General features: G+C 40.4%; 8 protein-coding genes and 1 long non-coding RNA gene across 11 annotated transcripts in view; 5 read left to right on the plus strand and 4 right to left on the minus strand.

Moving 5' to 3' along the window:
• Positions 1-8,394: 8,394 nt before the first annotated feature.
• On the plus strand, positions 8,395-12,239 carry pyya (peptide YYa; the record flags this gene model as incomplete). The annotated part of the gene is made up of 3 exons (XM_080044604.1): positions 8,395-8,582; positions 11,794-11,874; positions 12,215-12,239. 3 exons carry the CDS (start codon positions 8,395-8,397, stop codon positions 12,237-12,239), a joined length of 294 nt encoding a protein of 97 aa, XP_079900730.1.
• Positions 12,240-17,385: 5,146 nt separating this feature from the next.
• Positions 17,386-28,059, plus strand: mpp2a (MAGUK p55 scaffold protein 2a; the record flags this gene model as incomplete). Its single annotated transcript, XM_080043130.1, has 13 exons — positions 17,386-17,416; positions 18,088-18,191; positions 18,976-19,131; positions 19,307-19,477; positions 19,758-19,865; positions 20,112-20,234; positions 23,283-23,414; positions 23,653-23,755; positions 24,669-24,737; positions 24,900-25,061; positions 25,477-25,679; positions 27,623-27,751; positions 27,883-28,059. The coding sequence occupies 13 exons, from the start codon at positions 17,386-17,388 to the stop codon at positions 28,057-28,059; spliced, it is 1,668 nt and encodes a 555-aa protein (XP_079899256.1).
• A 5,329-nt stretch (positions 28,060-33,388) lies between these two features.
• Positions 33,389-45,307, plus strand: LOC307262658 (all-trans-retinol 13,14-reductase-like; the record flags this gene model as incomplete). Its single annotated transcript, XM_080043610.1, has 12 exons — positions 33,389-33,554; positions 34,595-34,777; positions 36,087-36,225; positions 36,807-36,909; positions 37,152-37,347; positions 40,535-40,732; positions 41,526-41,645; positions 41,739-41,877; positions 42,395-42,504; positions 43,234-43,400; positions 43,738-43,897; positions 44,000-45,307. The coding sequence occupies 12 exons, from the start codon at positions 33,389-33,391 to the stop codon at positions 44,137-44,139; spliced, it is 1,821 nt and encodes a 606-aa protein (XP_079899736.1). The 3' UTR covers positions 44,140-45,307.
• A 420-nt stretch (positions 45,308-45,727) lies between these two features.
• LOC307262867 (DELTA-sagatoxin-Srs1a-like) lies at positions 45,728-47,592 on the minus strand. The gene is made up of 3 exons (XM_080043873.1): positions 47,583-47,592; positions 47,239-47,404; positions 45,728-47,146 (listed from the first exon to the last, which is right to left on the minus strand). Exons 2-3 carry the CDS (start codon positions 47,385-47,387, stop codon positions 46,729-46,731), a joined length of 567 nt encoding a protein of 188 aa, XP_079899999.1. The 5' UTR covers positions 47,388-47,404; positions 47,583-47,592; the 3' UTR covers positions 45,728-46,728.
• A 748-nt stretch (positions 47,593-48,340) lies between these two features.
• LOC307262462 lies at positions 48,341-50,600 on the minus strand. The gene is made up of 5 exons (XR_013845244.1): positions 50,442-50,600; positions 50,046-50,238; positions 49,530-49,640; positions 49,093-49,304; positions 48,341-48,870 (listed from the first exon to the last, which is right to left on the minus strand). It is a non-coding gene; the product is annotated as an uncharacterized lncRNA (long non-coding RNA).
• Positions 50,601-52,752: 2,152 nt separating this feature from the next.
• On the plus strand, positions 52,753-64,168 carry LOC307263243 (SWI/SNF-related matrix-associated actin-dependent regulator of chromatin subfamily E member 1-like). 3 transcript variants are annotated; one of them, XM_080044354.1, is made up of 11 exons: positions 52,753-52,826; positions 53,372-53,432; positions 54,404-54,447; positions 55,190-55,288; positions 56,902-56,994; positions 58,124-58,255; positions 61,745-61,916; positions 62,108-62,280; positions 62,400-62,501; positions 62,822-63,116; positions 63,311-64,168. In XM_080044354.1, exons 2-11 carry the CDS (start codon positions 53,426-53,428, stop codon positions 63,700-63,702), a joined length of 1,509 nt encoding a protein of 502 aa, XP_079900480.1. In that variant the 5' UTR covers positions 52,753-52,826; positions 53,372-53,425; the 3' UTR covers positions 63,703-64,168. The 3 variants fall into 3 exon arrangements, with proteins under 3 accessions (XP_079900480.1, XP_079900482.1, XP_079900481.1); XM_080044356.1 differs by having other exon boundaries at positions 56,902-56,982; XM_080044355.1 differs by having other exon boundaries at positions 52,768-52,830.
• Positions 64,169-67,275: 3,107 nt separating this feature from the next.
• LOC307263458 (von Willebrand factor C domain-containing protein 2-like) lies at positions 67,276-72,525 on the plus strand (the record flags this gene model as incomplete). Its single annotated transcript, XM_080044605.1, has 3 exons — positions 67,276-67,644; positions 70,301-70,430; positions 72,302-72,525. 3 exons carry the CDS (start codon positions 67,276-67,278, stop codon positions 72,523-72,525), a joined length of 723 nt encoding a protein of 240 aa, XP_079900731.1.
• Positions 72,526-77,766: 5,241 nt separating this feature from the next.
• rpl23 (ribosomal protein L23) lies at positions 77,767-81,894 on the minus strand. The gene is made up of 5 exons (XM_080043406.1): positions 81,850-81,894; positions 80,503-80,586; positions 79,941-80,069; positions 78,689-78,802; positions 77,767-77,890 (listed from the first exon to the last, which is right to left on the minus strand). The coding sequence occupies exons 1-5, from the start codon at positions 81,860-81,862 to the stop codon at positions 77,808-77,810; spliced, it is 423 nt and encodes a 140-aa protein (XP_079899532.1). The 5' UTR covers positions 81,863-81,894; the 3' UTR covers positions 77,767-77,807.
• A 19,379-nt stretch (positions 81,895-101,273) lies between these two features.
• LOC307262307 (carbonic anhydrase-related protein 10-like) overlaps positions 101,274-112,048 on the minus strand; it is a gene marked incomplete at its 5' end in the record, with an annotated part of 54,372 nt that continues 43,597 nt past the window's right edge. Inside the window, 6 exons of the mRNA XM_080043142.1 lie at positions 101,274-101,961; positions 104,905-105,079; positions 106,933-107,087; positions 108,105-108,177; positions 108,605-108,700; positions 109,225-109,410. Of these exons, the coding sequence (XP_079899268.1) occupies positions 101,939-101,961; positions 104,905-105,079; positions 106,933-107,087; positions 108,105-108,177; positions 108,605-108,700; positions 109,225-109,410 (708 nt within the window). The 3' untranslated portion in view covers positions 101,274-101,938. The remainder of the gene's footprint in view (positions 101,962-104,904; positions 105,080-106,932; positions 107,088-108,104; positions 108,178-108,604; positions 108,701-109,224; positions 109,411-112,048) is intronic.

Below are 112,048 nucleotides of genomic sequence, written 5' to 3' on the forward strand. Positions count from 1 at the left end.
TTCAACATCTTTTTTTCAGACTAAGATAAGTAAAAGTAACATTTTCTCATGTATCTTTAAATAGTTAAAGGCTTCTGTGATGCTATTTATTTATTCCCCTACTGAACACATTTCAGTGTTCTGCAAAGAATAACACTAGCCTGGTCCTACCAAACCATCGTACTTAATTTCATTTGTACATAAGGTCTGGAATCGCTCAATTGACAATCGTTAACTCACTTGTAGGCGGTTGTCTGTTGAGGTTTAAAACTATTGGATCTAGTGCACAGTGCCACTCTGGATCTGCCAACCAATCGCATAACGTTTGGTCGTTACGCAAGTCATGCGCCGGCTTCTGAGCCACTCCCTCTGTTCGCTGATTGGACCGCCAAGAATCTGGCGGACAAAACTCGCAAATATACCGCAGGCCCAGACTGACCACTCAAGGGAAATGACAATTGAACGGAAGTACGTAGGCGGGCGTTGCCAGGCTAGAATAACACCTTACCAATGCTGACAATTTCAAAAGACAAGCATAAACACAGACTACTATGTAAACAACTTAAAGGCCTACTTCACCGGTTGGAATATGAAGGTGTATTGAACTCGGAGATCCTATTTAGTATAAATGTGCAAAAAAAATTGAAATCGGATCATCTTAGCCTGAGAAAAGGCAGAAAGAGTGTTTTATGGACTCACTGTCTAACCCTACAGTTTCCTTACTGTGACATCACAGTAAGGGTCAGGAATAACAGGACAGCTGGGCCAAGGGAAGACTAAGGGCGCACTCACACTAGGGCCGTTTGCCTGTTCCATGCTGCAGGAAGATTCAGCACGATTCCCCCCCCCCCCTCACCACTCCCCCCGCTGGCCCGTGGTCACACTGCTCGTGGCCTGGGCACGATTGCACCTTGCCTATGTCACCGTGCGCGTTTAGGATTTGGAGCGTAGTCTACTTGTAGGCTATACGACTGTTTGTGAATATTTTCATCCGGCCAAATTTGCATCATATATTCCACTTCCACATTAGAGCAACGAGAATCCTTAAGCTATTGTTTTTTTTTAAAAATGCAGCCTTGACGTAATAGGTCGCGGTGAACAGTCTCATATTTGTGCAGCACGCTGTTTATTATTAATATAACAGCCCGTCATCAGACCATACGTACCGGATGGTTTTATACACATCGATCGCTCCATCAAGTAATCCAAGTCAGACCTTTTTGTATGGGCAGAGATCGTTTTTTTAAGTGTCTTTATAAAGTTTATTGTTAAACCTTAGTGTAGGCTACTGTTTCCTTATCACCGGGCCGCGGTGTGTTGTTTTGGGTGCGTCTCCACCGCCATGCGTAAAGGCAGTTATGACAGCTGACGGGAGGAAAAAGAAAAAAATCATCTGACGAACGTGAGTAAACACGAACACCTTTTTGCTTTGCTTTCTGCGCTCACCTATTTAGCTCTCTCCCTCTTTTATTAGCCCACACCTAGGCCTACACACACGTTAATTCTCACACATTTTATGTAGCTACAAGTCCAAGTGGTGGGCAATTCTGGTGCCGACTAGTATGGCAGCGGATGTTAACGGACTATGCATCCTTAATAAATTCACGTCAGGAACGCCGCCTGTGCGCTTGCTTGTGCGCGTGTCATCTCATTAGCATCTGTACTTTGGCCACGGCACACCTCTCCCAGGTGTGCCGTGGCCAAGGGGCTGTTCCGTGCTGGAATACAGTTGGCGTGGTCACACTAGCCAAACGTTCTAGACTTTAGTATGCAAATGAGCTCGTGCACGGAACAGCGGCCCTAGTGTGAGTGCGCCCTAGGGTCACTCCCCTTGTGCATTCTCTCAGTTGAGATTCGGATCAACTGAATTGCTATAATAATTGGTTCCCACAAGCTCCTTTGTAGCGAGGAGGATCAATATGGTATAGGCTAATGTGGAACGATTACTCACATATACTTTTGACCCTATTATAAAAGAAAGTGTGTTGGAAAGATTTAGGCTCAACACTTAAATCAATCTAATGTATGTGTTGTGCTGTTGTATCTTGCCATCAGTGGGTCTGAGGTGTGTAGTGATGTGCTCTGGCTGGGAATGTGGATGGGTAGAACTGGATTATATGATGATCTTGGGCCTAGAACATTTCCAAAAGAATCTCAGCCCAAAAATGACTTTTGTGACATTTGATCAAAAACATTTGGTAAATGGGGTGCAGTGTTTTCGGTGTGGATTTACTCTGGTGCATACAACAGAGTTTTTCCACGTCATCATTCTTCTATTCAGAGTCACACACATTGTATTATTTAAAACTCTCAGCTAATGTATTCAGAGACCACTCATAGTAGTGTTATGATGTGTATGATGCGGTGCAACAAAAGCATAATGTGGATTGAAAGAGGGGCCAAGACCACACAAGTCTAAATAATATAATAGTTTTTCTATTTTTACTTTACCTTCTCTTTGATGAATTGGCTGTTTGCTAAACCCATCCCCTGAGCTACGACACCAATATATCGGTTCGATAATCAGCCCCAGGAGGAATGTCTCAACAGGCTGAAGCCGTGCCCATGGGGCTGCAATGAGAGAGATACTCTGCATATGAGTGGTATATTTTAATATTTAGCTTTCCCAAAGCAAAAGAGCAGAGAGAGTGTGAGGAAAATATTGAAACGGTAACATGAGCTGCAAATTTAACATATCGAGCTAACTAGATTACTGTCTGAAGTGGTAATCATAGCTTTACTTCCAAGGCCAAGGAGCATTTCAGTTACTGGCTACATTTCAGTTTCAGTCCTCATCCCAAAGAGCAATTGGTTTTGTAACATTTAAAGTGTGAGAATAATTTTATTATTATAGTCTTGTGCTTTTTACACTTATCTATACACTTTTGTATGTTTATTCACTTCACATTCTTGAGCACGGAGTCACTCTAGGCTCACCGTATTAAGAGCACACTATGAACACCATGCATAGAGGGAGTAGTAAATATGTAGCTTATCACTTGGTCTACAAGGTCAGGCAACTTTAAGATCTCTGCCTGCACCTAAGCAACTCCTTAGCAACGGACCTTCTCAAATTACACTTGCCATCGGGCCAGAAGAAGACATCAGGGGCAAGACACAACCAGCCTCCAACATTTGTCTAATATAACACTATGTCCCACCATTGTATCTTCAGTCTTACTGGGGATGCCTTTTGAGAACAAGTAAGCTCCTTGTAGGCCTACATGTTTCTGCTCACTCAATTTAGATAATAAACCTTTAAGCTTTGAAATAAATCTTCTACTTAAAAGAACAAGAAATATTTTCCTAACAAAAGCAAAACCCCCTTTTTTGAGCACACCAATAACGATGCTGAAATATTAACAGCGCATGAAGTATAATTCATCGACAGTTGTTCACATTGTATGATGGAAAAAATGCCAGGTGGATTTCATTGTCACTTGTGCCAATGCGAATGCAAGTTAACCCATGTGAGCTTGTTCTTCCGGAGCTGATGCTGCCTAAATGCTGTTAGTGCTATGCCTGTGTTACATGTCACATTGAATTAAATGATATGCAATTCAGCGCACCAAAGGAATCAGCTTGTTCCATTATCCAACTTATTCAATGGAAGTTGAACAGGGAAGTTGAAACCGAGACAACTCTCCTTCGAAGTACAATGAACGTGTATTTATCCGTCAAACAAAGTGCTGTAAGCAAAATGGTTATGTAAGCTTACTTCCTGTCAGTGACTGCAGTTAGCAGTCTCCTTCCTTGTCCCTACGTCACCACATTAATGCACTGCGGTCTTCAGCAGCAAGTTATATAGCATCATCTCAGATCCATAAGTGCGATAAAACATTATAAAAACCATCAAAACAGACATTGGGAAGGATTTTTACCTGCTCCGCCATTGTAGGCGCATAAACATTCACCCTTCTGTCGCCCTGCGCGTGCGAGACGTGCCGGTTTGTAGCATTCTCTCTTCTGATTGGATATCAGTTGTGGGATCCCAGAAAAGTTTATTTGCCGAGTACATGCAGAGCGGGTGACTGAGAGATCGGAGTTATGAAACGTGCACACTGTACGTGATCACTGTATAAATATAGAGTGATTTAACACGTATATTAACATAAATATATGGCTTACTTCACCTTTAAGGAGAGCTAAACTTAAATAATTAGCCTAGCCTTGCCACTTTACTTTTTTTTTTATTATATTGTCAATCGGCTCGAAGGTTGGAATTATTAGAGTACTGTGATTCATGCCTTTGTAATGATTCATTATTCATAATTTAATTTGATTAAACCTGCAGTGTGTAGAATTTGGGGTTTTATTTCCTAGCAGATTTTGTAGAAAATAATTATAATATCCATAAGTACGTTTAATTTAGTGCATAATAGCTGACATTTTTTTTTTTATTATTTTGTCCATATTTCTCCATACCTTGGACCAATAGTCGCCGCCATTTTAGAAGTGTCATAGTTGGAATGTCATCAGGCGCATTGTTTAAAATTTGAATTGTTTTGGTCCTTGAAGGCCACTGTAGCTTCTGTTATTATTCGAAAGGGGTGGGGTTACCCAAGGAGCGTTGCATTCTAGAACTTTCTAGAATTTACTTGATGATGTCATATTACACACTGCACCTTTAAGGCTTTTTAATCTGTTATTTTGGGTGAATGTTAAAGGCTGTACAGTGTTGCGATCTGCAATGCTCGCAGGCCTTTGTTGTTGGCTCTATGAATTTTTGATGTCACCCTATCCTGGGGAAAAATGAAGAGAGGAGCAGGTCGGGTGTCACTGAGGAGGAAGATGGATGGATTCAAATATGCTTATGTTTAAACCTGCAGTGTGTAGAATTTTGGGATTTATTTCCTAGCAGATTTTGTAGAAAAGAATTATAATATCCATAAGTACGTTTAATTTAGTGCATAATAGCTGACATTTTTTTTTAATTATTTTGTCCATATTTCTCCATACCTTGGACCAAGGCCTAGTCGCCGCCATTTTGGAAGTGTCATAGTTGGAATGTCATCAGGCGCATTGTTTAAAATTTAGAATTGTTTTGGTCCTTGAAGGCCACTGTAGCTTCTGTTATTATTCGAAAGGGGTGGAGTTACCCAAGGAGCGTTGCATTCTAGAACTTTCTAGAACTTTCTAGAACTTACTTGATGATGTCATATTACACACTGCACCTTTAAGGCTTTTTAATCTGTTATTTTGGGTGAATGTTAAAGGCTGTACAGTGTTGCGATCTGCAATGCTCGCCGGCCTTTGTTGTTGGCTCTATGAATTTTTGATGTCACCCTATCCTGGGGGAAAATGAAGAGAGGAGCGGGTCGGGTGTCACTGAGGAGGAAGATGGATGGATTCAAGCTTATGTTTAAACTTGCAGTGTGTAGAATTTTGGGATTTTTTTCATAGCAGACTTGGTAGAAAATAATTATAATATCATAGTATGTTTAATTTAGTGCATAATAGCTGAAAGGGTCTCTTTTATCTCCATATTTCTCCACACCATGGACCATGGCCTGTGTGCCGCCATGTTGGAAGTGTCATGGTTGGAATGTCATCAGGTGCATTGATTATAATTTAGAAATGTTCTTGTCCTTGAAGGCCACTGTAGCTTCTGTTATTATTCAAATGCACCTGATGACATTCCAACCATGACGCTTCCAACATGGCAGTGCCATTGCCTTGGTCCAAGGTATGGAGAAATATGGAGATATATGAGACCCTTTCTAAGGGAAAAAAATATGTATTCAAACACACTAAATTAAACGTACTTATGGATATTATAATTATTTTCTACAAAGTCTGCTAGGAAATAAAACCCAAAATTCTACACACTGCAGGTGTAAAGTCTGTCTGTCGGCCTTACCATTGCCGTGTAAAGATCAGAGCTCCACCTAGTGGCAAGAACCAGGACAGCTTGGTGCTCCCAAGTTAATCATCTTTTTCTTTTCTTTTAATTATTTTTTTTTTAATAACTTAGCACTATTTGGACTGTCACAGAGAAAAATAAATGCAACTTCTACAGAACTGTTTGACGACTTAATATTCTTACATCAAATAATCAAGTTAATTCACATATACAGTGGCTAATGTCTCTCCACATAGCCTACCAATCTAATCTTATCCAAAGCCGGAAATAAAATAAATTTTCTCATAAAAGATTGACTATTATTTGGGCTGATCATAAAAACGTGACAATAATTCAAGTCCACGCTCCATTCAGCTGTTGCCCGCTGTATCCCTGTTCCAAAAACACATTGTCTCAGCAGATGTGGACAAACGCAGTTGTAACGGTTCGCAAGTCAAGGGGGAGCAATTTGGACATTTAAAGTGATGTTTAATTGATTTCCCGTGTAGGCCTAGCTCGTTCTTCTTTCTTATTAGGGAGGTCAAAGGTCAGGATGCTGCTTGAGGTGGCATAGGAATTTGCAGTCTTATTTTAATGGACAACTCAGCATGGGTTTGGATGGTGGCCGTGGAACCAAGTGTGGGTAACGTTTTTTTTTTGGGGGGGGGGGGGGCAGATTGAAATCAGTCAGCCTTCTGTCTAATTGTCATCTTTTAGCTTGATCTAACGAAGACACGGCACGCGTTACTAATGTTTCCATCGCTGATGACGCATTCTGCCTCCTCACCCCCCCCCCCTCTTTTGATTCGCCCGCGCACGAATACTTGGTGTGACCCGTCCCTCTCCTGCATCGTCGCTAAACTATATAAATCACCACTGTTGGAGTTTGTAACCCAAGGTAAAGCGACCCGCAGAGTGAAACGACTCCTCCACGGCAAACAAACAAAAAAAGAAGAAGAAAAGAACCATACCTCCCTCCTGACCACCTCGGCTCCGTCTACTACCTGTGACCTCCTCAAAGTAAGTCTGCAAACCCTCTCACTCTGCACCATTGACACATCCACAAGGTATTGACAACTTTTTCACGAGATGGGCGCATTTCATTTCAATGAGAATAGTGATGTCTCCATGGGCTAACACGATTATAATTTACGTCAAAAATATGGAATAGCCTATTGGAACTAATTATCTTCTATAAATAAAAGCATTCTTGCATTGCATAATTAATTTGTTGAACTTAAGACACGAAAGATAGGAATAAATTTAGCCTATTCGTTCTATATTACCATCTGTGCGCAGGTTGCAACTTAAAACTCAGGTAGCCTAAATGCAAAATTGAAAAAATAGACAATTAAAAAAACGAAAACAGAACTTGAAAAAGAACAACAATTTAAAACACGATTGTTTAATGTAACAGGACCATAGAGTTTTTTTTTTGGGGGGGGGGGGCGAATAAAACTTCTTCAGACTCCAGTGCTGTGCTCAGCGTCTGCAGTTTTTTTTTTCATCGTGTTTAAGGAACAAAATTCCCTGGTTTTTATTTGTGAAGTTGTTAATGCTCGTTCAGCACCACGAACAGCGCCGCCGGTATTCCCACCAAATGCAGTCCACATCTTGCGACACATGAGCGTTATCTTTAAAGTCGCTTCTTCTTGTGTTATATTGGCATTTCATTATTAAATACAATAACAGTATAGCCGACCTCCCATCCCCACCATGCATGTGATGTTTTTCAGACAGAATGGCTGATGCACCACTTTTCCCAGCTGGGAGAGAGTTTTGACACATACTAAACATTTTCCTCTCACCAGTAAAGAAAGAGCAATTGTCTTTATCAGCCCGCGTATGCCTCCATCAGTCTCCATTTCCTCTCCAGTTTTCCACCATGGAAAGGTGTCAGGGTTCACTCTATTCGAATGTCAGGTTCATTTGCCTTTAGTTTCTGCATTAAAACTTTTTTCAGAAATGTTTTTTAAAAAAATGCACATTTGGCACAATCTAACTAATGATGTGTAAATGTGCATCTCTTAAAAAGAAACACAAATGATGTACTGTATGTCCAAAGTTTTTACAGAATAGATTTTGGAAACAGCCTTCTACATTTTATAATGCAAAAAATGACTATGTACAGGTCTTAAAAATGTATCATAAAACAACATATGAAGAAATCATTCCCTTATAACCTTCAGAATAGTGCTAATAATGACAACGTTAAGTTGATGTTGAAGTTGATGTCGGCTAAGCTCTTAAGAAGCTGAGATTTTTGGTTCAGAGTATTGATAAAAAAATAATGGTGAGATAAGGACCGTTCAATATGGCTGTATCAGAGAATATACAAACGCAAACATATAAGGTTTAATAATATAAACACCTTTATGTACATTTTGGACCTTTGGTTCTTTACCAGTATGAAAGAGGACATGTTATGGAGCAAAACAGACAAAAAATCTCTTAATTTGACCAGTGCATGAAAAAACTATGTTGCCTGCCGTGTCACACCTTAATACATAACTTTGGACCTCTGACTTCCATAACCCCCCACCCCCCTCTGTGTCTTGCTGCCCTGTTTAAAGATGTCCTTTATGCTGAAGCCGTGGGCCGTGCTGGTGGCTGTAGTGCTGTGTGTGCTGGTGTGTCTGGGGACCCTGGCCGACGCCTACCCCCCTAAACCCGAGAACCCCGGTGAAGATGCCACGCCCGAGGACCTGGCCAAGTACCACACCGCCCTGAGACACTACATCAACCTGATCACCAGGCAGAGGTATGGGCGCCCTCACGTTAGCTGTAGACCGGGGGACTCTACCAAAGCTAAGATCAGAAAAACTTTCAGCAATTATTTTATTTTTAGATATCATGAGTATACCAGTATTATGTGTGACCATACTTAATATTTATTGATACAGAAAATCCGTTCATGGACTGACTTGAAAATTAGTTTTGATCTGCCACATTCTCAGTGGTTCTCACACTGTGTATATGTGTCATTCTCCTCTCATGCCCCATTTCGTCTCTGTCTCTCTGCACTATCAATAAAACATTGAAAATGCCAGAAAATAATTGTAAAGAAAAAGAAACAGCCTTTTAAGAATACATAGGCTTTGAGGTAAGATTTAAAAAGAGCTGTGATTGTCAGGGGTACAACCATTTCCAAAGTCTTGGGGCGGCAACTGCAAGGGTGCGATCAGCCCACAGTTTTTACCTTGACGTGGGACTTCTAAAAGAAGTTGCTTGGATAACTGCAATGCTCTGTTAAATTAGCACAGAGCTCAGATTGCAGCTTAATAAACTTGGGCCGGGCCATTAATGGCTTTCAAAAGAAACTTTAAAATCTTAAAATTGATTTGAAAACCTACCAAAAGCAAATGGAGAGAGTAAAGTAGGTGGGTTACGTGTTCAAGCCTGGATTAAAAAGCGAGTAGAAGTAGAAGGCGCAACATGGAGGTTTGATTGAGACCTAGACATGCAGAGCATTACAACAATCCTGCTTTGAACTAATAAAGGCATGGATTGACTTCTCCAGATACGCTTGTTTAGGAAGGAAGGAAGATAGGAGAAGGTATGGTGCATCATCCCCTCTCTGTACTGGACAATATGTGGATCACTAACATTTCAAACCTACCCTTTCACAAGGAGATTATCAGGTTGCTAAACCAATAAAAGGGCACCTGCAGCCCAACAGATTTTTGGCCCATCTTTCGCTTCTTCCCGCTCGTCCAGATCTCATTTTGCTTGAGTCAAGTCATTACAGCAACTCAAGTTCTTAAGGGTTTCCCGCAAGTACTTTAACTGAGAGCTCTGTTGTCGTGCGATGTCCCCTCTGAACACTATATGCCCCGCACACGGCAGCTCAGTAGATCAGATTAGGGGCCACTCTCCAAAAACCTCCAGGCCTCCAAATCAACACGACCAGAGCAATAATATCAGCACAGATGGACCCAAGACCCAATCCCAAATCCACTTAGCGGTGCCTGAGCCGAGGCCTGCCGCTCTCAGGTATAGATGCGGCACCAATGCGGAATCATCGGAAGTCATTTTTTTTATTGTATTTGGAGCATTTGTCTGGCTCTCAAGCGATCTGTTTCTTATTCATGAAAGTCAAATGGGTCATTGATATTTAGAGGCTTGGTTTAAAGAAGCCTCTTTATACTATAGAGAACCAATTTGTTTCAGGTTAAAAAGGTTTTATAGCCAGGGATGAAGACATATTATGTGATGGCTGCCAGTTTCCAGCTGTGCACTCCAGATAAAATTGATGGACGGTCTTTGACGCATAACTCCACATAGGAGTTGATGGCATTGTAGTATCGGACTAATAGTATATACTGTGGTCTTCACTAAGGAAATGGAAATAAGAGTTAAGGTCATGTCCTCTGTGTTCTCTCTGGAAGTCTGTGTGGTGAAGTCACAATTTGTACATTTTGAAGGCTGATTTTAGGAGTTTCACAGTTTCTGTTTTGAAGGGAGGTTTCCATAATGTAATGGTATTAAGAAATGTGCGTCAAATATCCGAAAGAGTTCTTTTTGTGTCTGGTTCAGGTAGTTGTATAGGGGTATATAAGCAGCTTAAGAGAAAACGTATCGGGGGTAATGCTCCACTTTTGAGATAAAATAATATTTTATTTTATTTAATATTAAAATTTAAAGCTTTTTCCTGATCCAGACAAAGATGGCGGCCATTAACGACATATTTCCTTGCTCAGTATGTCAACCATGAAGAACAATTTCATTACATCAGTGTCTACTTGTGTTACTTTTTAAATAGTATATTTAATGCAAATCGAATTTTTGTAGACTATACTGTACTGTATATATTTTTGGAAATACCTTCAGAGCAGCAGTAAGTGTTACCTTTTTCTGAAAACTAATGAGGAATGATAAATTGAACAGACACGACCGATTGGGGAAAACAGACAAACGAAGTGTAAGATAGGTGGAGAACAAGGGTTGGACCAACCATTGAGACTTGAGGTGTGATATACGGGCACAGACGGGCCATTATCGAGGGGAAAACTTCCATTTTTCCGTCCTGATGTGCCGCACTGTGTGACAGCTGAGACAGCTGCATATGTGAGCTGCTCGATAGCTTTCCTACAGGGAAACACACCCTGGAGACACACAAACACACATTTCCCTGTGTGTGTAACCAAGCATAGGATTGGGTGCTGGGGTCATGTAGGGGAGGTGGAACAGGTGGTTGATGGGAAAATGGAAGAACTGCGGATTGCGCTGCAGGGGCTATGTTGAAAAGCGCAGTTTAAAATACACACACACACACACACACAATGCACACACATGCAACAACACCCATTACAGAGTAAACTTTCTGTTAAACGGCTCTGTGATTTTACATTTGCAGCTCTCTTGGAGCCCTGATCTCCTTATCAAGAGAATGATAAGACTCATGCAGACTTGGTTTTGACCACCCGTTGCCAACACCAAGGATACAACACACACACTCTAGGGTGCACACATCTGAATCTGACTGTGAAGTGAAAGCATTAGGAGCAAAGTGAAGTAAAGTGAACCAATACAGAGTAGACTAAGACGAGAATTGTCTTGATTGTCTCAGAATTTGTGCCATAATCGCTGTGCTCCATTTCACACTGTAAGCCACAACCGAAACCTAAGATTTGAAAGGGACCAGTGGTATCCTCTTTGAGCTACATTCAGCTATGTGTCATGGGAAAAGTAGTCAAGAATTTGAAAAAAAAGTGTAATGCTTTAATGTATTTCAACTTCAAGTCTTACTCGTTTGAAGAGGAACTCAAGTGACTTTAGACATACAGTACATGTCAGTTATTTAGTCAGGAGGGGCACTGCCCCGCCTGTATGATGTCACAGTGATGTCATCACGGTTATCCTAGCGTGGGCTTAGAAGATACCTATGTGTAGCAGATCACCAAAATAGTAGGATTCATCAATGTCATGAATAATAATGCCGCTCAAAGCTGCTCTCCTCACCCCTCTCCCAGGTATGGAAAACGCTCAGCTCAGGAGGACGTGGTTGCAGAGCTGTTGTTTGGTGGCGACAGTAGCAGAGACCAGAGATCAAGGTGAAGACCCTCACACACATAAACAGAAGGACCATGTTACCCGTAATGTTTAAAGAAAAAGATCCCTTTTTTGCCAAAAGTCAAGGGTCCCCCACGGCACGCTACCTGTGTGTGGGCTGGAAAAAAAACACACAGCCTAGGCTCTGTAAACGGGCATTTTGCCAGCTACTCTGCCCCCCCCCCCCCTTGTGTTAGCATACCCTATGTTTACATACCAGTATACAGAACCTAGTCTGTGTATTGTCACTGATTTTGATAAAAAGTGATTTTGACAACAAGCGTTCTCCAGAATGGCTGACTCCGCCTTTTGAAACGCGTTCTTCCTTGTGCTCTTCCACAGATATGACGACAACTACATGTGGTGACTTCGCCTCCCCCCTCTTCGGGCATTCCTTCTGGGCACGTCACACAAATGCACCCGTAGGGTCCAAAAGGTGCCTCTCACCCCTGAACCCCTGACCCCAACCAATGACCACAGTTGTCTCTGTCTATCTTTGTCCCTGCCTAGCATCTCTTGCATTACAACAAAAATGTACATAATTTATTATTGAAATAAAATATATATATGAGATCAGAGCTACAAGTCCGAAGATGGAACTGTGTGTGTGTGAGCATTGGTGTCCTTACTGTCCAGTACTATTTAGAGGAGGAAATTCTTGTTTCATTGTTGCTACTGTCAAAAAAATACGTCAGAATAAATAAATAAAAAACGTCTCTGTGTGATTCAAATTTGTTGATGGCTCAGGATGGTTCTCTCTGTAGATTCACATAATGGTGCTCTCAGTGAACACCTTATAATTGATAAGTAAGGTTACAACATGCCAAACTGTAAAGGGTACAACTGAAGGTTGGGTAGGGTTATGCAGATTAACACACCACCACATATTCTAGTCGGGCATAAGTGATTATTGAGAGGGATTATTTTTGTATGGCTTGACTTGTATAAGGAAACGGGGGCCAACAAATAACCATAAGGTTGCTGGAATGATTCAAAACAAACAAGAGAGCGTGTGTGTGTATGGTAGTAAAAGAAATGTGGCACACAGTGCAACACAATTGCAGAGTTCTATGGCACATGGAGGAAGAAGATACATCAGGCATTGGATCCAAAGAACACAGGATACATTCTCTGCTGGGTTTGAAAAACAAAAAACAGAACTGGGAATGAAAGTTTTCTCTGGATTGGTTGATAAAGGGAAAGAGTGCTTTACAATAGAAATGTCATTAGCCTCCTCTTTGTGGACTGGCAGCTTCTATGGGGATCTAACTTGCATTTCACATTGTGACCAAATGGCTTGCATCAACCTAAAAAAACATCTGCTGGGTTCATTTCCAGCAAATAAGGAGCTGAGGCTGAAAGAACTGTGGGCTTAAGATCTCATTCTCCTCACAACTGTTACTATGGTTTAGCCTCTTCGGGAGGTAGAAACACTGGGGCTCAGGAGAAAATAACATTAACATTTCTGGCAGTGGGATACTTAAAGCTGGGGTGGAGGATTTGGGGAGAAAATGGCAGTTGGGATAGAGATTCGAATCCAAATACCTCAACCGCTCCACTTCTTCTCTTTGGTCCCTCCCCTATGGTCCCTCCCTGACACGCTCTACACCAACAAAGTCGTGCCAAAGTGAATGGACAGTCCCAACAGCCAATAAGAACAGAGAATCGGAGCCTCGCTCTGATTGGTCAAAGTGTCAGCTCATGTTAACTTTGACCAATCAGAAATCATATACCCCAACTTTAAGATGCCAACCTCAAATGCCATGCACGAGACCCCCGCCCTCATACACAGCTCAAAAATAACTTGTTTGTCATTTTAATACAATATTCTTACATGATTTGTTTTGTGTTTCATAATTCTTCTACAGAAAATTATGTAGGCCTATTACTGGGTAAATCTTCGAGGTTCTGTCTAAAACATGGTTAAATAATGGCTTGTAAAATGGTCTATCTGTGATTGGTATGGCCCAAATAAATCTGTTTGGATTCACTTCATTGGAGTTTTACCATTTGTAATATCACCAGTAGGATGACATTTCTTGGCCACTACACACTTTATCAATTCAATTATTTAATTAGTATTGCACCACATACTGCGACGGGCTCTGTGGGACACCAAACAATGAGGATGTAAAACCAATGTCCACAAAACAAACAATGGTAATACAATTATATTCAAAACTCTATATGAGAACTGCTTTAAATCACTGTTGAACAGTACCTTCCCCTCATAGGTTTATAGAAATTGGTCCACAGATGCATGTATTTCTTATTATAATACAAAGAAAAAGGGAAAAAAAAGAAAACACAACAACATGGTTGTATACAATTGTAATTATGTGGCTATTAAATGACAGATCAGTGAAAACAAAGTAATGTGGGCTGTGTCTTGGAACAGGCAGGGGAAATAATGTGGAAATACTATATAAGACCTTGCTCACCGGGTTGTGATTATGCTGTCAGCTACTCACTGGAGTCCAGTCCAATGTAATAGCCTATATTAAGTTTTTTTTTTTCGGTTTTTTATTTTTCTGTTCTTTATTTTATTCTTTTTTAAGACACATCAAACCTTAAAAAACATCGCACTGGACCTCTACAGGCTTCTCATAAAGCTGGGAGCCGCATCGACAGGTGTCAAGCTCCATGCAATATAGTGAATTTGACCGGAGATTTGTCGAATCTGCCTTCAAAATATAGACTATTTTAGATGTTTGACGTGTTTACTACATAGACTAGTGGACATCGTGTAGTTTAAGTTTTAACCCCCGGTCATGTTATTTCACCTCACGACAACAACAATATTCTGACAATATTGTTTGTCATTCATATAGGCCTGCTTCATAGAGGCTAGGAAAAGGGGGTTTTATTCTGAAAAAATTCAGGAAGTCATATTTATGTTTCTGCTACGATGACACCATCGCTGTTACTGACGAGAAGAAGACTCCGCGAGAGCCAGACAACAACACGGAGCGCACGAGACATCGCAGACAGCGGGAAAGCCTCTCTTAATTGTGTTGAAAGGTAAGTGCGCGGCTTTTTAATTCTGCGCCATCACACACATTATTTATTCATATGGACATCTATTAGGCTACAGTCAGTGTAGAGCATCTGTGGTGGCTTTTTTCCTCTTTCTCCCTCCTCCCACCCATGGACCTAATAAAAGAGCTCCCACTGAGGCGCTCTGTAAAGAGAGCATCAGACGTCACGCTCTCGCGCTGGACTGGCTTTAAAAAGGTGCGCGCGTCTATGGTAAAGACGGCGGCGGCGTTATCAAGACTGTTTTCAAGCCACCCAAGCAGTGTTGTGTTATCATTGTTTATATGTCGGGCAGGCTTTGTGTATGTGTGTGTGTGTGTGTGTGTGTTATGACTCCTGAGATCAATTAGAAGACCATGCACGTGTGTGCGTAGGCTATTGTGTGTGTGTGTGTGTGTGTGTGTGTGTGTGTGTGTGTGTGTGTGTGTGTGTGTGTGTGTGTACACTAAACAATTAATTAGCTTCAATATAGAGAAGGGTCTATGCAACACATTCACATAGGCTACATTGTGAAGAAGATGATGATGTGGTTCAGCAGGTGATGTAAAAAAAAAGATTAAGGTAAACATCAATGGAAGATGGAATATTATGTAATATTAGGCTATATTAGGCTATGAGGACATTTGCTTTTTTAATCATGTAGCCTAAAGATGCCAGAAAATATGAGAAACCAACATTGTATATTGAGATCATACAACATAATTAAGTAATTATAAAAACGGTGTAAACGGGCATGTTGCTAGCTGTTGGGTTTCTTTTGTTTACATGGGCCTTTATACTTTCTTTACATACCCAGTTTTCAGAGCCTAGGCAGGCTACATATTAACACCAGCATTTTTTTCAGCGAACACACAGCAGGTAGCAGACCGTAAGGTGATTTTGACAAGAAGCGTTCCCCAGAATCCACTGACTCCACCTTTAAAAGACACAAAATCAAGTTGTTGTGTTTAGGACACCATCTATGTGTGTGTGTGTGTGTGTGTGTGTGTGTGTGTGTGTGTGTGTGTGTGTGTGTGTGTGTGTGTGTGTGTGTGTGTGTGTGTGTGTGTGTGTGTGTGTGTGTGTGTGTGCGCGCACCTGGCAGCTTTTGTTTCTCTGAGCAGATGGATGGTGGGAGAGGGGTGGAGATGGAGGAGGGGCGGTGACGGAGGAGGGTGGGGTCAGGAGCTAGGCAAATAAGGAAGCAATGGAGGGGAGGAGAGGAAGGGGCAGGTGGAGTTCACAACCTTTGGATAAACGTGTGTTTGTGTGTGTGCGTGCGTGTGTGTGTGTGTGTGCGTGTGTGTGTGTGTGTGTGTTTGTGTGGGTGCATGCGTGTGTGCGTGTTTTGCGTGTGTATGTGTTTGTGGATTTGCATTGGATTATTGTCCAACTGATATAGGGGACGTTGTCCAATAAGTAGGTATTGCAGCACAGGATTCGAAAGTGATGTTTGAGGTCTTTCAGAAATAAAATCGTAATAACGTGATTGGATTCCTCGTCGTCCATCCATCCACTCCTCCGCCTCACATTTGAGAATTAAGGCTTTTCTTTCTACGTCATCCCTTTGCCTTCCACTCTCGCCTGCTGTAGCCTGAGGTGTTGTGTAGTGCCTACTCTAGCATAAGCAGCAATGGAAGGGTGTGTTTCCATGGCAGCCATGGGCTGTGTAGCAGCATTTTCGTCATAGCGAAATGACTATGATGGATAGATAGATAGATAGATAGATAGATAGATAGATAGATAGATAGATAGATAGATAGATAGATAGATAGATAGATAGATAGATAGATAGATAGATAGATAGATAGATAGATAGATAGATAGATAGATAGATAGATAGATAGATAGATAGTGTGTTGAAGCGGCTGTGCGTGCCTCTTTGTTCTCCTCTCTCCCCAAATTGCCATTGTATTGTGTCCATTGTCATGGCAATGTGTAGATTAGTTACGCCCACTCTCCCCTCCCCTCTCCCTCCATCTCTCTCTCACTTTCTCTACCTCCTTCATTTTTGGTGCGCCATTCCAGAACGATTGTTGGAGCTCCACCCTCCCTGGGCTGATGTCACTGCCACTGTGTGTGTGGGTGTGTGTGTGTGTGTGTGTGTGTGTGTGTGTGTGTGTGTGTGTGTGGTGTGTGTGCGTGCGTGCGTGCGTGCGTGCGTGCGTGCGTGTGTGTGTATTTGTTGTGCAGTGTTGCGGTGAACTAAGGAGGAGTTTGCATACGATTGCCGTGGGGCTTTAACACAAATTCAAAAGCGCTGCTGGCTGCAGAAAGTGAATAAGCATATTGAATGTCAACCTAAAACTTTTACTTATTTTAACAGTGACTCATATGTTGTCTAATTCAATGCAAACATTCCTCTGCAAATGCACTGTGTATTGAAGAGCTCTGACATAACATGCTCACTAGATGAAAACCTTTTAAGTATTGTACTTCACTGTTTTGTGCACTGTTGTTTACCTTTCTTTCTCTCTCAGATTGACTAAAGCTATACCATGCCTGTGGCCTCCACCCGCACAGAGCCTGGTGAGACCACCACCCTCCTCCTAAGTAGCACCAAATGTCTCATAGCTATTTGCATACCCCCTTCATTAGTTAGCTCTTCAAAGTGTCTAGCTACAGAATCAACACAGGTCAACAGATTGTACAATGACATGACAGAAGCTGGTCGTCACTGTTTTGAAATTGAATCAGTTACTTTTAACTTGTGACCTAAGGTGTTATACAAAACGTTCAATGGGAACTCAACTATGTGTAGGATCTGAACATTTATCGAACATCCTAGTGTAGCAACAGTAAGACACAACGGCAGACACAATACTGTAGACTTGTTTTAGTTTTCTAAAAATAAAAACCTATGCATTCATAATAATGAGGACATTTGAATTCATATGCACATTTCAGACCTTTAAGGGAAATGGGTAACAATTTTTTATATTATTTAATAAATTCAAAAAATATAGGGTAAAGACCTTTGATCAGAGTGATTGTTCCCTCTATAACAGCTACATAAAGTATAAATGAAAAATTCCCCATTAGAAATATGAATTAATTTACAAAAGGCCTTCTGTTACAGCTAGAAAAGCTCTGCCTCATTTGTCACTGTCTTGTTTTCCTGGTCGCTCCCACTTATTGTCCGTGTGTGTGTGTGTGTGTGTGTGTGTGTGTGTGTGTGTGTGTGTGTGTGTGTGTTATAGTGCCCCAGGTGTTGGACGCGATGAGCGATAGCACCACCACCAGCTCAACCACAGCCAATGACCTGGACCTCATGTACCTCAAAGGCATCATGGAGAGCCCTCTGGTGTGATACTCATACACACAGTTACACTTTTATATTGTGTAGATAATGAAAATAGGCCAATGTCTATCAGTATGCATCTGTTTATGTGAGAAATACCAGTGAAGATTAGAGGTCTGGATATTTCTCGAATATAAGATGTATCACAAGCTTATAATTGTAATTAACCATGGGCTTAGCGCGCCCACGCTTGGTACTGCCAGATATTGCCTGTCCATTGTGTCCCTGGTCCCAGATGTCGATTCTGCCATTCACTCCAATACAAACGGGGAGGAGGATTCAGTTTTTGAAAAAAAATTCTGGCTAACAATCAAAGGCTAATAATCACCTTTAGATCATGTATTAAAAACATGTAGGAGATATTCATTTTTTAATGTCACCAAAAGCGTTTCATTTGCACAAAGAAGGAGACGCCGCCCAGCCAAAACAGCTGTAGTGAAACACACTCCCGGTAGTTTAGGATCTACGTCCAAAAGCACGGCTCCGTCAATGTAGCAGGTCTTATTTTAACACATGCTCTGACTACACGTTACGTGTCCAAGGTTTTTCAATCCAATTTTTGGGTTTGAAACATGTACATTGGTCCACTCCCGTTCACGGCGTTCCATGAGAAAGTTGCGTATCTCTATATCTGCACACTGCACATGCTCTATGGGTCCCATAACCAGGAAGTATCCGCTTCAAATTGCACCATGCGCCACTGAGCAGCTTTTCATATAAATGAATAGGACGGCATTTTTCAATTCAGTGTCCTCCTTTTATATATATATGTGTATTTGTCCTTTAGGAGCAGGAGGAGAGCCTGAAGGAGCCACGTCCGTCCCCAGTGAGGGAGAACAATGTGGAGCTCCTGCAGGAGATCCTCAAAGACCTGGACCCCTTCACAGACCAATCTGACACTGCAGCAGAGCTCGCAAACATACTAACACAGCCTCACTTCCAGGTACACACACACACACACTTATCTTGGTTGCATGGTTGAATCTGACAATCATTTTTCTTTTAGACCTCTGAGACTCTTTTTCTCTTCACTCAGTTAGTTAAAGCAGGATACACTGTTACATAATCTTTTTTTTCTGTCTAACACTGATTTTTTTCTTCTCCTTTTGGCTTGTTAGTCTCTAATGGAGACTCATGATTCAGTGGCGTCCCAGGCATGTGATAGCCCGCCACCAAGTCCATGTGACTTTGTGGATCACGATTCTGAGGACGGTCTTAAACCCAACCTGCATGCACCCCCTGATGCAATCCGCATGGTGGGCATACGCAAAGTGGCGGGGGAACATCTGGTAGGTAACATTTAGACATAAACACAGGCTGACACAACTGAGGTCATCGAATCGGTTTGCACTGTTTCTGCTTTAAGCTTTTTTATGGCTTGTCATAAACACATTTTATTTGCTAGTCAGAGAGTTATAACATTAACATTGTACTAAAGACCACTGGGCCTCTGTTTCGGAATGTGGTGCTTTTAGAAACATAATGCCCAATAGACGGTTATAGAAGTGTAAATGCTGATTTTATTATCAATGATGGTACACACAATAGTCTGTATTAACTGTTTTTCAGGGTGTGACCTTCAAGGTGGAGGGTGGGGAGTTGATTATAGCCCGTATCCTCCACGGAGGGATGGTAGACCAGCAGGGACTGCTACACGTCGGAGATATCATCAAAGAGGTAATGTGTTAACCATTGACTAAGTGTGGCCTTTACTGATCCCTTACAGTCACTTACTGACTCCACCTTTAACTGTGGAGTCCCTCAAGGCTCTGTTTTGGGTCTTCTATTTTTATGAGTTTGGCCAACCTACAGTATCTTGTGGTATTTATGAAGTCCTTGGTAACCATTCGTCATCCATTAAAGGTGCCACAAATAGTGATTCATATCAATTAAGAAAGATTCTCTTATCCAATGTGATGGCAGGTAAATGGACGATTGATGCGCCGGGACCCTCGGGTGCTGCAGGAGGAGCTGCAAGCTACCAGCGGAAGTGTTGTTCTGAAGATACTGCCCAGCAGTTGCCATGAAGCCATACAGCCAAGACAGGTGACGGATACATTATGATACACACAGAGTAGACACAAACAGTCAGGCTATGAGTCGTTGTTCAATGCTGTGGATTATGAAATGGGTGCAAATAATAAACAATGAATAATATAGATTGTCAAATGCGTTATTGAGAACAAGAACAAACATTTTAATTTTTAATTTCAACTTTATTTATACTCGAGAGATCAATTGAGGGGTGACCCTCATTTGTAATGATGTCGAGTCAAAGAAATGCAAAGCAAAAACGATACATCCACAATATACAATGCAAATACATCAAATACACAACAACTGATAAAGAGACAAAAACAAACAATTTAATCATTTAGACAGTGATGTAGAATGGCTGAAATGAAAATGAAATGGGTGAAAGTACAATATAGCCTAATTGAAACAGTTACAGGTAGAGGTCGGTAGATTAAAGATAATATGTTTACATTTGTTAAAGCAGCTCCGAGTAACATTTAAATATCTTTTAAACAGCCTCATGTTTCCTCACATAATCATAAATTACCTTTAACAGCAAACGAGACCATCAGTGCAAAGAAAGACGTTTTTATATAGTTTTTATTACTGCGTTTGGCAGGGGCGTCACTAGGTTTTAAGGACAGGGGGGGCTTAGCCCCAAGGAGATGCACAGAATGTGAGCGAACGTTTAATTTCACCAGAGCCGGCCCAAGCCTTCAGGGGGCCCGAAGCGAAATATGATTAGGGGGCCCCTCTCCAATTGTAGCGCTGCTGAAACTATAGATCTTTGTTAAATATCATTCACACACCCAGTGTTTTCTGCTAGTGCCTCCACTGTGCAGCTGTGCGAAAATAATAGCCAGCTGAGATCCTTACCCTCCTAGAGGGGTCCGGGGGTTTGCCCCCCCCGGGAGATTTTTTTAACTTTTTTAGAGTGAAATGCATGAATCTGGTGCAGGAAAATTAAGAGGCTAAATCTGAGGAATTTTGTGTGAACAAATCATTTGGAGACACTGGGTCAGATGAATTAGAAGCTATTGAAGAAGGGCACATGGATTTGCCATAAAATATTAATATAAAATAAAATATTATGCAGGGTCCTCTGGGATGAGCTTGGAGCTCTTTTTCTTTTACGGAACATATTTCTCTGTAATATAATGAATGCATTTAAATGCAGTGAGAGGAACGTAGCATAAGAACTCTTTTCCAGCTACAGTCATATGAAAAAGTTTGGGAACCCCTCTCAGCCGGCATTATAATTGACTCTGCTTTCACAAAAAAAAGATAAAAGTGGTATGTCTTTAATTTACCAGGAACAGCTAACTACTGGGATGTTTTCCAAACAAAGATTTTTTGAAAAGCAGTATTTGGTTGTGTGAAATAAAATAAAATGTGAAAAACTGGCTGTGCAAAAATATGGGTACCCTTGTGGTTTTGTTGATTTTAATGCCTGTAACAGCATGTAAAATTGATGACTTTAAACACAAAGTTGGTTGGATTATGTTGTTAAGCCTTGAACCTCATAGAAATGTCTGTTTAATCATGAGAAAATGTATTTTAGGTGCCTAAATGCAAGTTGCACTTCTCTTTGACTCTCTGCTGAAGTGAGACAGAATGGGACCATCAAAACTGCTCCCAAAATATCTTAAAAACAAAGATTATTCATTATCATGGTTTAGGGGAAGGCTACAAGAAGCTTTCCCAAAGGTTTCAATTGTCAATTTCTACTGTAAGGAACGTTGTCAGGGAATGGAAGGACACAGGCACAGTTGCAGTTAAACCCAGGTCTAGCAGACCAAGAAAAGTACAAGAGCGGCATATGCGGCGGATTGTGAGAATGGTTGCACACAACCCAAAGATCACCTCCAAAGACCTGCAAGAACATCTGGCTGCAGATTGTGTATCTGTACATGGTTCAACAAATCAGTGCAATGTTGCCGGCTGAGAGGGGTTCCCAAACTTTTTCATATGACTGTATCTTTTTTTCCACAGACGAGGCTGAAGGCTATAGACTATACACAGTGCATGGGTAACTGAGGCAGCCCCATTTCCAATTGTTTTTAAATAAACTCAATACACACTGTGCATGGATGTGAACGTGACATGATCAGATAATTTCGGATTACCTCCCAGATGAACTGATTAAATTTTTAGGCTATTAAATATCTAGACCAAAACATTTTATCCCTTATTTTGTATGATAACTTACATTTGCATAATATGATGTTAATATCAAACACACAAACTAAAAAAAAAAATATACATATATATATTTTTTTTTTGGAGGGGGCCCCCCTGGCAGCATTAATAACTCATAGTCTGGAAACATTATATATATATATATATATATTTTTTTTTTTTATAAATAAACATAAAATTATATGTGCCCCCCTAAAATAGGCCTAATGACGCCACTGGCGTTTGGTCTGGTCGCACACTCAGTCCGATTTTCGGTGGGGGCGTTGCCAAGCAACGTATACACAATTTCACGGGAGCGAACTAGACTCCTAAATTAATGAGCGGTAGCCTACTAAAACAAAGTTTACTTTGCCTCACTAGCATCATCAGATGACCATTATTCATCTGAAGTAGTCATTATTTACAACAACATAAACACATTACCTCATCGTGATCCATACTAACTGCCGTCTCTCGTTCATTCGCTTTGTGTGAGGACTTTCAGACTTTCAGCTTTGTGTGAGGATCTTTCAGCTCCGTGAGAGGTGACACTGCATCAACTCATTGCAATCAGGTGTGTGTAGCACTGACTGGTATTAGTTGATGCTGTGTCACTAACCACTCTCACAGAGCCGAAAAGAGTCCGGTGCCTTCACACTTTCAACACACGAACATGCACTATATTGCTTCTTGATCATTTGAATCTCACACTCCCGGCACGAGCTAGAAAACAGCTTCACGACAGCTGGCGTCGTAAAAATACTACCGCTTTTGTCCAAAGGGGACGCCAACGTGCCATGTTACTCGTAGTGGCTTTAAAGGATATGAATGTATAATTTTTTTTTCAACAAGAGTGCAAACAAGAGTGCATACTGACTAAAATGACCTCTGTTTCTCCAGGTGTTCTTTAAGTGTCACTATGACTACGACCCGGCTAACGACAACCTGATTCCCTGTAAGGAGGCGGGCTTAAGGTTTGAGACGGGAGACATCCTGCAAATAGTCAACCAGGACGACGTCAACTGGTGGCAGGTGAAGTACCGAAACAGGACTTGTTCATACACCTAATTCTGTTCTGTTGATTCCATGAGCTTATAATCAAATATAATAAAAATCATAGGATTCTTAATGTAAGTGTATGCTATGACTGTACAAATTCTGATTGTGTTTGTGTGTGTGTGTGTGTGTGTGTGTGTGTGTGTGTGTGTGTGTGTGTGTGTGTGTGTGTGTGTGTGTGCGTGCGTGCGTGTGTGTGTGTGTGTGTGTGCAGGCTCTCCACGTGGAGGGGGGTAGCGCGGGGCTGATCCCCAGTCAGATGCTGGAGGAGAAGAGGAAGGCATTTGTCAAGAGGGATGTGGAACTGGCGCCCGCAGGTAACTGAAAGGAAGAATAAAAAGGGAAAAGAAAATATGGTGACGATCAATGAAAGAATAAAGCACAGCTACAGTCAGACTTAAAGCTGGGGTGGAGGATTTGGGGAGAAAATGGCAGTTGGGATAGAGATTTGAATCCAAATACCTCAACCGCTCCACTTGTTCTCTTTGGTCCCTCCCCTATGGTCCCTCCCTGACACGCTCTAGTGCCAAAGTGAATGGACAGTCCCAACAGCCAATAAGAACAGAGAATTGGAGCCTCGCTCTGATTGGTCAAAGTGTACAGCTCATGTTAACTTTGACCAATCAGAAATCACATACCCCAGCTTTAAGATAAAGTATTGTGTTTAGTGGGGAGATTAAAAGGTTTCAGGGTAGGGTAAATACAGCTGATTAAAAAATGTATCTTATGTCTGTTTATGTTCAATTGCTGTTAACACCTTCCTGTCCATTGTGTGGCATTGTTTTGATCTTCAGTCTTCTTCTGTTTAACACTGCCACCTGGTGGTTAACTGTCAGGTCTGCAAGTTAATGTTTTTAATTGATACCCTCGAGTGCAAACAATCTGAAGAGCTATTATAAAAAAATATATATATTAAAAAAAGGCTTACAGAACATTCTTATATTCCTGTTTTACAGTGTGTCAGTGTGTAGTCTGCTAAACTGTAGAATTAGCCATATGTAATGTCTTGAGAAGCTGTAGACTTGAAGTGTGCAATAAAGTGTCTTAAGGTAGAGGATGACAGCAAAGCAAAGCTGATGTGAGAGTCATGTTTTTCCACGTAATTTAATTATAATAACCAGCGTCCTTTAAGGGCCAGTTAAATGAGAAGATTGATATCTCTGTTTCTTGGTTGGGGTAACAGTTTGACTTTAGTGCGTGAACTAATATTATGCTCCATTAATGTGACAGGAAATCTTTGCACTGGTATTGGAGTAAAGAAGAAGAAAAAAATGATGTATGTGACCACCAAAAATGCAGGTAAACAAAGTCCGTCCTGTAAAACGGCCTCCGTAGATACGTTGTCTGATTATTATTATGCACACAATCCTTTGCCACACTTCATCTGTTTTCTCTCAATTTTCCCATCTCCCTTTTTTCGTAACTTCCTTTCACACAAGTCTCTCCCCCTCTTCCCTACAGAGTTTGACAGACATGAGATATTGCTCTACGAGGAGGTGGCCAAGTTTCCGCCTTTCAAGAGGAAAACTCTGATTTTGATTGGTGCCCAGGGTGTGGGGCGGCGCCGACTGAAGAACAAGCTCCTATTGAGAGACCCACTACTATTTGGCACCACCATTCCATGTATGAAATCTAAAATATTTAAGAAGTCATTGTTTTTTTTTGTTTATTGAACCTTTATTTATAAAGGGAAATCCCATTGAGACCGGAGACTCTTTTTCAAGGGAGACCTGTTCCGATTCCCACGTTATCATTCACAAACACATTCAGACACCGATAGCATTTGGGGTTCAGTGTCTTGCTCAGGGACACTTGGATATGTGGCGGGGAGATGGGGGATCGAACCACCGACCCTGTAGTTGAGTGGTCGACTGCCCTACCCACTTCACCACAGCGAACCCCAGATTTCTGTGTTAACATCACATAGCATTTATTAAGGGGAGGTAAGGGGCGTTACAGATAAAAGTTGCAATTCAGAAAGAGATAGACCAAAAGCATGTGTGTACAGTACATGACTGGGTTTCTGTTGTCTGTCCAGACACCTCTAGAAAGCCCAAAAAGGAAGACCGTGAGAGTCGGATGTACGCCTTCACCAGCCGCAGCAAGATGGAGACAGACATCAAGAACGGGCGCTACCTTGAACATGGAGAGTATGACGGCAGCCTGTATGGAATCAAGATGGAGTCCATACATGAGGTGATGGAAGCAGAACGCGTCTGTATACTGGACGTCAACCCTCAGGTACACACACACATGACACCACAAACACATTCAGGAGCAACACAATGAACACGGTTACCATCAAACCCTTAAATATAGATTGGTATAAAGGAACCTTAAAGTTTAAAAGATACTTTCAGTTCCATAAGGTTTATTCACACGGAAACTTAAATAGGAGCTGGCTCAACTCTCTTGTTTTGTGTAGGACTGCAATAAATATTTACTATATACAGTGTTGGGAATAACGCCGTTTAAAAATCTGAATCTTTTTTCAGTGATGGGGTAATCTAACTAATTACTTTTTCCGTCGTTACAACGCCGTTGTCAATACTGAACGTTAAATGCAGTGCGTCACTATGAATTGATTGAATAAACTGTGTAATCCGAACGCAGCCCGGGCTCCATACTACACAAACTGCTAGTGAGGAGACCGGTGTGTTTTAAGTTGTGTTTTATTCAGTGTGGATGACATTATAACTGTCAGTTAGCGCCGTCACGTCAGTCAGCAAGAGCGCCTGTTTAGTGAAGTTTCTTTTTCTTTCTCTCTCTGTTGTGTGAGCGTGCACGTTGCCGCAGTAACCACCTATCAATCCACGGTTGAAACGTGCTCTCCCTGAGTTTGTTTGCATCACCCTTGTGAGTAAGTGCTTGGAGTTTCCCGATCTCTATAAATTATAATTTATGCACATTATTAAACGGCCGCGATTCGCCAGTTGCAACAGCTGTTTAGCGTGTCATCACAAGCCGAATATTGCTATTGTTCTTTTCCTGGGATCTGTATGCTGCTGTGCATGTTAAAGAAGGAAATAAACATAGGATAAATCCTTACTCCTCCTCTCATCGTCTCATGCTTCATAGTCTGACGTTTTTGGCCTTAAGTGGTGTTTTAGCCGACACCCCTGAAGTGAATCCAGTGATAGCAGATCAGCACGGTACATTCAGCAGTTGTCTCTACTACTTTAGTTGAGAACAAAATACTTGAACTGCAGGATAAACCTCTTGCTGTCTGTTGATGTGCAATAAATATTGAAGGTTATGTAGCCTACAAGTAGGCCTACCTGTCTGTTCTACTCATTTCAACTGATCCAAATTTGTTGACATATAGTAACTTTTTTTTTTACAGTAGCTAACGCAAATAGTTACTTTCCCTGGTAACTAGTTACTTCCATTATAAAGTAATTCAGTTACTAACTCAGTTACTTTTTGGAACAAGTAGTGAGTAACTATAACTAATTACTTTTTTAAAGTAACGTTCCCAACACTGACTATATAGTTTATAGAACAACAGTAGACCTTTCAACGCAGACTCCACTGGCCACTGAGTCAGCAGAGTGTCATGTGCCTTCCTAAGGGCATCTTACATCAACTGACTTTCTAGAAGAGTACAAAGCTAGTCATTCACTGTCACTAGTCACTGTCACTCCAGCTATTGGTTGGATGCAAACTCAATGGTTTAAGGCAAGGCACTGCAGGTGAATAGGGTAAACATTTTCCTTGTAGATATCATCAAGAAACTTTGCCAGTTGATAACTTATCAAAACAATTATTTTCTGTTTTAGAAAATGTATGTAAATATGCAAATTTGGCAATATCTATTTGTATTATGCCTAGTTGCCTACATTTGCATCTCTTTAAACCCCAAAATCTAGATGTTGGACAAAGCCAGAGTTAAAGTCTTTATTTAGTTTTTACAAAATATCAGTGTCCAACAGACAACATTTTTTAATTTTATAAATAAAGAAATACTATGTACAGGTCTTGAAATGCGTTTTCCCGCAAGTTTTTAAGAAGAAAATGTATCATAAATACATGGGCCTTTCATTTACTAGTATGAGAGAAGACATGTTATGGAAGCAAAATTGTCAAAAATCTCAGAATTGATCAGTGCTTGAAAAAAAAAATGTATTGGCCACCCTGTCCCAAACCCTCTAAGACTCTTTTTGTGTGTTCATGTTACATTGTAGTCTCTCAAAGTGCTGAGGTCCTCCGAGTTCTTGCCCTACGTGGTATTCCTTCAGTCTCCAGAATTCGAAGTGCTCAAGGCCATAAACCACTCGGCTGTAGAGGCAGAGGTGGTTACCAAGACACTGACGGTAAGAAAAACATTTGTGACACACACACACACACACACACACACACACACACACACACACACACGTAGAGAAAACAAACATTTACAGCAAATCAAGGCCACATTTTTATGTCTATTTTATTTAAACCTCAGGATGAAGAGCTGCAGAGGACGTGTGATGAGAGCGCTAAAATCCAGGCAGCCTGCGGTCACTACTTTGACCTCAGCATTGTCAACGACAACCTGGACGAGACCTACCGCACCGTCAAGGCTGCCCTGGAGACGGTTTCTAAAAACCCCCAGTGGGTCCCCGTCACCTGGGTGTTCTAGAAAGTGGATGCAGAGTAGGGACAGAGCAGAGAGAGAACATAAGGAAGAGGAAGGAAAAACACCACCAGAAAAAAAAATGGATGTTCTGATTTATGTTTCCAGATGGATTCAATCGGAGCATAGCACTGGTTTGCAACAGGAATGACAGGATGTTCCCTTCAAAGTGTGTGTACAACAGATCATTCATGTAAACATTATTATATTTTCTGTGCTGGGACGTGTGTGTGTGTGTGTGTGTGTGTGTGTGTGTGTGTGCGTGCACGCGTAGGTGTGCGTGTGTCTGTTTGCGCATGGACTCTAGAGAAAATACTTTTGTATATTTTTAAATGATATGTGCCATTACTGATCATCATCATCAGCAGACTCATTGTTTACATGTCATAATCCCAGTGCTGATTGTTAACCTGAATCTGCCAGCTACGAGGTCTAGTTCAATGTATTAGCAAAACCTGATGTATTTATTATGTTTTGTTTAACTCGACCAGAATGTCCATTCAAACTGCTTATTTATTTGCCTGGCATGCAAATGACATGATAAATGATGTGACTAACACATGCAATGCTTCAGTTGCAATGACAAGAAAGCCTCACTCTCCTTATCTTTTGTTGTAAACATAGGCCGGCAATACACTCACTGACTGGCACTCCAATAAGACACAATATTAACCACGTTTTACCTTAGTTGTTAGGGAAAGAAAAAGCCAACACTGGAATCATCTTTGGAGTACACTGCAGAATTATTCAAGCTACTGACACTACTATTGCATCTACCAGGCCACAGTGGAAGACCTGACAAGAAATGAGTAACATTACAACTCAGGCAATGTGACTTATTCCTAGATGTATTGTCAGTGTCATTGTCACAGGATACTTAAGGTAAAGCGTGGCTGACTAAAATAGTGTGTCATTTGGCATTGCCCAAAATGTCAGGCTCTTGCATAGTTTCCAATGTTTTTCCTTATTGGAAACTATGCAATATGAAATAAGGGTTTTTAAACTTCTGGAATATTTATAAGATAGTACCTCCTGGAATAGAAAGGTTGCTCCTAAGTAATAAGACTTCACGGGACGTTTGCTTTTCATGGATGTCCTTGTGAGCAGCAAGCCAATTTCAGCATCAAACTCTGTCAATTCCACTAAGGCAATCAAACAACAACATGTTGAAATAAAACTACCTAGTACTAGAAGTACAAGCTTAAATATCTAAAAACTAAATCAAGTCAGATAATTAGAAGAATATCGGCCCCACCGATCATGAACAAACCATGTGTTATTCAATATCCGTAGACCACTAAGATGGTTGATAGGAGAGGCATTACGTAGTTTAAAACCCGTTCACATAGAAACACTCAATTTCACTGAAGCATTGTTTTTCATAGAAATGGGTCATTCTCATTCTCATACTCATTATTTGCACTTTTTACTTTATAGTATTTATGATTTAAAATTAAAGTATTTATATACTCAGTTGTAACCATTTTGTAGATAGCATGTAGATACACAGTGATATAATAGATAATGACTTAGTTGATATGCTAACTTTCAGAATGTCATCAGTATAGACATGTATGCAGTAGCTTACGAGTGAACCTCTCAACAAAGATTTTTTTTTAATTGAAGCACTTAAAAATAACAGTGTGACAATATGAAGACAATTTAAATTCTTACACATTTGTGTCTACTGTTTTTTCATTTTGCTTTTTAACTGTTGTGGTGTGCACTCTCAGGCCACCATACATGTAACACTGTCCATGGTGCCAACTGCAGAAAGCTACTTGAGCAGCTTGTTTGTACTCAGATATTTTATTGTGGCATCTAGTGAATACTTTATTTTTTTTAAAGATTATTTTTTGGCATTGTTATGCTTTATTAGATAGTTTGGAGAGACAAAGGTGAAATGGGGCAGAGAAGGGAATGACATGCAGAGAGCGACCATGGCCCGGTTTCGAAATTGTGGTCCGCTGCTTCTGAGGACTGAGCCTCTGTGGGCGGGCGCTCTAACCACTACACCACGAGCGTATATCCAGTGTATTGGAGCATGGAGGAGACCGTTTTAGTGGCTTGTTCTTTACTTTTTTTTGAAGTGGCTTGAAAATAGCAGATTTTTGTCTGGCAGCTATTTGGATCTCTTGAGTTTGTTGCTCTCTCTGGGACATTCCAAAACCTCACTGTTCTCATCCTTTTTCTATGAAAGCTCACAAATGCAATAAAATCATTTCAGTCATTGTACCTTTACTCAATGATGTACTGCAGTAACTCTTTAATACTACTTTTAAGTACTTTGGCTTCACCAAGTTGTATCCCATTCTTAAGACACATGGCACACTGACAATTACTGTATCTGTTTGAATAAATAAAATTGGAAGTTTCTTGAACTATGTTTCCTGTACTGTGTCCATATATACTTCAAAATGTAACAGTGTTTAATATGAGAAGAAAAAGGGTATTATTACACATCCATGGAGTTGAGGATCCGAAGAGACAGCTTAGAAACAAGGTATGGTCCAAATTCAAGCAGCAGAGGTGGAGATATCCTGACTTCAATTGTCTTCTACAGGTCAAGTCCCCAAACCCCTGAATCCTACATTTCCCATGATGCAACTGGTAAATGCCTGTGCTCATTTCACCCCTTTGTGATGCCAGCTGTCTCTTTGAGCCAGAGACAGGAAAATCCCGATGACATAATCTAGGTTATTTTCCTAGTGTTTAGAAAAGGTACCATCAGAGCAGAAAAACACATTATACACACAGAGTATTACGTCTGTTGATCTTGTTGAGTTATATCAGTAGAATGTCCCTTTTAATTCAATAGTTTGGATTGAACAAACTCTTGAAATGGACAGGGAATCCAGCGTGAACCTCATGTTTTGGTTGTAGGACTGATGATTTTAGAATCCGATATTGTTTTTGCCTCTGTCTTAATAAATCATTCACTTGATTGAAAACATCTATCTATCTTTTTTTACATTTATTTGAATACCTCTTTGCTGACTCATGGCCTGGGTTCCATCCCTGCCACAAAATGTGGGGATGGCTGACAAGAGGGGTGAAAAAATATTGTAGGACACAGATGCATACAACTTTGTTCAGATTTTCCAAAAGGTTCTATTTATAATAATAAAAAAGGGCAGTAAGATAGTGGAGCCTTTGGAGTTCACTCGGAGCTAAAGGAGAATGGGTAAGATGCACACAGAAGGCATTGGTGGAATTTGTGAAGGAGATTTTTTTTATGTGTGATTATTGATATTATTATGAGATAGGTTGTTATGATGTTAAGCAATTTGAATGGCTAAAATAACTAAAACTTAAATAAGTTGTTGTTTTTGAAAGAAGAAGAAGTAGAGGGGTGCATCAGATCATACCATTCCATCTATTAGGCCTCTAGGCTTCCTTTTTATAAAACAGTTGAGTGGTCAAGTAATTTTTTCTGACAAACTTCAACATTGGAAAACACTCACATATTTTATCTTAACGTTTCCAAGGATGCCTGAAGATAATACAATACACAAACACTTAACCTGACATAATTTCTCATTGTGTTGCTAAACAACAAATAATTAACAAGCATGGTTGTAGGAGTTGCCCATTTCTGGGAATTCTGTTTTCTTTGGTGTGGTGTGTTTTTCACATTTGTATGGCTGACTTTGACAGTAATTGGCCAGTTCACCTGCTGTGCAGAGTGTGGGGCCTTTTATCCTGCATAGTAGTTGAGGGCAGCTGGATGCATTTTCCCCTTTGGCAAATCAGGGTGTGGCGACGCCTTTCTTGGAGGTATAGAAGAGCTGCCATTTGTTTGTTAAAAAATTAAGAGGCGGTATCTTGTCCACCAACTTCGAGTTTGTTTTTGTGTGGCTGGGAGAGCACTGCCACATGGTTAAACATTACGAACAAGGTAAAGATGGGGTGTTCTCAACCATTTTTCACAGCTTTTGTTTTAGGAAATATAAAATGAATTGCACAGTAAAACAACTGACAAGGAAGAAGTTCAATCAAACCCTCTTTCTGCTTTTTTTTCTCCTCTTTTGAACCCTGCTGGCACCAAAATTATAAAACACATAACCTGATTTTTCAAAAATGGCATTGTTTGAAATTGACAAAAAAACAAACAATTAAAGGTGGATTCGGCGAGCGCTTGTAGTCTTTCTTGTCAAAATCAGAGAATATCTCCTCACGATCCACTAACTTTGTGTGACCTGAAAACAAATCAGTTTTTGTATACGCAGACTAGGCTCCGTAAACTGGCATGTAAACAAAGAGGGTTCACCGTAGCTAGAAACATAGCCAGTTTACAGACCCTAGGCTGTGATTTGACTTTGGATTTTCTTTCAGCGCACACATAAGCATATCAACAGTTATCTGAACTATTTGTGGGGGCTAGACTATCACGGTGTGTATTCCCTTTGTCAACCTTTTTATCCATTTTTGTAATATAGATAGACCAAAGTTAGTAAATGTGACAGGAACAACAAACTCAAAGCAATGCTGTGTAGATATTCCACAGGTTTTTAAAATGATTTCTCAGACCAAAATGTGTCTCAATGCCGAATAGAAATTAAATGAAATACATTTTAAACAATTTAAATAGGCTATGTTGTGAATTGTAATACTTATTGTACATATAAAATTCAATTCAATAACTTTGCATTTTCAACCTTGATATTTTTTAACGATTATTTTGGCACAGCATCAAAAGCCACACTGTGTTTCACTGCACGTGATTTGATCAAGTAAAACTTTGGAATCTTGCACCCGATCACCAGAATGAATCCTTGTGGGGCTTTTCCTCCTCATGGTTACTGGAAGGCTCCTGAGAAATAGAACCACGAACTTGAACCAACGTATAACATAGGCCTACTAACACCTCTGCCCGATAACCCAGAAAGCCAAGTGACCTACAAGTATCCCATCCTCAGTGTTTCAACTCTGAGAGCATCTTTGTTCAAATTCATGTGAGTGGAACCATTGGTGGTTTTCGGCTTTTTCAGCCTGGGGCTGATTAGCGACGTGCAGCAAATTGGTGCTGCGCATGTGAGCGCCAGTCTGAATGGAATCTGGTGACGCGATGAACAGCCAGCTCTCTTCTCTTGCCAGTCTCATGTCCTTGGTGTTGCGAATGAGTTTGCTGCTCTGATATTTTTAATTACCAAAATGTCATGTGCTATATTCCCTTTGACTGTCTTGATCCCTTAACCTTACAAAGCATCTACCCTCTTGTTTCTTATTACTCTCTCCACCCCTAACTTTCATCAGCTCCTCCTCTACAGTGAAGTGCTCTTATTTGGGACTTGTTGTTGGAAAGCTTTTGGGTCTTCCATACAGTGAACACAGCATGTGGTGGTGGCTGCTAGGGGTTTTGAGCTGCGGGCTGCTGGTGGCGGTGGTCCTGTTCTTCCTGGTCAGCGGGCGACGCATCCAGGTGTTCAATGAGAAGTGCGTCAGGCCCCCGGGACCTTTGGTCACCGACGTCAAGCAGCGGGATGAGCGGCTCAAGAGAGGTAAGAAAGATTGTGTTTTATGATCGCCACATACGGAGACAGAGAAGCTGTACTTTTCTATTAGCTCGCAGTCATCCAGCTATATCTGAAAAATAGTTAAGCAAAATTATGATTTACAGTAGAAAGTGTCAGTGGCTCTAGAAGTGTTGGTCAGTCCATTTCTTAGGTCCAGGCTAAAATATCTTGACAACGATTGAACGCATGCCATGCCAATCCAATTACAATCTTTCATTTAGTGCAAACTGTCCTGATCCCAGGGTGATACAACCTGCTAGTCAAAGTTTTCAAATGATCAGTAAAATAACTAAACTCAAAGTTGTCATGGTTCCCAGACGATTAATATGAGTGACTGGTGATCCCTGAACCAAGACGATGAATTGTCATCACCTTGCTGATGCTTTGGCCTTAGGACCATCATCAGGTTCAAACTGTCATTTGAGAAATACTCCTGACTGAATATCATGAATCATAATGTTTCTACTACTGGCATTTTACGGTGCAGATGATGAATCCTGCTACCTTTTACATCTAGCATCACAATGAGGTTCACATTTATATGAAGTAAAACGTTTCAACTACTCTTGGAAGGATTGCCATGAAAATGATCACAGACATGATGAATTGTCACTTTGGTGGTCTATTTCTTTCACAAGCACCATCATCAGATTTGATTCTGACCAATATTTTTAGTTTAAAACCAAATGCCTTCAAAATGCACATGCCTCAGTTGCACTTTAAGTGCCAATTAATGTTAGCTTTCTAATATCCTCTACTAAGATGACCAGGGTGAAAACATTACATCTGCTAATTGCCAGCGTGTTACCCTTGCCATTGTGAGCATGTTAACCTGCTGTGTTCAATATCCTGGCTCAAAGCACCACTGTGTGTTTAGGGATATTCTTGTATATAAGTATGCAATATAACATTTCCTGAATTTAAAAAAGTGTACAGTGTTATTTAGTGTTGTTTAACATGTTCTGATCTGCTGTGGCAGAATGTTTGGCTAAGGCTTGGACAATGCAATGTGTGCTCCCCTGCAGGGTTCCGTTCGGACCGTGTTCCTACTGATCTGGATGCAGTGGTGATTGGCAGTGGTATAGGAGGTTTGACAGCAGCAGCGCTATTGGCCAAAGCCGGGAAGAGGGTTGTCATTCTAGAGCAACATGATCAGGCTGGAGGCTGCACACACACCTTCGAGAACAAGGGATTTGAGTTTGACGTGGGTAAGAAAGCCAAGTTTACCGGTGAACGCACACAAGAACACTTTCATGTCTCGCCCTGCAGCTGCATTGTACCTTTTCTATTCAGCGGGTGAAAGATCATTTGAAGGTGTCCAATTATAAATCCATGGTTGTGTGGAAGCTATTTTATGTTGATTAGTTTAATTGTACTCTTGTCCCTACATTCATTATTTGATCATTGTATGAAGTGTATTCCCGATGGGGGCTGACACAATCATATCTTTCGCATCATCCTGAGCAACTCCCAGACTCAAATTAGCATTGAGTCATCAAGAGCCCGACTTGATTGTTCCATTGTTAGTCCATCTACCATCTGACCCTGTCAACCATTAGGTAGAAACCAGTTAATTGTGTGTATACAACTCAGAATGGACCCTGGCATTGCTCTGAGCAGGATGCGCTTGGTCTTCTCTCCATGCATGAAGGCTGACCATAATCATCTGTATTGTCTTTTGAAACTTAGTAAAGATTTGTTTTCATATTGGACTTGAGTGAAGTTTTCTTCAACCAAAAAATAATAATCCTAGCCATAGCTTTTCATTAAAATGACTGCATTTAGTCTTTTTATTTTCCTCCATTTAAGAGAAAAACCTGAACGCATCCAGCATTGCAGAGAGTTATATCTGAGCATAATTAACCATAACTGAGTGCTTTGGAGAACACTGGCACAGTTGTTAAAGATAATATCACACAATATGTGCTACCACTGCCATCATCATGTCCCAAGATAATCATGTACCATTCATCTGATCTGTCTGAAAAGCCAAAGCGTTCAAACAAAGCTGCCCTGTGTCCGGCTGTGCTGTAACAGTCACACTCGTCTACTTTTCTTACTGCAAGAGTTGATTGGGTGTAGATCAGGGTACAATTCAGTCATCTGATTGATTTCATACATAAATAATGACTTATTTTTACAAAACAATTACTCATTTGTGTTGTATAAGTACGAAGTTTCTATTCACAGATTAAACTAATGCTAAACGATGGATAAGAAAGAGACAGTTTTTGTTTTCTGCGGTGCTTTGACAAAAGTGCAAAGTGACCTGTTTAGTGTTTTCTGGATCCATTCATTATTAATTAATTTAGTGATATTTGCAAAAGTTAAAGAATTCCTGCATGTGAAAACCCCAGCAACCCAACTCGGTCCCACTCTTAAGGCAAATCAGCATTCTGGCTGACTTTCTGTATGCAGATGTAGAAATAATATGGGTTATAAAATCAAACGCAAGAAACATTTATTAAAGAGCTATGTGAAATGCGGTTGATTTAACCACTCCACTGCCACCATCAGGTATCCATTACCTGGGCCAGCTTCACGAGAACAGCCTGCTGAGGGTTGCTCTGGATCAGATCTCCGAGGGACAGCTGCAGTTCACACGACTGGAGAAGCACTTTGACACACTGGTTCTAGGTCAGCCTGACCAGCGCAGGTAGGCCTTGTTACATTTTAGGCACCGTGCAGTCCAATTCCATTTATTTATTTATTTTTGTCTATTAATTCTTCTTTGCTTGGCATACTGCCACAAGTAACCAGCCTCAACATATCCTCAACAATGGCATTGATCTATTAGGCCTATTTTTGTTTTTCAAAACAATTCATGCATGTATTACAATTCTGTCAAATGTTTGAATAAAAATGCAGATTTGGCAATATCCCAATAATGTGTATTGTGTTGGACAAAGCCAGGGATACAATCTTATTTCAACCAAGTTAGTGTCCACATTTTTCAAAGAACAGATTTTGGATACAGACTTTTTTCATTTTATAAATAAATAAAAAATATGTGACCTAATGACCTTGGACCATTTTTTTCAAGCACTAGTTCATTTTGTCCAGTGCTTGAAAAAAATCAATGTTTTTGCCTGCAGTTTTCTCGCCTTGAATGTTACGTTCCACTTCGTATCCCTTGAGAGTATCAACAGAGGACCATGGATCCTACCGTACCTGGCTTCCAACTAATCAACACAACCTTTTCCTCCCATGTCTGACCCACACTACCTGTCACTTCAGGGAATATCACATCCATTCTGGGAAAACGGAGATGGCAGCTAGCCTGAAGGAGCAGTTTCCAGGAGAAGAGGAGGCCATTGATGAGTTTATGAGACTAATGAAGGTATATAGTGAGTGAGGTCATAATTATAATAGACGAGAATGCAAAGTTTAACAAATGAACGAACATAGTTCCTTTTGACATAAATGGATACATGAAGTGCCACAAGGCTCAAGCCTGAGTCCACTATTTTTCTGTCTTTTCATGCTTCCATTTGTGGTCGCCAGTTGCAAACTAAGTATTGTGTCACTGCAATTCAGATGGTATCTATTTAACAGATGTACTTGTATGTCCTCCTGTTGCAGCTAGCCTCAAAGCGGACGCCACTTATCGCCGCCTTGAAGCTCATACCTTATTGGCTGGTTAACTTCCTGATTCGGACTGGCCTTTTAAATCGCATATCGTCAGTGTTCCGCCTGGCAGTAACCAACCACTCAGAAGTCATGTCCAGGCTCACAAAAAACAAGGATCTGCAGACGCTGTCGGCCTACCTGTTCTATGGTGATGGACATACTAACCCCAATGCATCATTGTTAACACACATTCTGTATTTCCACCTTAAGACGAGACACTGCAGGTTTATAGGGTAACATTTCTGACTTCTAAGTATCATCATAAAACGTTGCTAGTTGAGGACTTACATTAAAACAATTATTTTTTGTATTGAAATGTTTTCAAAAATGTTTAAATAAATTTTTTAATTTGGCAATACTTATTTGACTAATTATGGTTACATTTGCATCTCTTTAAAAACATATATATATATAGATGTTGGATAAAGCCAGAGTTAAAATCTTTAATTTCTACAACATATAAGTGTAAGACATGTTTAGAGAACAGTTTCGATACAGCCTTGTTCAATTATGGAATAAAAAAAAATACTATGTACAGCTCATTTACTGAGCATGTTGGTAACACTTTACAATAAGGTACACAAAAAAAGAGTAGTTACCCTTTTAAAAAGGTTAGTTACCCTTTTGAAAAGAGTAGTTACCCTTTTCAAAAAGAGTAGTTACCCTTTTCAAAAAGAGTAGTTACCCTTTTCGAAAAGAGTAGTTACCCTTTTCGAAAAGAGTAGTTACCCTTTTCAAAAAGAGTAGTTACACTTTTGAAAAGAGTAGTTACCCTTTTGAAAAGAGTAGTTACCCTTTTCAAAAAGAGTAGTTACCCTTTTCGAAAAGAGTAGTTACCCTTTTCGAAAAGAGTAGTTACCCTTTTTGAAAAGAGTAGTTACCCTTTTCAAAAAGAGTAGTTACCCTTTTGAAAAGAGTAGTTACCCTTTTGAAAAGAGTAGTTACCCTTTTCAAAAAGAGTAGTTACCCTTTTCAAAAAGAGTAGTTACCCTTTTCAAAAGGAGTAGTTACCCTTTTCGAAAAGAGTAGTTACCCTTTTTGAAAAGAGTAGTTACCCTTTTGAAAAGGTTAGTTACACTTTTGAAAAGAGTAGTTACCCTTTTGAAAAGAGTAGTTACCCTTTTCAAAAAGAGTAGTTACCCTTTTTGAAAAGAGTAGTTACCCTTTTGAAAAGAGTAGTTACCCTTTTGAAAAGAGTAGTTACCCTTTTGAAAAGAGTAGTTACCCTTTTCAAAAAGAGTAGTTACCCTTTTTGAAAAGAGTAGTTACCCTTTTAAAAAGGTTAGTTACCCTTTTGAAAAGGTTAGTTACCCTTTTGAAAAAGAGTAGTTACCCTTTTGAAAAGGTTAGTTACCCTTTTGAAAAGGTACGTTTTTGAATTTTCTCCATCCACTTAGAATGGGGCTGTGGAGTCATTTTTGGAAAATAACATTTCAGATCCACATACATATTTTCATATATTTTCATATTTTCGGGGTCCTGGGGCCCATTCCAGAGGAGGTAATTTCAAACTCCTGAAAAAGTTGAACATTTTGAAAGTTATTAGAGGAAAAGCATTCTCAAACTCTCGACTTAGGCAAATTTCACTTAGTTCAAAAGGGTAACTAACCTTTTCAAAAGGGTAACTACTCTTTTTGAAAAGGGTAACTAACCCTTTTGAAAAGGTTAGTTAACCTTTTGAAAAGAGTAGTTACCCTTTTCAAAAAGAGTAGTTACACTTTTGAAAAGAGTAGTTACCCTTTTGAAAAGAGTAGTTACCCTTTTCAAAAAGAGTAGTTACCCTTTTCGAAAAGAGTAGTTACCCTTTTCAAAAAGAGTAGTTACACTTTTGAAAAGAGTAGTTACCCTTTTGAAAAGAGTAGTTACCCTTTTCAAAAAGAGTAGTTACCCTTTTTGAAAAGAGTAGTTACCCTTTTAAAAAGGTTAGTTACCCTTTTGAAAAGGTTAGTTACCCTTTTGAAAAAGAGTAGTTACCCTTTTGAAAAAGAGTAGTTACCCTTTTGAAAAGGTACGTTTTTGAATTTTCTCCATCCACTTAGAATGGGGCTGTGGAGTCATTTTTGGAAAATAACATTTCAGATCCACATACATATTTTCATATATTTTCATATTTTCGGGGTCCTGGGGCCCATTCCAGAGGAGGTAATTTCAAACTCCTGAAAAAGTTGAACATTTTGAAAGTTATTAGAGGAAAAGCATTCTCAAACTCTCGACTTAGGCAAATTTCACTTAGTTCAAAAGGGTAACTAACCTTTTCAAAAGGGTAACTACTCTTTTTGAAAAGGGTAACTACTCTTTTCAAAAGAGTAACTACTCTTTTCAAAAGGGTAACTACTCTTTTCAAAAAGGGTAACTACTCTTTTTGAAAAGGGTAACTACTCTTTTCAAAAGGGTAACTACTCTTTTCAAAAGGGTAACTACTCTTTTTGAAAAGGGTAACTACTCTTTTTGAAAAGGGTAACTACTCTTTTCAAAAGGGTAACTACTCTTTTCAAAAAGGGTAACTACTCTTTTCAAAAAGGGTAACTACTCTTTTCAAAAAGGGTAACTACTCTTTTCGAAAAGGGTAACTACTCTTTTTGAAAAGGGTAACTACTCTTTTCAAAAGGGTAACTACTCTTTTCAAAAGTGTAACTAACCTTTTCAAAAGGGTAACTACTCTTTTCAAAAAGGGTAACTACTCTTTTCGAAAAGGGTAACTACTCTTTTTGAAAAGGGTAACTACTCTTTTTGAAAAGGGTAACTACTCTTTTTGAAAAGGGTAACTACTCTTTTCAAAAGGGTAACTACTCTTTTCAAAAGTGTAACTACTCTTTTTGAAAAGGGTAACTACTCTTTTCAAAAAGGGTAACTACTCTTTTCAAAAAGGGTAACTACTCTTTTCAAAAAGGGTAACTACTCTTTTTGAAAAGGGTAACTACTCTTTTTGAAAAGGGTAACTACTCTTTTCAAAAGGGTAACTAACCTTTTTAAAAGGGTAACTACTCTTTTTTTGTGTACCTTATTGTAAAGTGTTACCAGCATGTTTTTAAGAACGAAGTGTATCATAAATCAGACGATGAAAAAATCCTTCCGAATAGGGCCAAGAATGACGATGGAAAGTTTAGTTGATGTTAGTGCTTTAGGAGTTGAGATCCTTGGTTCAAACTAATGTTGAGATAATGGTCATTTAAAGGTTGTTGTATAAGAGAAATATACAGACGCAAACAGACGAGCGTTAGTCGAATAAACGATTAAATGTACATTTTGGACCTTTTTATTTATACTATGAAATAATACGGCATACTGTTTTTTCCTACAGTGTCTCCTTAATGCTCTGTAATATTTCATTTTAGGTGTCCCTCCCAAAGAGTCCAGTTTTCTCATCAATGCGCTCCTTCTCCACCACTACAAGCGTGGTGCGTACTACCCACGTGGGGGCGCCAGTGAATTTGCTTTTAACATCATCCCTGTGGTTCAGAAGGCAGGCGGCGCTGTGCTGGTCAGGGCTCCTGTACAACGGATCTTGCTAAACAAGCAAGGGAAGGTCTATGGTAAGAAAGGGAGGGGAGAGAGATTCTGGGATGAAGTGGCAATTTCCACGCAATTGGACACACAGCTCAGGTCTTTTGGGTCTGACAAACAACATGACACAGCATTCGAACATTTCGCTTTGAAAGTCGTTTGAATGGTCTCATCGAACAGGTGGTGTTGATAAAATAATTTTTAGATTTAGGGGAATCAATTGAGCCAAATTACCAAGCAACCCTACCCCGGAAATCCAGACTCTCCGCTAGCAAATTTTAATTTTCTCCGCATACTATTTTAGGCACAACCCGTTGGAGCTCATTAACTATGTTGGAAAATTCAGACTGACCAATCAAATCTTTCTATCTGATATGGGCGGGCGTAACCGGAAGACGACAGTGCTGTTCCTGCCCTATCAAAGTAGTGATAGTAAACAGCGGCTGTGGATACTTTGTTTGAATCGGATTTTGCTTCTACACTTAACGATAAGGTTCCAATTAACAGAAGGCGGCACTCAAATCTATCATTCGCAAGCTCATTCCCTGCCTGGGGTGGGCAATCCATCAGTTATCTGCTGAGAACCATGGCCTAAGATTTAGAGGTGTTGATCCTTATCCCAGCAGATGAGAAAACATGTCAACTTATATGAGGCTATTGAAAGTTTGGCTGTGATGATAGCTGTTTGTGTCGCGGTATAGGTTTGGAGTGGCCAACACAAACAATGAACATTAAGACATATGCTTCTGTGTATACTTTGATATCAAAAAAAAATTCTACCGAACAATGCTGGCCAGGATTAACACTATGTTTGTGGGTCAGGTGTAACAGTACGTAAAGGACAAGAAGAGATTGAGGTCCATGCCCCTGTTGTCATTTCCAACGCTGGAATCTTCAACACCTTCCAGAAGTTCCTGCCTCAGCAGATACAGGACACACCAGGTAAGTCAGTATGTGGATCACGAAAACAGTCAATTGCATTTGTATCTTTTTCTACCGGATATTTCCTGTGAAGTCTGTCTGTGTACTTTGTAGAGGTCAAGTCACTGTTGGGGATGGTGCAGCATGGTATGGGTTCCTTCTTGGTCTTTGTTGGTCTGGATGGAACCAAAGAGGAGCTGGGCATTGTTTCCACCAACTTCTGGATGTATAAAGACAATGACTTGGACTCACTGTAGGTTTCTATTTAATCTAACTTTTTAATTGTATTATTTATTATATTGCATTCCTTCCTCTCCTTGAATCATTGTTCTCTTCATTCTCATTTATACTGCTGGCTTTAATTTTTCTCTTCAAATGTAACAGTGCAAGGTTTGGGGTCATCCCTATATGTTGCCACAGTCCGATGGTCCCACAGCCCTATGTTCCTGAAATGAAGGATTACGTTCAGGCATCACAGCTGGGTGGTAAAATGTTAGAATAGGGTTGGGATTAGGGTGAGGGGGGTTAGGGTTAGTGATACACACACAAACATAATATTCTCTATTATAAAGTTGGATTACTTAGAAAAAGTGGGCCCAAAGGGCTATGGGATCATAGGCACGCTCCCCAAGGTTTAATCAAACTCAAGTTTACCTATTAAGTATTTTTCTATCCACCCTCTAAATCCCAGTGTAACAACCCATCCCTGTTTCCAATGTATTTTGCAATAAGATGTTCTGCTTAATAAGACTGTCTGTGGTTGTGTGAAGTATGGAGAAATACTCTTCTCTGAGCAAAGAGGAGGTATTGGGGAACATTCCCATGATGTTCATCACTTTCCCATCCGCCAAAGATCCTACATCAAACCTCAGACAGCCAGGTAACACACGTTCACGTTCTTTGTATTTCAGTGACTCCTTTGTCAGCTTTGATCTGTGTCTCCACATTCAGTTTTCTCTGTACTTGTTTATGGCAGATAATGTTATCATCATATGATTGGAAACACTGAATCCCAGGGATGTTAATTGAACATGTTTTCCTGCCCTCTGCTTAGTGCCAGCAATTACGTAACTGACAGCTTTGCATTTCAGCACAGAACATAGTTGAAGATGCTTTGGCACATTTACCAATTGGATTTCACAGAAACATTTTTAAACATTTGGGGTATCTTTCTAGCTTAAACTGTAACCTCACAAAATAATGTTATTGGTTAGTAGTTAGCTCGGCTTACAAGCGTTCAAAGTATATGATAGAGCAGATAAAATGCAAGGAAAGTGTGGTGTGTGTGTGTGTGTGTGTGTGTGTGGTGTTACAGGCACTGTGGGGAATTTAAATCCAACCAAGATTCAAGTTCCAACCAAAACACTACCCATCAGTTTACATTCCTTTTTGATGCAGGATTGTACAAATCCAGATGTTTAGCAGCAAAAATGTTCTCCTTTGCCTGAATGTTTGTGGCTTAATCGCTACATGCTATGTGACATTTAGCTGAACTGCAGCAAGAGTGTAGCCATAAGCAACTGTTATGTTGGATAGTAGAAGTTTATCCAAGATAGATAGAATTGACTAACCCATGACACACTCTTTTACCATTGTTCTCTCTGTGCAGGTAAGTCTTGCATGACGTTGCTAACCATGGCTCGCTATGAGTGGTTCGAGGAATGGGAGGGGACGAGGCTTGGCAAGCGGGGACAGGACTACCTTGATATGAAAAACGGCATGGCCCAAGAGCTGCTGGAGTGGGCACTGAAAATCCACCCTCAGTTGCGAGACAAGGTGTGTATCAGGGTTTGTGCCTCCAACCAATATATTGATAGTGTAGCGTGCGGCAGAATTATGTCGGACAGGCTCAATCTGGTGCTACACATTTGATGAAAGATAATGTAACTTTTTGAGGATTGCTGGACAGCATGCCCTATTTTCATCTTCCACATAGGGATTCTCATCGTCTGTCGTTCTCGCAATAATAACAACAAATGCAATAAAGTCAAATATTACACCATCTCTTAAACATATTTGTGTAATCCGTCTCGTTCATTATTAGGTAATTACCGAAACAATTACCTGCAATGATCCAGACTTTGGTAACACGCTTGTGTGTGTGTGTGTTCAGGTGGTGATGGTAGATGCCGCCACCCCTCTGACTAATGTCCACTATTTGGGTGCTCCAAGAGGAGAGATGTACGGCGCTGAACACAACGTGGAGCGCTTCAGCCCGGAAACGGTTGCCAAGACACGCGCACAAACACCCATCACTGGACTCTACCTCACAGGTGACCTGACTTAAAGACAGTTTCATCTGGTCTGGATCTGACAAAGACTTATGATGAGAAACCTGCTCATTCTGCGTGTATTTCTTTTTTTTTTTTGTGCAGGTCAGGACGTGTTTTGTAACGGCATGGCCGGCGCGCTGCACGGTGGATTGCTCTGTGCCTCTGCCGTTCTCAATCAGATCCTGTACATTGACCTTCTAGCCCTGAAGAACCGCCTCAAAAACAAAAAAGGGCTGATCTAGTAGTAGCAACAGGGCTGCAGTAGATGGCCTGATATGCGGAAGAGTGCAAAAGCAGTGATTGGAAACAGGAACAAAGTATGTCATTATAAATAAAGGTGATGAGATGAGGGAAAAAAAATATGTTTTTATTTGATAGCTCCTGGAAGAAGCTAGGGTGAAAAAGTGTTTTACTCCCTCTCCCAAGCTTGAGGTATTTTCCTCTTCACAAGGTCAACAATGAACTTGAACAACAAAGACCAGACATGGTATTTTGTGTTAGAATGGGTCTGACCTATGCAACCAAGGTGTCAATTGAACAGGTGAAAATACACTTGGTAAGACAGAGACGAGATAGAATGTGTCTTGAAAGTATTGGTTTATGACACATGAAAACAAACTGGGATGCGGCGGATATAAAAGCAAGAGGCAAGATCAAGGCGCAATGTTATGATGAACTAAATAAGTAAAAGTATGTCCCAATTGTAGCATACTGCATCCTAACTAGATTCTTTTTATCGTCAGATGTAGAATAGAAAAAAGAAAGAGTATGCGATTCGGAACGCAGGCATAGTGAACATGGATAGCCTTGAGAGTATGTTAGCGTGCTGACTTTAGCGTAAAGCTCGATACAATTCTGTATATAAATATAGCTGTCCCTTTAGGAGATCAGGTAGCATGTAACAATCACTGGCACATTTCATGTTGCCTCATCAGCCTCTCTATTCATCCTTCACTTGCATTGTTATTTCTTCAGAATGCATCATGCACTAAATATTCCTGGCCCCTATGAAGAAGTCTGTATGTTAGACTACAGCCATCCAGGTGTTTATTTTCAGTGTTTGATTCACTTTAAATTCTTCCAACTGCAAGAATCTTGCCACCACATATCTTTCATTCACATCCAGTGCCAGCTGGCTCCGGAGCCTAACAGCAGACAGGATGGGCGAGGTATTACCGAAATCATGCTGATTAACCTTCCAGTTTCCTTAAGCATTGTTTGGTGTATCGATCAACTTCTTTGTCTTTGTTTTATACAAGCTTACACTTCAAACAGATTGTCCTTTAATTACGTCTAATAAAATGATCAAATAAAATATTTTTTCATCTAGTAATTGCATGATGATCTAGCGCAGGAGTCTTCAAGGAGTCTTTCAGACCCTTTTTTGTTTGTTTGTGCAATGTCCGATTTTAATGAAAAAGTCCCTTATGTAGTTCTCTGACCAAATATTGTTCGCAACCCTTCCAATTATGAATTTTAAGTTTTAATTTCTCCCATTTTTTGTCCCGTTCTTTTTAATTTAAATAATTATTTCGACTATTTCACAAAAAAATAACCCTTTACATGCCATGTTGTATCAAACCACTTATTTACATTACTATTAAAAAAGAGATAAGCAAAAAATATTCAACATACTAATGGGTATTATGAGATTATTCTACTATTTGTTTGCCAGTCTGACATGGGTCAAACATAACCCACAACATTGACACACCAAGATCCATGCAGGTATTCATTTTCAGTGTTTGTTTCAATTTGAATTCTTCCAACTGCAAGCATCTTACCACCACATACCTTTCATTCACATCCAGTGCCAGCTGGCTCCGGAGCAAAAGAGTAACTTTACAGTAAACAGGAGGGGCGAGGTGTTATCGAAATCATGCTGAATAACTTCCTTCCAGTTCTCTTAAGCATTGTTTGTAGTATTAAGCAACTTTTTTGTTTCTTTTTATACAAGCTTACACTTCAAACAGATTGTCCTTTATTTATATCTAATAAAATAATTAAATAAAACATTTTATCACCTAGTAATTACATGATGATCAATCTTTTTCGGACCCGGGACCTCTTGATAGAGAAACAGAGCAGGGACCCACAGATAAAAAAAGAAACGACAGGGTTGAATTTTAAGCCTGGTCATACACTAACATAATTTGTTTATCCTTGTTTAAGTTATTTTGTACAAATGTATCGGCTTTACAGTTGATAAACTTTTATATGTCATTTTGATCCGCAAAGGTTTCGTTCCACCATAGGGGGAACACATAAGCTGCAGCCTGGGGGTCCTAGGTAAAATACTATGGGAATATCAGACTTGCTGGCTCGGGCCGTGCATGTGCATGGACGTGCACCACTTTAATCTGTTCATTTCAAAAACATCTGAATCTGATCGCGTATCAGCTGCTAAGGCATTATGAACATTATTGAAAATGTATAAATGATAGAAGCAATATTTAATTATACTTTATTTTTCTATTTCTGCCAAGCCAAAGCAGACAATCCAGTTGGAATAATTGTAATCATAATCTGACAAATGCAGTGAGAAGTAATGACCAAATCATCATATGAAACCAGGAAATATAAGCATATTAGATATGAGCGAGCTGAGCCTTAATAACAGGAAACATTACACCACTTCCTACACAGTTTAAGTTTCATCAATATAGAATCATTAGGACAATGTACAAAGGCAAAGGAACTATATACCCCATACATTGTTCTCATGAAGAAACAGCAGTTAACATAGATCCTCATACACAACATAACTAAGAGCATGAATGCAGAAAATCGTAATGAATGTTAGAATCACAGATTTCACATTGAGTTTTCCCTCAGTTGTCACTCACTTGCACCTTCATGAATGGTTGGTGGCAGTCGGACATTGTGGCATTGACGGTAACAGTGTCACTTTTGTGGGTGAGGCTGGGGCCCTTTGCTAACCCTCTGACAAACGATGCGTGTGTATCCTTGGACATCTCACGAAAGAGATGTTTATTGCACTCTTTGCTGACACCGTAGACTCCGAGTGCATACGCATTGGCCTTCGTGTTTTGGTCAAACGGCACCTTGTACATGACGGCGATTTTCTCGGTGGACACTTTGCTGGTGTTGTCGAGGAGATCATAAGTGAAGACGCCAACGGCTCCGCGTGCTGTGGTGGCAACCTTGGAGAACAACGCCTCCCCAGCTGCAGACGGTCGCAAAGTTGGTGGAAAAGGGATGAAGCAGCGTCCACTCTCTGTGTACACACTGCAGACAAGTACCATAGCAGAAACATATTCAAGGGGACATACTTTTCAAATAAGAAAGAAACTAAATAGTTACTTTTGAAAAAAAATCACCTGGGGTTACATAGAGTGTAGTTGGAGCACTCATTTGTAATGTGAACAGAGCACTGGCGATGTGTTGGCAGAGCATTTGCGATACTACCAATACCAACCCCTGTTCCCAGGACATCAGAGGCCAGGCCTACACTATTGGCAATGTCCATCTCTGCAGTGTGGCCGCCTGCTCAGATACACAGCACAGAAAGAACATTCCTTAGATATGTTTACATGAAATCAGACAACACGTTTCTAATGTTTTAATAAAATCAGAAAACTTTTTTTTCTAGTACATTTTTTTAAACATTATTATTTTGATGTGTTAAGCTCATTGTACAAAGCCATGCCCTCAGTGCACCTACCTGGCTGCTCTTGCCTTGGATGAACACCTGAGGTACGGCTGACAGCTCACTATATACTGTACCTGGTGGAGGGCAAAACCTGTTCCTGCAGATGATCTCCTTCCAAACAAGGAACACATTCCTATCGATCCATGCAACCCAGTGTCACTGCAACCACATCTATTTTAATTAGCTTTTAGATAACAATAAGCACATTCTTGACTGCTAAATCATTTTTCATAGAGGAATTCTGGTCTACATTGTGTTCGCAGACGCATGCATCGTTACAGCGCAACAAATAGCCTACTTCTTTGTTCCTAATAGTCCCAGCGACTTTTGATTTGAGATTCCAAACTAGTTGGCACTTCTTTCTGGTGCACATGGGCCAATGCCAGTTAAAGTTGTGCAATGTTATTTTTAGAGCTTTGTTCTGTCTTTTGATTTCTATCAAATGACTGACCGATGTGTTTATGTTGTTTCAGAGCCAACAAGAAAAAATAAGTTCATACAGAGAAGTGATTTCATGTCAAACTAGGTTTCAGACAAGGGTGCCCATTTTGTCCTCTTGTGGTAAGTTGCTAATGGAATATGCTGAAAAATGTATGTATTTAGATACATTTCTGCCAACTGGCTGATGACACCTTGTCACATTGCCTTGCCTACCGATTTTTAATGAGGCCACAGTATAGATGAAAAGGAGTGTGAAATACAGCCTTGATAATTTTTTTTTAATAAAGATCATTTTTTGTCATTTTCAAGCTTTATTAGATAGTACAGAGTTGAAATTGGGAGACAGAGACAGAGAGAGGGGGGATGACCTGCAGGAAAGGTCCACGGGTCGGATTCGAACCCGCGACCACTGCAACGAAGGCCAGAGCCACCGGAGCACCCACCTTGATCATTTTTATCCAAAAACAAAAATGTCATAAATTGTTACAAAGAAACCTCCCTGGACGATGTTTGAGTAGTCCTGCTAGACAAATTCACTTGGGATTTTCAAACCGAGTAGCCTATGTAAAAAGGAAAATGCATGCAATATTCACAGTGTGGGTTTATTGTTTAACATTTACAGTTCAATGTTATAGGCTGAAACAATGCTAAGTTCATAATGGTTAATATAAATCTTACAGTTTTACACATTAGACGGATATGGGCGGTTCAGTCTTTCTTTAATTTTATTTATTATCCCCTCTGCCAGCTCAGGGAGTAGCCTTGGCAACTTTCCTACATAGAGACAGTGCGGAACATAGACATTATAAAGGACCGGATCTTGGTACTGACGAGGTGGAGGAGGTTGGCATCAGCAGACCTAAGACAACGGGTACAAGGGGGTATTGGGGGGTATTGGGGGAGTTGGGGTTGAGAGGATCAGAGAGGTAGGGAGGGGACAGGTTGATGAGGGCGTTAACGGTGATGAGTAGTATTTCAAATCAACACGGTATTTGACAGCAAGCCAGTGGAGGTCGTGGAGGACATATTAAAGAGAGTAAAATAACATATACATAATTTCAAACTACTAATTTTGTCTTACCCGAGTAGAATTCAAGCTTTTCTTTAAGCTCTTCATTAATAAGTTTTTTTTTCTCTCAAATCCTCCAAAAGACTCTTTATGGTGGTCTTTGCCCTCTTTTCTCTGGCCATGGTATTTTTTTTTTCCCGCTCCAGACTTTCCACCCTTGCCAAGGCGTTGTCCAGTCTTGTCTTAAGAGCAGCCGGAGAAGCTGGGAAGGCATAGCCATGATCCTAGTAGAAAGAGGGATGAACATGGTTTGAGTAATGTTTTACATCACAAACATCACTTTGACACCACTAGTTTATGGTCCACATCCTTTCTTATAGTTATCACCTGTCAAAGCCACTGCCAGCACCGTGTGTGTGTGTGTGTGTGTGTGTGTGTGTGTGTGTGTGTGTGTGTGTGTGTGTGTGTGTGTGTGTAATGATATAAATGTTTAAAGTAGAAATACTCACATTATTAGGCTGCACTTGTGGGAGTGAGGTTGCTATTAGGGAATCCTGAGAGGCAATGGACAGGCTTTCTTTGGCTCTTCTGGAGGTCGACGTAGCCCTGCCCTTTTCCGACTAAAATTAAGAAGCATCATAGATAATAAAATAAAATAAATAAAAAATAAAATATATATATATATATATCCCCAGAAAAAAAAATAAGAGACCAGTCTGGATTTTTCTTAAATCTGTATCTCTTCATTGAAAATGCTCTAAACAACACTATTTTATTGTGAATTTGGTAGAAATGTTGTCAGCATAAAATCAAAATGTTCATTATACTCATTATACTCAAACATATGCCTCAAAAGAGTAAAACAAGAGACAATGAGCATTTGGAGTGGTCTCTTAATGTTTTCCGGAGCTGTATAGCCTATATAAAGTGATAAGTAGGATATCTCACCCTGCCCTGTGATTGAGAATAGAATATTTACATTTGTGAATTATAATATATCCATATCCTTATGATGCTACACCTACTCTTTGGAGGTGAACCGGGAAGCTGAAGACAGATGGAATAACACTATCTCGGAGGCGGACAATCTGACCCGTCCGATCCAAATCGCCCTGTTTAAAATGTTGCGAGCACAGCACTGTGGAACAACTGGCAGTGAATCCGCGTCTCCTCACAGCCACTTCCCACTTCTTCCTCTCATCTTTGTCCTTGGGAAACCTTCAACAAGTGTCAATTGTAATCTAAGTCAGTGTTATGGGATATGACTTATCAAGTCTCAGTTCATAGCCGGCTATGGGGTGAACACCGGCCGTAGTAAACATAGCCTAGCTTAGCTAGCTGGACACGATTTCAGTACAGTAATATAAACTCTGGTTCTATTCACAAAATACAATCAATAGTACGATAATGTTAAATCTTACTTGTGAAAGGTAATCCCCCGAGCCCTGTTGACGGTGGTCCGCCGATTAGAGCAGCCAAACGCAGCACAGTGAACTGGCATCTTGTTTGTTTGCTATCATAGATATAATATATGTCTATGGTTTGCTATCACCAAGTGGGGACATTTGTTTGTTGCTATGGTTTTGACCCTTCCAAGATGGCGCCCGCATTTCTCGTGCTCAACGGCCAATGGGGCGTCTACCCTTTATAATGTCGTGCGGAACGCGTCATAATCGGAGGCCACGCCCATCGTGGGGGAAAACAATTCACAGCGCTCCGTTCACTTTCTATTGAATGACACTCGTATTCGGCAAACAAACTTAATAAAAACGTAATACGACATGCCTTTCACAAATACACGTTACATACTCTAAAGCCACGACTCTTGTCTGTCTATACGAGCTGTTTTTGTGAAAATTGATTGAGTAATTTTCCATATCGAGACAAAACTCTTAACTAATGTATGCTTTATGCTAGGCTAATGTTAGCCTTCTGCTGTAGGCTAGCCAGGTCGGACGGGAAAAAACACCTCAATATCTAAAATTACTCAATCATTTTTCACAAAAACAGCTCGTATGGACAGACAATAGTGATGGCAGTGTGACACTGAAGCTTCGGTACTTGCTTCAAACCCTGATCTACAATTCCCAAGAAGCACTGCTTCGAAGCTTGCTTCAGAGTGAAAAAAATCACGTGACATATGACGTCCGAAGCAGCAACTGGTTCATTGCATGAATGAATCACTTACTGGTCCGCGGCTCGGTGGAGAAGCTTTGAGCAAAACAAAGAAACTGGCTCAATCCATAAGGCAGCCTACCTCAATACAAATCTTTGAGTGTCTAACCCCATCCCACATAACGTAAAGCATCGATTAGATTGGACTAGGGGATAACACACTGTCTGGGGTGTAGAGGATCGGGGTTCGAGTCCCGGCTTAGGGAGAAGGCATAGCCTAACTGCAAGTGCGATAGGCTTTTATATGCTGTTTCAATTATATCCAAGCCTACATGGACAGAAGGCTAGGCATATCCATTTAAGAACAATTTAGACATCTGTATTTAGATCAATATTTATTCGTGTAAAGATCATGATATTAAGTATACTGTATTTGGGTTTGTGTGTGTGTGCGTCAAATCATTTTCAAAGCAGGGATACGTTGAATCCACTGCAGCCTCGAACTTCGCCAGCAGAGGTCACTGTCACTGAAGCTTCGAGTAATGAACCTATTTTCGAAACATTGGCTCAACTGGTTCAATGCTTCATAAAAGCTTCATTTGCCCATCACTAACAGACAAGAGTCGTGGCTTTAAAGAAAGTAACGTGTTTTTGTTAAATGGATGTTTGAATAAGTTTTAATTACGTGTGTTTGCAGAAGACGGGTCTCCTTCAATACAAAGTGAACGTAACGGTGTTCAACGGTTTCCCCCACGATGGGTCCGACCGGACAAAAACACCTCAATATTGAAAATTACTCAATTATTTTTCACAAAAACAGCTCGTTTAGACAGACAAGAGTCGTGGCTTTCAAGAAAGTAACGTTTTTTCGTTAAATGGATGTTTGATTAAGTTTTAATTACGTTTGTTTGCAGAAGACAGGTCTCCTTCAATACAAAGTGAACGGAACGCTGTTCAATGTTTTCCCCCACGATGGGCGTGGCCATGGGCGTGGCCTATTTCATGCACTGTCTCTATGGTTTCACCATGCAAAACACGAACGACTGGGAATTCCACATGTTCTCTGGCTGCCAACTTGGAACAATTCACAGAGGAAGTCTTTTGATCTGGGGTTAAGAGATTCGCCACCACATGCGTTACACAATAGCATTTATTTTCTATTGAAGTTTTTCCAAAGCCAGCATCTAATAGGCCTAGGCTACTCCACTTAGCCTATTAAAACGAAAGAAAATCAGAACTCAGTATCAAATATCTTTATCACCTTCACCACAGACCCCCATTTGCGCCTGGGTTTATCATAAGAGCATGTAGGCCTATGCCATGCTTATTTCTGCCCCATGACAATGAGTCATTGATAACAAAGCTTGAACTTTCGATAAGTCCATTGATCGGAAAATGTTTTTTTGAGTAATCGCTATATAAGATCCTAAACTAAATCAATCAATCAATAAATAAAAAAAAAAATCCTGGTATTATTTTATTTAGGTAGGCTATGTATTGATACATATTTATATACTATCTATGGTTGATACTTATCCTCATAGACTATAAGCTTATCTTCCAGTGGTGTATTTAAAATAACTGCACTTTTATTCTGAAAACTCTGGCATTGGAGTAAGACTTCCGGTTTGACTGGAAGGCGGAACCATAGCGGAACAAGCGGCACTGCAGAGGGAACAAAGGACAACCGAGTGCGTATGTTTACGTTATTATCAATAGAATTACTTGAGAATGTGTTTCATTTTGACCTTTTTTGTAACTTTGACATAAAAACTTAAAATGACTCAAATGTATCAGTTTTACCAACTTAGCTGGTAAGGATAGCTAGTTAGCCGCATGTGCATAGCAGGAGCTTGTATCGCAAGTTAGCCTTTGCTAGCTGCAAAAGCCAGGTCTGTTTTAATATCATCACTTCTCAAATGTGCACCGCTCGTGTTAAAGCGTGTTGTGTGTACGTGATGCTTTTTAAAGAATACTATCGTTTCGAATTCCAATGAATTAGATGAGATTTATATTAATTCAAACATTTGAATGGGGCGAATTGTCCCTTTTGTGTTAGCGCGTTTGGCTAGAAGGCCGGGTAGTTAGCGCAGCCTTGTCAGCCATTGTTGTCATGAACCGTTGTCATTTTGAGCCATTTACCGTGTGTTGTTTTTGCCACTCTCTCCCGTTTGAGTGGCTGGAGTTGCTAATTGTTTTTGTATGTTCTTTTTTTGTTTGTTTTGTTGTTCTCCAGGTAAAACAGTATGCATAATATCCCCTGCTCTCTGTAGCCCAGTCTCCAGCCACAATGTCAAGTAAGTCAACAAACATGTTATTAAAATGCTAACAGTATTTGTGATAGATATGTGTGTAAGCAATAGCACAGTAAACCATCTGTTTTCTTTCCGACGAGACCGGTACCCTACATGTTGGCCTGTAGATTACACAATATAAAATTATACATTTTTAATTACATTTTATATTTACCACCCTGAATAGCCGAAGTATTCACAAAACAAACGTATTTGCAAGTGTATTAAAATAAAAGTATACATACAGACACATAATTAGAAAGATAAACAAAGCCGAAGAAAGGAGTGTGTGGAAAAACAGATATTTAGCTATTTTCACATTTTTTAGTTGTTGATTTTACTGCAGTGTAAAGAGGAATATGCTCTGGATTACTGTAGGAAAAAAGACCAAGTGTTTTGTGGAGCTGATAGGCTTTATCAACATGTTTGGTGATGGCTTGAATGTAACTGACATTCATTTATATGAAAATGTTACACACTATAGCTATAACCAATAATTATAAATAGTGAGTAAACGCTCATGTGTGCTTGTTGGGACTTGTTTATTTATCACGTTATGCTGCGCTCTATATTTTTTACTTGCTATGTAATTTTAGCATCAAATACAGAAGTGGACGGGCACTTCCTGCTTTCCTTCCAGTATGTATTTGGTTTTTAAATGACATAGTGTAAAAATATAGAGCGCAAAGCAACGTAACATGGTAAATAAACAAGTCCCAACAAGCAAAGCATTTATTGATGTTGTAATGTATCTTTTGACCTGCCCCCCTTGACTACCAGTGTCTGAGCCAAGTGAACCTCGATGAGCACCTTTGCTCGGTTCTATATAAAAAAAATTCACAGGCAGTTACATGAACGGTTTCTGTCACCTTTTCTTGAGCCGGAGAGTGAGGCAAACAGCTAAAACAATAGGTTGTTGTCAGAATATGTAATATAATAAATAACATTTTCTTTTCTTTTTGTTTCTGCCACAGAACGACCATCCTACGCTCCTCCCCCTCCCCCTGCCCCTACTGCAGTAAGTGTTCCACACTGGGCCAGGCATCTACTGTTTAGTGGTCATGGTGGCTCTGTGCTCTCTATCTTTTTATTTGGTTTCCTTTCATCTTTCCTTCTTTGTGTCTAGCTCCCTCTCTCTCTCTCTCTCTCTCTCTCTCTCTCTCTCCTGTTTGTATTCATTTCTTTCTCTTTCTGTCTGCGAATGTGGAGGCTGCAGCAAAAGTTGTTCAGCTCTCAGCCATTGTTGTCACTACTGCTTCTCCTGCCGTGTCAACGCTGAAAGGGGCCCAACGTGCTTTGTGCACTTTGACATAGCGTTATTGTAACTGGAAATCTTAGTTGCAATCTGTGTTAGAATGTACTTCATCAGAGTTTAGCACACACAAGTACACTATGTAGTCATTGTGCATGTTTTAATGCTTTCCTTGCATTCAGCGGAACGACACAGCATTGGCTACAGTTGAAATGCAACGGTGCGGTCACACGGCCACATGCTTAAATGCTCTTAATATGGGAGGATCTGTGCTCATTGCAAGGTCCTGATGTACATGCAGCATTTACATGTTGTGCACTCATTTTGAATGCCAGCTTGTTGCCCTTTTTTTTGCCTTGCACGGTGTCACCATGGAAAACAAGCAAAACAATATACATATATTTCCACGTCCCCCCCCCCCTTTTCACTTATTTCTGTTTATCCCTCTTCCTCCTCTTGTTTGTGAACCATTTCTCATCCGTGTTTTGTCTCATTTGTCTTCCATCAGCAATTGCCTTCCACCCCAGGGTTTGTGGGCTACAACCCTTACAGCCATCTGGCCTACAACAACCTCCGGCTGGGAGGGAGCACCGGAGGCTCCAGCAGGGTAATGCATTGATGGAGGGGATGGGTGTAGGATAAGAGGAAGGGGTTAAGATATGGTCTCGGGCTAAACATAGGGGTGTAGATATGGGGGAAGGAGGAGCTGAGCAATTGCTAAAAACACAAGAGTAATGCAGACAGAAGATGTTGGGACAATGATCAAACAAAGGACAATTGGTTTTGAGAGAAATAAGATGTAACTTAAAGCAAGTGACACACTAAAACAGAAGAAATTAATTTGGATTTGTGATCTGGTTCTAGATGAGAGAAGATTGTAGTTCTGTTCCGTTTCCATTTTTTCTTTTTTGAAGCGGTCACCATATTTTCCCCAGTCATGTAGTGAAATTTGCCACAGTTGGTTCTCATTGCATGATGCAAACCATTCCATCTGTTAATGTATCATCATTTGCTACTTAAAGATAGTCGGCGATCATTTTTTAGAATGCTTGTTGTCGTGTAGAAGAATTTCAGGGCACACAGTACATAGAGGTAGTGGATCGTGAGGAGATATTCACTGATTTTGACGACAAACGTTCTACAGAATCGCTGACTCCACCTAAGCATCCATATAACCACTTAAGCATCAATAGGTTTTGCTGAATTTTAGCATGACAGCACAAATCTGTGGTGTTTAGTAGCTTACTTATTACCAGGTTGCTAAATATTAAACCATAGATATCAGTCTAAATGTAGTTTCCTAGTTAGTGGTGTTTAAAATTTGTAATATTTTTTCATCATACTAAAATAGAATATAGCTGCTTCTTTTGAAATTGGAAATAAAAGTATTAAGAAGTATTTTCACAGTCCGTTTTAAACCGGTAGTGATAATTAGGATTGTGTGTGTGTGTTTAAGAAATACATCTCTAAAAGACCAAAGCAAGATCCCTCACCGGCCAGTATGGTCCACCAAAACTCAACACGTTTGATATAAGACATATTTTGTGTGTGTGTGGCCTGGGAGGGATGTTGTTTTTTAATGGTGAGAGGATTTCTATAGATTGCGTTGCAATGGAACAGTACTGAGTGTTCACAAAGAGAACATGTAAGGATATGACTGTCCCATCTTGAACATGTTATTACGCCATTACATTTTTTTTGTGGGCAAATCTGACCACCTGACCTATATTCTATACAGTTAATACATACTTTCACTATTTTGTAACGCCAAGATTTAATACAAGTTCCATTTCAGGACAAAGGAGTTACATTAGTCAACATAGCTTTACATGGCTCGGTTGGTAAACACAGCCATACGTGCTTCTGTTGGCCTGCTTTTGGCTGGTCTAATGGAGTCACATGCTCATGGTTCTTCAGGGGTGGTGGACACACAGGCAAACAGGAATACGCTAAATTAATTGCTTGCCTCATGTAGTTCTTTAGTATTTGAGGCACACTACTCAGCCAGCCCCATAACACACCAGCACAGTTTTAGCTCTCGCAATGGTTTGATTCCTTAAATATCTAAACGACTTCAAGACATTAGCTGCTCGAAATGAATTGACATGCATTTAATTGAATTTGCATCCGCTCTGAATGCTTGTATCCAAATGTATTGTGGTGTTTACATGTACAGCTCATTTAGCTTTTCCTCCTTCTCTCTCTGCCTTCCTTTCACAGAACGCCACCGGCATCACCGTCCCAAAGCCGCCCAAGCCTCCAGACAAGCCCCTGATGCCGTACATGCGGTACAGCCGGAAGGTAAGCAGGAAGGTAAGACACCCATCCACGGTGTCTGCTTTTACTGCTTGTCCTCCCATCCCCTGAACAGTTTCCAGGGGGTTTAGGGTTGGGAAACAGCCGAGCCATGACGCCTTCATCACCACCTCAAACCACCCAGTGGAGCCTTTCCACTCTGTTTAGCTCTGTTTGTCAACAATGTAGAAGTGACAACATCTCCTAATGTTTCCGTCTGCAAGCATGATCTGCTCCCGTCTTCACCTCCCGTCTTCCACCTCTGTGCTCGTTGCTTCACTGCCTGTCTACTGATAGTGCATGAAGACCAAACCCACCCTGAAATATTTCATTTCATTCCATCCGGTCAGGATGTGCTTAAAGGTGCAGTGTGTCAAGGGATTTGGCTTAATTTTTTGGGGACAGACTTGGTAAAAATTTAATATAATATTCATTAGTTTTTATGTTTGAATCATCAGTGTATAATCACTTGAAAATCATTTATAGAGTAGCACCGAAGGGACAAAGCTAAAGTTGTTTCTAGCGGCAAGATTCAATTTTAGCCACGTCTCTGGACCGCATCTCTTTTCTTTTAAAACTGAACAGTGTTGACTATATAATGTAGATTGGCATTTACAGCAAATCAGGCAGTGTGGCGAAATGCTTTCAATTTCACTTAATTAACATAAAAGTACAAATTTTTATGAACTCCTCTACTTGACGGAGAAGCTTCCTACTATGCCGTGATTGGCTGCCGTAGTGTGGCGTAGGTCTGCAGTTCTCTAGAAGCAAGTTTCTACTTCGATATGTCTAATAAAAGAAGAAAAAGAAGCAGCTACTGTTTTCATCACTCTTGGTACCTTTTTAATTTTTCCCTTGAAGGCCACCATAGCTTGTAAATTCTCCTAACAGGAGGGGCAGAGACAGTGTTTAATGTAGAACTTTCACCTCCTAGGTGACGCCAAAATACACCTTTTAATACACACTGTACCTTTTAACTTTAATGCCAGTTAAGATAGTTTTGTAATTTTAAAGCTTGTTATTTCCTTTCTTTGCACTTTTCCTCCTTTATTTCCTGTATTCTTGTAGTACTCTAACTTAGTGTCACTGCATTTGCCCTGTAGTGACCATATGTTCTTTCTGCGCGTTTATGTGTGGCGCTTGCAAGGTATGGGACCAAGTCAAGGCGTCCAACCCAGACCTGAAGCTGTGGGAGATCGGAAAGATTATCGGAGGGATGTGGAGAGACCTGACCGATGAGGAGAAACAGGACTACCTGAACGAGTACGAAGCAGAGAAGGTGAGCTGCAGGACTGTCAGTCATTTGCCCTGTTTTTATTTGTGTGGGCTCTGCTCTGTTCTGTTCTCTTTTTTTTTTTTTTTTTTTTTTTTTTCTAGCTATTTGTGTTGGTGGAAAATGAAAAATTCATACTTTCCAGTTTCATTTATACTGCCTGGGCCAGTCTTGTGGTCCAGGCATGCACATGTCGGCGATCCACAGAGCCATATCAGGGTTCGACATAACCAATGGCCCGCTGGCCCGGGGCCAGTAAAATCATATGCAGTTGATTGGCCAGTCACTGTCCCGCCCGGGCCAGTAACGGCCAATCACAGTTCAGTATCTTTTTGTAGACTACATCATGGTTCATTGAAATGCGCGTTGAGAGTCTTAATGAAAGCAGTGTTTATCAATATAATAAACATAATATATAATATTTTTTTTAATGAAAGGCCAGTGGACAAACGATGCGTTTTGACAGGCGGAGCAACAAGCGGGCGCACTCTCGCTCCGTTGGCAGAGCTGCCTACTGTCCGCCTGCGAGTCGACAAATCAATCGACTTACTTTGCCCCCTTTTTTTCTCCCCACAGCAAAGGTTGAGGTGCAGAAAATGAAGTGATTACTGTGCTTTTCCTTTAGCTGCCGCCGTAATGTTACAGTATTTGCATCAAAGCCCCAATGGTAATACAAATGAGAGGCTTTATTTAAACGCTGTGAATGCGTCTACGATGATTGTGTCGGTTGTAGACAGAAACGAACGGAGGGACTCTGCTCACTGGACAGTTCCTATAGTCGCGCAGTTTGTCTGCCGACATGGCTCTGAGTTTTCATGATCTACAATCAGATCGCAGAAGTCTTTCCCAGTGAAATCGCTAACGGGGAGAATATCCCCGGTTATTATTTTAGCCACAAACCCCGCAGTTCTTCTGCGCGGCGGCTCACTCGCTCACTCACTGGCGAGATCTCACTGTGAAACTCTGCTTTGCTCGGACGAAGGTATTGTGTGTTTCTAAGGTGATTTAACATCATAGCCTTAGACGAGCGTTTAAAATGATGCTGCATATTTTGCACTGCATTGTTTTTTATCAATAGGCTAGTTTGAAAAAATGGTCCCACACCGGACTCTTAATGTGAAGCTGACACTTCATGTAGAAGTGAAGCTCCTGCAGCGCGCTCACAACCAGACGTGAACTCGCATACACGGTGAAATCTCCCATTAAAAAAACGGCATAACCTTCTGATTTTCTGATTTCTATTTTTAACGTCAACTTGAGCACAAGTGGAAAACCGGTCTTTGGTTTGACACATTCACATCCCTAATGCATATAGAGAAAGTAGTAAACACTACCACACCACAAAGACTGATCAGACCTTCATCTCTTATTTTTTTTTTTATGTTTGAACATTTCTGCAGGTGAACTATTCATTAAACTGCCCAAATTCAAGAATGAAAACAATTATCAAACTTCTGGACTTTAAAATACTGGCCGACTCCTTCCACATCAGTTGTAGGCTTCAAATTCAATATGTTTGCCTGGTTTTAAAAAAAGTTGTGTTGAACCCTGTATATGTACTGTGGCTGTTGTTGAAAGAGGTTTACCTGATGGAAGTTAATACCACACTGAGCAGTGCAATAAGTGACTGTAGAAAATGTATCCTTGTCTATATTAGCCTACAATATTGCTTTGTTGTACCGTTTACTTCTTGATGTTCCTCTTGGCAAACTGGACAGGAGTGTGGAACAAAGGATTATACAGTCTTATGAAAAAGTTTGGGAACCCCTCTCAGCCGGCATTATAATTGACTCTGCTTTCACAAAAAAAAGATAAAAGTGGTATGTCTTTAATTTACCAGGAACAGCTAAGTACTGGGATGTTTTCCAAACAAAGATTTTTTGAAAAGCAGTATTTGGTTGTATGAAATAAAATAAAATGTGAAAAACTGGCTGTGCAAAAATATGGGTACCCTTGTGGTTTTGTTGATTTTAATGCCTGTAACAGCATGTAAAACTGATGACTTTAAACACACAGTCGGTTGGATTATGTTGTTAAGCCTTGAACCTCATAGAATTGTCTGTTTAATCATGAGAAAATTTAATTTAGGTGCCTAAATGCAAGTTGCACTTCTCTTTGACTCTCTGCTGAAGTGAAACAGAATGGGATCATCAAAACAGCTACCAAAAGATCTGAAAAACAAAGATTGTTCATTGTCATGGTTTAGGGGAAGGCTACAAGAAGCTTTCCCAAAGGTTTCAATTGTCAATTTCGACTGTAGGGAACGTTGTCAGGAAATGGAAGGACACAGGCACAGTGGCAGTTAAACCCAGGCATGGCAGACCAAGAAAAAAACAGGAGCGGCATATGCGGCGGATTGTGAGAATGGTTGCACACAACCCACAGATCACCTCCAAAGACCTGCAAGAACATCTGGCTGCAGATTGTGTATCTGTACATCGTTCAACAATTCAGTGCAATTTGCACCAAAACATCTGCTTTTTATAAAGACCAAATAACTTATTTTTTGTCTCATCAGTCCAAAGCATTTTCTTCCAATATGAAGCTGGCTTGTCTAAATGAGCTTTTGCATACTCCATGCAACTGTATCTGTGGCGTGGGCGCAGAAAGGGCTTCCTTCTCATCACCCGGCCATACAGATGTTTTGGTGCAAATTGCACTGAATTGTAAAACCATGTACAGATACACAATCTGCAGCCAGATGTTCTTGCAGGTCTTTGGAGGTGATCTTTGGGTTGTGTGCAACCATTCTCACAATCCGCCGCATATGCCGCTCTTGTACTTTTCTTGGTCTGCTAGACCTGGGTTTAACTGCAACTGTGCCTGTGTCCTTCCATTCCCTGACAACGTTCCTTACAGTAGAAATTGACAATTGAAACCTTTGGGAAAGCTTCTTGTAGCCTTCCCCTAAACCATGACAATGAATAATCTTTGTTTTTAAGATCTTTTGGGTGCTGTTTTGATGATCCCATTCTGTCTCACTTCAGCAGAGAGTCAAAGAGAAGTGCAACTTGCATTTAGGCACCTAAAATAAATTTTCTCATGATTAAACAGACAATTCTATGAGGTTCAAGGCTTAACAACATAATCCAACCAACTTTGCGTTTAAAGTCATCAGTTTTACATGCTGTTACAGGCATTAAAATCAACAAAACCACAAGGGTACCCATATTTTTGCACAGCCAGTTTTTCACATTTTATTTTATTTCATACAACCAAATACTGCTTTTCAAAAAATCTTTGTTTGGAAAACATCCCAGTACTTAGCTGTTCCTGGTAAATTAAAGACATACCACTTTTATATTTTTTTTGTGAAAGCAGAGTCAATTATAATGCCGGCTGAGAGGGGTTCCCAAACTTTTTCATATGATTGTATACAAGAGCATGTGCTCTCTGCTTCCCCGGTTGTGGGCATGATCATTAGAGCGTAGGGTCGGAAGGGTAGTCAAATGATCTCATTCGGCCTACTTGCATTCTCTGCCCTCCCCCTCTCAGATTGAGTATAACGACTCTTTGAAGGCGTACCACAACTCACCGGCCTACCTGGCCTACGTCAATGCTAAGAACCGGGCCGAGGCGGCCATGGAGGAGGAGACTCGCCAGAGGCAGAATCGTTTGGACAAAGGAGAGCCGTACATGAGTATTCAGCCTGCTGAAGACCCCGATGGTAAGATTTACAAGCATTTCTTCACACATACATTTTTTTATTTTTTTATTACAAACTGCTGCTACACCATATGTTAAGAACAGTAAGAGATGGAACAATATTAAGGCAATTAGACAGATACTCACAGGTTTTAGGGACAGATTTGGCATTGATTTGCAATCATATAACTGTGCTCTATATCCTCTGTCCAGATTACGACGATGGTTTTTCAGTGAAGCACACAGCAGCCGCTCGCTTCCAGAGGAACCACCGGCTCATCAGTGACATCCTCAGTGAGATAGTGGTGCCCGATGTCCGCTCTGTGGTCACCACAGCCCGCATGCAGGTCCTTAAGAGGCAGGTCCAGTCCCTCATGGTGCACCAGGTAGGTTTAATGAGCCCACGGAATATGGAAGTTCAGTATTTACTCTTATTCAGAGGAAATAAAAGTTTCTAATGAAGCGAAGAGACTCATTCTATTGCATTTGGCCATGTGTGTTTCAGAGGAAGCTAGAGGCAGAACTTCTGCAGATTGAGGATCGCCACCAAGACAAGAAGAGACGTTTCCTGGAGACCACAGACTCATTCAACACTGAACTCAAGCGGGTATAGCTCATCTTGTTTACCTAGAGACAGCTGAGTGAGAAGGAATTATGAGGTTTAACTCCACATAGCTGAACATCCATTTGACTAATGGTATTGAGTTTTCCCTCAACTAAATATGAACCTGAACACAAAGGAAGAGGGTCATGCCTTGAATTCTCTTGTTATAAAGTGTTTAATGAAGAAACAACATTGACAGATATGTTCACCTTCATCTTTTTCTTGCTACTTAGCTTTTGCATTCCGTTTGAAAGACAACACATGGTTCATATGTAAATGGAGAATTTAGTTTTTGTTGACGTGCGTGTTTCCTGTGTCTCCAGCTGTGCAGTCAGAAGGTTGAGGTGGACATGGAGAAGCTAGCAGCAGAGATGGCTGCTGCTGAAGAGTCTGCGCGGCGTCGGGCCGAGGAGAGAGAGCGTGAAGCGGCAGAGCAGGCAGAGAAAGCTGCTCAGCAACAACAACAGCAACAGCAGCAGCAGCAACAACAGCAGCAGCAGGAGGAGGCTGCTGGAAACAAAGCTGCAGAACAGAGCAGTGCTAACGGTAGCAGCACCGCTAACCCCACCTCAGGGACCAAGGATGAGGAGGAGGACAAGACCACACCAATGGAGACAGGTAGCTGGTAGCTGCAGTGTTTAAAAGACTTTTTGTTTCCAGATCTGTTACAGTACCAAACACAGTTTAACTGCACTGTAGCTGGTTGTTGAAGCGTCTCCTACAAATATAAAATAGGTCTTTTCCACAAATCACAAGACCAATACCATTACTTTATATCTAAAGCAACTGTCTGTCCTCCGTTCCCTCCCCAGATGAGACAGCCACTGCAGAGCCCTCGGCCGACCCCCAGCCTGCTCCACCTCCACCGTCTGACCCCCCCTCTTCTTCTGCCTCGGATAAAGCCAGCCCTCCCCCCGAGCCGCCCAGGGAGAGCAGCACTCCTAACAGCATAGCTCCTAGTGATGACAGCAGCAGCAGTATGCCCCTCCCACCTTCCTCAGAGGCAGCCGCGGGAGCAACGCCCACAGCCCCTGAACCCCCGGAGGACCAGGAAGCTAACGCTAACCCTGCTACACCCATCCCTACCCCTCCACCGCCTCCTCCCCCTGCCTCAGAGGAAGCTGCCCCTCCACCACCACCACCACCACCACCACCACCACCGCTGCTCCCCTCCAGCCAGAGCAGCCAACAGTTTGATATGTAACAGTCACACTCAGTGGGGACTGCAGCAGTGTTGTAGCTGTGCAGCAGCTATGGAAGAAGTGGGACTTGTATGGTGGCTCTATCATAACAGATCGATTGAATAATAGGTGCTGAATGGTTGCGGTAGTACAGTCAATAAAAAGTCAACATATATTTCATCCCAGCATGTTGTAAGGGTTGGGGGGGAGGGGTAGCGATTATGGTGAATATCTCAGGAGATATTCACTGATTTTGACAACTAGCACTCTCCGGAATGCCTGACTCCACCTTCTATATCATTCAGCCTTTGACCATGTGAGGTCCTCAAGGGCCACCAAGAGGAATAGGTGCTCCAGGCAATTTACAAGCTGTTCCTCTTTGATCATGTCATGATATGGATTTTATTTTTGTTAGTATATAAATCACATGCAGACTCCAAACAGGAAACAAGGGGGGCGGGGTGTAAGCAGTAACCGCACTGAATGCATACTCATTATATATATATATATATATATATATATATATATATATATATATATATATATATATATATATATATATATATATATATATATATATATATATATATATATATATATATATATATATATATATATATATATATATATATATATATATATATATATATATCGGTATCTAACTAATCGCCTCGCATCACTGTTACCTCTGTCTGCTCCCATTGGTTTCCAAAAATCCACCTGTTAATCACAGATCCATATCCTGTTGTTAGGGTCCACATCAATAGCGTTTTATTAAAACTGAGCGTTGACTGTAACTGACCAAAATGAATTCCACTGAAGACCGCAACTAGCTATTTTTAGTCTAATGTTGATTTCATCATTCAAAATGTCAAATAGTTCAGTGTCCAAATCATTAAGATTTAGATGACTTTCAGATTAAAATATTTTCCCTTGACAAGTGATTGAAACTATTCAATCTATACTCCAACGTAGATTTGATTTTCAACCCCCAGCAAATGTAGAACCTCACTTTGTGTGATTTTGCAGAACTACTACTGTTACTACTACTTTGTGTTTTTAGAGCTCTAGTGAAACCTTTTTTTAAATACATATAACAGAACCCAGCCTCCATATAAAACCTGTACTCTTGAATCTTGTGGTAGTGCAGATGACTGTTCTCAAGTCAGAATTCGGTATGGAGGGAGGCCCATTTTGATTTGAGCACTCGTGTTCTGTTCTGCATGTTACACTAAATATAAACCATAATCCTGAAAGCATTTTAAATAATTGCTCAAGTCTTAGTGGAAGAGTTACTGAGGAAAGCTGTCGAAAAATACAACGTACAGAAACATGTGATGGGGCGGCTTACATGTCTCCAATGTGCTGCACCATGGATGGTGAAATGGTTTGCATAGATGGATGTTTGTCCCCCTGTATTTGTCACACAAACAGGTAATCAGTGTTGAATCTGTAAGAGCTTCTCTACAAGTGGAGGCTGTTCCTTTTTAAACGACATCATTCTTCATTCAGACTCCTTGACACCACAGGCATTTAGCCTGAGCCGAGCAATTTACATGTAACATCAGTCCCTTGTGCGTCGAAAGGACTCTCTTTCTTACTTGAATTGGACTGTTTTTAGTAGAATGCCTGTTTTTTTGCATCTTTCTTTTTGTACCCTTTGAACTTATCTATCCAAATAAAGATGATTTCTCATGTCTTTTTAAAGATTATATTGTCCTGTACACATTCATACAACATTAATGTGTAGTCCGCATTGAACCACCCATAATGATCAGTTGTCGCCTCCCTGTGGCCACATACCGTAACTACAACCGTGTATAATATAAAGCCAGACGCAATCACCATAGATCAGGGGTGTCCAAACTACGGCCCGCGGGCCAACTGCGGCCCGCGGCCGATTTAAAAAATATAATGTAATATGGCCCTTTGAAAAAAAAAAAAAAATTTTTTTTTTTTTTGCATTTCTCAGTTAACCCACTAGTGCAGGGGTGTCAAACACTGATTGATCGGCCCGTGGCACATTTTAAAAATATAATGTAATATGGCGCTTTTAATTTTTAAATAATTTAAATGCACTCATTATATTACAGAGGAATATGTCCCATAAAAGAAAAAGAGCAACAAGCCCATCCCAGAGGACCCTGCATTATATTTTATTTTAAATGAACATTATTATGGAAAATCTATGTGTCCTTCTCCAATAGCTTCTAATTCATCTGACACAGTGTCTCCATTTTTTTTCCATACAAAATTCTTCAGATTTAGCCTCTTAATTTCACTTTAAAAACTTTAAAAAATCTCCCGGGGGGGCATACCCCCGGACCCCCCTAGGAGGGTCGGGACCTCGGCTGGATACTATTTTCACCCTGCTGGACATTGGACGCAAAGGCAGAAAACACTGGGTGTATCATTAGCATATAAACAAGAGGGGGAATGTGTCTGTTTAATGTACAAGGAAAGTGTTGCCGTGAAGAAGGATTACAATTTACGAAGACACTATGAAACTAAACATCAGAGCAGCTACATGTCCTGATAAATGTGTTATTTTTGCAAAGTGGCCCGGCCCTTCGTAGATTTTTCTGTATGTGGCCCTCAGTGAAAAAAGTTTGGACACCCCTGCCATAGATAGATAGTAGGGCAATCACATACAAAAACTCCCGCTTAAACCTTTCAAAATAAAAGGTTCGAAATCTAGACACATTTACATACAATCAATACTTCAGGTAGAAAAATTAAATATTAAGGATCATTAAAACATTTAAAAATGTATCAAATCAAAATGTACTTATTTTTCTTTTAAAGAAAAGTCCACTTATATCCCACATGTTTATTGTGTATTGTAAAATAAGCCATGTTTATATTTATAATTGGTTTGTGACCAATACGCCTGTTTATTTCAAATCTGTAGGCCTAGTACCTATAATATCTTTTAATGGGAGATTTTATGCATGGCTGGGTCCTGAGAGACGAAACAGTGCAATTGAACGGTTGTTGTAACAAACTGATAAATACAATAGATGTATTATGTTTTTATTTTAAATATCACAAATGCTATATCTGAAATATTAATATTTCACTAAACAAACACAGACACTACTATTAGATAAAGACAAATCTAACAAAATAAAAACACTTTTTAATTTCTCTTTAAATTAACTTTTATGAAAAATTATAAAATAAAAAGACAATTGTCTATTTTCAGTGAGGGGAACTTGTTTCAATAATAAGACATACATCTCTTTATAATTAGTCTCTATACTGCTCTCATGTGGCCATAACGAGGTACTACACCTACGGACATTTATGGAGTCAGTCCAAAAGTTCTCAATCAGTCAAATCCTATATTTTGACACCACTCAAGTAGGTAGATATTGGGGTTAAGTGAGTACCCAGTACTAAGAAGAACAACAGTAGTAATGCAAGTAGTCGCCTTTAGTTCAGATTTGAGAGGCGGCGGATGACACCTGGCTGTCTATGGATGGATTCCATCCTGACAGACCGGACTGACGCGCATGTAACGGCGTCACCGAGCGCCTCTGACGGTGGGAGCCGGAGATGCTGACCGGAGCGCAGATGGTTCAGAAACGGTCACCATGAGCCACCGCGCGCTCTTCTGCCTCTCCGTCGCGCTGGTCCTGCTGCTGCCTGGTGGCGGTGCGACGGTGGAGTCCTCCTCCTCTAAAGCCTTGGACGTGGACTACGAGTTCGGGGACTACCGGGGGAAGTGGTGCATCGACGACCACGGCTTCGTGTACGCCATCGGGGAAGTGTACTACCCGAGCCCCTCGGCGTGCCCGTGCACGTGCACCGAGGATGGTCCCCTATGCGTGCGACCCAAGTGTCCCCGCATCCATCCCCGGTGCACGCGGATCCGGTACAAGGCGTGTTGTCCGGTGTGCGAGGCGATTGCCCGGGTCTGTGTCTACGGGGGAAGAACGTACCGGCTCCTAGAGGAGTTCAGGGTGAGAAAGATCCAAACTTCTACACACAAACACAAACAACTTACCCAACCATCCACAGGTTCACACAGCGGTCACTGACGCAGCTTTGTGATTTGACTGAGATACGTATAGGCATAGTCTACACATTATTTCAAAGAATGAGGCTATTTCAAATCTTTATTGCGGAATATCAGTCACAATAGGCTGTGTCATTCGTTTTAACGATGCAAGTCAGGCGGGATAACACATAGGCTATGTTTAATTAATATATAATTTAAGTTTTCTTTATTTGGGGATGCAACAAAAACATTTCTTTACTGGATTGTATTTTTAAACATTTTCCAGCTTTTTTCACTTTTCAGCATTAAAGGTAGAGTCAGCTATTCTGGAAAACACGTGTTGTCAAAATCACTTTTTGTCAAAATCAATGACTATCTCCTCACAATACGCTGACAGGCATAGCTGTGCGCTGAACAAAAATCTGATATGTAAACACAGGGTAAACAAAAGGGGCCCATCCCCCATAGCTAGCATCATACCGATTTACAGATCCTAGGCTGTGAACATTTTACTTTTTCAGTGATTTTGACAAAAAGGGATTTTGACAACAAACATTTTCCAGAATTGCTGACTCCACCTTTAAATGTAGGGCAATAAACATTGACGAAATAGCCATGTTGGTAGAAAAGCCTTCAATTCTGATGATTATTGAAATACACATTATTATTTTCTGAGCAGAACACGTTTGTTGATATCACCGACATTTGTAAACAGGGGTTTTCAAAGTGTGAGAGAGTGAGCCCCCCCCTCAGAGAACAAATTTCTTATTTTTTTATTTTTTTTCCTAAATCCCTATGTGTTTTGAAAGATATTTTAATTATTTTACAAATTTAAATATATCTTTGAAACATTCTAAACATTTTTGTGCGTTTCTAAAAACATTTTTTAATACATTATCCACATTAAGCATGGATAGCAGTGACTGAGTGTGCAGTTTTTCACCTTTTTAAAGTGAAATGCATGAATCTGGTGCACTTTGAGAGGAAAATTAAGAGGCTAAATATGAGGAATTTTGTGTGAACAAATAATTTGGAGACACTGGGTCTGATGAATTAGAAGCTATTGAAGAAAGACACATGGATTTTCCATAAAAATATTAATTTAAAATAAAAACATTTATGCAGGGTCCTCTGGGTTGGGCTTGGTACTCTATTTCCGAGACCTATTTCTCTGTAATATAATGAATGCATTTAAATACAGTGAGAGGAACGAAGCAGAAGAACTCTTGTCCAGCTATGCCGTGATCTTAATTTAAAAAACAAACTAAAAAAAAAAAAAATCCGCGCCCTGCCATAACCTGGGGGGCGCGCCCCACAGTTTGAAAACCACTGGTATAGAACATTTCTTGTTCAAATATAACATTCTAATGAAGATAGAAAGTGCTGAAAAAAAGTATTTGTAACTTCTACTTTCTTCTCTCGTTTACCTTAGTCATCACAGGGGCTATGTACAGGTGAAGTAACATTATTATCATTATTATTATTATTACTACTATTATTACATACACAAACATGACTGGTAGCTACCCAATAGTGACCATGTTACTGATACCCTGTCACGTGAATGTAAGATTATCATATGGGCTATAATGTCTACATAATGTTCATTGGTGGTACTGGTACCAGCAGGTAAATGGAATATGCACCATAGATACAAAATATAGAGATGTGCTGACACGTGAGATGGGGCCACAGGATAAGGTATAGTATTACTACATGTTCTCATCTATCTATATCTTGTGATATGGATCCTGTGTGAAATGATTTATTTTGGTCCCAGGGTATTTCTTATGCAGCCTAGGCTCTGTAAGTTAAGTCCTTTATTGTCAACACATCATCACACACATGGTAATCAAAATGACTTCTTCGCTAACCTCTCCTACATTTCTAACACACACACATGCAGTTTTCCAGAAGGTGGCAGGGTCTGCTGCAGCGGTCAGCAGCAGTGCAGTGCCCCATGAGCAGTGTGGGGTTAAGTCTCTTGCTCAAGGACACAATGGTAGAGATGTTGGGCACTGTAGTACATGTAATACTTTGTTTACATACCAGTTTACAGAGCCTAGGCTGTGTATTACCTGATTTTCTTTTCAGCGCAAACATAGTACGGATAGGTAGCGGATTGTGTGGAGATATTCACTGATTTTGACAAAATTTTATTTTGGCAACAAGCGTTTCCAGAATTGCTGGCTCTACTTTTAATGCCTACATATTGGTTCATAATCACCAATGGAATCTCTCCTCCTCCCGCCTCCCACTGCTGCCCAAGTTGATACCATTCAATAAATTTTTAGAATTTCAGGGAGGAGGCACTTCAGCCCAAACTCTGGGGGTTGAGTAAACCGTTAAAGGCCTACTTCACCGGTTTGAATATGAAGGTGTATTGAATTCTGAGATCCTATGTAGTATAAATGTGCAAAACAAATTAAAATCGGTTCATCCTAGCCTGAGAAAAGGCAGAAAGAGTGTTTTTTTTAACCCTATATTTCTCTTTCTCGTGACATCACAGAAAGAGAAATATAGGGTTAAAAAAAACGTACTTTGTAAATATTACTGTGATGTCACAGTAAAAGACATTGATTGAAGTCCATGTAATTCAAATTGTTTGTATGTTCCAGTTGTCGAGGTGTGAGCGATGTCGCTGCGAGGCCAACCGAGAGGTGTACTGCAGCATTGCCAACTGCCCCGCCCCGCACTGTGTCAACCCCACCTATGAAGCGCACCACTGCTGCCCCATCTGTAACACTGGTAAGACTCAGTCAGAGCCCAGGCAACACCACCTCACTTTTCAACCCCACCAGGAAAAAAACACCATGCAGCTAAACTCTTGCTAAAGATAACTTCGCTTTGCAGATCTCAGTAACGGCAACCTCAGCTTCTGTCTCCAGTGAAACTTACATGATTTGGGGGAAGTGAAGTTTCTTTATATCACACAATTAGATTATTAATTCTAATTGTGTTATATTCATTTAGATATAAATCGTTTATCATAGCGCACATGTTATTCCTACATGCTATGAACTTCAATGGATCAGAAATAAGTTTGTTTACTTAAAAGAAAAGGACAATATGGACATTGTTGATCGAAACTACTTTTTAATCTTGTTTTCTGTGAAGGATATCCAACAAAAGAAGGTTTTATCCTTTGAATAATATTTAGATGTTATGGCATTGGTACTGTATATTTTGGTTAAAAAGAATCAACCTCAAAAGACCAGAAAATATCCATGTGTACAAGTCATCTAGTCCCCTCTCTCACACACACACACACACACACACACACACAATTAAGGTCAGCCATGCCCCCTGAGTGTTTTTAAATGGGTGGTCTTCACTTGCACCACCAGTTACGTCAGCTCACACACCCTGCAGCTTACAGCCATCCCTGTTATGTCATTTCTGCCTTGACTGCCACAAGCATTAAGTCCCTTTCAAACCTTGGTGGGATTTGTGTGTGAGCACTGCAGCAGGGATAATAATAACTCTGGCATTATGTGTTGTTGTTTTGTAGAGAAAAAAAAATGTAAAGCCAAAGTAGCTAAAAATATAAAAGCATAATTGTATTGATGCCTTGTTGCTTTACAGCAGTTGTAGAGTCTATTTTTACTGCTGCACTTCTTGACTCACAGTGGGACAGATGGTTTGGTTTGTTGTTGTTTTTTTCCCTCTCTCTCTTCACACTGATGCTGTGTTCCCTCACGTCAGCTGGGATATATGGAATGTGTTTTGGAGCTGGCATCAGACAAACTGTACTTCCTGTCATCCCGCTGACTGGCATTGGTAATCGTTTCACAGGTAGCTGCCAAATAAAGGAACCCCATCTGTCAAAGGTGGTTGCAAATGATTTTGAAGCCAAACCTTTTTCGCTTGCATGCATGAGATTCAGTGTGTCCAGCCCAAACAATATACAGGTTATTTTTTTCTTTTTGGTTATTTAATTCAAAAGGTGAAACTTTAATATACTAGTCTAGATTCATTTCACATAAGTGAAATATGTAAGACCTTTTTTTTAAATTATTATTTAGGTACGGTAATTAAGGCTAACCGCTCATGAAAATCAAAATTACAGCATCTCATAATATAAGAGTATAAAATAAGACCAATCAGAACTACTGGTTATGGCACTGTGGGCAGGTGACAAGTCTTGCTAGAAAAGGAAATCATCATCTCTATAAAGCTTGTCAGTAGACAGTTACCTGGATTAATCTACAGTCTACAATCTCCTGGTAGACGGCTTTGTTACCTTTGGATTTAATAAAACACAGTGGACCAACAGCAGCAGATGACATGTCACCCCAAATCATAACTGACTGTTTTAACTATATTTTGTGCCTCTAGTCTCCATTTTTCCTCCAGAATGTGGGACATTGAGTTACAATTTACTAAATTAAATTTGTATCAATGATTATTTGGGTACCATTTTATCTGAATAAATGTTGCTAAAACCCTTTGTAGAGATTAGGGGAACTTGAAAGCTGCTATTTTAGCCCTTTTGCACCAACGTGATTCTAGCTCTGGGATGGTGCTCTTGGATTTAGGCTCATGTTTCACCAACAAAATACCGCCCCCAGGCCACTACAAAACTAATAAATGCTATTTTGTGTTTGCTTTCACACCAGGTCCCAACTGCTTTGCAGGGAACAGGGTGATCCCAGCAGGAGAACGAGTAAATATCGACGAGCGGACAGTGTGCTACTGCACCTACCGGGACGGGACCTGGCACACCCATCACCAGGCCTCCTGTGAGCAGCGCCCCATGCCCAGCCTGACCCCCAGCACCAGCGCAGAGCCCCCCAGGGACGAGGGCAGAGTGCGTAATCCCAGACTGGATTTGATACCATGAAGGGGAGCTAACAGCTAACTGTAATCTGTAGTATCAGAAGAGCTCAATTGGGCTTAGATATAGCATGACTCAACCTGCAACATTATGTTTACCCACAACCAATGAGATGACCTTAGAACAGGATGGAGGTGCTTGGTATTGAGGCTAACAAAGAACTGGGAACACCCATAGACAAAGTCACATAAAGGTAGTTCTTTTTCACATTAGAATTTTTCAATATGATCACACTGTGGTTTAATTGTTATACTTTTGACCTTGACCTTCAATCAATACAGATAATATTTTGTTCAAACGTGAATACTAACGAGAACAAGACTTTGCATTAAAATGAGAACTTTCACCTCTATCAGATGAACTTGTGCTCAAATTGGTTAATTGTTCACTTAGCCCCACAACCGCATTAGTTAGACTTCGCTAGCCAAATTAGCATAATGTTAGCCCCATAGAAAAAAACATTTGAATTTTTCCTGATGTCTAAAACAAAACTTGGTGGCTGTATGCTAAAAGACTGAAGGCACAGAGTTTATGATCCATGACAAACAGTAATGTGGAGTTAGCCTACATATTTCCTCTTCATACTGACAATGTTACAACTAGTCTAACTAGGCTATTTCATTCACTGTAACTGTTTGGCTGCTTAGCTTATTTGTATTTTCCAACATAATTCTTCACTTTTTATATATTACAAGAGAAAAAAACCTTGAGGATCAGGACCAATTGATGATTAGCAAATGTGACACTGTCTCAGGGAAAACTGTCTATGGTTGCAGGAGCAAGAAACATCTGGGGCAAGCCCCTCATTTTAGCCTAAAGCCACTTTCACACAGAATGTGCGATCATGGGTAGTATTTTTATTTAAATGTTTTATTGTTGAAACCTCTTCAATTTATGGAGTCAATGACGTGCTCTTTGGCCTTGCAATACATTCTCAGTTAAAAGTATACCTAATACGCTAGTCAGTCAGAAGCGCTAAAGATTGCATCTATTCTGTGAACACAGACTAAACTGTAACAAACTCGGGTTTGTTTCCAACATCGCTGCAGTTCCTTTTAGCAGGTGAGAACACATTTATGGTGCACACCGAACAAGTGTACTGAGACTTTTTTAAGGAGGTGGTCTCAGTCATGGATCTAGAGCAGGGGTGGCCACTGTTTTTCAGCTTGTGAGCTACTTTTAAAATGACCAAGTCAAAGTGAGCTACCACCTACTATTAGGGGTCAAAAGTCACGGTTTGGTACGTACCTCGGTTTTTAAGTCACGGTTCTGTTCTGTACGGTACGGTTCTCAGTTAAGAGGAAACATGTCTGCAGAATTGCAGCCTAAAGGTATTTTCCAGTATAGAAAAGAAAAAACTGCTGCATACAACCAAAGTCTCCAATAAATATCAGCGGAGTGAGAAAGATAGGCAGACAGACTTGCCCAAATTATTGCCTAGTTAAATGTCATTCACACATCCAGTGCCACGCTAGTACCTCCAATGTCCTGCTGGAGGAAAATAGTAGCCAGCAGAGAACCAGACCCTCCTAGGGGTGTCCGGGGGTATGCCCCCCCGGGAGATTTTTTTTCACCTTTTTAAAGTGAAATGCATGAATCTGGTGCACTTTGAGAGGAAAGATATGAGGAATTTTGTGTGAACAAATAATTTGGAGACACTGGGTCTGATGAATTAGAAGCAATTGAAGAAAGACACATGGATTTTCCATAAAAATATTATTATTAATAAAAAAAATAAAAAAAAATGCATGCAGGGTCCTCTGGGTTGGGCTTGGTGCTCTTTTTCTTTAACGAGACCTATTTCTCTGTAATATAATGAATGCATTTAAATGCAGTGAGAGGAATGAAGCAGAAGAACTCTTGTCCAGCTATGCCGTGATCTTAATATAAAAAACACAGAAAAAAAATATATATATATTTTTTTTTAAGAATGCCACGCGATCGACCCACACTACCCTCCTAGTGACCTAGTGGCCACCCCTGATCTAGAGGCTTCCAAACAAACCCTGGTGCTGTTCGTTTGTGGTTAGAACTTGAGCGTACTGAGTCCGACCCACAGCAGGAAACACTGCTCCTCTAGCCAGCTATGCATTATTGGACAAGGGACAAGATCTGCTTCCTGTAGTTTTCCTGCATAGACATTCTGACAAATTACTAAGGTGCAGTTCAGGAACAACAAACAATGACTGACAAGAACATTCTCTCATGGCTCATGCTGCATTTTGGTCCGAATTGATTGAGAGAACCGAACCTGGCCAAAAAGGAAATAATGTATCATTCTCGCTGATGCAAACCAAGGAAGCAAACTAGAAACGGACTATTAGGTGTTTATGTCCATGGGTATAGCCTACACCTGTGTAAACACCCATAGATAGTGGCCTATAGGCCTATGTGTAGCCTACATGCGCAAATAAACAGCAGCAAAAGTGGTAATGAACCAGAGTTTGTTTTAATTGAACCAAACAATCATGGCCGGTATGAGTCAGAAAGGAGGGAAAGCACCTTTGGCACAGGTGGCAGCCTGGTTTCTCTCCATAGCCCTGCTGGTTTCCATCTGTAGAGGGAGGGCAGACATGTCAAAGTAGACCCCACACACCCACTCTGAGAATAACAATGTCAGCAGAATAGGGAATGATTCACACACTACCTGGAGTAACAGATGGTATACCAATACCACAGCCTAATACGTGTGAAATGAAAAAAAAAAAAAAAACATTTCACATCCATAGCCTACTCTTTGTCAGTCATATTCCTGTTAGTCTCTTGACTTTTAATGACGTTTTCAAGTGTCACATTGATGATGTCAGATGTTATACAGCGTGCTTTGCACCACAATCCCCTTTGATCTTTCCTGTGTGTGGTTTCTTAGAGTTCCTGGCATCTACATGCTGGAGTCCCATCCTGCACATTACCCATAAGGAGTGCGTCTTTAGTCAGCTTTAATGTTACTCAGGTTCCCAGTAGTTTATCTCTATGTAGTCTGAACGCTCCTGTCTTAAATGTGTTGATCATTTCACTTCCTGTGTATGAGTATGTATAAGAAACATGGACCTATGGTAAGAAATAAAGATTTTGCAGAGCATCATACCTGTTGTCTCACTACGCCCTCTAACGGTAGCTATGTGGAACTGCATTAAGTAGGTGGCTTCGTAGTCGTACTTTTTAAAAGCAAACGTGGAGCAATTGTGAAGTAATTTTAAGGCTGGCTAAAAGTCGTGTCAATATTTGAAAAGTAGGCTACACTGCCCGGCCAAAAGAAGTCACACTCAAATATTTCATGGACCATCTTTAGCTTTGATTACGACACATTTTGATAAGCTTTTTTTTTTTTTTGGTGGCACATATGGTTACTGAACCTAGACCTGCCTAACTGAAACAACCCCCAGATCATACTGTACACTGCACCCATAGGCTTGTTCAGTAGGCACTGGCATGATGGGAGCATCACTTCATCCAGCTCTCTTCTTACCCTGATATGCCCTTCACTCTGGAACAGGGTCTATCTGGACTCAGACCACAAATGTTTTTCTTTTGCTCCAGAGTCCAACCTTTATGCTCCCTGGCAAATAGAAGCATTTCATCCCGATAAGACCAACTGATGGGTTTGGTCTTCTTAAGGCTACACAACTGTACAGTCCATATCCCTTGTGTTCCCTTTGCATTGTTTGGAAATGCTCCTACGTTCACTATTGAACATAGCCAGGAGTTATGACGATGTTTTCCATTTTGATTCCACCAAATGTTGAGTGATCTCTCATGATCATTAATGACTTTTTTCCGACCATACTTCTTCCCTGGAGACGATTCACCACTACCTTCCTCTTTTCTTTTAACCTTTATTTATACAGGTATATCCCATTGAGACCGAAGACTTTTGCAAGACCTGTTTTCCTTTCCCACGTTACCATTCACACACATTCATACAACGATAGCAGGCTAACTATCGACATTCACACGACATAACTAGGTTTTAATAATGCATTGGACAGTTCTTAACCCAGTTTTAGTATCCTTTGTTTGATGCAGGCTAATAATTTCACCGTTCTTAAGCAGTAACATATTTTCCAAAACCACAGCATATGCCTTCAGACATGGTTGTTCAAGAAATAAGCTATACACTGTATCAGGTAGGGGTGGGAATCTCTTGGCACCTCACGATTCGATTCGATTCCGATTCAGAGGTCAACGATTCGATTCAAAATCGATTTTCAATGCAAAACATTTTTTATGTACATACCCATGTGTGAATTTCAAAAATATATTTATATGCACATCTGAGTTTGCTACTCAGAGTTTGCTAATCACTTCCTACTTTTGTGATGATCATTAAAGACAATCAACAGATGAATTGCCTTCTCTAATATTGTATTAGAGAAAAAGCTTTTCTTGTCACAAATATGACTTTCTATGAACAGTGCAATAATCAATGCAGCTTGCATTTCAACACAATATGGAAGTATGTAAAAACTAAACCGATTCAGTTTTATTTTATTTCTAATCTTGTAAATCATGTTTCTATAGGATTTCTATTCTATTATCTATTATTTTCTATGTCATTTCAACACATTGTACAAAAAGTATGTCTTGGAATTCAGCTCTCATACAAAAACGTAAACAGAGATAAAGCCGGTGCAGGTCATGGGTTTGCTGCTCTCAGACATTTTCAAGCCACTTTGGAAACAACTCGCACATGTGTGGTGTGCATGCGCAATGGCGCATGAAGTATTAGTATTAGTATTTAAAAAAAAATAAAAAATTATAAAAAAAAAAAAATTATAAAAAAAAATAAAAATTAAAAAAATCGATTATTAACTTTTCTGAATCGATTCAGAATCGTCCGAGAGAGAATCGATATTAATCGGAAAATCGATTTTTTTTCCCACCCCTAGTATCAGTTGGGGTTAAATAACTTGTTGCCAACTAAAACATTAGTCACTGTAGTATGACCAATGGAGGGCTCTTGCCTATTTGATTAGTAAAATCCAGGTGGTGACTTTTGTTGGCCGGGCAGTGTATAATCAATACAGCATCTTCGCTATAGTCACAGGGACAGAATAGAAGATTAGGATCAAAGAACAGCAATGCATTTCAATATAACCAAGTTTATCAAAACCTGTATAACTGTTTTGTAGAAAGTAATACGTTTACATTACAAAAGCCAAGAATGTCTTGTAGAAAGTATTTTCCTGCATTTCCTTCAAAGGATTGTTTCTTCAACATGAAACAAATTAAACCACCACATGAGGATTGACAACCAACAGTTTTATTGAAAACAAACAGGGTCCAACTCAGGCTATGCTGCCAGCGTTGGAGGCAATCCTGGGCCAAAGGTCAGCACACTCTTTGGCAACTGGGCCTGTGATGGCTGAACCTGCAGACAGAGAGGCAAACAGGATTAATTTGAGTTCAGACACTGCATGCTCCATTTAAATACATGCGTTGCAAATGCGAAAGACAGACGTTCCTCATTTCATGTTATATTGGTGGAAAGGAAAATGTAGCACTAGCTAGAGATTCAGATCAGTTTTTTAGTTTTGGAAAAGAGCAAATCTTCACTGATCTAACAAGCTCTGACATTTGACGCGTCACAACAGTAACACTCATGACTTCCTAGACTTGGTTGTATTTAGAAAGTTCAGTTTGTCTCATCACTGATTGAGATAAGTCAGCCACGGTGTGTCGCTGCCATCTCACCCACAGTGATGAATCAATATTCCCTTCCAACGACAACTCACCCCGCCACTGAGCAGACAAAGCAAGTGCTTTTAGAAGGGGGAACAGCTTTATTTCAAGCTTCCTTGTGCAGCACTACAACAAATCACCAACATTTGTGTCAACAACAGTGATGCAAATGTTCTGCTCCTGAAACACTGACCACTCAATACTGTTGGATTTAAAATTGTAGCAAGAACATGGCTATATAGGACATTTACCTCCACAACTTATTTCCCTGTCTAACACTACAGAGGGCCTGAAACAGCCATTCTCTGCAGTCAGTAGCCCAAAATGGACTTAATACTGACTGAAGGCAACATAGAATGCCTCAAATTTCTACCTCCTGAGCTTGAGCTCATTACTGCAAATTCATGAACTAAGACATCGAACCTATAATTTCCCATACAATTGGCATGACTTAATTGAATGAAGTGTAGAATCCAAGTAAACCTACCTTTCATTTCTCCTTTGACGTTTACTATGACCCCTGCATTGTCTTCAAAGTAGAGAAACACGCCATCTTTTCGCCGATACGACTTCCGCTGCCGTATCACCACCGCAGGATGCACTGTGGACAGAGGGAATGTGTTAATACAAAGGAACAGGCCACATTGTGGGCACTGGGGTTGCCACGGTAGTCCTGTGTTATTCAATGTTAAGGCACACCGTGTACAGTACTTGCCCGCCAGCTCATCAAAGCCATTTGGTTAATATTTGCACATCAGCCATCGGGCCAGCGTTCATTAATTAAAAAGCGTAAATACTAGTTATCAATACTTTAAAATTGATACTTTAAAACAACAAGTGATACCGGGGGGTTGTCATGAGTCTACCTCCAATTGGAAAATGTCCACACCGTGGCATCCCTAAGGTGCATTACTGTTAGATACTTTGTTGCATTTTGAGTTATTCAGTGTTTGAGGAGATAACACAGGAAACTGGAAAAGAGACCGTATGACAGGCCAAAGGACTCCGTTTGTCTCATCACTGATTGAGATAAGTCAGCTACAGTATATCGCTGCCCTCTCACCCACAGTGATGAAATCTATATTCCCTTCCAACGACAACTCACACAGCCACTGAGCAGACAAAGCAAGTGCTTTTAGAAGGGGGAAAGTAAAAAAAATCCATGTATACATGTGATAGATCACACCGAGCTAATGTTACCACCACAATGTAATGTGCAGACAGCATAAACTACAGCTCCAATGGCAGTTCTCACCAGATGCCAGAGTAAAAAAAATTCCTTGTTACAAAGTCTTTGGTTCCAGAATTTAGATGTTTTGCACATTAAACTATTTCTATAGTGCCTTTCAAACCCAGAGTTACAAGGTGTATGTAAAGATTGAAATGGACCGAGCCAATGCTGAACTGTGGACAGAAAAGATAGAACGTCTGCTATATAGGGATCTCTTTTTCACTTTTTATATTTTCAAATGCTTCTCAACTTTTGTTTTAAATTGAGAACTATAATTTTAAAATGATCAACATCAATTCTACTGCAATTCCCAAACATAATATGGAAGTTAACATCCATACAGGAACCATGTATAACAGGATAGATAACATTTTAGACAATATCCTCACTCATGTCATGAATTTAAACAGCTCACTATGTTACATCCATAATCACTGCCGTAACAACTTTATTGATGTGCATGTTCATATGAGAGGTAAAGTACTCCAACACTCCAGTTTCCACTCACCCTTTTTTCTGAGTTCTGGCTTTCCTTTCTTGACTGTGGCCATGACCATGTCACCCACTCCTGCAGCAGGCAGACGGTTCAGACGACCCTTGATGCCCTTCACTGAGATGATGTACAGGTTCTTGGCACCTGAAAAACAGAGGGAGAACATCATGAGCACATGAAACTTGGAAAAAAGCTTCTAAACAATGTGGAACACAAAATGGCATCACATTTCCACACAGTGTCATCCCTAATGTACTTTACTGTTAAGATACGTTGTTGCAATTTGAGTTATTCAATGTTCAAGGAGATAAAACCAGAAACTGGTACAAGACTCTAAAGCCCATTGGGGCATTCTATTCCGTCAGTTTGTCTCATCACTGATTGAGATAAGTCAGCTACAGTATATCGCTGCCATCTCACCCACAGTGATGGAATCAATATTCCCTTCCAACGACAACTCACACAGCCACTGAGCAGACAAAGCAAGTGCTTTTAGAAGGGGTGACAAGGCTAACAAGAATAAGGTCGTTAACATGTTTACTTTCCATCCACCTGGGAGTTCAGATTTGAGACTTACCTGTGTTGTCAGCACAGTTGATCACCGCTCCCACTGGGAGACCCAGTGAGATGCGGAACTTGGCTCCGGATGAACCACCACGTCCTGCAAGAGACACAGGTAAATAAATGTTTCATATAGAAGTCGGGCCATTTGTCACTTACCTCAAAAAGTACATTAGTTACACAAATTAACGTACAAGCTCTGTATTTAACATCCGATTTCTGCCTGCCTTATCACAAAGACACTAACTACAGTAGACGCCAAGTCAACTACCCATAGGTAAATGTCAAGTACAGCCACCATTAACGCCTGTGTAGCAGACAATGCACTGTGTCTAGCAATTATCATGACACTCGGATAACCAGCACTCGTGGGGGAAAATAAATAAATCTATCAAAAGCTTTGTAAAAATGCCAGTGTCTTCTCAGCACACAAAGTATTCAAAAGTCACTAAATTTGGCCGTGCATGGACCTACCTTTCCAATGATGTGGATAACTAGTCACCGTTCACTTATTTTTGACAATTCACTAGTACAGGTTGACAGGCTATGCATGGAATTCCTCTCATAAGTAAGACCACCGTACTGAAAGTACCTAAATGAAACGAGGCTCAGAGGGCCTCAAGAAATCTGAGAACCGAGTGATTGGTAAAGCTTTCAGTAGTTCGCCCAAGCATAAGCTTTATTACCGACATGAAGACTGGGTAAATATAAGAAATGATTAATTGTAAAGACAGGTTGCTAGCAAGAGCCGTTTCACAAATACTTATAGAATGTTATCAAATCAAAGTTCACTACAATTAAACTCGTAACTTCTCAAAAGAAGTTTCCACCTTTTTAGCAACGATTCTAACAGATGTACAGTGTCTGAAAGCTACCATTAATTTTTTAATACTCTTGCCATCCTGTTTCCACGGAGGAGTGTACCCATACAGCGGATGACGTTCTCGTGTGTGTACAGGCTGTGCCTAGCTAGCTCACTGAGCCAAACGCTAACTCAGGCCAATATTACCCTACACCGGCAAACCACAATGCAAGACCTTCTGTTTTAAGTTCATAAATATTAATAAGTGTATCACAATGAGGACTAAACCAGTCCGGAGTTTACATAGAGCAGCATATTTACATTGGCGGCCTTTAATTGCTTCATGCCGCTAGAGCGCTGACAGCTAAACATGGCTCCCGCGAACTAGCCAGGGAGCAAAATATTATCACTCAGAAAATGGAAACGGTTTGCAAACATTCAAAACTAATCACGGATAAATGTTGTCTTATCAACTGTGTAACAAACAAGCAACATTGAAAGATCTGGCGGGGCGTGAAACAGAGCAGATGAATGTGGATTTTAAGAAGGTGGGTTTCGTACCTCTCTTGGACATTGCTGCAGACGGGAAAGAGGAAGGCGAAGAGAGGGATTGTGGGATATAAAGTTGAACAGAACTACATCCGGGTCGTATCGCGGGGCAATGCTGCGTTCAGGCCTGTCGGACACATCGTTATCAAGGAGTTAGTGATTAATCCTATCCTTTATTATACTATCTATGGTCCTATCTAATTCTTGCAATTTCCATTTGAAAAAATATGATTTTATAGATACTACGATAATTAGCCTATTTAAATATGTATACAGATGGTTCAAAACAATCACATAATGAGCATGTAGGAGTGGGAATTTACATCCCAAAGTTTAATAGAAGCATTGTGCAGAGAGGAGCATATCTAATTCACTCAGTTTATATGGCAGAACGGGCAGAACTAACAACAATATCAATCAGTCAATCAAACTTTATTTATATAGCACTTTTCATACAATCAAATGTAACACACAAGTGCATAATACACCCCCCCCCCCCTCCCACCCATCCATACCCAAATCCATAACATTGTGACAAAATAAGAAATTCATTAAAACGCCATCATCAGTGAGAAACAACTAGAGTATATAAATTAAAACTATTTAAAATTAAGAGATAAAATAAATGAAAGCTCTTCAAAGTGATTGATAAAAACATTACAAATAAAAAAAAATACATAGGATAGAAATGAATAAAATTTGAATAAAAATAACAAATAAAGGTAGTTGAGTATATAAAAGCAGACTACATATGTAAATAAAATAAAATAGGATAGAAAAGATAAATAAATACAGTAGGTTGTTTAATTTAAAAGATAAAATAAATAATTAAATCACTGAATAAATACATTGTTTGAGCTTTATAAACCAATTAAAATCAATTCTGAAGGACACGGATAGCCACTGCAGAGACTTTAAAATGGATTTAATTGACAAAAATAGTCATCAGTATTCAGTGGCCTAGAGGAGGTTAAACTTTTAAAAGTAGTAATAGGCCTTTGTGTAGAAAGGGAAAGATTAAGGGACAGAGTGGTATAAATGGGGAAGGAAAGGAGTATAAAGGGATTATTAGAAAGAGGAGAAACTCAAACGGAGGTGACGAGGTTACATTTTGACATGAATCAAGATTAATAAAACAGAATATGAGTTGGTAGTTTTTTATTTATGTATTTTCTTATTTTTTCTCTGTTATGTGAATGCAACAAGGTCATGTCGATCTTACAATTCCGATACAGTAGGTGGCGGCATACACCTGAAAGCCATTAGCCATTAATGCAAAGAACAAGAAGAAAGATTTTATGAAACTCATCATCACTTACTGTCTTTAATCCCCTCTCCCCAGGTTTTTCTTAGTCGTTAGATAACCCAGACGCAATGACCTATTCAAACAACAGGCATTAAAAAAGTTATCAAGCAGACAGTAGAATTACCAACAAAAAGTAAAATAGGGGATTCAGGGCAGATAGATCTCAGAGCTTTGCTTAAAGATTTTCAGGGATGCCAAAAACAGTGTTAAAAACTGCTGGAGCATATAACCAGTGTAATATCACTGTTTTAGTATTATTGATATTGTAGTCTAGGCTACTTGTTGACACATTATTTATAGGCATAGCCTAACATTCTGGTGTAAATATGTGTGGGTCTACATAGAATATTAGCCTACATAGTTCATACAGCCATCTTTAATTTTTGTGTGCATATTATAGTATAATGTTCAAAATTATCTTATTCTTATATTACTATTCTTAGATTTTTATTGTTAGGCTTTATAAACTGCATGTCAACTCATATTGTATCACCGTAATAATTCAACAGCTATAGTTATTAGTCATTTTGCAAATTAAGATGGATACAAGTATGTATGACCAGCTTAAAAAGCAAGAATCCGTTGCGATTGTAGTGTTGCAGAGTGGATCTCCTTTCCTCGCAAACTTGGCTTGAGCACAGACCCAACCAACGCAGGATCATATGAGTGAAACATGTTCATTAAACATCTACTGTATATTTATTCCAGAGAAGATACATTTGACCACAAAGTCCAGAGTGGGCAGCTGTCATCATATTGTCAACAATGTCCAGTTGTAATAACTGATTTATAAAAAATAAAATAAAAAATGGTACGACAATAAGCTCAAAGTAAAATCTTAATATTAAAATATAAATGAATATGTCAGACTATTTCCTTTTTCCTTATTCTATTTGAGAAATTATTTATTAATCATGTAATGATGAAATTCAATTACTAAATTCATTTTAAAACAGGTTAGAATTTAAAATATAGTTATAATATTTAGTTATACTGTATGTAGGGTTGGCAGTCACAATCTCTATCATTTGTGTGACCACTTTCTGTCTTTATCTGCATAATGCTGCAGAGAAGCAACTTTTTGCTACAAACTATATAACCCTGCAATAGGCTCGACAGGGCTTCATTAAGAGATTTGATTACAACGGGCAAAGGGCAGAAATGCTTACTACCTTGGTTTCCACTGGGAACTCCAGTTTAATGTCAGGTCAATCTGCAGGTTGAAAAAAAATGCATTGAATTAATTTCCCTCTAAAAAGGCAGTAGATGGTATAAAGGTATAGTCCTACAGTTGATGGAAGAATTGGAAAGTGTGTGAGAGATCTTACACTATATGGCTGTGTTCGAAACGTCCTCCCTTCTACATACTCAACATGTATATACTACATACTGTCTACTTAACGATCGATTGTGTATGCGAGGTTCGTCGGACCGTTTACACTGAAGTATACAGAAGCAATAAAGAATTAAAAAAAAACTTCTGTGTTGTTTGAAAAGACGCAATTCATTGTGGGGCGGTTGAGTAACCTATCAATCCATAAACAAAATCTTTCCGGAAGTAAGTACTCATCCGGGCATTTCTCGCCTACACAAACTCGCATACACAACCACAACATACTTAAATTGACATCAACATTAGTATGAGTAGGACGTTAGTAGGGCTTATCGAACACAGCCCGTTCGAACACAGTCCTTTAAAGGTGGAGTCAGAGATTCTGGAGAATGCTTGTTGTCAAAATATTTTTTTTTCAAAATCAGTGAATATCTCCTCAAGATCCACTGTCTAGTGCATGGGAAAAAAACAGACTAAACGATTATCCTTTACCATCCGTATGTCAAAAATCCTCTGGACATATGAGGAGACAAAAGCACACAGTTCTGCCAAGCCAAACACATTTTCTAAAGTTGGGGCAATGATTTCATAATGCTGCAGCCGAATATCTACAGTAGGTGGAAAAATAAATTCCCAAGTGACTTTAAGCCCTTTGAAAACTATGAAATTCTATATATGTTGCAGAAATATTGCATCTCCAACTCCGACTGAATATATTTTAGAGAAGGTAGGCTATGTCAACATGTTATGAAGATGTAAACCAACCCCGAATGAGGTGGAAGCCTATTTTAACTTTTCGTCCAAATCAAGATTGGTGGTGATGTGGTAATGATGACATTCTGACCTCCTCTGCAATCACTCTAAATCAGGTGGAATATTGGAATTTGATTTAAAATCTTGTATAGAGTCAGATTTTTTTTGTTGTTGTTGTAAAGCTTTGTAAATGGTGTTAATATAAGAGTATTATATAAATATGAATAATTTGAATGCGCATTATGTAAATAGTAGTCAAAAATTGATAAATGCATAGCAGATGATGACGAGCAGTTGAACAAGGGGTGAGAATACACAAGCTTCGGCTTCCTCTCAAGCCAATCAATCATCCTGAACTTCAAACTGTTAATACCCAATTTACTATATAATACTTCCTGCGCTCCCATTGACTTGTTGGCACCATGGCGCAAATCAGAAAGTGCAGAATTGTGCAGCCTGAATGTGATCCCTACGGGCACTTGGGTGAATATTTACTACAACTGGCTACATTTATACTGTTGTTACTAATATTATATCACAACTGTGCGCTCACATGAAGACACACCCACCTACATTTAATCTGAATCTACTTTTTACATTTTTTAGAAATCTATTTGCAGACGAGGATATCTCAATGTCAACAGATAGACACAAAGAATCCTCTAAGCAGAAGTTGCTGTTTCATCTTATCAATAATGACAGAAAGTGACTGACTCTGGGTTATTCTGTCAGGAAAGAAATTCTCCATAGAAATACATTTAAAGCTGGAGAGCACTCTAAGGGCTACCAATGCCATTTTACTTATTTAGTCTGTTCTCTGTCTTGCCCAGACACCTGTTCCATAGCATACCAATTGAAAAAAAGCCCTTTGTTCGGCAAACGGTAATGTCAGAAAAGAAAGTCCAAACTGAAATTTAAAAGATGGCCTGGACGGACAAATTACAAATAAAAACAAAAAATGTCAAGACATCCTTTCAATTTGTGTGTGTCTGTGTTTCACCTTTAGCCTGACGCTCTGAAGTCCTTACAATGACTAAACATTGGAATCATAATTAATTCAGTGAGTACTTTAATTGGGTGTGTTGTTTGCAACCAATGTGGTTAAAGGAGAAGTAAGTGATACGGTCCTTTTAGCTATAACTTCCTGTCAGTGAGCAGTCCCCTCCCTCGTCCCTACGTCACCACCACATGAACACACAGCCGTCTTCATCAGATAGTGCCGTGATAGAGAGTAGTGGGTCATTGTTCACGGGCACAGAAAACTGACTCTTTATAGAGCTCTGTCTCCTGATTGGATAAAACGAGCAGGATACTCAACATTTTAACTGGCAATTACTGCAAAGCTGAAAGACTGGGAGACTTGGGTTACGAACTGTGCATACTGTTTAAGTGATTGCTTTATGAATATAGAGAGATTTAACACATATATTAACAAAAAAAATCACTTACTTCTCTTTTAAAGGTGGAGGAGCAATTCCGGAAAAAGTCTGTTGATATTTTAACTGACCACTGAAACAAATACATCCCTTCCCTTCCAGCCTGTTGCTGATGGGTTGGAGAAGTGTTGAGGTCCTAAGTCTGACTCCCTTTGTTCATATCACATTTACTAAGCAGTGCATAATCACCTGACTTTTTTCCAGCATACAGTATTATAGGCAAGGTTATAAGTAAAGGGACAGACGAAATGTACGTTGACAAAAGAAAGGCAGTTCACCATCATAAATTATGACACACTCTGTAGGAGACTATATAGGTCATCAAATTAAGGCAGATTCAAGGAGAGACTATAGGAATCGTATTTTTCAATTCACACAGCACATTATGGGGAGGGAAAAGGACAACATACAAATGGGTAAATGGGTCCTTAACACTGGTGTCAAGGAGGAAGTTTAAGAGGGACGTATGGGAAGATTCAAGAGTTGGTGATCACTAACCAATATTTTAAATACAGGTAAACAAGGAGGTACAGGTACAGGAAAGAAAAGAGAAGCAAAGTGGGTATTCAGTAAGGCAAAATGAGAGCAATTTGAGTATGTGTGTGAGACGGAGAGCAGGGAATTAGAACTAACACAGGATATAGAAGGCATTGATGGAAAGTTTTATAGAAGAACTATAAGCAGAAAACCCAGCCATCCCTAAAGCGGAGGGAGAATGAATTTGGAGAGCAGTCCCATGGTGGATGGAGGAATGCAGCAAAGCCATTAAAGAAAGAAAAAGAGCCTTTAGAGGGTTTAAGAAAACCCGTACATTTCCGAATCTAATTGAATATAAAACAAGCGCAGGCTCAGGTACGGAAAGTATTGAGGAAAGCAAAGAAAGAAAGAAAGTTGGAGGGAGTTGTGTAATAAAATAGGTAGGTCAACTTCAATGATAAGAAAGATGAGGGGGGTGGGGTGTTAGATCCCGAAATGTAACAAAGACCTGTATGTGTATATTTACTGTATATACTATATATTACTTATACTTGTTACATTATCGACCCGTTTTTAAATTGATTGGTAAGTGATTGACTATGGAAATATGCAGCAAAAACATTAAACAAAAGGGGAATGTTGTGCTGAGACAGCAAGTTAAATGGTAGATGAGATGGGAATACAGTGTGGACATATCTTACCCAGTAATGCCAGTATGGATGTTTTTCCTCTGTGTCTATAGATGTTTGTATTCAGGAGAAAATGCAGAGAGATAAAGGAAACGGGAACTGGGCATAGTTGAAGAAAGACTTAAAGCAGCACATGATACATTTACTTCACTATACTGTATATACACCCATGGGTGAGATTATCTGGTCACATATATTGGTACCAAGCTCAATAATGATGCTACTTTTATTTTTTAAGATAATTTTTTGGCATTTTCAAGCTTTATTAGATAGTACATTGAAATGGGGAGACAGAGAGAGAGGGGGGATGACCTGCAGTAAAGGTCCACAGGTCGGATTTGAACCCACGACCACTGCAACGAAGACTGTTGGCAATATGGGACGCGCTCTATCCACTAGACCACCGGAACACCCCATAATGATGCTACTTAAACATGATTCAACTTCTAACATGTTGCAAGAGCACTACGTTGATTAAATCCACAACATGCAAACATCTGAAAACAATAAATGTGGAAGCAGCTATTGTGTTTTAATATAATTTACCACATAACCTTTTTGTTTTTCTTGATCCAAATGTGAGGCCATTCCACCCCAGCTACTGGCCATAGAGGAAACTCATCATCACTGCGTTATTAACTGGCCCATGCGTCCTTGTGTTCAGCTATTGTATAAGTTAAAACCATATAAAAAAACTGAACTTTTTCCCTGTTGGGTTCCATTATCTTTTAGAGAAAATGAGAGTGGGTCCCAAAGCGAAATAACAAACAACACTGGAACACATCCCCTGTGGTTATGGTTGGGAAATATTTAGGGGAAACATAGAGGTGAAATATATAAAAACATTTTTAATATAAATTCTGTTATGAGCAAGATGCACAATGAATGTAACATGATTCTATCCCCAACTGGCAACAAAGGTATTAGATAAAGAAAGCATTTATTTGACGTGGGACTGGAAATGAAAGAGGTAATAGCCAAGTGTAAAATGCACAAAGGGATTTAAGCTTTGATGAAAGGCTTGGATTATATATCATGGTGGAATATCAAGATAATTTTTAAATTGTTCTTTAAGGAATAGGCTTTAGCTGAAACGTAATATATCAAAATGCTTTAAAAAGACTATGAGGAACTTTTAAATGTATATGAAAATGTCAAATTTTTCCTTAGATTATAATAGATGTCTTGTAACAGCAAATAAGACCATCAGTGAAAAGAATGCTATTTTTTTGTGTTTTTTTATTTTTGCCTTTGCTCGGGTCTGCATCCCCACCAATCTCGGACTTAAAGCTCCCATATTATACACTTTTCGGTTCTATTATACACCATATTATATGGCCTATTTTTTTAAAAGAGCTGCAGCTCCCCTCGTAAATATACAATCTTTGAGCTCCCCCCGCCCCCTGTCCGGAAGCGAAGCCAGATACGCCTCGCCCTCTGTCTGTCAGGGCCGTGGACCAATAAGAAATAGGGGTGTGGGCTGCACAGTGGAAGCTTCTGGCTTTCCAGTTTTTGAGGTCAGAAACGAGGAGAATTCTGACTGGAGTATATTGGGGGGAGGGGTGGGGGTTTCAGAAAGGGGGAGAATGAGAAAAGGAGAGATTGTTATTTTTTTATATATTTTGGCAGTCTCTAGGCACACCGTGGACCCATGGATATGTTAGAACACATTTAAAAAGTGCATTTAGCATAATATGTGACCTTTAACGATTATGTCAGGCAAACCGGAACCTCCTGTTTTTCAGTAAACGGTATAAGTCAAAGTTTACTTTACTTCCCCATCGTCATATTGCCATTATTGATCTAACATAGTCACATATAAAATTAATAACCTCATCGCAATGCATCATGCGCTAGCTAGCAAAGATTTAAACGACAGTAGGTGCTGGTGTCGTAAAACTACCGCTTTTGTCCAAAGGACGCGCTTGAATAATAAAAAATCCTAAAGTTCCTCATAGTCTGTTTAGCCACTTTTCCACCTCAGGAACTTTCCCGAGAAACTAGGATCATTTGGGTTTAAATCAGTTTCTGGGTCATAGTTTAACCCAATTTACCAAGTGATTTTGACTACAGGATCTCCAAAATCGCTCACTCCACCTTGAAGATACAGTGGTTATCTGTTTATTTAAAATGAAGGTAATATATAGTGATATGAAAACAAATCACAGCAACATTTTTAACAATAAATTTTAGTCTTTATTGACTATTGATTTACATTACAGAAATAAAAATCCAATTTTAGGCAGTTAGAAAGGCAAATATGTATGGAGGGATGTGTAAGTAATGTAAAGACGGTATGCACACAGGCATACTGCAGACTCTCCAGTCGAAAGTCCACTAAACGTTGCAGTTTAAAAAAAAAATCTGTGTGACTTTATCTATACCTGTAATAGTATTATATTAGTAAAGTTTGATCATTCTTGCTCTAATTCAGGTAACCTTTATTTTTTTTGCCACAATTATTGTCGTTGCACCACTTTGGACCAGAACAACATTTCTAAACGACTGCTCCATGAATGGCAATGAAACTTAGGACATACCTTAATGATTCCCACATGATGAGTCCCATTTTATCAACTGCATGGCTCTCCAAACTATCAATACAAATGCTTGAAGCTTTCTGGGAGGAATAAATATCCCACATCCTTTTCTGTAATTTGGTGTTTGGCTATTGTGTGTATGTGTCTCTCAGCCTTAAGCCCATAAGAAATGTTACAGTCAAAATGCCAATCTCAGGGGAATCATTAGGGTGTTCACTGTATATAACTTGTGAACCATGACTGAATGGTTTGTCAATCCATCCAGTATTTGGAGATAAAGGAAAACTTTAAAGTCAGACGATCACACGAGGCAGTATAGGATTCATAACCCTGGAGACCGTGATTGCATGCACCAAGACAATCCATCAGAGAGTTGGCTTCGTCATTGGAATCCAAAAAAACTAAAATATATAGGAGGTGTCTCCTGTATTGTAGAGGCAATTATTTTCAGGTCTATCATTAGAAGGCACCCACCCTTCAAAAGCAGTCTTTGGGACTTTTATTTGACTTCATGGACAATTTGAAATAGCATCGGGTCAGTGTATAACCCCCTGAATAGCATCATGTCCAGGTTGCTAATGAGAACAAACAGAGGATTCTATTACGCCTGGTTCCTGTTATTCACAAAGTGCAATTTATTTACAAGTATCTCACAGTGGTTCATCCATAAAAATTATGTCTTAGTTTTTCTACACGGCGAAATGTGCTGTTTCAAAGGCCAGTCATGTTTTTGCGGCGTCCACTGCTTGGCCCGATGACAGTGAAGGTCGGCTGCTTTGCATTGGCTGGAGAGTGAACTGATTGAACCCATCTGTTCTATAAGGGAGAGCTGGGATGGATCCTCATTAGTTCAGACACCAGCGGCTGAATGCAAGAAATGTTGTAAACACTTTCTTTTGGCAAGATGTATAAGACATAAACCTTGAATGACCTGTTTGATTGAATAGGTATATGCAACCCAAAGCATGATATTTCCTAAATGTATTTCCTTAGTGATATTTTTAGCTTTGTGAATAATGCTTTGCAGTCCCCAATGCGTGATTCAGCCCTGCTCAGGCCTGCTGGAAAAGTCTGTGTTTTTGTTGTTCATCCTTTTGGCAGCGAGAGATTATCAATCTGTAATGACAACAGGCCTAGCACAGAGACTGAAGGTGTAGAAGAGCAGCTTACCTTGTAGTATCTTCAAAGCTTTTACTTGTTGTGTTTAGCTGGCTTCGTAATGTTAGATGCTAATTATGTAAGTACTCTTCTGATGAGTAATGGTATGAGTAGCCTGACCCTAACGCGCGATGATTGACATTCTGGAGGTTGACTGTTTTGCACAACATGCCAAGTGTAATTCATTCACCTTCAAATGTGTTTAACAGAATGTAAACGGGCGCAAAAACATACATTCAGTGAATTGGTCAACCTGAATGAATAATGTTTTGTCTCATCTTTTTCTTTTTGCCCCCCCACAACTCCACCTTACAGTAGCACAATGGGCGGCTGTGGCGAAGTGGTTAGGGCGGTCAACCCTCATCTACAGGGTCGGTGGTTTCGAAATCTGTGCCCCCACCTCACGTCGAAGTGTCCCTGAGCAAGATACTGAACCCTAAATTTCTCCCGATAATAAGCCTGCCTGCTATCGGTGAATGAATGTGTGTGAATGGTAACGTTTGCATGGGAACAGGTCTCCCTTGAAAAATTCTAGTGATCCAGTCATACACTGTTTCGCCTGCTTGAGGCACCGTGAGTCCATTCCAAAACTTATAGTCGAATTTCGATTTACAAATTTCCAGGCAAAATGCTTGTGCAGCTATCTGGTTCAAAGCTGGCATCATGAATGCTCAAGGTGATGGCCATGGCTAAATGATTTAAAGATGCTGCAACCACTGCAGAATGTTTTTCTTGGTGCCTTGAACCGATTTGTCGACAAGAGAAGCAACCTTCTATTAACCCCAAGCATTTAATTTCAGAGTGCAGAACATTCAATGTGCGCTGAGGGGAGATGCTAGACTAGTATGTTACCACTAGTAAAGTTAGGTTGCTAGGATACAATGGCAGGCTGGAGTGAGATGGAAAGGGGGAAGTGGGTGATGTGAGCATGTGGTGTTGTGTGTGTGTGTGTGTGTGTGTGTGTGTGTGTGTGTGTGTGTGTGTGTGTGTGTGTGTGTGTGTGTGTGTGTGTGTGTGTGTGTGTGTGTGTGTGTATGTGTTTGAGGGGGGGGGACTACATAGTCAGATGGTACGGACAGTGAATGCTTATCAGACATCTAGGAAAGAGTGAAACAGATAGAAAAGATGAAGAAGCAGTAAAGAGTGAGCGCAGGAGAGGTAGAGACAGAGGAAGGAGGGTTGTGATTATATCTCCTGAGAGAAGAGAGAGTCAGAGAGGGAGATGTGTGCTCGGGATGCTGAGGGCGTGGGGAAAACTCCAGGGAGAGAGGGAGGAGGAGGCGGAGGAGTGTAAGAGGCGCAGAAAGCGAGAAGCGACTGAGTGTTGGTGTGTGAGAGATAGGCTACAGAAAAAACACGACATGGCCAAAAGTGTATGGACACCACTGAACATTACACCATTGTCGGCTGGTCAATAGAGGGTGCTAGTTCACCACCCTCTCTGCCCCACATGAAGAAGAATCAATAGCCCTTCACTGCATAATACGTTTTGAAAATGTACTTTCACATTGTATACAAGCAGAGTAAATAATATGGCCTATAGACAGACTCATATGTAATCTGCAACTCCTGTTAAAAGTTTGACAAGCGCAGTTCACTCTTCAACGCAGCAGATAGGAGACTCGGGGGCCGCAGGTTGTACCCCAACCAGGACCTTTCCATAAACCTGACTGCAGTTTTTGTGCCTGAATGTAACCAAAACCTAGCCTTTTCATTATGTGTAACCACAATGCAGGACAGTGGTTATTAGTAATACTGACGTAGCAGCATGACGCTGAGCACAAGCCGTTGACGTAACAAGGTCCTATTTACCCAAGGGATGCTACAGGCCGGGGAAGCTCCCTCTGCCCCATTGGAAGTCCCCGTCTGTAGGCGCAGCAGCTGGCCAGATGTATTAATGGCAGATGGTTATACAGGATTCTAACTTCTCTGTCGTGTTCTATGCTTTCCCTTTTTGAGAGAACAACAGAGTGCAACACCATGAAGGCCTTGGAGAGGAGACTGTACAAAAGTTAGCACAATCCATTACCCATCCCAGGGATTGGTTTTGTCGAGACAACAATGGATGGAGTTGAAGTTTAAAGTGCCTGTAAACCCAAATCCACAAAATCCTTCTATGTCATTTGGGGCGTTATACTGCGTTTCGGGAATTACATTAGTTGCACGATAGTAAGAATCTGCAAAGGGTTAGGCATATTCATCAACCCCAATTAAATATATTGTCATTTAAGTTTGAAAAAATTCAGTTTATGTGAGCGAGGATATGTTTTTTATTACACAATAAGTACTTTGAATCAATCAGTTCTCCACCAGAACATTCTATAAATCAATGACTGTTGCTGCCAATGAAAGCGTTTGATACGGCCACGCCCTCACAATCCTGTCCGATCTCTAGACAGTAAACAAGCTTATTGAGACACCCAACTTTGATATCGATTTATAGCTACTGGGTTTTTAGAGGATTTAAACAACTCCCAAAGCTGATGGATCTGGTTGAAGTCTTTTGCCTCAAAGTTTGAATGAGACAATCGTAGCATGAAGATTCCCCTTTGTTAAAAGGGAATCTGCACCAGACTAAACGTATACGGACACGGGCGCCTGCACAGTTATGGAACAAAAGTCACATAGAGACGGACAGGGCGGATATCTGCATGACTTTTGCACAGTATTGTGTCAACAGGAAATTAAAGTGCGAAAGAGATGCATGGGATGAAAGAGTGAGTGAGTGCCAGAGAGAGAGAGAGAAAGAGAAAGAAAGGGAGAGAGAGGGAGAGAGAGAGAGAGAGGGAAAGAAAGAGAGATAGAGAGACAGAGCGCATGTTTCTAACCCGAGGGCAGAGCAGAGTGTGAGATTCCCATGGCATACTACTGTGATCGACACCCAAACCAAAGCAGACAGGAGGCTGCTTAACACTCAGTATCAGACCCTCTTTAATCTGACAAGATTACAGCCCAGCCCAGAGCTGGATGGATGGAAAACACACACACACACACACACACACACACACACACACACACACACACACACACACACACACACGCACACGCACACACACACACACACACGCATGCACACGCACTGACACACATGCACTCACAGACTCCTCTTCGCTTAAACAGCTCTGAATCCAAAATGATAATGAATATTTGATGAGGAATGCCTCCCGAGTTTGAATTTGCAGACAAATCACGTTGCTTGCCGTGTCCGTGAAGAAGAAAAAAATAGAAAAAAAAGCGTAGCACTCTTTAACAGAGGATTTAGGTCAAGTACAGTGTGGCATCTTCAGTAGGCCTACAACTGGGGGTGGGATCGGGGCTCTGTGTTATGGTCTAGACCTTTCTGCTGCGAGTACAGTGATAAACTAAAACGTCAGTCTTTTCCTCTTGTGTACATTTTTCCTAGGATCATGGAGGGATCTCTGCAGGTATCTCTGGTTGGTAATGTTCTGTTTATCTTTGTCCCTAATGTTGTGGAGGTAGGTAGGTGTATAGTGGAGAGCAACCTAGCATGCACCTGGACAACATGGATATGAACCATTTCTGTTGTAAATGAAATATTACCTGAAATGCTGTCCCATTGTGTTCTCACTGTTCCACCATGTTATCAATGGTTAATTTGGTCAGCAATACATACTCTAGCCTAGTCCAACCAGACCATCGTACTTCATTTCATTTGTACAGAAGGTCTGGAACTGCTCTATTTGGCAAACGTTCACTCACTTGGAGGCGGGTGTCTGTTGAAGTTTAAAACTATTGGATCTGCCCAGTGCCACTCTGGATCAGCCAACCAATCGCGTAACATTTGGTTGTGACGTATGTCATTAGCCGGCTTCTGACGGTGCGTTCCAGTTGTAAGCTACTGGGATCTCGGAAATTTCCGACTTCTATTGTAGTCTATGGATCTACCGGAACCTGGCAACGGTAACGTGTCTAGAGCCTAACGTTTAGTTATTTGGATGAGAAAGGTTGTAGGCCAGCATACTTTCGCCAGCAGATGCACTGGACCACAGATAGATCGGAACTCGGAACTACCAAGTCGGAAATCTCCGAGTTCCGAGTATAAAGGAACGCAGCATTCAACTGAAACTGGAGCGCGACTTCGACGTCATCGTTCTCAGCCACTTCCTCTGTTCGCTGATTGGACGGCCGGAAATTTTCCTGAGCTAGAGCTGAGAAATTCACCGCAGCCCCAGACTGACTACTGAAGGGAAAATGAAATTTGAGCGGAAGTAGGTAGGCGGGTGGAGCCAGGCTACATATACTCTGCTGTGAGAGCAAATGTGGTCTGTTGCTGAGATGATCCTCTGCTCTGAGTGACTAATAAAAAGAGAAAACACTACCTTGCCAGAGCACTTTTTATATCAACAATATACATAAAAGCAGCACACCACTGATTAAGTGTTGCACCTCCTACAAAGCTGAAGGGCTTGGGAGGGACAGATTTAAGAATCAAAATCAATCAAAATTGCCTCTCAAGCCACAAATGGTGGCTCCAACATTTTCCATAATCTAAACAGTATCCTATTTTCATTTAACCATCACTTCCTTGTAAATACATGAGTCTCAATTCCTCAGTGGATAACACATAGGCAGGCTTATTGTTAAAAAAATAAAAATTTGCCTCCTACCCTAGGCTGAGATAAACCTCAAAAAGGTTCTCTTGCTCTGTGGTGTTTTCAACAAAAAGCAAACGATTCATTGTTGAATGCATTTCAATCCACATTTAACATTTACAAATTTGGTATTTTTTAATAGTTGGAATTGTACATTGATTGTATACATGTTTCTGACCTTTCTAGTGCTCCCTGCTGAATTTGCTCACAGATTGCTGCACTTATTTGTGCCAATCGTCAGTCAATGTAACAGCACAAAAACAGCAGAAATGTGTATTGGTAATAATTTAAGACCTTCTAATGGTAATACAGACTCAACAACTCACCTTTAAGAAAGCTCCTCATATACATACATACTTACATACATAGTACATAAACAGTTGTTTATTTACTGACTAGTTACATTGGGTTCAATTAGTGCCCCTTGATGGGATTTTCATTAGACTGGCAAGAGAAGCCTGATCTCAGTCCCGGTGTCGTTATTTTACAGTCCTGCAATCCACAGATGGAATATATATACAGTGTGTAGTGCGTATCCAAATTTGTTTTCAGTGCTACCAGCTTTCCCTGCACATTTCCTCTCAATACACCCAAATAGAACCAGCTGCACACAGAATGAATCCACTTTTTGTTGATTCATTCACTCTTTTATATATCATGCTGTCAAACTATTTGGATGATATGATGATGTGTATTAAGGGCAAAGATTCAGTTTTGTAACAACTGTGTCTGTGACTCAGCCCATTCTGTACTGGAGTTCTGGAGCGATAGGTTACATCAGTTCTTCTCAAATGGTGGGGCGTGCCCCCCAGGGGTGGCGCCGTGAGTTGTCAGGGGGGGGCGCGGGCTGCCTTGATTTCCAACTGACCAACCAAGTGCTAGCAAGCGCGAAGTCTGCTTGTGTATGGTCATATCCGCACGAAAGGCTGCGATTTGCAGTAAATAAATGTCCACGTGTCTCCAAGTGTCTCTGTAGGCTATTTAAAAATGATTTAATAATAACATTAATTAATTATTGGTTATCGCATCATAGAAGGCCTATTGGCCTATAATAATAAAAAAAACACCACCTTAACTATGTTTACAGTTTAAAAATGTTTTGAATGAAATGCAAACCTCAGGGAATCATTTGCTCTTGTTTCTCTGTCCTGAGATTCACACAGACTGAGCAGTCTTGTTTAAATGTTACAAATTGAGCTAATAAACTGAACTTTGATTTTTTTTGCTGCAGAAGTTATCTCAGCTAATTTTTGTTATCTAATTTGATAATAAGGTGATTGTATGCAGAATGCTCGTGCCAGAAACTCATACAGTGGTTTTGTACAGATAAATAAATAAATACTCAATAGTATTTCAATTTAGGGGGGGCGCGAAAAAGATTCTGTCCCCTAGGGGGGGCATGACAGAAAATAATTGAGAACCACTGGGTTACATAATGTGGGTTTTCCTTTGGGGTTAAATATAAGGTAGCCTGCCAGGGCAGCAGTCCTCACATGGTGCAGCGGGACCTGCTTATGCCAAGACATAACTTTGCTTGCCACTTTGATATATATCAGCAGATGTGGTCGGAAGTGGGTTTTTTTTCTTTTTACTTTTCACTTTTGAGTTGTGCAAGTTTTCATACCCCATGGGCCTTTCAAACAACCTCTCTGAAAAAAAATAAAAAACATATTTCCTAATGGACATCTGATTTGACAGGTGTTAGCAGTGGGGAATCCTAGAGGTACTGTAGATTCTTGGAACTTTGATATTTATTATTTACTTTGGGCTGCATTTTTTAAATAAAAATCTTGGGACTTACATATTCTTTCCCCGTTTCTATTGGTGTACCTCAGTACCTGTGATACACCTATTTATTTGATACAAGCAAAAGTGTCTTGTGTCTATGTAACACAAGGTGCATATGTATTTTCTTTACTGTACTTTTAATCACAGTTTATTTGAATACAATTGCCCACATGTTATAAGCATGTAGCGATTTGATTATAGCTCTTAATTATTAAATAGAACCAGTAACCTGCAGTTTGGTGGTTTGGCAGAGTTTTCCTATAATGATAATCTGGATATGATTTTACCAACTCCCAGATGAGAGGAAAAGGGAGAAAGAAAATGCACATTTTAAATGATTTTAGCATGAACATTAATGAAAAGACGGAGAAAAAACACAGTTAATTGAGACCCCAGGAAGTTGCTGGCACCCAGCCAAGAAATATTTTTTTACACTTTGGTTTTTGTTTGGTTTAAAGGTGCTGTAAGCGGAATGGTTATTTTAGCTAACTTCCTGTCAGTTACTGCAGTTAGCAGTCCCCTCGCTCGTCCCTACGTCACCACATTAATGCACTGCGGTCTTCAAGCAGCGAGTTATCTAGCATAATCTCAGATCCATAAGTGTGATAAAACATGATAAAAACCATCAAAACAGACATTGGGAAGGATTTTTACCTGCTCCGCCATTGTAGGCGCATAAACATTCACCCATGTGTCGCTCTGGCGTGCACTGGCAGTGAGACCATGAGTGAGACGGGTGTCGTTTTGTAGCGTTCTCTCTTGTGATTGGATATTAATTTCGGGATCCCCCGAAAAATTTGATGATTACATGCAGAGCAGCTGACTGAGAGATCGGCTTTATGAAACGCGCACATTATGTAAGTGATCACTGTATGAATAAAGAGCGATTTAACACTTATATTAACATAAATAAACCGCTTACTTCACCTTTAAAAAAACAGGATATATAACATGTTCAGTTCAGTGTGCTTTACAGTTGCTGGTGGACACCTTTTTGGAATGAGCCAGGCAAGCTGTTTCCCTCTTTCCAGTCTTTAAGTTCAGCTAAGCTAAGCTACTTGGCTGCTGGCTTTACAGTAGCTTTATATTTACCAGTACAGACATGGGAGTGGTAGCTGTTTTTCTCATCAAACTCTTGGCAAGAAAGTAAACCAGAAATCATCCCAAAATGTTGAACTGGTCCTTTAAGGCCTATTTGATCAAGCCCAAGCACTTTTCTTTCCGTTGTCTTTTAGAGCGTTTGTCTTGTAAGCATCAACGGCGTAGCCAGGGGGTACAATTACCGGTTTGAACTGCCACCGGAATATTTCATACCCCATATTCTGCGTGTATCTGCTGTAGCCTATATCCAATAGATGGACATTGGTGTTGCTTTGCATAGTCCACGCAGATAAATTATGATATAATATATGAATGTGCAGTTTAGTTAATCATGATTAAACACTTTTACCACCATTCCTGATCTTTTCAACCGATTACTATTGAAGTGAAAACATGTTGTAATGCGCAGTAAGATGATTTCATTTTCGATTTCCAATAACTTGTTGCCTGGGTTAAATTACGAGTTCCACAACTTTCAAGCATACAACGACAGCATTTATTCTTGTCCAAGAAGGCATAAACCTCCATGACAATCCAGTAAAATCAAAACACGTATTTATTACAGCATCACTGAAGGTGCACCATTTCTTTCAGGCGATCCCAAAATAAATAAAGTCACGTTCGCAGTTGGTGGTATAGTTTGTGCATTTCTCTGCTGAGCTACATGTGATCACACTTATCTCAACCCTTATTGCAGTTCCATCTATTTAGTACAGTAATTCAGTTCAAATCAAACCAAGAAAGAGATCTTAATCAGATCACAAAAAAAATAAAAAATAAAACAAGCCATGACTGTTGTTGTGTTTGAATGAGCCACAATGTCCATCCACAACCTGTATGTCACCCAATTACAACTGTGAAGTGTCACTTTGAAAATGTCATGGGTCCACTCAGTTCCAAGTAACTGATAAGTCTGTCTGAGTTCACATTCCATTCAGGGCCCAGGTCTAGGGGTCAATGCATTTATGTAGGCCTGAATTGATCCAAACTGACTCTCCTTCAGCTCCGATCTGTGAAGACTTTAAAGGTGCACTATGCAGTTTCAGGGGAGAGGGATTACTTGGCAGAGCCTGCAGTTAGTTTACAAAAATATTTTAATAATTCTTAGTATCAAATCATTCTATCATCATCAATCATAACGAAATCAATTTGAAGCATCTGGAACCAATTGTAAGACTAGAATAGGTTTTTAAACAAAACGGTGGGCCCTGCTTCTGCAATCAACAACAGTGGAACAATAACTTTTCAGGTAGCTTTCTAACTTCAAACAGTTTTCCAGGGATCCAATTGTCCTGTGAGGGAAGTTTGTTCATTCAGGTCTGAGAATATACCTTAGAAAATGCTCACTTCTTCGACACACCCAAAGTGACAGAGTGCACCTTGAAGCATGGACAACCATCGTGTACCTGAGACCTGTTAGTTTAAGATGCTCTTTGGAGTTAATGAGCACTAGTAGCACTACAGAGCAGTTTTTCTATAAGGCGGTCCCCTCCCCGTGTTGGTTTGTCTCGTGCGCACACACAAGGGTACACATCAAGCATGTGCATGCGGAAATGTTTTATGAAGAAGGAATTGCACTCAGCATTTCTGTTGGACCTCAAAGGAACACACAATGAGTTTTGGTGAGTCACAGAAAGTAAACACAACCTTTGTTTTACGAGAACACTCCACATGGCAGCATACATATTTCAGAGACACTGACTTTTCTAACTTGGGACTGCATTATTGATTTGATTACAAGGCGATTGAGGGTTTTAATAAAAACTGGATCAATTATGTTATTTCTTACAAACAATAGTCATTTTAATCATCTGAATGATTGACAAGTTGACAAATGACAGACATCTTATTTTGAATTGAGACCTTCGAACAACTCTGTAGTACTTTGTTATACTGCGGGATACCATGAACACCAGTTTGCTTGGCTAAGCTAGTTAGCCGTATATACAAACAATTGCCAACAGACACACACCGCTTAATCCATTCATCACGCTCTTCTGTTTTGCTTTTACCGATTTTGACTTTGTGACGGCGTTATAAAGTCGCTACTTTACAAACCACCACCTTCCACATACACAAATCCAAAGGTTGGCAGTGCAAGTGGAGATGCCTGGCTTTAGAGATATAGACCTTTAGAGGGAAGGTGGGGGGTTATCGTTTGTGTTACTATGCAAAGCAGAGCCCCGATGTGAGCTGAATGCTGTCACCAATTCTTAATTCAATGTTTTAAAGACAAGTGAACAATTGTAAAATCATGCAAAATGAAAGAGAGCGGTCCCCATTCCAGACTGTGGTGGCTCCATCTGTTCAGCTCTGCAAAATGTCAGGCTGCAGTCTCTGTTATGTATACCTACATGACCTGAAAGGAACACCTTTCACATCCTCCCTTTGAAAATGACCTTCCTTAGTTGCCATTCGATATCAGAGCCCGCAGATTTTAATAAGCACATCTGAGTGTGTTTGTCGCGGAGAGAGAGGGGCTCAGACCATCAATGGAAATGCAGGAAATTCCTTCAGGTGTCCCCTGCGGCCAGGATGTGAATGTGGACGATCCCAGCTAAACTGTAGTCTTTGGGTAACTCCGCTCTCGACACTGGCCGAAGAAAACAAGTCTTTACATCTCCAGCCTTTTTGTGAGTTGACACACAGCACATACAAACACACAGTACAGTGTAGACATCATGGTCTATTTCACACTTTGGACTCAAAGCCTCATCACCAGTGTGGGACATTGTTTGGAGTTTTGGTGGGTTGAGTTGAGCTGTCCATTTCGGTTCAGGTTCAATTTAGCAGGCTCTGGCATTTGTTGAGGCGAGCTCATGTTTGTCAGTGTGTGTGAAAACAGACTTGAATGGATGGTGCCTCTGGTCTCGAGGCGCTGACATCTTTTTTTGTTTGTTGTATCTGTTACTTCAGGAGCCACTGATTCACTGTGGGAGAGAGAGAGAGCAGATAATTAGTACAGAGAGGATAAGCAGTGTGGACTGAAAGAGAACAAAGGGGCGCCTAGGGTTTCAGGAGTTGTTAGGAAGACCGAATGTGATGCGTGTGGATGGATAATGAGAGGCAAAAGGTAAAAAGGGACTTAAACCGTGTCCCAATTCCAGACTATTTACAAACTCTGAGCAGGTTATGAGGAGGTTGTGAAGAAAAGTGAAGAAATGATAATAAAATAAAGTTGGAGAGCACTGTTGGATCTTAGCTGGATTAAAAAAAAAGTCAAAAGATGATCTTTGACCTCTCTCATCCAGCGAACCACCTTTTTCCAGTCTCTCCCTTCTTGGAGGCGTCTCAAGTCATTTGCCACAAAATCCACACGCCTTAAAAAACAGCTTTTTTCCCCCTCAGCAATACGATCACTCCATTCCCCTCCGTTAACAAACACCGGTAAGGACTTTTTGATGTGGTCTACTGCGGTATTCCTACTGTATACTATACAGTGTCTGGTCTAAGGTCTTTCTTGGTTTCCTTTTATGGCAGCACTATGTTCTGTTGGTGAGGTTATGTGATGTGGTATGGATACACTGTATTCCTGTGATTTGTGTTGTTTTTATATGTATGTAATGTGAAATGTAGATAATCTTTAGAGAAATTCGGTTTCAGATGAGGAGGGTTATGCTCTGGTTCCTATGACACATTATGGGACTGATCTAGTAGGATCCCAAATGATGCTTTGAGATGAATGCCTTACACTTTACTAACTACTGGGGGAGACGCCAGCAGAAATACCTACAGTGCGCTGGAACGACCCAGGCGCGAGGAAATGCATTTTGGCACGGCAGGTATTTGCGTGGCTCCTTCTCGTGAGTGGCTCCAAATCAGCCTCTAACTCATCCAAAAGCTCCAAAATGGCATTGCTGGATGGGCGATATGGCTGGATTATTTTTTGTTTCTCTCAATCCAAACATAAGCAGAAAAAAACGTTCTCGCCATTCCTCTTCGTAAACATTTAGTAGACCGGTGAACCAATCACAGCAGTTCTTTGCCTGAACATTCTATAAAAACAAGAACTGTTGTCATGGATACCGTTTGATAGAGCCACGCCCACACAGTGCTGTCAAACAGTCTCGACAATAAGAAAGCTCTTTTTTTTTTACTCAGTTTTATCATTTCTATGAACATTTCTAATTGATCATATTTCTGTAAAAGCATTTTGAGACACCCAAATTTAATATCATGTATTGATTTTCACTATTCAATACCATGTTTCCAGAGGCTTTAAGAGTCCAGTATCATAATTATTATAATGTGTTGAGTGAAGGACACAAAAAAGTATTTCAGTGAATGTCAGAGAGTCTTCTTGGACATCTGTCTGTCTGCCTACACTCTCTGCTCTTTGCATCCCCTCTGCGGACCCAGAGTGCATTCTGACAGCCCTCTGCTCCTTGACCGTGAATGCAGAAAAATCCTGTTGGAGCTGTGTATAGTAACCAGCTGATATCAAAGGGAGCCAGAGGCCGCTGAGTCCATTTGATGTTGTGCATTGCCCGCTGCGCCCGGCCGGATCGATAACAGAGGTATTTCAGAGCCCAGATTGAATACAAGGACTCCCACACTCCCTGTGTAAGACTTTCCAGTTTGTTTTGGTGTTTGTGTGTGATGTACAAGCTTGCTCTTCACCTACGCTTTCCCATTTTCAAATCTGCACAAACAGACAAAACACTCCCACACATTTTTTTTGTACTTCCATGTGTGTATCACCCTCCTCTTTTGCTCCGATGAGATCTCCCTCTCTGTTTCATTCTCTATTTTTACACAGTATTCTCAGGACACCGCTGACACAGAGCCACGCTCTGTCAGCCTTCTCTCCCAGCTGTTTTAACTACCAGCTGCACCTTTGTGCTAATGAGGACCTTCTGTGGACTTCTCTCAGTCGATCCAACTGGCTTATTATATAGTGACAGTTTAACGTTGAGAATTTTTCTTTCAAAGTTCATTTCCAATTTAGGCCTTGTAGCGTCTTAACACACACTCACAGTACATGTTTTGCACGGATAGAAACCAGCAGCACAAACACTGTTGTCATTCATCACAACATTCATTTATTTTGGCCCTAATTCTCAAATTATTCACTGTTCCATTTAAAGGTGCAGTCAACGATTCTGGAATACGCTTGTTGTCGAAATCACTTTTTGTCAAAATTATTTAATATTTCCTCATGATCCGCAACCTTTCCGTACTGTGTATGCACAGGAAAAAAAATGGCTTTAATACACAGCCCAGGCTCTGTAAACTAGTATGTTTACAAAGAGTAAGTAAAAGAAAAAGGAGGTCTAGGCAAAGTCTAGGCTGTGTAGTATGAACACTGGATTTATTTTCAGCACACACACAGTACGGACAGGTAGCAGATTGTGAGGAGATATTCACAGATTTTTTTGGCAACAAGCTTTCTCCAGAATCTCTCCTTGTGGAATGGCAGAACTGCTCACTGTTTTACAGCACAACAGATGGTGTTTTTAATCTTTTAACACATTTGGATAAATTTCATTATTTTTTATAGTGGTTTACTTTTGAATTCAGAACACAGCCGCTTGCATTTCTTTTTTGGAAGCAGATCTGTTTGAAGACCCAGTAGCACGCCCCTTTCATATGCCTCTAATCTCCTGGTGTACTGGGGTGCAACAACTGGCACTGCTACCAGAGATGTGTTAACTCTATTGGGTTTAATGGAAAGTTTTTCCCTGGTTGTTTGAAAGGGAGCGATTGGGGTCCATGAACAAAAAAAAACTCTGGTATTGGCTCGATGGTGTAAAAACCTTATTAACTCTAAAGGGTTGGCTAGTGTGAGAGAAAAAAAAAACAAGAGCATGCGTGGCACTTATGCCTGCCATAATAGAATATGTAATTGTACTGTATTGACGCAGAAACATTACCTCTGTACTGCGGGCGTAGGGCTCGGTTGTTGGGGCAGTCGCGGCCCTGCTTGTTGAAGTTGATGTTGGTTCGGATGCAGCGCTGCAGCAGGGCCTGGGTGGGCCGCGTGTTGTCGCTCATGCTCATGAAGATCTTGTAGGGTTCGTTCTGGCTGAGCAGGCGCAGGGAGTGCATCTGTGGTGGAGAGGTATGGGTGGTAAAGGAGGGTTTGTTTTATGGCTCAAACACACTCTAACACAATTGGGTTTGTCTCTTGGTGTTGAATTAATTGAAGTGAATTGACCAATAGCTACTTGGGGTGACCCCGAATAGTCGACGGTTCCACGATTCTATCAAAAGATCTTGATTCAACTGCCAATCTCACAGTCGAACAGACGCAAAATGTGGTTAACAATGATCATTCTATGCAGTTATATGGGAGTGCGGAATGTTTTAACATGGAATTGCTTGGTGTGTCCCAATAAATCATGATACATCGCCTATTGTGGTATACATTATCCTTATAGTAAGTCATAAAAAATAACTATTGAGCTTTAATAAATCTATTTAGGCCTAAAATAGAGTTTTTGTTTTTGTTTTCACTTTATTTAACCAGAAAAATACCTCATTGAGATAAAAAAAAAATGATCTCTTTTACAAGAATGTCCCGGTCAAGACAGGCAGCAGCATAGTCACACCCATACACACAAACAGAAGTCACACAAAATGATTAAAAACGCCGTTAACGTCGTTGTTAACATAATATAAGGCCCGTACATCACTTGTTATTCATAGTTAATGGATGTGCGGACGTGAAGAGAAAAGAGAGGGATGAGGAGAAGGAAGAGGGGAAAGGCCATGAAAGGTAGAGGCGGGTGGAGCATAAACTATGCTGGAATGAAAACTGATAGAATAGAGACAGGAAAGAGGGATGAAAGTGAAGGAGGAAGAAAGAGAGAGGGAGAGATTAGAGAGGATTGACAGGTAGACAGGTGTTTACAAAGGACGGGATGAGTGAGAGCGGGAGTAAACAAAGTGAGAATGAAAGGCAGATGGTGTGCCTCGGCTGATTGCATTAATGCACACAGGTGAGTGCCGCGCTGGATCGTAATGAGATTCCCCATTTCAGTAGGGCTGCGGGGATCAGATCTGATCCATCCAGCTGCTCTCTTGAGACACAAAAAATGCTTTTCTAGTCTGAACCCAGCTATGACAGGATGTGTAGATTAACAGTGGTTTCACTTTGATTGCTTGTATTTCTTATATGTTTTTTTTATTACAACACCTAATACATCTGCTAGTTTAAAAAAAAAGATATTGCTTAAAAAAAGGAGGATGTTTGGCCTCGAAACAACTAATTAGCAGAGGCGGATGTTATTGGGTGGTTGGATGTGCTCCGTCAGGGTTCATACTGCTCTGTAAGTGTGAAATTCAAGCACTTTTTTCAGCACTTTCAAGATAAAAATAACTTTTTCAAGGAATCCCAGAGCTTTAAAAAGAATGCATACTGACAATCATCTAATAACGCTATTGAAGAAACACACATGGAATTTTTTCTTAAAATTAAAATTTTAAAATAGCACATGGCAAATATGCACGAATGCCCAATTTAAAGAGGTTTGTCCTGTGTATTTCTGTGGCTGATTTTCAGTCCCTGGGTCACACAAAGTGGAAGCTCTTGAAGAAAAAATCCATTATTTTGAATGAAAATATATATGAGCATTTATTTTAATGAACATAATAATTTTTTTCATCATTTTCAAGTCATGATGGTATTAAAAAAAAATCAGTTCTGTGTTAACTAGACCGTTTTTTTATGTACGGTATGGTCAATATGAAGAATATCCAGCATTACATTTCCGGTAATGTGTTCAGATTTCAGGCACATTAACAAACCTGTACGGACCCTGGCTCATATGCGCTGCTTACATGACACCACTGTTACCACACTGCCTCTTCTTACCAACCAAACCACTTAGGGGACTGTGGGCTAGATGCTTTCAGTTACAGGTCAGGTCATTTGCATTTTTCTTTCTTCTCTCACGCACCTGCATCTGTGACACATAGACGGGCTTGTTGATGAGTATCCAGGTGGATGTCTCGTAGCAGGGAGGGATGGTGATGGAGCCCTCGTAGGTGATGTAGCGCGTGGTGTCGGGGTAAAGCTCGCCTATGTTCAGGCCCATCAACAGAAAGGCGTCGTCTAGAGAGGGGAGAAGAGGAGATGTGGTGAGCTGGGTGAAACATTCCCTGTGTGTTCAAAGCCATTAACAGCAACAAAGAGATGAAGATGTTGTGTGTGTGTGTGTGTGTGGTTCATATAGAAGACTGCATCAGGGTATACATCAATAAGGTTTGGACCAATTAAAGGGAATGATTCGCCTGAGAAAAAACATAAATATGTTGAAGCACTGACAAAGTGTGTGTGTGCGCGGTGAATTAAATTAGGGCCCAAAATCAAAAAGTCAATGTAAGGTCCTCCTAAGTTGTGTGTGTGTGTGTGTGTGTGTGTGTGTGTGTGTGTGTGTGTGTGTGTGTGAGTATGTGTGTGTGCGTGCGCAGCTTGGCTATTTACAGTGCAGTAACAGGAAGGAATTCTCCAGGGGGCTGTACATCTTCGCAGCAGAGGCTAGAAAACCGATTTTGGCAATGCAGCGCCGATTTTCTTTATGAAATTAAGAATGCATTACCCGCTAAAGGAAAACCCAGGAGAACACGCGTGTGTTTGTGTGCCAGTAGAGTGTGGACTAGATCTCCTGTTATCGGGAAATCAACTGCATATCCAAGAGAAGGAGAGACATTGAAAGTGGCTTTGACGGGCTCATGTTACATTTTTTGAAGTAAATGATGAGGCAAATGCTGCTCCTTCACATTACCAGATCTGATGTGAGACCAGTTTTATTATCTTAAGAGGAACAGCCATTTAGATTCTAGACACAAGAGTGTGTCAGCCAGCAGATGAGGAGACCTTCTTTGACACCGAGGGTTTTGTTGACGGCGAAGAAGGTACAGCGGTCAGACTATTTGTTTCATATTACGAAGCAAATATATTTCATTTTACTCCAAGGTTGAGGTTCAAAGTATAGATTGTCAAACAGAATGAAAGTGTGGGTGTGGGTGTGGGTGTGTGGATGTGTGCGTGTGGGTGTGGGTGTGTGGATGTGTGTGTGTGTGTGTGTGTGTGTGTGCGTGCGTGCGTGCGTGTGTGTGTGTGTCTTACGTCTGTAGTTGATTCTGGTGATGGTGTCTCTGTTGAGCATGCGGTTCAGGAAGGCGTTGGAGTTTTCAGAGAGCTGAGAGAGAAGAGGAGATCAAATATTCATCATAAGCCACAGCGCAACACACATGCAACACACACACACACACACACACACACACACACACACACACACACACACACACACACACACACACACACACACACACACACACACAACACACACACACACACACACACACACACACACACACACACACACACACACACACACACACACTATAGGAAAACACATGCAGCAAGTTATTCCTGCACAGCTATGCATACATTGTTAAAACAATCAATAATTCCTCAACCTTATTCTTGAAGACTCGACGTCATTGAAAATGAGGGTCACCCCTCAATCATCTCTCGAGTATAAATAAAGGTAAATGAATACCACAGTGTGTCAATCAAAGCACTTATTGGTCTTTCATTGTTTTCCAGCAGAAGGCCACGCTGACCTTAATGAAGATGGACACCACAGCGATGCCATGAGGGCTCTTGGCTGCCTCAGTGTAGTTGGCGTACAGATCCTGATTATAATGGATCAGCTGGACCTGAGAGAGAGGGAGAGAGAGAGAGAGAGAGAGAGAGAGAGAGAGAGAGAAAGAGAGAGAGAGAGAGACCAAACGACACAGAGCGTTACAAGCCAAACAAGAGTAACTGAAAGCAGAACTACAACCACTGGATTGCTTTGGGGTTTTGATTTTCAAAATCATAAAAGAAATATGTTTTGTAACTCTGTAATTTGCAACTCTGCAATCAAAAGGTGACAGATTGGCTGCCCCACAACCCCCCCCCCCCCGAATAAAAAGGAAAACATGAAATCACCCAAAGATGCTAATGGAAAAAAGGAGTCATTGGTCAACAATATTATCAGTCAAGTTATCAGTGTCAATTAAGATTGATTTCCTGGAAGGCTACACCCAGGTAATTGAGCCCAGGTAGATTGTTTTCTGATTCCGGCTGACTTTCTAAACCTGTAGCAATCTGCAATTATCTTAATCTGCCCATCAGCTGTTGCCTATGCTGATGTGTTCATGTGTTTTTCAAGGTTTTTGATGTCTGCATGGCCTCCTACCTCTCCAGGAAAGCCCTGTCCGTTGAGGAGGTGCTCTGAGCCCGAGGAGTCCTCACTGCCAAAGTGGACTCGGACCTCCTCCAGTCTGTAGCTGTAACCCAGCGGGCCCCCCGAGATGTTCACCAGGTGGGCTTTGTCCGGACGCAGGGATACGTGCTTCCCCGTGTTGTACATGGTGCCTCCCATCTACGGGGCAAACAGAGAGGGAGGGAACGCAGGTTGATGACACCACAGCTTTTCTTTGTTTAAGGACCAAATATCTGCAGAACTATTTTATTTTTTTATTTAACCTTTATTTAACCAGGAAAAAAACCTATTGAGATTAAAAATCTCTTTTTCAAAGGTGACCTGGCCAAGACAGGCAGCAGCACAATGAACCACAGTTACAGACAAACAGTTACAGACAAACTCTTCATTCTGGATATTAACGTCATCATGTTAAGCTAATTTACATGAAGCCCACCAGAGCAAAGAGGCAATGTAATGTGTAGGCGGAACAAAATAAGGACATACTGCTGTCCTGGTTGGTAGTAGTGCTTAGTGATTGTTCATGTATTTTAAATAAATCAAATGGGCCCATAAGATATTTAGTCTCAATGAATATGTTATGGGCCTATTAACCTATTCAGATTTGTCTAAGGCTTTCTTGAAGGACGTAGTACGTTTAACTACCTCGCACACAGCCATCAGAGAGACAGAATAGTTTCTGTTCCCACAGTCATCTCAGGTGAAGTAGTAGGTAACAGTAAGAGATAGGTAAACAATATTCAACGTTTTTCACAAATACTGCAGATCAAGCCCTGTTCAAGGACTGTCATCCCAGAGGGAAAAGTTAGTGCTCAAAGTTTGCTCTTCTACAGCTAGGAAGACAAATTTGAAATTCTCATCTCAGCCTCATTACCAAATATCACAGTCACAGAACCCGGATATTTCAATCATTCAGCCAAAATAATCTTTTAAGTGATGTTTAAAGTTTAAAAAAGGCATCAATCAGGTTTTGTTTATAGTTCTTAAGTGCTTTGATATACAGTAAAGCATAGTGCTATCTCACGTTGGGAACAAAAGTGAGTGTATCTGTAGGACTGATGTCTTGTTTACTGTCTTCTTTAATTGCAGATTGCAGTCAGTGCTGGGTTGTTGTCAATGGGCCTTGCTTTATGCTCTCATACAGGTCAAATTCCGCCATATCTACACTGAAAGACTGTTAAAATGACTGTGTTTGTATGGATTGAAAAACAGCTTTTCCTGTTGCTCATCTGGCCCCAGAGCTGTATGTTGTCAGTTCCTCACAACACCCCAGGCAATACATAAACCATTAATGCTCTCTACCCACACGCCAACCATATTCATCATGCATATTATATTACGCACGCTGCATTCTCAAATTTGTTACTGCTGCTTGTATATAATAAATGAGGGGAAAGCACAGAGGCTGGGTATAATTGTAGCGTGCCACTGCTGGGGTGGTATGAAATTAAACCATTGCTCAACAGCCTGGAACCTATTTACATCATAATCCTTAAAGAAAAGCATAATTTAAAAAAATACGTCAAGGATTTTTAATCTAAAACTGGAATTTCTACGTCATTCAAATACAACAACACACTCATACGTTCTTGGATTGTTTTTTTAGTTTTTTTTTAACATGAGACTAGTAAGCTCGTAAGATTGTTCCACGTTGGATTCAGACATGTCTCTTAACTGCCGTTTAAGCTTGAGAGTATGAATTTTCCCAGCAGCTGCTGATATGGGGGAACATAATAAAAGATTAGAATTAAGGTATTATACAGGATAGCAAATAGTCCAGCTAGTATGGAGAGACAGGGGGTTGGGGGGGGGGGGGTCATCCCTATGTGCACAGCCCAAATCTGCCTGCATGCATTAGGCCCAGTCGAGAGCAAAAAGTCCCTGAAACATCTCCTTAAAAAAATCAGGACAACATTATGAATAATCACGTCGCAGCAAGCAGCCTCAGCGTTCGAGGAAAGGTTGCGGTGAAACCTCATTGCGATAACTAAATAAAGACAACAGCTGTGTTCTTTTACTTTTATTTGTGAATCATTACACCATCAGACGTTACACAGGAGGAGCAGCTGTTTCCACAGATGAGCAGCAGACACGCTCAGGTCTCAAAGGGGTTTATTTCACATCTTTTTAACAAAACTGGATTCGATGGCCTTTGTTTGACAGCGGTTTGGCGGCTTGGCGGTTGCATGGGGGAAGCTTCCACCACGGAATTGAGACAATCAAATAAGACAAACTCCCAAGTAATTGAGTACCTGTTCTGATGTGGGGTCTTAGAAAAAAAACCAAAGCAGCACGAGACGCATCTTCAAAGCCTTCATCTGTTTTGTGCCAAGCATGTGATGTGACGGAATAAAAATGTTGGAGAGAGGAAAGACTGAGCGACAGTAGGGTTGATAAAGACAAAGGAAAGCCAGGATTGGTATGGACTGGTGGTGACACTAATGAACAAAATGAGATGCAGGGATGTGGAACGGCATGAGAATATACTGTAGACGAGGTGTGGATAGAAAATGGGACTCAGAGAGAGGAAGGAGAAGGCGTTAACGATGGCAAATATGAAACTGAGGAAAATGAGAGCGGTGATGGCTGAGTGGTTAAGGATGTGAAATCTAATGAGGATCACTGAGTTGGTTGAAATTGTGCACAGTATTGTGTTGCCCATACCAATTCGTTCGACATTCATTCGTAATTGAAAACGACTGTTGGGCGAAACTGGCAGAGTATACAATACATGTGAGAGACAAAAAAAACTATAGAGGGAATCAAGGTTGATTGGAACGTCCCAGAAATGACATTA

Source organism: Ammodytes marinus, assembly GCF_949987685.1.
Source record: "Ammodytes marinus genome assembly, chromosome: 16".
NCBI classification, from domain to species: Eukaryota; Metazoa; Chordata; class Actinopteri; order Uranoscopiformes; family Ammodytidae; genus Ammodytes; species Ammodytes marinus.

Bases quoted from the DNA above. Each gene is read 5' to 3' on its own strand.
- LOC307262867 (XM_080043873.1), bottom strand. From the start codon at position 47,387: ATGGACATTGCCAATAGTGTAGGCCTGGCCTCTGATGTCCTGGGAACA. The intron at 47,147-47,238 runs GTGATTTTTTTT...ACTTGTCTGCAG, and splicing joins TACACTCTATGTAACCCCAG to TGTGTACACAGAGAGTGGAC.
- LOC307263243 (XM_080044354.1), top strand. The intron at 55,289-56,901 runs GTAATGCATTGA...TTCCTTTCACAG, and splicing joins GCACCGGAGGCTCCAGCAGG to AACGCCACCGGCATCACCGT. The intron at 63,117-63,310 runs GTAGCTGGTAGC...TTCCCTCCCCAG, and splicing joins GACCACACCAATGGAGACAG to ATGAGACAGCCACTGCAGAG.
- rpl23 (XM_080043406.1), bottom strand. The intron at 80,070-80,502 runs GTAAGTCTCAAA...TCTGTTTTTCAG, and splicing joins CAACTGTGCTGACAACACAG to GTGCCAAGAACCTGTACATC. The intron at 78,803-79,940 runs GTGAGTGGAAAC...CTCTGTCCACAG, and splicing joins GCCAGAACTCAGAAAAAAGG to TGCATCCTGCGGTGGTGATA.